Source organism: Lates calcarifer, linkage group LG5 (genome assembly GCF_001640805.2).
Source record: "Lates calcarifer isolate ASB-BC8 linkage group LG5, TLL_Latcal_v3, whole genome shotgun sequence".
Taxonomy (NCBI): Eukaryota; Metazoa; Chordata; class Actinopteri; family Centropomidae; genus Lates; species Lates calcarifer.
In genome coordinates, this window is record NC_066837.1 from 18,322,115 (window position 1) to 18,434,871 (window position 112,757).

Consider the following 112,757-nt stretch of genomic DNA (forward strand, 5'->3'; position numbering starts at 1 on the left):
CTGCAGTGCCGCTATTTTGGAAACCTGTGAGAAACTAAAGGGAGAGAAGGCTCACAGATGGCAATGATTTCCTTTCAGAGTACACGAGGACACTGACTTGTACTGTATGTGGCAAGTAGGGTGGTTGTTGGCTGAGAAAGTCATTCTGGGACTCTCACGCAGAGATAAGAGATTCATTTGAAGTCAGCTCCAAACGGACGTGACTGCTCATGCACTCCCACTCCTAAGGTTTTTTATTTGCTCTTCTCACCCTATTTATTTCCTGAATTTCCACAACTGCCCTCTCCTGTGCTGGCTTCTCCAATAAAAGCAGGGCAGCTGACATGATAGTGGATCATAGTGACTGTGAAAACCAGCTGAGATGTCCCCCCAAATGGTTGCTTCATTCCCAGTGTGAGCAAGAGACTGGGATTCTGCTCCCATGAGGGGGATCCAAGAGCTTCAGCCAGAGAGGCCTGAAGGAAGCTGGAGTTTACTTCTCATGCTCATTCTTTACTTGCCAGGTTTTTTCAAACAAAAACTTACAGTTTCCATAAAGATTAGCATTTCACACATTGATGGTGCTGTGTGTTTTTGTTTTGTGAGATCTGACGGTAGGCCTGGTTTGTAGTCTGTATTCCAGTTCATCCTGAAGGTGCAGGATGAGGTTGAAGTCAGGGCTCTCTCCAGGCTGGTCAAGTTCTCCCAGACCATCCCGGGAAAATCATAACTTTATAGACCTTGCTTTGTGCACAGGGATTTTGTCATGTTGAAAGAGGAAAGGGTCAAACTGTTTGGACTTTGGAAGCAAATTTGGAAACATAGTATTTCTGAAAATGTAACTGTATACTCTAGCATTACAATTTCCTTTAAATGAATGAAAGGACCCAACCTAACCCATCAAAAGTAGCCCCAGACCAAAGGTAAACTACAGTATATGCAGTAAATAGTGTCTAACATTTTCTAGCATTCTCATTTAATTTCTAGTTTATTTATTATGCCCACTGGCTGGCAAAGAGAAGGAGCTAGATAACAGACAGAGCAGAATAAATAGGAGAAAGGAGACAGTCTCCCATGTGTGCACGCTCAAGTATATCTTTATACTTGAATCTAATTTTAACATGTTAGATGCTACCAACATTCTCCTATGCCGGGACAGAATGTGTGCTCCCTGTGGCTCCTGGCTGCCCAGTGTGTTTTGTGTACAACAGTCAGAGAGACCCAGAGAGAGAATATTTCTGTTTGTTTCAAAATGCGGGGATCAGCTCTTTTCTGTCTCTAGGAAGACAGAAGCTTGGGAGTCTTGTCACTTCTGTATACTCTATCCTCGCCCTGCTGTCACAGAATGGGATTGTATGTCTGTCAGTCACAGTGTCAGTATTAGGGCCCTCAATGGCCCCCGCAGGCCTTACCCCTTTGGCGTTCCTCAGTGATGTCACACTCTGATGACTGCTCCTTTCAGTCTGAGGGCTGCTGGCTGTCAAAACAGTCTGCTTGTCTGAAAAAACACAAGTGTGTGTGTGTGTGTGTGTCTGTGTGTGTGTATGAACTGTATGTACTCCATCATCACACTGCACAACTTTTCTCAGTTACAACAAACTACCAATATTGTCATGTCTGTCTTGCTTAGCTTTTATTTGCAGTGAGATGTCTGTGTACACATCCACATAACCAGAGGCTTTGTGATGGTGTAATACCAGCCAGAAATGGTGTTGTCCATCCATGCTGGTCATGGCTACATTCACAATATGCTGTGCATTTCTAGTTTAATCATGTCAACTAAAGATATTAAATAAATTGTATATTTAGACAAGTAATTGGGAAAAAAAGGTTGCTAACATGCCATGGCTGAACACATGCTGCAAACTGGGCTTACAATACTGTATTTGTATCTATAACCAGACGTAGAGTCTGACTGTCAAGGCATCCAAGGCCAACCTAAACCAAACAATGAATTAGTATAGATTACGTTTTCTATCTTCTCAGTGTTTTACTAAATATTTTAGGCATGGATATATTTTAGCTGTGCTTTGTGTTCCTGTTGCTGAAGCCAGAGTTACACAGTTTATTTATTTTCAACTGCTCTCTGTGCACATTCAGCACAGTTTGGTCAATGTACTCAAGGTGCACACCTGGAGTGAAAAAACTCTTGACCCTGTGTACTTAAAGAGGGTATTCATAAGTTTTGCCATTGCTACATAGTGTATGTAAGCAACGCATTTACTTACCAGTCTACAAGAAATGTTGCAAATTCAGCATTAAACTTCTTTCCTTTACTCACCATGAGTTGTCTCCAGCAGTGGAAAGTAACAGCAATTTTTGTTTCTAATTCTATCACTTCTTTTCTTCTATTTAAGTTAGCATGCTAACCAGCTAGCTCTGGCCTGTCTTGCCACTTTCCGATAGCAACTAACTGGAGTGTTCAGACTGCCCTGAAGGAGTAGCAGTGCTTAGAGGACCCATTTTAACATTTTGTATTGTAAAAACAATGATGGCTGAAGGTTTTTGGAAAGCGACCATCACCATGACCCGCTCCCGGTAAGAGACCATGTTCTGCGCCAGAGAAAACTTACAAATACCTCCTTTAAAGCTAAACGTAGACTAAAAGTACTCACAACAACAAGCTTTAATACACATCACCTCCTCAAGTTGCTCTGGCTTCAGTGTGTTAGAATCTTCACTTTCTTGACATGATTTGATGTTGAAATAATGCCTTGTTTTCAATATTAGGGAATGTTTACAGAAAATAATTTGGCTTTACTTTATCTATTTTGAGAGCAATTCTTTTGCCTGCTATTTCCAAATCCCACACAGACTCACACAGGGTGTAGCTGTCACTCACACACTGCAGAGATACCGAGACAGCACCATGATGTTTGCATGTTTGTATGACTGTGTGTGTGTGTGTGTGTGTGTGTGTGAGATTGTCAAACCACACAGGAGAAGGAAGTCAATCTCGAATGTAATGAAAATGCAAATTGTCTTTCTCGTGTCAACCTGCGCTGTCAATCAGCATCACAATACTCCATCGCCTTTCAACCCCTCACAAAACGGTTCACAATCAACCTGGACGTGACTGGGACAAATCACTCCACCAAGCCATTTCCCTCATTCATTACAGATAAATCAATCTCCCTTATTGTTATGTTCTCTCTTCATGTCCACTCTTGATTCCTCCATCGATTTCTGTCATCCCTCCATTTGTCTGAACTGTTTTGTCTTTATCCCTCCTTTCAAGAGTTTCCCTCCATCCCATCCAGAGGGAGGCTTGTAATTGGTGTAAACAAAAAAAAGTTGGTGGAATGAAAAACAATAAAGCAAACAGGTAGCTGGAGGTGAATGGGATGATTAACGATTAGTAATTAACTCTAGGCTCTGTTTTCAATTACAGTTCAGAGGTAATGGATTGTTTTTTGTTTGTTTTATTTGTGACCGAGTCCAGACTCCCAATTAGCCCGTCTTTGTTTGGGAGACCAGGGAGGGCGGGATGGAAGGAGTGAGTCTGAGACACAAACTAAGTGGGTCTAAATTAACAAAGGGAGGCTTATTTCATTGCCTGGGCTGATTTCCTTTCTTTTGTTCCACCAACTGTGAACTTCTGTGCAGCAGACCTACAGAATTCTGTAGCAGAAATGTAACCTCAAGAGTATTTTTCAAATTTGATTGTGGCACAGGAGTTTATTCCTTCTGACGTGAAGGATTTGTGTTGAGTGTGTGTGAAGAGTAGACTACAGTGCCTACAGCAATATATACAATTTCAACACAGTATTGTTTCAGCAACAGGTTGGAGCTCTGTCATGCAACCTATAAGAAGAGAAAATGTAGTTTAATGTGCATTTTGAAACTTGTGGAATACCCTCAGTTTAGAGTCTTTAAACTTGCAATAGCTTGTAACACTTACATGCAAATTTGTCTACTGATTTTTTTGGCCACTTGGTGGCAGCAGAGACAAGTTGTAAACACAACACTGACATCACCTTTAAAGTTAGCACACATTTGGCTATTTTCTCGTCTGACAAGCTCTAAGCAACATTAGCATTTATTCTTGCTTGAGTCCTGTTTCTGCTTACCTGTTGGTTTTAAGTCCTCCTTTATCTCTATTTTGGTCACCACCAACTCCTGAGGGAAAGTTCCAGCTCGTTTACCTGCTAACTTGCAGACTTTGTCTGTCTGTTGTTTGTTGCTGGTTGCTACTGTAGAATGTTTTGTTGTTGTTGTTGTTGTTGTTTTTGAGTCTTGAAGTTATATGCATGCATGGTTTTATAGGTTTAAATGATAGGATCAGATTTATTATTTTTTTTTTTTGTAAGGTTACCCCACTGTAAGGAGGCAAATTTCACAGTTCTTGATCTGTGCAAAAATATATTCCAAAGTTGAGATGAAACTAAAATGAGGTTTCAGCTTAAGCTTAAACTGCTCAGACATAGGGACAGGCCCATATTTACATGAATTATTTTCTAAAGTTCTCATAATGTCTTAATGTCTTAATGTAACTTTCAGTTTGGATGTTGTCTGATTTTTGCCATTTCTGTTACTTCTTAAGCATTGCAACAGCTTAACTACATCTTAAGCTTTGCAACAGTAACATGGTTTTCCTTTTTTGCAGTTTCTCCTCACTGCCAGAGAAAATTAAATTAGACTGGTTGCCACGGGTGTGTGACGCTGATATGCAATTTGTCTACGTGATCAGAGTTTTGGAGTTTGATCTCAGTCTGTTGTCCTCATCTCAACCTCTCTTGTGACAGCAACTTACCTTTATAATGACCCACATAAATCACTCGATTAGAATCACATTTTGTTTAGCCAACTCTTCCTACATGTTGTTCCAATGAGATGAATTTCGAAATGAGGAAGTGGCTTTGACCTTTGCTGGCTCCAGAAACAGAAAATCAATTTATGCTGCTATCCTGTCCCGATAAACACCTTCTCCATCGGCTCTCAATGCAGGATCATTAGCCTTATCCACATGACATCTGATACACCTCCATTTAAAGAAAGCCAGTAAGATGCTCTTTAGATACATATTTCTACAACATTTTACAATTCACAGTTGAACAGAAGTAAAAACATGCTGCAGTGTAATTTATCATCATGTTTCATAGCATTATATGTTTCCATGTTATATATATATATAGGTTTATAGGCTGAGCAGTATGTCATGCATCATGCATAATCATATGAATTTGAATTCCAAAAGTAAAATAAGTGTTTATCTTATTTAACAAGGAGCTTTGAAATGTGACAGCATTCAGTCTATCTAGCATTCTTTATCTGTGTCCTCACAAACTAAAAGCATATATTTGCAAATAAGCAAGACTAGCAGACTAATTGAGATTAATTGAGGACCACTTTATCACACATAAGACTTTTGAGCATTGATTAGTTCTATAATTACTTCTGAAATTGTTTTGCTCCCTCCATCCAGATTTGTTTTGATAATTTAATATGTGAAAATCAAATCGAGATAAATTGATAAATTGAGATAATCCCATGTGCCGTGCACTGACATTTGCAAGCAAGAGGAATTCTTTAACCCTCACACATGATGAGATTATCAGTACCAATCATCCATGCATGTCTGTTCAGTCTCTTCGGTGTAGAAGAATTAGGCTACCAGCTGTGTAGTCAGCCAGCAGTATTAATCAGTCCATAAGTGCATATAAACAAAAATATACATGGACCTTCGGAAAATCAGTCTGTTCAAACTATAGGCTCATTCTGAAGAGAACCAGTAAGCAAAATGTGGAGTGGAGCGGAATGTAGCATAAGAGTGACACAAAAAGTAATCTAATATCCTTTCTTTCAGTCATAATATGTTGTTACTTCATGGGTTACACTGTTTTTAGATTTTAAATAGCATGAACTTATCAGTCTATTTATTTAATAAATCTGTATCTATTTATCAATCTAGTCCAAAATGCATATCATTTCACAATATTCCTAATGATAAATGGCATGCAAATCCATTAAATCCAGCTCCACTGAGAAGCTTTTTTTTTTAAATATTCCATCAGTATAATGCCTTTGCAATTTAATTAAGAGTATTTCCATCAGTTTTTAGCTTTTGTCTTTATAATAAGATGCATTTTGGTGCACTTTTCCCTCTCCTATAGTTATGTACCTCATGACTAGTAACTCAGACCTTGTGAGATGCTGTCTGAGGCTGGCATGTTCTGGCACTGTAAGTAATTTTTCCACCTCAGTAAGTTGAGTTGGTTGCGACTGAAATCTGATAACAACTTTCTTGGCTAGATAAAAGAAGTTCTTGTGCACACAGATGAAACAAATGTGCCTATATACTCTCCCTCCTTTGTTCCTGTCTGTTGATAGATGGATAGTGCTCCCATTCTGGTTTAGTCATCCATCCTACAAGAAAATGTGTTAAGCATACCATATGTAAGGAACATTGTCTCTTGATCTATATTTCACTTACTCTGTGTCTCTTTGTGTGTGTGTTTGTCTTAGTATGTGAGAGCCTTACAGCTCTACTTATTTTCTGCAGTGCTGTTGTATTTGTATGCTGCTTATTCTGTGTATTGTTGAGATATGTTCATCTTTGTATGGCTTTTATTTAATTCAAATCATAGCTTCATTTAATGTATTAGATTTTCACTTTTTAACTTTTCCATATGCTAAAAAAAAGTGGTTTTGCACTATTTCTGTCACTGTGGCTATCATAAGGTTTTATTTTGAAAACAGAGTACACCAGACAGGAAATGTGTTGATAATATGATTGGTTTCCTGCCATCTTGTATGGTTAGAGAGGTCATTATATCTTGTTCAATTCATTTCAATTTTATTTATATAGAACTGAATCACAACAAAAGTAATCTCAAGGCACGTTTCATACAGAGCAGGTCTAGACTATACTCTTTAAAATATGGTGAGAGAGAGACCCAGCAAATCCCACCAAGAGCAAGCACTAGGCGACAGAGGCAAGGAAAAACTTGGGGGGGGGGGATTAGCGACAGAAGAACATAGCATAACATGGAATCCATGTAAAGAAACTTTATATATATATATATGTGTGTGTGTGTGTGTGTATAACAGCAGGTGAGTTGTAGGAGCAACAGGAGGTTTGTCATCATGGATCAGACTCTACAGCTCCAGAGCAGAAATACCTGCAGAAGGTGTCAGAAGAGGAGAGAGAAAGGGAAGAGCACAAAACTACAGAAAAGGGAAAATATTGAGTTAGTAACATGTAATATGGGATATGAATCCATAGTGATGGAGAGAGAGAGAGAGAGAGAGAGAGAGAAGCTCAGTGCATCATGGGAAATCTCCCAGCAGTCTAGGCCTATTGCAGCATAACTAAGGGATGTGTTGGATTCTTCCTGAAACATTGTATTGATTGGTCTTTGTCTGCTAAAATAGTCTCACCACATTTGACAAAATGACATATTAATCAACTGACAGATCACAAAACAAATCAATAGACTTTTGGTTATTTTAGTTACAATGAGTTGACAATGTGTGCAGGCCTGAAGAAAACTGTGGGTACCTACGAATATATTCTATTGTAAAACTACATTATACAAAGTCTGTATGCAAAAATAACACCTGATAAATAGGATGAATTACACATTGTGTTCATGCATTAACCCCCTGGCTTGGAACTGGCTGAATAATCATCACTGAATTAGGGTATCTATCATTTGCTGAGCCACCAATAAGCTGGGTGGTAAAGTCATTTATATAGAAGAATAACAACAAATGAAGCGATTCAAAAAGAAAGTCAAACAACACCAAGTGTGCAGCACAAATGATGTGGTAATAAACACACTGAACATCAGGACTGCCTTTTGTTTTCCATTACAGATTGCCTGCTTCTTCTGTGCCTGCGGTGGCCTTACAGATGCTGGTTAGCTCCAGCCTCAGGCTAGACGCTGTTTCTAGGTAGACAGCTCATTAAGAATAGTGACAAGTGCTGTGGAGGAAACTTAACCAACTGAGGGGAAGGAGGACGGGACTAGCAAAAAGAAAAGCCCACATATTATAGCTGTGACAGGACCTGTGACACTTTCTCCACTCTAGAGTGGGACTTAATACCTTGTCCGTTGATATAATACAATTCACTGCTGCAGTGGGCAGATCTTTCCATTTTTTATAATGCATCTATCCTACAGACAGTTTCTAAATGATTCCTTAAAGGCAAGCCAGGTGATAACGTCTATATTTGCTTTGTAAGAGTATGAGGTGAGGTGAAGCCTCCTGCCTTTGGGTATTCTCTGCATCTGACAGAATGCTTTTCAGACTTCAGTGATTTATTCTATTGTGTGTGCATGTGCATGAGCATGCTTGTATGTGTGTGTGTTTATGCATTTTTAGGGACTTAAATCCATTCTGTGCACACACACATATACACACACACACACAAAAGGTGTAAAAATCCCATGTTTGCTCAGTGGATTCCCGCTGATAGAGCAGAACTATTCCCACAACCCGCAGAGACGGACAGCCGGCGTGGGTGGTGGGCTGTCAGTCAAATCCACATGTACCAGGACAAGTGATGCATGAAGGGAGTTTGAGATTTCACTGTCATCTTCAGTTTGGTCCCCTGCAGACCCCCCCAACCCCCTCCCAATTTCTGCTCCAACGCTCCGGTGGCCACAAAGACTGTATAATCTGTGCCACAACTAAAACTGACTGCTAATCATTTAACTGAACAAATAAGGTCGTCTGGAGTTGTACCTGGGTCTTCTTCTACTTTCTCTGGGCTAATCTTCACTTTACTGGTGCCTTAAGTTGTACGTCAGGGTTAAAATGTCTAATTAAGAAGCCATTGGTAAAAAACTAACAAAAAATGTTCCTGTTACACTTTAGCCTGAATCCTTCCCTGCAAATGTATTTATTAATTTTAAAGATGTACACTATACAGTGTTAGTGCTACTACTATTATTGCTGCTACTGCTTTTGCTGCTGCTGCTGTGACTCTAGCACTGTGGCTACAGTAACACTGCCTGCCACTGGGTGCCGCTGTTGCACCCTGATCACATTCGCTGTCCGTGGTGCTGAAATGCTCAACTGCGATGCACAACATAATCACCACTAAATAGATAGACAATCACAATCTAGATCCTAATGATTGAAGAAACATTAATCAGTCAACACTCTTTTTAAACCCACGTGTAACTGTGCTGAAAGCGAAACCTTCTATGTGTACAGAACAGCTGCCCATAGTTGTTTCATTTCTGGAGAATACAATTAAAATTATAATTAAATAATTTCTCGTTTTCTGATGAAACACTGGAAACCACCCGGGGGAGTCAGTCACCTACTCGAACTGAGCTATAGTTCATTTAAAGAAATTGTCCTTTTTACAGGCTGCATAGAAGAAAAGTAGCCTGTGGTGAATTGGTCAGTGCTTTGTATATAGTGCTGAGGTAGGGACAAGGAAAGGTGGTGTTCTAAGTGCTACTTGAATGCTTCTCGTGTCACAACAGTGAACTTAAAAGCCGTAAATGGCGCCATGCAGAGGTGAGTGCGGCTGCGGAGTTTTCAGACCACCAGATCTGTCTATTACCGTGCGGCTGGAAGCAGCGTCAAGTCGGAGGAAGCTACAATGGTACAGGAAATAGAGGGAGTTTGCCTCCTAAATAAAAGAACACAGTGTTCGGAGTGAGTAGTGGTTTCAGTGCTTTAGCTTTTCCTGTATTATTATGAGACCTTTTCTTTTTAAATAAGTGAACTTCTTCAGACCTGCAAACACCATAGGGTAGACAGTAGCACAACCCATCCACGTGATCATCAGGTTACTACAGAAAGTCACATATTTACACCCTTTCAATGTTGCTAAACAAGCACATTTTGGTCTTTCAAAAACATTATTCTCCAGATTTTTTCAGGCTGTAACTTAAGCATTATAAGTGACAATAAGTTCAAAATAATGTGTATTATATAAGCTGTTATTTAAATTAAATTAATCTTTCACTGTATCTATTCAGTGATGTGTCCCTCATACAATTCTAGGGCATCAGGACAGCAAGTAAAACATATCATTTGGAAAGCTTATAAATAATATACACACAATTTGACATGATAGTTGTCAGTTTTAGACATGGGGCTATTACTTTGAAAGGATTAACAGGAAGTTTACGACTTGACAACAGTTGCTTTGCCGCTTGAGAAGTGAACGAGTATGAGGCAACACGGCTGCCGCCTGGCCACACTCGCGCTGGCTTCGCTGTGAAGTTGAGACGTCCATGAAGCTAGCTCTCCTCTCCGTGAAAATCTCCACAGAAAGAAAGGGAAAACCGTAGACTTCAAAGTAGGCATACTTTTATTCACGTTTGACAACCACGCATTTTTTTTTTTTTTTTTGCAATGAACTCACATCGGATATGACCGGCGGTCGACACAACCTGCAGCGACTTTACCCCAGATTCAGAGTGTTTGCCTGACGACGGAGTAACGCTTTAAATTCCATTTTTCACACACGAGAAACGAGACTTGCTGAATGAAACTTTCTTCCATTTCTCCTGGAGGGGGTGAAGAAACACTTATGGGTGCCTTTTCCGTTTAAAACAACCGACTAAAACCGCCGCTGCCTGGACCGCTTTAAAATGTTTGGTCACCTCAAGTTCCAGGTCGGGAGGTTAACAACAATGTCAGGGGTCGCTCGTTTTGGAAAATGATTACTGGCAGCACCGACGGTAAAATAATGGTCAGAAGATGCCTAGTAACGTTCAAACCGTTCAGGTAAGAGACAAAGAGCTGACGACGTTATTTTGTACACACAATTTTCCCTTTAGCCTCGAGCACTGTGGTCGGTTAATTGATTTTAAAATGTATGTTTTCTCTGCTTATATGTTTAGCACGCATTTTAGCATACAGCTGTCCGAAAACTGAACAGAAGCATGGTTAGTTCACGTTAAGAAATCGCTACTTTGCGTTGTAAAGCTCTGAGAAAAGGCACTAATATGGCTCTGTGCACTTTATATGTGGAGCTAGGGTGTGTATGCTTATATGTCACCACTAACCTGAACACACACCACATGTTTTTCTACCAGATGAATTTGATTTAGATTCACACACGCAGTGATAAATCATGAAAGAGCAGTGAATAAGCCTGTACTACCAGTCAGCCGAGCTCTAACTTACTTTCTTACTGCATGGATAGCTCCATTACCACTGTGTGGCTGGGTTTTGTTTGTGAACATATAAAGGGGGAAACTGGAGGGGATTTCTTACACATGTTAAACAGCTGATACTTTTACAGTCCATTGACCATGCTATGCCAACCTGCTTTATTTTATTTGCCCTGATACAGGTACAGAATAAAGGCAGGCTTTTAAATAATCCAATTAATCTATTACTTTCTTCCCCTAAATTCTGTTAGCTGGATATTAAAAGCAGCAGTGACTACTTACGGTGCAAGATCTCCTCGAGTGGTTACTACTGATCATTTTTACCCACTTTCCACCTGCTAATACTGTTGGATTTTCAAAAGTATTTCCCCAGTGGGCATGATGGTGCAGCAGCTGTGCAGCAACCTTTGTAAGAAAAATAAAGAAAAGAAGAGAGTCTCTATGATGGTTACATTCAGGTTGTACTGAATTGCTTCATCTGCTCTGAGTAGATCAAGCATTTATTCAAACACATTCAATTCACCAGATTTGTGGCAAAGCTACACTAGCCTTGACAGTGCAGACAATGATTGCTTACCATAGGTGATTTTATTCAAAATGAAACTAGATCTCTAGCCTAGACCTGGGGTTTCAGTCATTTTGATCTGAATGGTAGGAGGATTTTACATTTTGCCTTTATTGAATATTTTTGTCAACATAAAGAAACAAAAACCTGGGGGAAATAACATTTCTGGCCAGAATTGAACTAGGGATATTGTGAATATACATCTTAGATCACTGGAACAGTAGGACAGCTGCAGCTGACAGATTTTCAGGCGATAAAGATAGTCCTATGTCCTCATTTTTGGGCAACAGGAATATTACTTGACAAGTCTGATCTACTAAAGCAGAAAAGTGTTAATAGCTAAAGACGCTGCTTGTCATACTCTAGTTAATGTGAAATAATAATTGCAGGCTATGTATGGGTCTGTGCCATGAAATCCAAATCGTTCCCAGAATTTAGACTAGTTCAGGTGCCAGGAAAAGTTTCTTGGAAAACACCACAAGTTAACACCTACACCGTGGCTCCTCCACGCCTGGCAGAACTCCTCACTTCAGAATCATGTACCTAGAGGCAAAATCTGATATGTCTATATGTGTGAGGAAGCCAATTAGCTGATAGCAGATCTCTCCTTCTGATCCAATTATAGGGAGCAGAGCATTTACTTTAAGCCTGTTAATTAAAGACTCGTCAGGCAGGACCGGGGCCTAATCCTCTCATATCACCCACCTAACGCCACTTTGGAAAACGGCTGAATGATAAGAGAGGAAAACGATCGCCCTAGGACGGAAACAGACCAGCCCCTGCTTACCCACATGAGCTGAATATTTTCACTTTCTCCTTTCCCTTCCTTTCCACCGGTCTCTGTGCTGCTTACAAGCATTGCTACCGTTACCCCTGTCTTGCATACAAGTGATCCTTAGGTCACAGGGATTGTTTATCTGTAAATTCAGCCCATTTTGCTTCATGTCTTTTTGTGTAACCCCCCCACCCCCCACCCCCTTCATCTTCTTAAACTTCTCTTTGGGCCTCTTCAGTTTTTCTTACTGTAATAATTGCACTGAGGAGATGAATGAAAAATAAGTAAGGGGCTTGTTGAAATGCATGAATAATTGTTCTAAATCAGGTCAGTGATTTTGATCTTTAGCTTCCACTTGCTCTGCTTGCTGACCAGATGGTTGTATAGTAAGGGCATAATCCATGCAGGTTTAAGTATCTCCAGACCATGGCCTCATATTCATGACTAATAATCCCTTGATCATAATGATTGTATGGGATTGGACTCACATCAGATACTGTGTCACTGCTATGTGGTCCTCTGACAATGACTGAGCTATTCCAATTCATTCCACAATATGCCTCGAACAGATGGGGGTAAAATTTCATTATTTCATAATACTACAGTATCCCTGGAGAGACACTGAGGTATATGAAAAAGCAGAGTGAATGAGAATGCACTTAGATGCTGGGACTTTGATGTAAATACAATATGATCAGGATTTTCCTGTGTTATCATTGTAAATTAATAAAGAAATGCTAAAGGCAGGAGCAGCCATTGACATGCTAACACTTTGCTTTGAAGCCTCTTTCTGTAATCCTGATGATCACAGTGATCATCGCATTGAAGTGCTGTTTAATAATCTGCCTCCACCACCAGCAGCAAATCAAGATGATAATCAGAATTGGGAAGCCTAATTTCAACATGTATTCATGCACAAATTACTGTTTGTCTTGTCCCAAGTGTAATCAGTACTGTAATTCATTAGATCCAACTCCAGCTCAAAATGTAGTCTGATCACTCTACTTACAGAATGTATGGAACATGAAGATAAATGACCAATTTACCCACAATGACTGCACAACTGCTTTACTTTCTGGAGCGATCAGATAGCTGTTATCACATTTGATTTGATGCAACCCATTAGACAAAAAATGGTAATGATTATTCAATATCAATATATTTTGTTTTGCGTGTGTGTGTGTGTGTGTGTGTGTTGTACAAGTGTAAAAAGTTGCTTCTCAATGAAGCTGCATCCGTCCAACTGTCCTTGAAGCCATCTGAGTGCATTACAACCCAGGACGAGACACATTGGCTCTGTCTTGGAATATAAAGTCACCTTGGGAGCTTGCCAAACCACCACGCTCTATACTTAACAGATTATTCAACATCATCTTGATCCCTTTGGGTCAATCAGATCAGTCTAGCAAATGTTCTTTTAAGTGGCCATTCTTCGTCGGCTGTTGATAGGAACTCATTTCTTACGGGCCTCATCAATATTAAGAGGTTTCGTTCGGAACTTTGCGTGACTGCAGCTACTTACCATTCCAGGAAGTGCTGTCAGATTTCACACTGGGCTGTGCATCCAGGCAAACGGCGTTTGCTTGGCTTTGAAGAGAAAGCAATAGTTATGAATAATTCATTCATTTGTTATGTTAAGATTCAGTTTTCCAACCTTGGGTGCAGAAATTAACAGTTTAGAGGTTACCTGTGCAAGGTTGGCCCTAAATTATGAAGTGAGTTGTTATAATTATATCTAAAAAGCTTCTGCTGTATTATTATGTTCCTACTATTTATGCTTGAGATGCATTCTTCATATCCTGGAGATTATTTGTAGCTACTTGTTTGTACATATTTTTTGAAAAATTGTAATGCATTTACTTTTACACATTTATGTGATTAAGGAAATTTGGGAAAATGGCTTCAGCTGCTAAGATATGTGGCATAAGTGCTGGGGTCTTAGCCGTTCATCGTTACATAAATCTTCCTTTGTACTGCACTACTACTCTTCCAAGAATGTTCTCTTGTGGGGGTCAGCAGCAGAGCAGCGAGAATTTTTTAAAGTAGGACTTGACTTGTTAGTCATGGAGGCTGACTGGTATTTTGTCCAGTGAATAAGAATCCCAGACAGCTTTCCCTCTCTGGTTCCCCAAAGAGTCTTGGCATAATAAGATAACCTTTGATCCATATACACTGAAGAGAGTAGCTTAACTAGGGCAGGATTTACACAGATACAAAAGACCTGATTTTCAACTCTTTTAAGTCAAAGATCTGATTCTCTCATGGCTGTCTAACAAGGGAGAACCCACACAGAGTCTCATTTCATTTTTCCCCTCTGAGGAAGGGTAGCTTTTCAAATAACAGATCTCTGCCACAAAGTGTAGTAAAGCAGAAGTTTATTTAACAAAGCCAGGGCTGCACTATAGATCTGAGCCCACATTCCTGATGGATTTTAGAATATGATCACCTGAGTTTAATGCTTTGTTGCACACCAGGACATCTTATTAACAACAAAACAGTGACCATAGAACTGGCTTTTGAATATAGATGCATTTGATATCTCAGGGTACCACAGCGAGGACTGAGTCCATTGTTGTTGACCTAGTTTTTGTATGGTTCAGACAGAGGGGTGAGTGAGACCAGCTTGTGTGTTCGCAGACTTTTAGCTATCTTTAAACTCTCTTACTGACCTTAAACGCCTCAATGTTTGTGTCTTCTGTCCCCTTCTTGCCTTTTCTTCCCTTCCCCTCTGTGCACCTCTGATATTTTATAAATAATCACATCCATTTTGCCTGCACCCAGGGACAAAGTGCTCACCCTTATTTTGGCACTTGCCCTAGATGTATGCCAAGCAATAACATCACAGCACTAAAATGTTTCAAGTGCCCTTTGGCGTCAAGTTCCTACTTTTCTACTTGTGATCATTGCTCTGTTTATGCTCCGCCTCCTAGAAGTGCTGCCTGCTGTCTTTTGACTGTGTCTCAGTTTCTCTCCTCCCCTCGTCCTCAGTTCTCAGCCACATTCACTCTCATCTTCTCGTCTTTACATCTCCATTTTCCTTTTGTCTTTTTTAGTCTTACGAAACCTGTCTCCAATAATCGTCAGCCTGTTCATCTGCCTACATTCTTCCTTTAGTTTCTCACACTCTATCCACTCCTTTGTCTGTCTCCAAATATCTCCCTCTCCAACCATCTTTCTTGCTCTCCTCACTTATTTCCCAACTACTTACCCAAAACATCTATTTACCTGCCCTTCCCCATAAATATGTCGGTCTATCCCAACTCCCCTTTAATGTGTTGCCTCTCTCCTCCCTCTGTGTTGCAGGATATTCGTGGTGGGAATAGGCTTCTTCAGCCTGTGTTTTCTAATGACCTCTCTGGGGGGGCAATTCTCAGCCAAGAGACTGGGGGACTCCCCCTTCACCATCCGCACAGAAGGTAATGACATGTGCCGTGTGTGTGTGTTTGAGAGTGCATGTGCATGTGTTTATGTGTAAACAGTTCCCCTGCTAAGTTGAAATGTTGTAATGTCACTGCATATTTTGATGCTATAATTCTCTGTGGTCTTGCTGGCGCTTCACTGCCATGTGCCACTTTGTCAAAGCTGTACCACCTGTCACTGGAAACCCCATATAAAACAACCTGGTGTATCAGGATGAAGCAAAGAAATCATAAAGTAAATGTAAATGCCATTGCAGAACCAGTGAATCTGTAAAATACTACATTCGTATAACCTTGAGCAGAAAAGCAGCTTTTCTATAGTTGCGGTCAAGTGGTGAGAGATAAATCAACATGCTTGTAAAAGAAGATTGATATGGCTGGTGGGACATAAACTAGAGGCCAGCCAGTAGCTTGGGAATTACTGGTCCAATCCCCAGCAGTGACAGCAGGCTGGGTGGCTAATATTATATCTGTGGATTTTACCCTCACTTCCTGAGGGATTCTGCACTGATGGCAGCCCTGTTCTCTCTTTCATACAAAGAGTATATGCAGGGGCTGTATGTGAGATATGCTGTATATTTGAAAATATATGTGGATATGTATGTTGGGTGAAATGTTGTTTACTGAACTGACAGTACTTTTACACCAAGACAAAATGCATAATTTAGAACTGAAGTAATTTACTTAATGTTCATAGACTGACAGCAAAACTCACTCCACTGTTTTCTTTGATGACTTTAGCAGAGCGATAAGCAATCCAGCCTAAAATGCATTTTACAGCTCCCAACCCACTCAGGACTTTCTTTTGAGACTTGTCATCACATGATAGTCCATTAAAGCAAACCAATAAAACTTTTGCTGTAGCCACAAGTGGAAATTACGGTAAGATGATGCATTGAATTTCCCAACATTTCCTGAGTGTCTGAGTTGAGTACAACATTACTGGTTGTACCTGAGAGACTGTAGTGACAAGTATATCAAAAGAATATCATATGTCTTCACTAAAAAAATAATAAAAATAATAAAAATAAAAATAAATAATTGAACAAGCACAAAACAAACTTTAGCATGAGTCAGTTTGCAAGTTTGAATATGAGGATATGTAGATTTGTAAAAGCAGGGCAAGTTTTGAGAGCAGCTGAGGTCAGATTTGTGAGTTTGCTTGGCCAAAAGAAACTGAGGGCAGGGCAAAATACATTAGAAATGACTTGGAAGTAATTCATCACCCTGTTAGACCCCACATTCTAAGTAGTGGTAAGATACTTCTCAGTGTGTTCATTTGTCCACAGACATAACTGTCAGATAAATACGACTCAAATAATCATGAATTTCCATATCACTGCACACTGCACATTGGTTTCTGTACTCGTGTTGCATCGACACTGACGGCAAAGCCATATCTCACCAGTGAAATGTCATTAACACAGTGGCCAGCCGGCGATATCACATAACCCAGAGTGAAGGCTGACTGCCAGTGGCGAGGCAGAAAAAAAAGGGCACAACTGTAATCTCCTGCTGTACAAGGTGCGAAGATTGAAAGCCAGAGGTCATTTTGTGGAGGCCAACCCCTTCTTCCCACTGTTAGACTAAACAAGAAATCCCTATGTTCTGTGTGCGCCTCCACATGTTTGTAGCATGCCATGTGTTTAAAAAAAAATGCAGAGAGTGTTACTGTAAGTATGAATCAGTCAGGTGTTGGTGTGCGTGAGTATGCAGTATGTGTTGTAATCTGACACAAGAGAAAGATGAACCAATGAAAATGGAAAGAGAAAACAGCAGCCTTGACTGAATGCAGGGATGAAGAAGCATATTAAAAATCAGGCGCAGTGTGTGTTAGAGAGATAATGGGACGGTTGGGGTGGGGTGGGGGGGTCTCTTGGGATTACTGTGTTTGTGATAAATTGAGATTACTGTGTTTGTGTGATAAATTAGGATTAGTGTGCATGTGTCAGTGTTTCTTAGTCAAATGTACTTGATTAATCAACTACTCATGCGCTGCAGTCTGGGAAGACATCTGGAGGAAGCTCATTAAAAACTGTATAGTGTCCAACTGTGCTTCCCCATAGGAGTTTACTTTTGTGTGTGTGTGAGTGTGTATCTCTCTACATTTATTTGTGTGCATCCCTTTATGTTCTTAAATACTTTTCTGCTTATCCGCGCACAAAAGATTCCCGTATCTTTGGCACCTACGCTGTGTCTGGGCACATTTGTTTGCGGGTATGACCCACTGTGCCACCCTCTTTTCTCTCTTTATGTACGTCTCTGTGGTCTATTACCACGCACTGTTTTGTGTAGCTTCCTCCCTTTGTGTGTGCATGTGTGTGTTTTTATGTGTGTTTGTGATGAGCTGGCAGGAAATTGGCTGTTAAATGGGGCGACAGCAGCAATGTGGGACAAGATTGAGACCAGAGAGACTCAGAGACCGATCCATCTGCTCTCTGCAAATCAGCCCCACAAAACAACTGGCCCTTTCATTAAGCCTCTGCTCACCACCTGCAGAGCCCACACCACACACACCACACACACACACAAAGAGTTCCACTCCTGTGTTGCATTAAGCACTTGTAATTTATGCCGGATCTCCTATGGGAAAACATGCAACATCGCCAAATTATGAATTTTCTCATTTTTGCATTGTGGACTTTTCATAGAGTCTGTCAAAGCTGAGCTAACTTAATTCAGTGGTTGACTTGATCACTGTGGTCATTTTCATTTACCCCTATTTCCCATTTGCTAATCAACTGTGTTTTTGCAGTCCTCAGCAGGATTACATTTAGCCATAACCATGTTTGTGACCATCTGACAGCTGCCAAGAAATACCTCATTCCTGGTTGGGGAGCAGCTAGGGCAGTACATTTAATTGTTTTAATATTGAAATTATCAAATCTCAAGAGCCACAATTTTAATTACATCTTCAGTGATTAACAGTGTCTGAACAAGCTACCACAAGTTTAAACCAGTAACTGATTGTCTCAGTGGCTGTAACGACAACTGCTGCTGTAAAATTTATACTTGACACTTGAAAAATAGTTTTCACAGAATAAGAAACATCACTCTCTATCATATCTGACATTTGATAAGATAAGGAGAGGGTTGTTCCAAGACCAACAGAGAGGCAGGTTTTTTCTCTACATAAAAGATTTAGGTAACCACTTCACATCAGTTTCAAAGCAGTAGATTTCAGATAGCTTGGTAGTTATTGAACGTAAATGACAGCTGGTAAACAGAGTTGTCTGAATATCCAAGTTAAACTTTTCAGCACATCATATCATTGTTTTGAGCTTATCATCTTAAAAGCTATGAATTTAGATCTCCAACATTCAAGCTGTGAAATAGTCTCCTTGTCAGTCTGTTAAGCTAATGTTATTGTCAGCTCAAGCAGCTACATACAAAGCTGTCAACACAACCACCTTCCTATCTGATCAAAATGCTGGTTCACTATTATGCTGAGCTATGCAGCTATAATACCACTTATGAGTGCCATGATTAAATTTGAATATGAGCGATCTGTCAAATATACCAGTAATGTATTGTCTTGGTAAATGTGAACTAAATTAGTCAGATTTTTCTATGAAAAGTTTATTTTTCTTTATCTGACTGCTTAAAAAGAAACAGTGCTTCTTCTTAAGTACTAAGTAGACCACAAGTACAGGCCTGTAGTTTAACTTACTAAAAATAATCACGACATAGATCACATTTGCGACATTGGTCAGAACAATCACAATTCAATGTTTTCTCTTAAACTGTTCAGCTCCAGGTCAGATGTATGTGAGCTATGTTAGAATTGGTCAAGTGTTAAGGAAGTTTTTAAGCTATGTGTGTGCTTATTTCCCAAGTTAAAACAAAGCCCTTTTACCAAAAGGTTATTTTGTCATGACACAGCAAACTGTCGAAGGCTGTTTTCTTTTATCTATTGCCTTAGGCTCTCTCACTCTCTCTCTCTCTCTTTCTCTCAAACATGACCTCTAAATGGAAATGCTCCATTGCAATAATGGGGAGGGTGAGCTTCTTACAAAGGTCAGTGTTTTTTTAATGATGATGACTGAATTTGGGGATTTTAAGTCTTTCATACACAGGTGACTTTGTGAGCTAAAAAAGACAGCTGATTTCATATGGCACTGCATAACGGACTATGCTGTCTGTGAGGATGGCTGATTCAGCAGTTGTCGTCTACAGCTAATCATCATCCAGGATATGTTGACAACAAAGCCACCAGGAGCACAAGTAGACAAGATCCCTTTTTTGTATATAAATCAAATTCGCAGGATTTCATCTCACATTATTCCATAGTCATTTTTACACAGATATGAGCTTGTTGTTTGCACACAATAACCATTTGTTCTTGTCACCTTAGTGGGAGTTGCACTGATAGCAATTGTTTGGGTATTAGCTGAATTTCACCGCCACCTCTCGCTTCTGTGGATTATCAGCTTCCACTGGAGGTTCAGAGTGCTGAGTTTTTTCACTCAAATCCCTGTCTCTCCTCAGTGACTGACAAACTCATCAAGAGCCATGAGCCGGAGATGGAGAGGTAGGGGCTCAATAGTGGGAATGAGAAAGTGGAGGAGGAAGAAGAAGGTGGAAATAGAATAGAGATTGTATGTGTTTGTGTGTGTGTGTATCTGTAATTAAGCCAGACGAAAGAGATTTCTAGAGGTAGCAGTGCTCACAAAAGACAAAGATAAAAACAGGGATAAAAAGCTACATAACCAGAATTTCATATTTCTCTAGATTAAAATAAATCAGACGTAAGGGAGATGTTAGCTTGATCAAAGGCTCTCCCTATGGAGCTTGTTCATACTCTGCAGTTTATTACATTAACAAGGACCCATGACAGTCCCTTTACCCTAAGTGTGTTTCTCACTACACTGTTTGTTGTAGCTGAAAGACTCTAGGCCTTTTCACTGGCTAGGTGGGTCCCTGATGGGAAAGAGAATCTAATTTTATGTTTTTGTGTCAGTTTTAAATTTTGTAGTCCTCTCATCTCTGTAGGTTTAATGCTTAAGAAAACTGTCAGTCACAGACTGTAATTCATAAAATGGAAGACTTATAATTGCCAGGAGGGGAACACAGTTTGGAAATGCTGCTGTGCTTACATCCAAGCAGGGGCCGAGACTAATGGTTGTTTGACTCGCATTAAACTCAGTTCTGTGATGTTTGACTGAAAGTTTCCATGCCATCAGTCAGAAAAAGACTCACGCCAATGTGTCACATTCCCAAAAGACATTTTTAGTTGTGTCCTAAGAGGACCTCAGCTGAGAGTTAACAAGAAATGAAAACAACTGCATCTTGCGTTCAAATACATACAGTAGAATACATCATGTATATACATCAACGTATGTATATTTCAGTATGCAGTAGCTGGTACCGGTTGAGCACATCATACGTCCCCGCTCTGAGGTCCCCTTTCATGTTTTTTTCACGCTGGATGTTCATCTCTATCACACATTCCCTCCAGTTATGTTTCCTTCCCATCGCTTCATGTCGAACAAATCTGGCATGACAATCTTCTGCATGTCGCTGGCGCTAGGTGCAGCGGGGGACTCACTCAGGGAGTACACTTTATCAGTGCACTCATAGCCTGAGGAGTCTGAATGGACTGTGTGTGTGGTGTGTGGGATAATGTGGGTGTGTGATTCTCTCCCGTTAACTCCACCAACTAAGCGCCAAAATATAAAATGGTTTGGGAGTGAGCAAGTAAGTGAATGTGTATATGTGTCTGTCTGGTTGACTAGATATGTCTGTGTGTGAGCATGTGTTGTCCTGACCAATTGTCCAACCAAGTACAGAAATGTAGAAGATAAGAAAAATATTTCATAATCCACATTGAGGAAATTGAGCCAATTTTCACTTTACCAGTGCCTTTCCACATACTAGATTCAAATCGACAAGATACCTTAATATAAACAGTTGGTTTTAATCTTAAGATTAAAGGAGGTAGATTAGACTGCGATAATGGTGTGACAATTTCCAGAACCTCACAGTGCTGGGAGGGTGAAACATTTTACCATTTCCAATATACAAACAAGCAAACTCAAGGATGCTTTTTTATGTCTCTGCAAGCAGTTTGAGGGTATACTGAATGGAGATCTTAGGTCAGATCAGTTCCTATCTATTAGACCAGGTAGCATCTCTACTTAAAAATAATAAAAATACAGTAGATCTTTTTCAAGGCACTGGTTCAATACTTTGCCCAGCAGCATGATGTTAACAACTCTTTTCCAAATGTTTCCACAGGTTTAATCAAAGTCATGCAGCTGGAAAGATGTGGATCAGAAGTTAGGTGTCATTGGGTGTTTTATATTTAAATTAGTTACTCTGCAAATGCATAAATAAAATCTTGACAGCTACTTAATGCCAGCCATCTCACTTCGGATACGATTTATTGGTGTATTTTTCTTGAGGGGAGCTGCTTCTTGATCCACAGTGTTTAACATGTAATCAAACTGCACCCAGAGACATAAGAAAGGCATCCACAAGTTTGTTGGTAATTTGGAAAAATAACTATTCTGTCAGGTTTAAATAGAATAGGTCTGAGCTTCAGCTTAGTCTTAAGGGTAAGGGTATATTCTAGTATGGGTAAAGTAAAAGGAAGCTGGTAAATCCAGCTTTGCTGTATTTATTGGTACAGAATTCTGGAGGGCTTCATGGAAACGCATGCATATTGAATAGTGAGCCATCATAGGTTGTATAAATATGTCAAATAGTGAGAAACCTAACAGCACTCTCTTACAGTAATCTTTAGAAGGGTCTGTTTTTTCAACCCATATAATTTGTTCCTTCAAAAGTACAATTGTAGTATGTATCCAAAAAGGTCAAACTGTATAATCACCAATTCCTCCACTGTTGCTACTTTGTAGGTTACCTTCACTCTTTGGGACTGGGGGAATGCAGAGAGAGACAATGCACACAGCCCAACCAGTATGAGACACTAAACTGCAATGTGATGATCTTGCACCAGCTTCCCACCCACAAACATTGTGTGTAACCTCTATCAGGACCTGAACAGAGTTCTGTAGTGAACTTATTATAAATTCTGCATGTACAAATCCCCAGATTGGTAAATAAATTCTAAACGGGTAGAAAACTGCGGCCTGGACATTTACTAATACTCTTTTCAGTGTGTCTTTGAGAAAGACAAAGAACCCTTGACTGCTCTAATTGAGCCACTCAGTGGGAAAAATAGAAGATTGCATTTTGTGCTTAACAGCTTTGAGGTTTGAATGTGACAAATAACTTTGTAAGTATGGAGTACTGCAGAAAAAGGGGTAAGTTTGCTCAGTCAATAATGGCAATGAGATGTTGATTAAAAAAGGAAATGCAATTTATTGGCCTTTGTATTTTCAATGCTGGCTAGATACATAAAGGTGACCATTTTTTTCCCCCCATAAAGTTCAGTCAGAGACTCTTATGTCAAGGAACTGATCATTCATAAAATATAGTTACACAGTTTTGCTGAAGAGACTTTGCTTTCTGAAGGCAAGAATCAGTATAGCAATGATGATTCTGCAGGGTGAACTCAACGCCCCTCTGAAAGACATTCATAAACATTAAAGCAGTAAAAAAAACAACAACAAAAAAGAAACAATATGCCGAAAGGAGCAGGAAGTTGAGGGTGAATGTAGCTGTAGAAGAAAACACTATTGGTATGAAGGTACATTATCAGCAGAATGAGAGACAGTATGAGAGATGTCTGTTTCTAATTGCCACACGTGATTTAAATTTTTTAGTCAGCTGGTAGCCAAACAGCTGACTATGGCAACTTGAATGAGCCACTGATGGTTAAATTTGAATGGAACATTTGATGAATCAGCTTATAGAAGGGCAACTTCAGTGCTCTGTCTGACCTAACACTATGCTATTCTCTGTTTTTGTGACAGTCCCTGTGCTCCTAGTGCTCACAATCATCAGCATTTAAAATAGATTCCTGCATCCTGTCACAATAACCAAAGCACCAAAGCATATATTCTTCTATATTCTCTACCTTTTATCAATTTTTATATCTCTACCCACAAGCACAGTATGTTGGAACTTAGCTGTATCTGTTGAACATACCTGTGCCATCCATATGTATAACTTCTCCCCAACTTTGTTTCCCCTCTGTGCAAACTTCAGGCCATTCACCGTGTTATTCCATCCTTAGCCCGTTCCTAACACCAATACATATTAATGAGAAAGCCTATCCAATTCCCAAGTAGAGAGGGCCATTGTTCTGACCTAAGTGCTATTACCCAGCCGTAAATGAGAAATTTCTCCACAGCACATTATATTATGGTTATGTCTCTGGGAAGGTTACTCTGCAGCAATATGCTGTCTCAATTACCCAGCCTGCATCAAGCTTTGTCTACAGGTCGCTAGCTCATCATTTCCTCTGCCATAAGCTGGTTATTTTCCTGGGTCCTGATAGTGTCATACTCAGGCGTGCTTGTGCTTCCTTTCTGCAGATATACACTAATGGTGTTTACGAAGCCATGGCCTCTGTTGCCTAACAGTTTTGGGAAGACTACCGCTTGTAATATGTCTGTGTTGACAATAAAGGCAGCTGCATTTTTCTGCTTTCTTTACTGGTGTGGCTGATAAGGCCATAAAAGCACACCAAGCATGACTTGAGATTATTTCTTTTCTCAAGCCACCTCTTTCCCCCACCTCTCTCTCTCCTTCGCCTCCAGCTTCTCATTCTCTCTCATTTCTTTCCCTCAGAGATGAATATATTAAGTGCCCGGTGTGAGACTGAATAATTGTAGAGTAGCTCTAGCTTTTTCTTTGTTTCTTCAGCTCACTTCTGCCTATTCCTCTGCTCCCCTTTTTTCCCCTGCCTATGTTGAATGCAGTTGGAGAGTTCCTCCACAGCCAAAAAGACGCTTCTGCCTTTGTCTGATAAGTGACAGTAATGATCGCTGCAATGCAGGGAAATTCATTTATTAGACACTAAGTGTATAGTGGGAGGGTGATGAAAAGGCAAAGAAATAATGGTTTCTGAACCATCGTATCTTCAAAGTGACAGATTTGATTCTAAATAATGAAGCTTGGTTCTAGATGGTTAGTAGACAACCATCAGTTGAACACAGCCCTTCAGAATTTTTTTTCATATGCGGTTGACCCTGCCTTTTGTGTTGTCTTTTTGCCTGTTGACATTTGTTTTGTGATACAGAATACTGATAAGAATGTTATAAACAAGCCATTGGCATGACGTTGGGAAGCCTTTAGGGCCACATTCCACCTGGTTGTGTATTTTGTGTCTGTCTTTTGAACAGTGCATTGTCTTCAGGAAAATATACAAAGAAAGACTGCCTTGTTGCAAAGAATGAGAAGAAGCCACTGTTCTTTCAGCAATAAACAGAGCTCAGGCTTTCAAAGTTTCCATCAATAATGTGGTGGGATAAAGGACTGATTGAAAATCTTTTCTATGTATCTCTTTGAGAATACACGGCACACAGAACACTGCCAAGGAAGGATAGTGGCAACATTCACTTTATCACAGGAAACAGTGGGAAATTGAATTCTGCAGTAGCATTAGTAATCATACCATTAACCAGAGTCTCAGTTGTTTCACAGGCATTATGACAAGTTGTTCAAATACGTCAGTAATATCTGTCAATTAAAATGAAAAAGTGCAAAATGAAACAAATGTAAAGTCAAACTAGAAAACTGAGTGGACTCATTAATGCATGCTATTGTCCTTGTTGCAAGGAGAAACATATGAAAAAGAGCCTTATGGGGGATTTGTGACTGACTGCTGTAAAATTGCCATATGACATGCCACACTCTAATTGTATGCAATACAAAAATGACCCCTGGTAGAAATGGATATAAAGCAGAACTGAGCTGATGTGAGAAATGCATGCATAAGCTACCACAAATAAATTATGTTACCAGCACTAATGTTAGATTAGTGGCACAGTAAATGCCATATACTGTATGTACTGTATCTAAAGTGCTTTGTTGGATACAGTGCTTATGTAGCAGCAACGCATATGAGGGCATGGATGCTATTTCAGGAAACGCTGCAAGGAGGAAGTGACACGTCTCACAGGGCAGCAGAGATGCTGTATAGATAGACAGATGAAGAGAAAACAATGGATGACAGGGATTGCTCTAATAAGAGTTAACCGTGCTCTGCTTGTTTGTTTTGTTTGATTTGCATTGTTTGCTTCATTCACACTGCAGCTCTCCTCTCATCTTTGTCTATATGTCCTCTCATTGTTTTGTCTTTTGCTCTGGCTCCTAGTTTGAGGGCAGTAAATGTAATGTTTATCAGCAGTGCAAGAAGTTGGTTTGGAAGTTTGATGCACTGGGGCGCAACTAGTGCAGCTGGCATTAAATGACTGAAAAGGTGTGGTTAATTGAGAATGATCAGCTGCATGGATATTTTTTTGTCTAATGGATGTTTAGGATGAAATGCCATTCATCGACTGAATGGCATTTACTCTTTTCCAAATGTAAACAATTGGGATTTGTCAGTGTGCAGACATAAAAATCAAAATGAATGCACTCCCTCCCTCTCTCTTTCTCCTAGCTATACTTACATAAACCGTTTCTTAAATCTATGTCTACTATCCAACAGTACTTCACCCCTCCATTGCTGCAAGATGAACACAGAAAACAGTTCTTCCTGACAGGTAGTGGCAGAAAATGAGAGAAGCACAACAGAAAAAAAGACTGTAAAAAGAGAGAGAGAGAGATGAAGAGAAGCTCTGCCGAGTCTCTCTAAGCACTAGACAGGTGGACTTAACCTCATCTAGGTGTGTGTTTGTTGACATGTGTGAGTGTGTTGGTGAAGGCCCTGTCTGCAGCACCTGGGGAGATGAACTGTGTCTGGGCTGTAAAGCTGACTAAAAGGAAAGGAGAGGGATTGCTTAGAGTTCAGGAGTCTGAGGAGGAAGCTCGGTTTAAGGTGAGACGTTTGCATTTTAAAGCAGGGGATACACATGAGCGCAAAGCTAAATTAAGATGCATGTGTGCTGAAAACACATGCATAAACACTGCCTTTTGCACATTCGTCACGCAGTCAGTTGAAATTATGGTCAACCAGTCTGCATCTCTCTTTTCTCCCCTTTGCTTTTCCCTCTCTCTTTCTGTCTGCCACATGACTCGAACACAAACGCACACTTAACACACATGCATCAAGCTTGTCTGTGGTTCTAGTAATCATTTGGCAGTAATAATCACACCGGCAGTGCTGATATTAGCGCTGTTACGTTACACATCTGTCAGCAGTGCGTGATAATGTCATGAAGCTGTTGATGTTTGCCGCCAGTCTTGTCACACACAAACACTCAGAAAAGCTCTACCTGATGGTCGCCTCATCAGCAACATTGCCCAGTAATATTTGTGATAAATTTTGCAAACTAAAGGAGCACAGGAGGTTTTATTTGTGAGGTTTATACTCTTGGGTGGATAATCTCACTTCTCATTTACTGTATGTTACAGAAAAAAAGAATTCAGTGTACCTGTCTCAAACCACTGGCTAGTAGTATCCTAATATATCATAGTTGATAATGTTGCCCAGAGGTATTTATCTTGTGAAATCAGGCATGATGAAGAGAGTATCACATATTGGCCTCATACTGAATGAAAACAAGCACTTCAGTGTTTTACCTAGATGTCCATGCTGCCTGCTGATGGCTTTCCTCCACTCAAGCATCTGTTTAGCAGCTTACTGAAGTGATCTGGTTGCGTGTTTGCTGTACTGCCAAGCTTTGGGCTCTTCCCGTCTCTGGGAAAGTTTAAATGGCATTACCTGTCAGCTACGATGATAGGGCCCATCCATTTCTCAGTAAATAAAAGACGTGCTGAAGCACAACAGAAAAAGCAATTTCTAAAAGGTTTTCCCAAATCTCTCATTCTCTGTTTCTGTCATGTAACATTCAGTAGATTTGTCTGCTGAGAAATGCATCAGGTTTGAATGAGAACAGCTTTAACAAATGCAACCATTTTTCCTTGTCAGAAACACTCACCTTACAATCGATGCGGTGGTGTACAGTCACTTTCCTGGGATTTACAAATGTGTGTTTTTAATCCTGGTCTCCTGAAGCACAAGTTGAGCGGCAGCCTCAGAGGCAAAGCACGAAACACCACTTTCTTATTATAGCTTTTGGCTCACAGTAGTAACCCCAAAATCACTTAATCTTGGCCTGTATGTTAGTGTACTGTGCTGTATGTACGTGGGAGTGTGTACATATGTGGGCATGCTTGCCAACATGTTGTATCTCTGCCTTCATGCATGTGGGTGCGTTGGTCCAGATTTAAATTTCTTTATCTGCCTTTGGGAGATCAAGTTGGATTAATACATTTTGATTAATCACTCTCATTTCCTTAATGGATCCGCCCAAGGCGGCGTCAGTCTCCGTGGCTCCCACTGGACTATCAGTCTGTGCAGAATGAAATGTGTCCGACTCAGCAACCCTGTGGTTCTGTGGAATTTGGTAATACACATATACCTGTAGTTCATGCTGTAGATTATTTACACATGCAAACCAGCCCCAGTGGTCTGATTCTTTCCAAATATATATAGGATATCACATACACACATACAGTGTATGCAGCAACTGCGACTCTCTTTCTCTCTCCCACGCACACGCACATACACACACACCACTATCTATACCCACAAGCTTTCGAAGCAGCTGAGCTCAGACAGTTTAGCAAGTCGATGGAGAAAATTGCCTCAAGCCCCTCAGCACTGCTTTGTGCAAATAAAATCCATGCTGCATTCACATGTAGAAAAAAAATTTCACAGCAATTAAATGTACATCACACTTATTTAAATGTGCCCAGCTGTAGACCAGTGTATATTCCTTTCGTAATCCTGTGAGATGGTTTTGCCCCAAGTACATCATGGATCTTCCTAAGTGTGACCCATTCAGTGGGGGGTCTGTAACACAAACTGCATTGTCCACTTATTATGGAGTGCTTCACACCTGCATCTTCAACCATTAAAGCAGTTTGTCTCATGTGTTTCCCTCACTTAGATCTTATTTCTTGTGTCACCATGCAGGAAAAAATGCTGGCAGAAAGTGTCTGCAGCTGAATAAAGCAATGTCATACTGTCATTACCCGCCCATTCTGCGTTACTGCTGTCAACAATCAGACAAAATCTGTCGAGTTTAAGCTGTGTTGTGCGTGTCTAAGTGGTCACATATCATCATTTGTTGCCAAAGGTGGGGGTGAAGAAATATGTTGCCTCTCTTTGGTGCCAATATATCGACTGTCGTTCTGCGACACTTTAGCCACAGCCATTTCCCCTGTGTAAAGTGGTTCTGTTCTATCCAGTATTACAGCTCTGGAAACAAAGGCAAACCACTGAGGGAGAGTTATTACAAAATTACATTATGGCATATTACAAAAATGCCATACATAAATGCCAGACTAAGTTTGAGGTAATCTGTAAACAGTTTCACCAAGTATGCTCAGCATGTATTTAAAAAGAAAAAAGCAAATCTAAGGGATCAGTATCAAGATTGTTTGTTTACATTATGTCTTTAGCTAAATTAAGATTTTTGGAACCCCCAAATATCAATAGCACTATCAGCCTCAAAATTGAATATCGATCAAGCTGTACTGGATGTTAAAAAACTAAAACTCAGTGGTCTATTGAAACATATTCACTATATCTTTAAAAGTCTAAAAAGTAGTGTTTTACTGCACTCTTGGGAAGGAGGTGGCGATCCTCCTTCACGTTTGAACAAACCACAGATAGATGTAGTCAGAAGTGGTGACGCCCCACGTTGATGTCACAGTGTACTGACCCACCTTGGAGTACACATCTACATCACTGTGACAAGGTGAAGAGTTAAATCACTGGAGGTCAGCGAAAAACTAAACTGTTGAGACTGCAAAAAAGATTTTTTGATTTAAAAATAATTTAACACTAACTTACATTTATATGATTTTGTGTGACTGCTCCTCTTCAAAGAGACTTAGTTGGTATTGTTAGACAGAAAGGTGGCAGGCTGCTGTATAACAATGTGACTGAATGGCGGCACAAAAAGAGGGTGAGTCTCACAGTGTAATGGTGCTCAAGCAAGCAGAATAACAAAAATAATTTATGTATTTCAACTCTAAGAGAAAAAACTTTGCAGGGCATATATTAGTCTCTGTTTAAGTGTCTTTTGTACATCATTATGCCTCGAAAAATGGAGGTAGCAGAAAACACACAAGTACACAGACTTATTAAATATGCCACACACAATGAACTGGTAATGCAATTATATATTTATTCGCCTTCGCATTCACACACATAGGAACAACACAAACACACTAGGCACTGTCTAGTCGCTATCATCAATATTTCAAAAGAACATCATCCTCAGCACAGAGGAATTAATAAATAATTGATTAGCCATCCTGTGGGATTCAGTATGTGTGTTCTTTGCATGCATGGTGTTACCATTACCATGCTGTGCCTCTGTGCGGATGTGAGTGTAGTGTGCACACATGTTTCCAGTGGGCCAAGTGTAATCATTGCACACTTTCACCTTTAAGTGGCCGGCAATGCTATCAACACAGCACTCACTTTGTTCAGAATCTCCGCCACAATAGCTAACATCTCACCTCTTCATCAGCATCAACTTCAGCATTAGCAGAATAAAACACAGTAGCATTTCAGGTAGCTGGAAGATAATGCAATTAGGCAGAGACCGCAGAGCCTCAGCTGCAAATAGAGGCTTATTGAAGCTGACATGGCTGTCAGATTAGGCTGGGAGGGAGACAGATCAGAGTCTGAGCTTTAGTGTGTATATACATATATATATATATATATATATATATATATATATATATATATATATATATATGTGTATATGTGTGTGTGTGTGTGTGTGTGTGTGTGTGTTGATTTGTGCACTTATGTGTGAGTGTTTGGGTGTGTGTGAGAGACCGTGTCAAATGGGAAGAGAGGTCACTTTTGTCCTAGTCCACTTGAATACAAACCTATTAGGGCCTCTGTCATTTGGCCTAGTTTCTACTGCATTTCTTTCGATTTCAGTTTGTTTGGTTTCTTGCCCTCATTGTTTATTCTGCTATTATCCTCAGCTGCAGATTTCAAATCAAATCGAGTTCTTATATATTTTAATTGCTCTTTCAATTAACTTTACTCTGCTCAGATTTCACACTGTGCTGGCAAGAGGGTGTAACAGAAGTCTGTAATGGATCAGGATATTTTAATCTTTCACACATTTTTTCCACAGCCACAATTCAGTGATTCAGTTTTGTACAAGCTGTAACCAAAATTTATAACCCCACATGTATTCAACTAAAATTCATGGGGATAAATGAAGCTCTGATTGGCAAAATTTATATCGATATCTCAATCATTTATTTAATCGCTTTCTAATGATCATAATAGAAGCTACAAAATCATACAGGACTCATACAGGGTGCGATAGCCTACTAATTTGAATACTGTATTACATTGTATAGAAACAAACACCTGTGTCCACTGTAGTCTTATCCAATCAAACCTAAGTCAGCAAAAAGAGTTAATAACCTTGATAGAGCATGTACTGCTTTTGCTGTAATGAGGTGGAAAATACACATAGATAAGGTTTGTATCAATTATACATAAAATTGTAATAAAAGTGTTTCATTATTTAGTGCAGATTTGAGTGCAGCTACCTGCTGCTAGCTGAGTTTCCTGAAAATTTAAACAGTGCCCCCTGTTTTCTCATTTACGTGTCTTAGGGAAAACAACATTTGCTGCTTTAAAATTCCAACAGCAAGTGAAAGTTTAGAAGTTAACACTTGCAAAAAGCATTCGGGGCTGTTCCAGCAAAATGCTGTTGTTTATCCCTTTTTTTAGGAGCAGCATAGAAGCTGCTAACAAGATGTATGTTTGCCACAAAACATTTCTTGGGGTTTAGGGAAATCACATTTTCCCAGTCTGAATGAACTGAAGTCAGTATGAACAGCTGGGAAAAAAAAGAAATATGTGCAATCGACCAGTGTTTTTCCACATTACAGGCAACAACTGTGTTGTGACTCTGAAGTGTGTTGTTCATTTTCTATTTTGGCTCTGTAGAACACATGGCACAGTTGTTGCTGTTGGCTAAAAGCCTTCAGATAAACACCTTTTGCACTGTACACCTAAACTGCCCCCAACCCAGCTGTTCATTTCGACTGTAAACATTTGTATATCCCCAGTTTGCAACACGGCCTCTCAGTATCACAAGGCCAGATGTCCGTTCTGGCTCCAAGAGCGGTATTTCTTTCCTCTCTCACACATGGTTTCACCAGTCCTTTGCTTCATTACCTGTGAGTCAGAGTAAATAACGGCATGAGTGAAGGTGCCAGGGAGCTGAAGTGTGCCATCGAGCAAATGAAAAAAAAAAAAAAAAAAAAACAGCTTCTGCCAAAACTCTCAAAGCCTTGACAGATGCTAATTTATCTGCTGAGGGTTGAGTTATAGAGACAAACACTCATAGGTCCACAGAGAGAAAGAGGAAGAGACTATTAGATAGGATTTAAGGGGAATCAGGAGCAAGAGATGCCAGGAAGGAAAGCTGGGAATAGCGAGGATAAAGAATCTGTGAGCACATGAAATAGAGGAAGAGAGAGAAAACAGAGACAATGGACAGAAAGATTATTGAGAGGTTACAGAACAGATTGATTTCAGGAGAGTGAATGTATTGCATAATATACTCCACCATACAGGATGAGAGAGGCAAAAAGTGATGAGAAAATCTTTTTTGTTCCACATTACACATAATCACCATATAAACCTGCCCTCTGGCATATAATGGCTCTTATACAACAGTTGCCAAAACATGTTGTCTGAAATTGTTGCACAGAAAGTACAAGAGAGGTAAAAAGTTATGGATGAAGGTGAGAATGAGTGACTGTCCTCTTAGTCATCACAAAGCCTAGCAGCAGATGTTACCTGCTGCCAGCTCAATTCATTGCTAGAAAGCACAACTGAGAACACATAGCCTCCAAGTTGTTATGTACAATAAAGTAAATGAAAGGGGAGACATTGAGGAAAGTGAAAGCGTGGTATTAGGAAGTTCCCATCCATGCCAATTTTACGTTTCTTATTTTCAGTTTCTTGCCTGATGCTAGCATCACTTCTTCTGTGAATGTGACACTGGCCTCTGGCAAGCACCTTGTTATTTCTGAAGAGCCAATGAATGACTGATCCACTTGTCTTGAACCAGCTTTACTGCTGTCCTTCTCTTTCTCTTCCTTCTCTGTCTTATCCTTCCCTTAGGGTTGCAATGTAACCATGTTTCATTGTGATGTTGATTGATAGGAGGCATTCGGGTGATGAAGTGAAAGATAGTGGAGACGCAGAGAAGATGCAGTGCATACAATTACTGCCTAGGGCTTGGACTTCATCACACACATGCACAAAATTTGACCATACCATACACAAACGTGAGCATCTTTCCTTTTTTGAACATGTTGAACGTTTTTACAAACTTGTTGAATCTAATTATGATTCATCTATTTGTCCCCCGCTAAGAGTTTCCATTATTTATTTTATACAGTACAATGAGCTTCACAGAACAATGGCAACCAAAAAAAAGCAGTCTAATTTGTCTAACAGTATTTTTGTTTGCACAATGCAACCACCTCAACAAAACTGAGAAGAAAGGGAATCTTATACCCAACGCAAAGCGGCACCAAGTGCAATGCAAGTGTCTTTGCTAGTTTCTGACTGACATAGTTTTCTCATCTGAAAAAGCGCATTGGGACAGCCCTAAATGCTCAGTTTAGATAATGGGTGGATGGATGGATGGATGGATGGATGGATGGATGGATGGATAGATAGATAGATAGATAGATAGATAGATATTAGCCTGCTGTTAATTGATGCAGTGTTATACACAATGTAAATGCTCACAAGTCATTAATGTGGGAAATCTGTTGGAAAACATCTGGACAGTAGGATATATCCCACAGATACATTTTTGGTCTGCTCCCTCATCTTTCCTGGAAATTTCTCGGTGACACAAAGTGACATCTAAGGTCCTCTCATACACACACACTTGCCTACACACTGTAAGCCAAATATGTACACTCAGTCACAGTGAAAAGGTCATGTCACACATATTTCCTGTCTACATTCTTGCATACCTCCAACATGCACACATACACAATCGCACACTTTAAACTCCACCTCTCCATCTCTGCCAGTCTGAGAGTACAACACAACGCTCTGTCACACTAACATAGATTGACATGGTTGTGGTGAAAGGAGCCCCTGCAGCTACGTGTCTCTGAACAGCAGAGCTGTGCTGAACTAGTGAAAGTCAACAGAGAAATTCTTTTTGAGGGACAGCGACTTTAGAAGGCGGTGGAAATGGTAATGAGGGTCACCGCTTGTTTCCGGCAAGCTTGTCAGAATGAGTACACTTGCTTGTATGTTTTCATGTGGGGTGTGTGTGTATTTGCAATCAAAACGGAGGTCATCCCTTGTAAATGTCACTACTCTTTCCAACAGATAAACACTGCATTGCTCGCGTGTAACAAAGTCTAATGCCATCTGATGAAGAAATGCTTTGTTTTGTACTCCATTTGATATTGTAGTCTGAACCAGAAATCGCTATCACCCCATTTCATCACAGTTTCATCAAGAAACAAATACGCCCACACACGCAGACACACTGAGCTTGTCAACAGATTAACCTTTCATGCTGCATATGTGTATATGCAATTTGGTCTCTATTCAAATATTGTTTTTTTTTTTTTGTCTTGCTCAAGTGCTTTGTGTGGGTGTGGGTGAGTGTGTCTGCAAGCTCAGTGATTCCAGTTTTTCATCCTCTGTCATCATTATGAGATAAACTGATAAATCAAGATGACAGAGAGCGAAAGAGTGAAAATTAAAGAGAAAGAGTGAGAGATAAGAGGAAGAATATAAAAAGATATTGCAGGTGTGAGAAGAGCAGAAAATATTAAAAGGAGAGAAGGATCTTGTCCACTTGGAGTGTGACATCTTGAAAACAAAAACTACAATTCAAGTAAAATAGCAGCTTACGGAGGCTCTGTGAGCAAAGAGAATTTAGGAGAGGAGGGGGAAGAGGATGAGGGTTAAATCTGTCGAGACTCGAAGAGCTAGATTACAGCCATACACAGAATCTTTCTTCATCCCACTCTCAATCACTTTGAAACAGAGCAGCACTCAAAAGAGAAGTGACAGAAAACTGTCAGCATTAATAGGCATTGTGGCTGTCTCTCCTTCTTTATGTCTTTTAATATCCTCTCATCTGTCCCATCTCCCTTCATGAAATCCAATTTGCCTTGACATCATTGAGTGAATGGTGAGAAAATGTCAAAACCAAATGAACAATAAATATTTCAAAAGCTGAACCAAGAGGGGGAATTAAGACGGAGCCAAGATTTTTTTTTTCTTTTTTCACCCTCACCATCTGGTTCTATTCTGTTTTATTCTATTTCATTCAATGCTGTGGGGTACAAAATAGCTTATTGATCATCCCATCATTTCTGGTCTTACATCTTATTAAATTGTCTTTTAGATCATTGGTATTCATTGTGTTTACTTTATTGCCAACGCAATGTTTCACTTCCTTCATGCTTCATTTGTTGCATTTTCATTAGCCTAAGCCCCGCTCCCACCGTATACTTTCATTCCGAGTGTGCAGCTAAAAAAACCTCCATCCCACTCTTTTCCGTCTGCGCTCAGTCCTGCCGTTCTTTAGCTAATGAACAGCAGAGCTCCTACGCCATAATAATTAAACTGCATGTAAATTGCAGTAATTGAATGTGGGTGGGGGAAATGAGGAGAGGAGATGCACTGGAGATTGGAGTGGTAGCGGGGCATTAAGCACCACTCTGTCTGTCTGTACATCCGTCTGTCTGTCTGTCTGTCTGTCTGTCTGTCTGTCTGTCTGTCTGCCTGCCCACCGGGGGTTGAGCAAGGAGTTTTACTGGTGATTGTTTCGTTTCCCTTACTGCAGAGGGAGAGGGAGGGTGAAGTAGTGGGGGAGGATGAAGAATCAGGTTAAGGAGTAAGAACAAGGCATGAGGAGGATGATGATGAGAGAAAGATGAGGGTGAGGGAATAGAAGGAAAAGGGGTGGGAGGAGGGTGAAGATGAAGTGGGGGAGAAATGAGGAGTATGCTGTGGTCAACCTGCATCATGTTTGAATTAGTATGTATGCAAGTGGATTGCGTCAAGTCTCTCCTTAACCTGAGGAGCCGTGGCAGACTCTTGGTAAGGATGTCATCTCCAAACAAATCCTGGAGCTGACGGTGAATAATGGGAAACAACAGGCAGGACACCATGACAGCACCCATGGTGATTTTCCTGGGACTGCATTTTCTGAGTCACAGCTGGAAGCCCTGCATTCAAATTATATTCACTCACTGTGATGGAATATCTGAAACAAAACATTTACGAGCCCACAGAGTTATTAAGCACCGATGAAACATCTCTTAATGTATCATGTTAATTCATCATTTCGAGTCTTAATGCCCTGATTTTCAGCCTAGAGAGACAGGTATCTATTTTTTTTTTTTTAGATACTGACTTCAAGATGTAAAATAACATCACAGTTTTATTTTTGGGTGATGGATGTCAGTGTTTAAGTAGCTTTCAGTCATGTCTGCCATTCTGTGTGTGTGTGCATGTATGCGTGTTTTAGTGTGTGTGCTCCCGTGACAAAATGACATCGGTCTCCAGTTAATTTAGCTGTGTCAACTCCTATCCAGCAGGCCCTTCTGTCAGCATTCATCAAACCACAAATGGTTTTCTTCTCATGAATATTCAACCCGCCCACCCCACCCCCCAGCCAATCAAAACACCATCCGGTTCTGGAACACATTATACCTCATGCACGCAGATGTATGTGTGTGTATGTGTGGTCACGTATGAGTAAGTCAGTCATCATGCATAGTGTGTTCAACTACAACCACACTTGAAAGATACGATCGTATAGGCACTTGCACAGAGCTGCACGCACATGCGCACACACACACACACACACACATACACAAATGATAGGCTGACTCACCGTAGGAAGGTTTATAGTTCAGAGCTGTCTCACAAACCCACCACATATCAAATGATAGAGAGTTTGCTTCGAGACAGTTATATTTTCAAAGACAGAGCTTGATCGTGTTTGAGATGTGGAGACAGGGAAACGTTTTCAAAGTGCCATAACTCCGCTCCAGGTGAATACTCATTCCTCTTAGTTTTTCCACATCAGATTTCATAGTTTTCAAAATGCTGTTTTTACATAATCATGCGGTATTTGATTAGTAGTTATAGACTGTCAGTATTAATTGTTCCCTCCACTTTGGCTTTACTAATCTAAACCTCACTGAATTAAGAAGAAACACATGTTGTCATGTTATTTTGCATTCATAATTTGTGCAGTTTAATTTAGTTTAATTCAATTAGCCATGGAAAAAAGCAGAGAAATCCACCCCTGCACCCTGCTGCCCTCTCTGTGACCTCTGTCCTTTTTACAAGCACAGATGCGCATACACATACTCACACAGGCTGCTAGAGCACCTCGGGGCACAATCACATACTTTTAATGGAAGGAACCCTACTGCTTTAAATCCTTTTTTTGCTCAGTATTCAACAGTAATGGAGGAATCCATTGTATTTCACCCCATACACATACATGCCTTAGTCACAGACATACTTATATACTGTACAAACACACCCCTGCTTTTCTTGTCTTCTTTTATGTGACACCCTACTGTGCAGAGAGATGAAAAAAAAAATTTTTTTTCGATAGTGCAGTTGACACAGACAAATGCTGTTCCCAGCTGGGGTGAAATGTGAATTTTTGAACTTAGTAACATAAAAGGATTTGATGGAGGGAAGTCATAGCTATTTTATGTTGTGTGACACTTTCTGTCATTCCCATTACCATAAAGTCAAGCAGACGGACACGCTGTGGCTATTTCACAAACTTATCTTACAAGTGCGCATATACACATACACACAGAGACACACACACACACTGACTTATTATATTAATTTTAGTATTCTGTATGGAGTCTTAGTGAAGCTGCATCTGGTTGGTAAATTTAATTTCCAGTTACTAATGTTAATTGTTCGCACAGTCAAGATTTGACTGCTTAGAAGCTCAAAATGGTCACAGGAAAAGAGCCAAGTTTTTGTGTAGGCTACAGTATGTGCACACACACATATACACACACAAACAGTCTTTCAGTTTTCAGTGGTCCGTTTAGAGATACTAACAAGAATTCTGTTCACGCTTCACGCATTTCAGACCTCAGGAGAAATATGATGTGCTGTGACACTAAATATTCAGTCCAATATGGTGGCTAAAGCAGAGCAGTGTGTATGTCTGCATATGTGTGTGTGTGTGCGCATGCTGATTTTATCCCACCCTATGCCAGTGGGGGAAGCCAAATACAGCATGAAATAGTATACCAGCAGCTTGGTTCTGTTAGCTTGCTGCTTTCACTCTCATTGAATCATAAGTCTGCATTTATCTTATACACAAACAGGTAGTCACTCAGACAGTATGTCAGCTCTGTGCTGGATTCATGATTGAAGGTCCAAAAACGACTTTGTTTGATCTCTTGAGATAAGTTATTGCTTTATGCATAGTCAATAAGTTGCAGCACATGTCTAATTAATGAATCATACATTTGGTTATTTGGCATTAGTTCAGAAGCCTACATTGTTCTCCCCATTTTTCAGTCTTCCATTTTTTCATCATCAGATTAAAGCATAATCTGCCATTACAGCAGAATTGGAGCTGCAGGGGAGTGACATATCAATCAGCTTTTAACAAATGAGTGCATGTATTAACGTAACAAGTAACTGACACACAATACATTATCATTGGCACAGCACACAAATACAGGCAACTTCCTACAGTACCTTCCATTGGTCTTGGTTTGAATATTTGCTTTCAGCAGGGATAATTAATATAACTTAGGTCTCAGTGTGTCATGCTGCAAGTGAAATTTTTATCATGAGTGTGTATGACGGCATTTGCAATGCAGATTTTCCAAATGTACAAATGTATATTCATAGGATGGATGGAATTTTTTAAGTTGAACAGAAGGTGAAAACACCATCCGCTCAAGAGCTCAAAGGAGGTTTCTCTAACACAGGGAAGACATGCCAGTGAACTCTTATCTGGATGTTTCTGACATCTGTGGTGCCACTTATGGTCCCATTTAAGTTACTAATTCCACTTTTATTTCAACACAACAATTAGACTTGATAGGCATTTGGCTCTTTTGTGGTCAGTAAATTGCATTGCTTTACAAAGAGTGGAATCTGCTGATAAGCTATTGTGCTACATTACAAATACATTGTGATTAACAATGAAGTGACTGCTTTTTTCCCCCCATCCTCTTAAAGCCGATTCTCCACCATGCAAGGTTTTCCTCTGACGTCAGAGCTGTTAATGTACTGAGTGGTCAGAACTGGTCAAAACATTGTCGAAGTAATGAGCTAATTTGTGCAGCAGTGAGAGTCCCATGAGAGCTCCTTTGTTGATTTCCATGTAATCTGTGATCAGTGAATGACTGATCAGAATGAGTTTACAAACAATATCCCAAGGCTCAATACAGATACCCAGGGAGTGGAATTAGATGCTACATAGCTTTTTTCACATCCTGATTTTTGCATTTCTGTTATCAGTTTCTCCAGGTACTATTGGGCCTGTAATGTCAAAGTCACCCACCCACCCACACACACTCATTCCTCCACTGCCTTCAAGCTTAAAGGTCAAGCTATCTCCATCTCTGCAGTAATGTTATTGCTGCTATTTATCTTCTTTCTCTTCCATTACATACAGTATCTATGGTCACAATGTCCTTCATTTGCGCATACATTACACAGGTGAGGTCTGAATGAGGTTTCATCTGACAAGGCAGTCATTTTCCTTATAATTGTATCAGTTAAGCAAAGCTATTGGAATATTGGCTCTTGTCCTTTAATTTGGTTTTTGGTCACCTCAGTCAAACACGTTAAAAAGATTCCCTCAGTGTCTTTTATCATGCCACGCAGTGAAATCGCAACAAGGATCAGCTTTTCAAAGGCAGACCTCATTTGTTACAGCTGGTCATTTGCCATCCAGGGGCGTGCAACTTCTGTGACTGAATTCTGACACAAAGATTTGTCAAGAAAAAAAAGACTCACAGAGAACAATTAGCCCCCGACCCGAGATGATATTTGATACATGAGCCTGTGGGAACATATTAAAGATCTATTCATTAACGTTTTGGATCTCTTGTACCTTTAGGCTTTGTTGAATCATTCCTGTTTGCTCATTTTGTTGCACTGCTGAACATCACAGCTGTTTATGGCTGTTATCTATCAGCAAATGTATTGTAATATTTGGTGTTTTCTCTATATATCCTATATACTCTCATATACTGTAATAGTTTCTCAACAGCCAAGTGCAAAGGGAATCACCCATTTTAATCAGTAATTTAAAGTAGCATGATTTGCGCAAACCAAACAAACTCTGAAAGTCTGTGTGGGTGGGGTCATCTAGAAGCTTTTTCTGAGGCTTTGTCAGGAATATAATATCTGGTAGAAGCACTGAATACTGAACGAGCCATTATTTGTTAGACTGTAATCATAAGTTATCATTTTCTCTGCCTGGCCAGAATTTGCTCGACCCCTAACATAGATGCTATCCATTATCAGCCAGTCACAAAGATGTCACCAGAGCGACCCCATCGGCACGCCCTGACACAACGATCCATCACAGGCAAAGGACATGACACTGTCCGTCTCAGACGAATACATCTGTCGCTGTGGAGATAACTCACTGAACTTAGGTTTCCATCTGCTGCTGGAAGCGATTGAGGCAGACAATGACCTTGCATCGGCGCTGTTAGGCGCTGAAGCCCATTGGCTGTAATTGCCTGTCAAGCAGCAGACATGGGGTTTGACAGAGTGGTCGGATAGCGTAATCCAGGTGTTTGCAGTGTCAATATAGGTCCTACCAAGTGCTCTGCTCTGGGAGGCTAGAAGAATACACTCTGACCTTTGTTTCCCTTGTGTCCCAAGCTCTATCCTATTAGGCTGTTTACGGCATCATGTGTGGTTACTTCAGATTTAATGATGGCATCAGACTGAAGTGGACAGATCTCCCTTGGCTCTCTTTACTCTACATTATTATATATTACATTATTATGTGTGACAGTGTTTATATTGTGTTGACTTTTTACATGCTTTGGTTATAATTGCATCTGACATGAAAATGCATCTACAGTGTACTCACTGAAGTCAGTTTTTTATTATTGAAACATAGATTATCATGTCTTTAAAACTGTCATTATTTATAAACACCTCATTTGTCTCATTCACCATCTGCTAGCACCCTGACAGTCCATTTTTGACAAGTGTTGTGTCTTACACTTCACGATTTCTGCCATCTGTCTAATTTGTGTTTGTCGCCTTATTGGATTTGTACGTGCAATGATAAATCCACTAATGACATATTATTAGAGATGCCTCCTGCTCCCATCTACATGTTGTACAGCACATAACCCCCTGTAAAACTGTCTTGACAATTCAGGCTTTTTGTGTTCATTAGAAAGGGCCAAGCTAGCTGTTTCTCCCTGATTCCAGGCTTTACGCTAAGCTAACAGGATCCTGACTGTTACTTCACATTTAGCTTAGATACTAGATACTGTATGAGCGTGGCATCTATCTTCTCATCAAACTCTTAGCAAGAACTTGAATAAGCATATTTACATCAGTGTTGAACTATTCCTTTTACTGAAGACGTTTCTGGCCATTGGGTCGGATTATTGCATCTGATCATCCAAAATACATGTTGAGTCCAGCTTTAAGGATGTCATAGTAGATTAAGGAGGTAGTGTAAAAAGCAGTTGTCTGTATATGGCACAATGAGTTGTAGGTTTATGAGTTGTTTATATGAATGAATATTGCTGAAAAAATAAGCAATGTAAAATATTTCCATATGGTACAATTTACTGCTCTGGTGCTTAGACTAAGCATCTCTCACTACATCTGCTTTATCTCTTTGTAGGTACTACTACTATGGTTTGTTGTTGTTTGTCTTTCATGACTCACCCACTAAAATAAATTTAAGGTGGAATAAAAGGGTAAACAGTGCATTTCTCTTCTTTCTTCCTCTTATTTGAGCCATAATTCTCTCTCTGATTCTTTTTGAGTTTCACCTCTTCCTGTGGGCACTTAAAAATGATGAGTTAGACACATATAGGAGAGATTAATTCTGCAAAGACAGTAAATGAGAAAGCTTTCCATCTGTGTCTCCACCTTTCAGTCACCTTCCCCGTTCTGGGCCATTATGACTGAATTCACAGACACTGTGACCCTGGCAGAGTCAGTGTAATTATTCTTCTAATGAGGTCTGGTGCACCTGTTATGCACTCAGAGTGTATTCTACCTCTCTCACTCACCGTCTCTGCATCTATGCGTGTGTGCTCATTTGTGTTAAGACTCACTTTTCGACTCAGATGGCCAGCGCATTCATCTTTATACACACAGCTACATACACACCCCCTCCTTTCTCTCCACAGAGAGCCCTCTCTGCTGTGCTAGGTGAAAGAAATTGGCCGTCACACAGACACAGACTGAGAAAGAGGCAAGAAAAAGAGAGAGTGCCTCAGTGTAATTAGTTCCTGGCTTTTCATAACACATAGGCTCGGTGAAAGTCTCATTCTCATATCAAAGGGTATCGAAGGATATAAAGGTAAGCCTGTATTCAGACATCAGACTCCCGAGTGTCTGGGTGTCTGGCCTGAACAAAGCCCAGTTTATGACGCGAGATCAAAATACAGCACTGGGCAACATTCTCTGCTGTAGGCAAAGGAAATGAGAATTAAATCTGTGGATACATAGGTTAAAGACTGAGTTAATCAAAGTGTTTTAGACCTTAAGGGCTTTCAGACTTTAAGATGAGGGATAACACACAGGCTCAAGTGAAGAGGAGATGCTCTCATGGGGTTAAAATGGTATTATGGTTGGGGTGGGCTTTGACCTCAGGGACTGTGTGTGTGTGTGTCAGCATACTGGATGTTCAATGTGGCTGCAAAAAATGACATTTGACAACATTACATTAACTTAGAGCAAGTCCCAAAGCAAACATGTAGAGTGAATGAAAAAAAATGAAAAATGTTTGACACACTAAATGACAAAAAACAGCTTGAATAATAATTGGTTCAATATTTTTACATGTAATACAGTAGTATTAGATATATTGAGACAAAGAACAAAATTGAAAGACTTCACAAAGCCTCAGTTCATAAAACTCTCATCTTTATTCTTATGAACAAGGAGTCTAGTTGACTTAAGGTTTTAGGGTATAATGCATGTTAGTTACCCCAAACATTTATTCATGTTGATGGTCTGAAAACTGGTTTAATCAGTGAATTGCACCATATACCAACTAAGTGATGAGTGACAGAGGCAAAAGATGAAACTTTTGTGACTTTTCTTTTAAGTATTGGCTATGACAATGGCAACGTTTGAGTGGGTAAATGGGATGAATCTACTGGTGATACTGTTCTCTACTGCAGCCCTGCTTCATCATTTATGCTATTAGATTTAAAAAAATATTGCCTCATGAGTCCTTTAAACAATTTAGTTTCAGAAGAAATTAATTAAATTTTTCCCAAGAATATTTATTAAATGTTTTCAGCTAAAAGAACACTGGTGGAAGGTAGATTGTGTGTGTTTTCTTACAAATTTTAATTAATTAATTGATTTAATTGATGACTTTTGTATTGTTTGGCACACAAGAGAAGAGAATTTACTTTTCATCTACACTGCAGTGGAGTGCACAGAGACAGTTGTCCAAAACAAAAACCACAGCCAAAATCAACTACAGTGTATGGCGTGCCAGAAGAGCTGCAGGCTTTATGATTAATGCGCATGCTGTTCTGTGAGTATGTACTTCTCTGTCCAGCTTTTCATTCATCTCCTGTCTCTCCTTCCATGTCTGTCTCTCCGTTCAGTGCTGGGAGGCGTGGAATCACGTGGTGTGCTGAGGAAGATCAGTGACATGCTGGAGGTGATTCTGAAGAGGATGGACAGCCTGTCCAAACTCGACAACACCTCCACCACCGACGCACGGCGCCTGGATGAGCTCAGCTCTGCTATCAACAGGTACGCTGAGTTTTTATTTCTTTTTACAGCTTTATTTTCTGTTGGCAATTACCAAAATTCTAGATTACATTAATCAGTACTCTCCATGGTGTAAATGGTTATAGAGAGAATTGTTTATTTTGGTCCCTTTACTTTATTTCTGCATTTATGTTCTTTGAAAATAAAATGGTAAATGATTGGAAAAACTGTGAAGCTCATGAGGTTGGTTCTCATCTGTGAACAGCACACATATTTTCATCATCATCATTCCAACTACAAATGTCAAAATGTTTTGTATTAATAGTAAATACTTACAGTGATAACAAGAGAAGTGTAAAAAAAACAAACAAAAAAACCCTTATCACCTCGACTATCTCATCTTATTGAGACTGGCTTAATGCACTTATAATGACTTACAATGCAGCCATGCATTACTTGTTTTTTCCGTCCTGTGTATTATGGCTTCAATAGTATTAGTTTAGCACTAGATCCTGCTCTTCTTTATGACATCAGTAGTGCTTTGGTCAGTTCAGGTGTATATAAACATAGAGGAGTTGGTTATAGACATGAAACACGATAATGACACTGTCTTATTTAAGTTGTGTTCCTTATTGTTATTCATACTGTACATCACCTCTCTATCTCTACTCTGCTGTAATCACGACACCTATCGTTCCTCCTTTTAACTCTGCACCTTGTATTTCTCTCTCATCTTCACTCACATTTTTTTCTCCTCATACAGTCACTTGTGGAAATTGCTGCCCATTACCTCAAAATCGCTGCTGCAAATAGACAAGTCTTGTATGACCTTGCCGCCACTGCTTTTATCAAACTGCTCCTCTCTTTGCCCCCTTAGTGCCAAAACATCCAATTTGTCTTTTTCTGTCTAACATTCTCCCTCATTCCGACTTTCATTTTCAAACAGCCTGTCTAAACTTGGTGCAGCAGGAGTGATGTGATACACACTGACAGAAATCCCCTCACTTCCTTGAACTTTGTTAAATGATCCTGGATAAACGCTAAGGTTCAGATCTGCACCGAGGCACTAGAGCGGAAGGATGGAACGATTAATATGGTCTGGCGTTGGTGTTAACTGCAATCAATGTCTAGTAATGGGCTGTTTAATGTGGAGGAAGCAGTTCTACTCTCAGGCTACAGGGTGTAGCTCTGTCTATTGTCAGGGACTCTAACCAGGGTGGTACATGCATGTGTAACTGGAACAGAAATCAATCTGCAGTTATTGCTTCGAAAGGGGCAGTTTGGGTGGATAGAGGGTTATGGTCAGGGTGTAATTAGGGTCAAATACAAGAGCTGAAATCGATATTGTGTAACTATCCTCTTTTAAATAGAATGGTGAACAGTTTGCCCTTAACCACCAGACTTGTTGTCAGCCTACAACTTTGTAAATAAATAACAGATACATATTTTAATGTCTCTCTAAATTAGTTGAACATGATAGGATTATACCTCACTATTACCCCATCTTATGTCATATGGGGCATAATATTTGTTATTGTATTGAACTTTCCATAATTAGTGCTTATTATTTTTACGTTATCATTTAAACATATCAGCACATTATGCTGCATTCTTGTTGCGTGTGATGGAAGGTAGAGATGGGAAGGAATTTCTGTATTTGTACTCACATTGTTTGAACAAATGAACAGAACAACTAAAGGTTTATTTGCAGGGTTAATTGCTTATGTAGCCTTGCAACAGTATGCTATTTATCATGAATAATAATCAACAACAGTCATATTTTCTATGAATGGTCATATAGTCATACACAGTATATATAGGCATTTCTTTCTGAATGAATCAAGCCATGGTCCCAGTTTCCAGAGTTTGTCTTTCTTTTCCGTCTCTTTCAACACCGTCAAGTTGTTTACAAAATATAATCATGTCAACAGAGATTGGAATCTGTAGCGTGACATCACATGAGAAACGGGTGTACCGGATATCTGTCTCCCAATACATATGGACTAGTTAATTTTCACTTTCACTGAATCTGCATGTTCTATTATCAGTGTCGGCCTTGTGGGGGGTAAATTACAGTGTGCACAAAATTCAAATAGCATCATACAAGGGTGTAGTTGGGCTGTCAGGCACAAGGGGGAAAAAAGCCATCAGCCACCACTGTGGAGAGCCAGTCTTAATCCCCAGTAACAGTGCTTTCAGCTTGGCTAAGCATCCCATTACACACAACTGGCATTAAACCAATTACCCACATTTGTAGCAGATAATGCAATTGTGATTTGGTGATTTTGCCAACCCCCATATGTATTACAACTAATGGAAAGATCAGTGATTTGTTAATAATAAGTAATAATGCTATGTGAAATTTTATTACACTTTAAAACAGTGTTGTATTATAGTTCATAATTTAATGAACTGCAGCAATATTTTTTTAACTCCAAAAAATGTGCAGAGCAGCATGGATTAGTGTTATAATAGTAATAGTAGAATCACCAACAAAATTAACTGGAAACCCCTACACATCACCTCAGTTCAGTAATGAGGAGGAGTGGTGTGCTGCCACCCATTACTACTGCTTTGCTTTGTTTACATTCTGATTCACTGGAATGAAAAATAAATCTGCTGCTGTACTGCTCTGAAATCTAGCTTTTAAAATAAGAATTGCATGCATTGTGATCATAACTTACATTTCAAGGCTTGCCTAAAATTATGTCAGTACTAATTGAAGCAAGCCATACAGTGTGTATGATGTTATGTTATGATGGGTTATAAGCAGTAAACATCACACTCAAGCACCATTCAGCGAGCCACAGAAAACCTCATCCAAGCTCAGAGACTAGCACATAAACTTCTGCTGCATGTGGTGTATCTTAGTTTCTTCTTTGATGAATTCTTTTTGAAAAGTAGTTTTCTTCAACAGCAGTACTTTGTGAACAATATGAAATCAAGACCAGACCACACTGTAGGAAAGTCCATTTTATTTTATTATTTTCAGAGTACAGTGTTGTTTGGTATGGGCTGAATGGATCCTTGGAGTTGAAGTAGCTGTAACAGCTGGAGTGAAAGTTTTGATTCAGGAAGCAGAATGAAAAAGATATTGACAATGGAAATTGTGGTGAGCATGGTCTCTCTCTCTCTCTCTCTCTCTCTCTCTTCTCACACACACACACACGCACACACGCACACACACTTTTTGTCTTGATGATGTTCTTTTGATGGCACCCTGCTGAAGAAGGAGATAAGATATGTGTAATGAGCCTGTGTGTGTGTGTGTGTGAGAGAGAGAGAGAGAGAGAGAGAGAGAGAGAGAGAGAGAGAGAGAGTGAGAGTGTGTGTGTGTCCGTGTGTGTGAGACAATGTGTGTAATTGCGTCATGCATGTGGGTGTCTGTGTTTTAGTTCACTTGAGGTGACAGTTGTTAAAACCAGTCTGGGCGTGAGACCAGCGCACAGACCCCTGACTGAGCACATAGCCTGCAGGATTAATGGGCTCACACACATGCAGACAGACACACACACACACACACACACACACACACATACTGAATGTCACAACAGCGACAATCATTGGACTGAAGTCTCTCTTCAGTCCAATGATTTTCATTCTATTGCTCATTTCTCTTCTTCCCTCTATCTCTCAGTCTTTCTACTTTTGCCTTTCCTCTACTGCTCTCCGTTTCTTGTTACTATATTTTCTCACTGCTCTTCCTCCCTGTCTTGCATTCACATACATACACAGAGTGAAAGAGTGTGTGAGAAAGGTAGTCAGTTGGTATGAGTGACGAGGTAAAGTGTGATTTTTGCTAGCGGGGGAGAGGGGCAAATGGGAAGAGAGAGCTTCATAAAAACATATCCTAAAATCCAGTCCAGGCAGGCACACACATAAAGACACACACACACACACACACACACTGGGCGGGAGTCTCATCTCCGTGTGAGCTTCATTGGTGCTGACACACTCCTGTGTAGCGGCGAATGGGACTTGATGTCTGAGGCCCCAGCCTGCGATTCGCCCACAGGGCAGCCACTCGTTAGAGCAGAAAACGGAGGGAAAATAACGAGGCAGGGAGGGAGGAAGGGAGAGAGGTAGAGAGAGGGACAGAGAAAATGAAAGAGGGAGAGATGAAGGAGGAGAAAGGGATGCAGAGTTGATTCACTCCATTTTACCGTGCAGCGGATGAGAGGGGAGATTGGTAAGTCTCCCTTTAGGCATACGCTCTCTGAAGATCACTGCTCTGGCTTGGCTTTACCTATTTCTCCTCCCTTAAGCACCCATCTAAGCTCTGTCAGTAACAACCTTTATCCCAGGAGGCCGTCTTTTCCACAGCACTCAAGTCAATGTCATACTGTAGCTTGTAGCTGGAAGTAGGCAAGGGAGAAACGTAAATTCTTCTTTTACTCCTTTTATTTATTTTCCCTGATTTCAGTTGCTTTGTGCATAGATCAGTGGGAGAAATAATCCATGGGAAATTGCTGTTCCAACCTTAATTTTCTGTAAGGCTGTACGTGAAAAAAACAAACAAAAATCAATGTGTGTCTGTGTGCATTCATGCATCTGTCTTGGCATTTGTGTCCGTGCGCGTATGTGTGAAAATAAGCAGTGGAATAAGCGCTGTGGAGTGTGATGTTTTAACATTATGACATCAAATGAAATAAGTCAGCAAGCGCTCAAACAAATGGACATCAGCCAAACACAAAAGCATGCATGTTTACACCTTGTCACATGCATCTATGTCCCTGGGCAGCTTTAGTTGATGGGATGCTGCCAGGAACTGCCCTCCTCCCTTAAGAGGATGAGCTCATTAGATAGAGAGGGAGGGGGAGAGAAATGAGTAGAACATGAAAACACACTTTTATTTGTATCCTTAGAAACTCTCCCTGTAGTTATCATTGATTTTCTCTTACCGCTTCTCTGTCAGTGTTCTACTTCTGCTTGGCATGCGCCAGTGGATTTCCTCGTGTTGTTTCTTCTCCCCCTGCACTTTTCCTCCCGTTTTGTCTTCTCTTTGCTCTCCCTCATTTCTGTTTTGTTTCTCTCATTTGTAAAAGAGCCAATTGTCTACATTCATCAAAAAGGAGGAAGCTTCATTGCAGGCAGCGTGCAACAGTGGGCCATCAAATATGTATATCCTCGCATTCTTTGATCATGATCATTGTTTAATGTCTCAGTCAAGCTGTCTTGTTGGCTTCCACACGAAGGCACAGAGGATCTCTTTATTTTATCCTCTTTATTTCTTGACGGAAAGGTCCCCCTGGTACTCTAGGTCTGTTTGCTGTAGATGGTTGATCTCCTGCTCTTTATTTTCTGCCTGCTTTTATTTCAAGTTTTTTTTCCTCAGCTCTCCCACTGTATGTTTCTCTGTCTGTCTCATTTTTTCTTATCCTTTTTGGATCTCATTGTGCCATCCTCTCCCTTCAGTCTTTCATCCATTTCTCTGCCTCAGTCTCTCCTTCTGTGACTCGCTCCCTTCCTCTGTCTCTCTGTGTTCATCTCTAGGGATGAGTTCACATTGTAGAGGTGAGATTAGAAGGTCATCGTCTTATGGAGGCCAGCTTGCACAGTCACAGTCAAGCCCCCCCAAAGAGAGCTTTACAGTAACAGGGGTTACCCAGCTTAGCAAGCAAAGGTTTTGTCCTTCAGGCCAAACACATCGCCGCTTAGGTACCATGGCAGTTGTAATCCTCTACCGCTCTGAACTTTTGTGAAATGCTTCACGTAATAATATTAATGTTTTAATATAATTTTATAGCCTAATATAATGCTGGCTCTCATTATAAGACAATATAAGGTAATAACATTCACTAACGCGTACGCTGTATTTGCCTCGCTCGCACAGAACAGAGGAGTGAAATTATAATTGGTTTTGTCATTTGCTTTTATTGAGATGACTCTGTTTCATTGTGCTTTCACACCATGCATGTTTGGAAAGGTTTATTTACATAGTGGAGTTTTTGTCTCCTTGGGTATCTGTTAGCAGGTGAGAGAAAAGACATTTGTGGCTTAATAACCACACTGACAGTCAATAACATTAAGGTCTGCTCTTTCAACACATAGTCCTGAAAGAACCGTGAAATTATCCCACACGTTAGTAGTTACGATCACATCCTCATATGTTCAGGTCAGTTGCAGAAAACATGGTTTGAAGTCTGAGGTCATGGCACTCTGCCAGACAAAAGTAGATTGCCCCCTTCAGACTGGGAGAGGGTCAGGTGAAGGAGTTCAAGTATCTTTAGGCCTTGTTGTCGACGCTGCTGATATCGCAGCAGCACTAAAGCAGACACTGTTTAAGAGGGAGCTGAGCTTGATGGCGAAGCTCTCCGTTTCACCAGTCTGTCAATATCCTATTGTTTCCAGCTTGCACAGATGTATCTTTACATTACAATATTATTTTAAGCTACCAATACATAAGCTACTTGATATTATATGGGGTGATTTTTAAAGAACCAATTATTCTTATGGGAACAGAAAGTAGCAGCAACTCATTGTGTGTGTCCCTTAAGATTTTGATGAGTTAGATTTTACGAACCCCCAGTATAGACTAACATAAGGTGATACCGCACTTTACCCTGTGCAACAAAAATACTGTACATCACATCATAATTTCACATTTCAGCACAGTTTCACTTTTTGTAAAGAGCTGTTACACCTGAAATAAACATGCACCAGGGAACAATGGCTTCTCTGTTGTAGTGAATATATTAAAGAGAAATCAAACACACTTAGTGATGCTTACAAGTGACACTTACAAAGTTGTTAATGGAGCATGGAGACTGCTTGTGACTTTGATAGCTGTCTAGTTTTTTGTTTACACTTTGTAAAGCAACAAATGCACTTTCTACACATATTCCCTTGGTCCCATGATTTTTTTTTGGCTCATATTCATGCAGCTGCTGTTGGAGATTATTGGAGATAGTTAAGCAGCCTTGCATTCCATCTTGTATACACACACACACACACACACACACACACACAATCAATAATTCTGATTATCATCTGCAATGATGTGTTATTATGCTGCATTTAAGCCTCTGGGTTTAATGAGGGTTAATACAATCTGCTGATTAGACAGTATGGAGAGACAGGAAGGCACATGCACACACAAGTGCACGCATGCACACACACACACACTCAAGTCATTTAAATGGACATAATGGGCACAGTAGTATGAGCATGTGTGGGTTTGGAGGCTCTGCTATGCATGATGTGCAGCCATGCACTCTGATGCTTTGGAAATATGCAGAACTACAATGAGCACACACACGGAGATGCAAACTGAAGTACTTACACACAACAAACACACACTCTCTCATTTCCCACACATCTTATTATGTGAATGGGAAGTCTCTCACCCTACAAAAGAAGTGGTATTAACAGCACAGGTCTTTTTCTATTTCACGCTCCAACCAAGTGTCTACCAATTTGCATCTCCCACTAACACTTCTACATCTGTTGAGATGTAAAAAGGAGGGAGGGGAAGCGGAGAAGAAAAGGCTGGGCAGAGGAGTAAGAGAAAAAAGGCAGAAACAACAATGAGACAGTAGTAAAAAGGGGAATAAGTGAAGAGGGGAACCGATGACTGAAGTGAGGGGGAAAGAATTTGAAAGAATGTGAAGTAAGTAAGGGACTGAAAGACGAGGTGATTCTATTGGGAGAGGAGGAATGGGTAGTGTGAGATTTTTTTGTTTAGCTGTTGGTAGACATTTTGAATGCCAGGTATGTGTTAGTGTGCGTGGGTGTGATAGAGATGCTCCACTTGAATGCAGAGGCGTTTGCTTTTTGTCCTTGGCACTTTGTTTTGAATTGAGTTTACATTGTGTGACAGCAGTGTGAGTACACCTGTCACTTTCATATGCCTTTATCTCTTAGTCACTCTCTCTCTCTCTCTCTCTCCCCTCTCTCTCTCTCTCTCTCTCCCTCTCTCTCCCTCTCTCTCTCTCCCCTCTCTCTCTCCCCTCTCTCTCTCTCCTCTCTCTCTCTCTCTCTCTCTCTCTCTCTCCCTGTGTGTGTGTGTGTGTAGGTTTCAACCAGCCGGCCTGGTGGAGAGGATCCAAGCTATAGCCCAGAATGTCTCCAACATGGCCATCAGGGTGGAGCAAATACTTCAGAACAGCCTGGTGCAAGGAAGAGGTACAGTATCAATATACATCACTGTGATTTGCCTTTACCCTCTTATTTGCAATATGTATACATGAGACATACTATAGTTGGTATAAATATTGACAAAATAAATAAGTGATATCATGAGCATATGAATCATGTCCAGTCTAATAATACAGCTTCTCATCTGACATAATTTATTAACCCTGTATAGACTTTTATATTGTGCATCATTGGACATAGATTAGCAAACAACCATATAAATAAAGACACAGCACAGTTAAATTACAAGTATAATAAATATGCATACAAGCCATATGTGACACATGCACACATCCACACAACAACCTGATGTGACCCTCTTATCTCTAGTGACTTACAATCAGGAATTTATTGATTAAATTTTAATCCCAAAAAGAAGTTGGTTTGCATGTGAGCTGCTGTGAGCACAAAATTGAACATATTTTATAAAAGCATACACTTTAAAAACAATCAAAGCCATACAGTGCAAACAGTACTGGGTGTCTGCCAAGTATATGGTGTCACACAGGCAGAATACAGTATTACAAAGAATACGCCAGTAAACAGTAAACTGTGCTTACTTAGCACAGTGTACTGTGTACTTGCAGAGCTTACACAAGTACACAAATCTGGTGTAAGAAACTAATGTTAGCATAAGTGCAAAAGATGCAATATAGCAAAAAATGATACATAATGCTCATTACTACTTAAATAATAAATACAGTTAGGACAATAGTTACTTATTGGTGTTATATTTTCATACATTCGTACATGGAGAAGTGGACAAAATCACTTGGTTGTACTAATGTACACTATTACTGATGTAGATCATAAGATTAAGTTTTTAATGTCTTGGGTTCTAACCATTCTCCAATTAGACAGGGTATACAGAGAGGGGTAACTGTAAGCTAAGAAATATCCCTTCAACAACAACAACAACAACAACAAAGAAATTAACTCAGTAATTCATGTAACTTTCCAGTAATGTTCAGCTTGAAGCACAGCTGGATTCATGCACAGCTGTCAGCTTGCATTGGAGCAAAACAACAATTGCTGCTGTTATTTACAAGAGAATGGAAAAGAATACAAAACAGATCTGCAGACACACACATGCACAGTAAGAGAGAGATGCACTTGTGTAAATGAAGCCATCTAGCTGATATTCCCACTGACGCAAATCATTTGTGACGCCTTGCCAAAATACGCAGGTGATCGTTTGGGTTATACATCCTCTCACCCACATACATTAAACCATAAAAACAATATTGGGAGAATGCTTAATTATATCAGGTCGAAAAAACATCAGCACAATATCATAAAATATTAACATCTTTGAGTAGTGTGAGGAAGGACAAACATATAGTTAGTAGACCTATTTTTATGTGATTTTATTTTTAGAAAGTAATGTAATAAGAGAGATAAATGTGAGTAATCAAGTCATTGGTGGAGCACCCAGCGGGGCACTGCCCAACCCTGTTGTTTTGTGTTGTCTTGCTCTTGCACATTTTTAATCAAAACCTGCATAATTTTAAGCTTGCGACAGTTGTGTGCACGCACATACATACAGACACAAGCATGCACACACCATTATGATCATTCTTTCCTCTTTATTCTCCTCTCACTTTTTTTCTCTTGAGGGTAATTGCCCAACTCTTTACATGAGAATAAATGAGCATTACATCTCCTTTTGTTTTCCCCCACTGCATCTGCAGGGACGACGGCACACGCCAGAATGAAAACACTGCTGCTTCCTCTAATCACAGATGAATTGAAACACTGCCGGCAGACTTTATTATCATACGGCTCAGTGGCGGTTTATTTATCTCATGGTCAGGCATGTGCAAGAGGGAGCGACAGGAGAAAGGGAGAGACAGAGGACGTGATTAGAATTTCCTACCCCTCCAGCACTGACAAGGCTTTTATGTTCTGTCTTGCAGGGACAGGAGTCAAGTTTTTATCTAGTTAGTTGACCACATTTCCAATTGTTGCTGCAGTGGTTGCTATTGTAATCATATTTGTAGGCAGCGTGTGTGTGTGTGTGTTTTCAGTCGAGCCCCGGGGAAGACTTATGTGGAGAAATGTCTCTTTTTCATTAGGCAAATGGAAACAGACGGATTCTAGAGAGATGGCAAATTTGTTGGTCCAGAGAGAGACAGAAATAGAGAAGGGAGGGGTTTGAAAGACAGAAACAAACAACAATGAGAAAATGAAGCTGCATTGGTTCCTTCACGGACTATATCATTTCACTTCTCTCTCTCGCTCTCTCTGTCACTCTCTTCCCTTCTTTTCCTCACATCAGCAGCAGAGGCAGTTAACTAAGTCAGTGGAGCAATTAATGCAGTGAGTGCAGCCTAAGTGAGCCGACGTACTTGCTAGTGTAACCCTAGGACGCTTGGCAGTAGCAGGAGACAGGCTGTGCTGCTTTGTCAGGCCCAGTGACTAGTGTGCACTGCAGTAGAGCAGATATGGGATGATGTTGCAAAGGGGGAAGCGCTGGGATTTATGGGCGCCGACAGCACATATGGCATACACTGGAAATGATGATGTTAAGGGAGAAAGTGAATATTGCCATAAAATGTCCAGAGGCGAGTGGAGAAAAGCTGTTAATGTGAGCGATACTTTAACCTGGCAGTTCTGAGGGGTGAGCCTGAGGGTCAAACAAGTTCATGTCTGCAGTTATTTTGTGAAAGTCAATTGATTAAAACCTGAATCTTAAAGAGGGTTTGACATGCACCATATGTTGTTAAATGAGCTGATAGATAATATTACACTGGCTGATTGCTGTTGGAATCATTAACTTCACTGGAGAATAAATATTCCCATTAAAGCCAACTGATTTAAGTGAGCTAAGCTAGCAAGCCCACAGACTAATGAAGTAGCAGTGACTGTGGGTAAAGCAAAGGTACGCAACTTGTATTTCAATCGATTGATCAATTATTGCTATGAAAAGAAAATGGGAGTGGATTTGCAGGCCATCTTTTGAAAGGCATCCAGCCCGCAAAAAAGACATTAATGGTTTATGGACGTAAAATTTTCATTCATTCTGTGTCTTTTCAGCAGTGAGAGATGGGACGTCAAGCCAATGTGAGGTACCAAGAGACCCACGCTTTCCAGAGTGTCCAGGGAAAGTAGATGTGAGTGTCACTCTGTTTTTTTTATTTTGATTCACAACTTTTTTTGCCCTGTGAACTGTTATATTGAAAGTTATATGATTATTACCATTTTCTCACGACATGGCAGCAAGTATTCCATATGGGAACCACTGTAATAGAGAAAGTCTAATACCCCCCACCCCACCCCCCAATGTTTTTTTTTTTTTTTACTTACTTTACTATTTTTTATGTGAATGTGTGGATGTGTTTTTGTGTACAGTGGATGCGTGCGCGTTGGACGTCAGACCCTTGTTATGCCTTCTATGGTGTTGATGGTTCAGATTGCTCCTTCCTCATCTATCTGAGCGAGGTGGAGTGGTTCTGCCCACCACTGGCCTGGAGGAACCACAGCAGCCCACCCACACAACATACACAGCAAGCAAAGGCTCCCAAGAGACAGGTGAGGAGATTACACACAAACATTAACGATATGAATATCACAAAACCAAAGACTTCAACAGCAAAATAAATCTTAGTGTGTACGTAGATATATTCAGAAATACAGCTGATAAGTGTAGACTGCCAGTTAGACAGAAGATTTTTAGAGAAGAGTCTTCTGAGCATTATCTGTTGCTCAGAATGTGTTTGGTAAAGGAAAATGACGGGAAGGTGATTAGTAACTTATATGTTGCTGAGTACCAGCACAAATGCAGATATAATGTGTGAGAGTATCTTCTATTTTTTTTATTTTTTTCAACCTTTGCAGGCTAGGAAAATTCTTTTCATTGTTCTAAACTTAGCACTCCATCAAGCTTACAGTTAGTATGGCACTGAAACTGGTTTTGATCGCTGCCAATCACTGAGGACATTTTTTTGCAGCTGTGAGGATGGACAGGATTCAGCCTGACACAGTTGTTCTGATACACTCCAGATAATGCTTTGATGCTGCACTGTCAACTGACAAAACACACACACACACCCAGTACTCAGTGACTGTAACTTTGAAAGGAGATAATACAGGTCATCTTTAGTCTTATTTAAATGTTAGAATCTGTTGTCAGGGCTGCGGAGGACTTTGCTACCTACTTGTCAGTGGACAATGTAGTAGTCTCTCCATTATTAGCCTTTACCTTTACTCTACCTAGCTAATGCCTTTACCTAGTTAATACCCGCAAATCATAAGCAAGGGGTTAAGCATACAACACAGTAAAATAAACACAGTCCAGCTGCAGATGTATTCTTTCTTGTTTGTTTAGTTAAAAGAGCCAAAAAACAAACAGGCTACTAGTTCATATATTCCCAGTATGCTCAGTTCAGTAGAGGTTATGTGGAAAATATGGCAGCAGTACAAATTAATGGGGAATCAGGGCAGCAGTTCCCTTGGAAATTCATGAAATACTGTGAAGGTAAAATCAGGGCCAAAGAATGAAGGTGATAATTAGGAGCAACCTTTACTGCATTTCACCTTGTTCACATTTTTCTCATTTAGTTTCCGTATATTCAAGAAAGAATGTAATTGCTGTCACGTTAGCCATATACATGTATGACTGTGAATTTTATACATTTAGGGTGAGAAAAATGTACAGGGTTTTAATTGGGGACAAATTAAAAGCATGCTGTGTCATCTCATGAGATGAATAAAACATGTTACCAGCATGTAGAAGCTTGCCCTTCTTATAAACCCTTCATTGTGAAGTTCCATAAGCTGTTGGCACTTAAATAAACATCCATTCAGTAGTCAGTGACCTTAAATGTTAATTGCTTGCTTCAATATTAAACGTTTGAGGAAAATAAAAACTGAGTGTCTGAGAGAAGAAGAAAAGACTTTAGATAAGCAATATTGTTTTTAGTCGGCTGCTGGAGCTGACAAATAGGACGTTTGTTTTGTAATTACAGTTTTTACAAAATAAAAATACCATCAAAAATATTTCTCTCACTCTATTATTTATCCCAAATTGTTGCCTTTGTATCTTCCACTTTAGACAGCCTTTAATAACAACAAAGGCAAGTGACAAGAACAATTAATAGTGGTCATCAAATTGTCAATCACATGTCCGCAGTACCAATCAAAAGCGGGGTGGATAGCAGCCTTTTTTCTCTGAGGATACTGTTCAGTAAGAGGAGTGTGAGCAATTTGCCCCCATCACTACATAATAATTGACCTTCATCTGACCTTATTCACTCTCTACCAATTAAAACAGGCCTGATCTCCCTCATCATTATCTTCCACCCTCCATTCTTCTCAACATTGACTTAGAGGTCATGCAGCAGTCCAATACTTTAATTCCTTACACACACATTAATACACACGAACATAGAGTGTGTTAATAGTCTAAGTATCAGTTTATACATTTATTGTCTCGACATGGATGCATTTAGAGTTTGAGTTGACAGTCTCCCCTAGTTCTCCTGGCTTACCTTTAAAAAGAAACACTAAAATTCATCGCCCTTACTTTTACTGATAACAATATCGACTGCTTTTCATTGCAAGGCAGTGAAGTGGCCTATATTTTAATATTAACTACTTTGTTCCTCACATTGGTGACAGTACAGCTGAAGGTGCCCTCTGGGGCCAAGTCTGTGCAGTGATAATAAAGTGCTTTGGATTTGGATGTTCACCAAACGGAATAAGGAAAGTCTTAACTACACACACTCTGAATACAGTTGCTGATATTGTTCCCAGTTACAGAGGCTTGGTCAGCCTTTTACATTGTTTGTTTGGGAAGCCAAACACATGAATGTGTAGGGGTGAGGTGCATGCACTATCTCTGTGTGTACAGTTTCACTTTGCCTTATACACTTTATCTGTGGCAGCAGTGAAAGGTGGAGGTAAAGCAGAATGTCCAAGTAAATGAAGACTGTTATCTCCATCTTACCCTGTGACCCAAACTACTGAACTGTGGATTACAGTCTTGTTGTATCTTTGTCTGAGCCAAGGTTGTTTTGAAAGGAGAAAAACTTGAGTCTTTATAGCACTGGTTAGAAAATTCACTGCATGTTGTTGTAACTTCTTTCTGTTTATTTGACAGGGGAAACTAAAGCCAGCCTTGAAATAGTAAAGCGAGCAAGGCAAGGCTCTCTTGGGACACAATTTTTCTTGAAATATTTCTCTAAAATATTAGTGTTGACAAGGCAAATATTGCATCATTTTGCAAAACTGTTTATTCTTTTAAAGATCTACCAGCAAGTGTTTTCTTGCACTTACAGGGAATACAGAATTACTATCACATACAGTACAAGAAGAAGATTTACATGTGCAGATTACATCAGCTGATGTTTACAGATGACACACACTTTCACATCTTTTCTTACTTGCTCTCAGATGCTTTGCAGTCTAGTCTAGCATTCAAACCAATAAGAAACAAACAATACTCAGAGTCTACAGCCAGGGCAGCACCTCTGTGAGGCTGTTGATAAGAAAACAAAAAAGTTAGATAGAGAAACTGAAGTATTGGACAAATTGAAATGTTGACCTGATAGAGTGAGGATCAGATCAAACAAGTCAGCACCTATTTGAGGAGCACAAATATCAACCTCATAGTGATGCTAGGAGGAAAAGTCAGGGGATCTTCAAAATGAGTAGGATTCATCCTCTGGGAACCATGAATGTTTGTGCAACACTTCTACCGACAATGTGGGAGTAGCACCCATATTTCTGTCTAATACCCACCGTCTCACACTTTATCTTCACCTCTTTCTATCTCTCCTTTTACTTTGCCCAGGCTGCTTTCCGCACAGACCTCTCTGTACTTCTGGACCAGGTTGGGACAGGAAAGGAATCCCTCAGCTTCATGAAGCGCCGAATCCGCCGCCTTGCTCAGCAGTGGGCAACGGCCGCCAACCGCCTGGATGCCAAGCTGGAGCAGCGATGGAGGGACCAGAAGAAGGTGAGTGAAAGTGGGGAGGGATGAGGACAAAATGGTGGAGGATGCTGGGTGAAGTCTTTATTATTTAGACTGTGATTAAGTACCGTAAGTGGACCTGAGAAAAGACAATGCACAGCTGAACTGTACACCATGAAAAACATCAACGCACATAGTGCACCTTACACTACCAGGCAATACAATGTTGTAAGTATAAGTATGTTCAAGACTCCAAGTGATCTACAAAAGCCTTACAGCAGAATGTGTGATTCAAGGTTAGCTGACAGCAGTTCGTTTCAAAGATAATAGTTAAGGCAAACACTGTTTTCCACTCAAGTAGTTAGGCACAAAAAGGCTTTTTCAGATGCTTCTTGAAGATTCTCTGTTTGAATGATAATAGCTGGTAGGAGAAAAATGATAGAGGAGGTAATGATAGGTTGTCATCCATTGCTGCAGTGTGCATTCTTCCTCCGTAATTGGTGTGTCTTTATATATCAATTCAAAAATAGTTTTCAAAGCTACATACTGTAAAATAAAAATTTGTTCCAGTATCATACAGTTAGATTGTTAAACTTCATTTGTTGCACTGTATGAGCTTGGCTACTTCCTGCTTGTAGCCATGCATGCTAAAAGAAGGGAAGGAATAAAGAAAGAAAGGGATGTGAGGGAAGAAATGAAAGGGGGAAAGGGGGTAAGGATTTATGATAATGAATGATTAGGATTACAACAAGAAGCCAAGCACGTGCCAGTGCCCAGACGGAGAAGAATAAGATGATACAGGAAGGACAAGAGGGAGATGGATAGTAGTGGCGAAGGATACTGTAGAATATGGATTAGGAAAGGACTGATGGAGGGAGGGAGGGGAATTGTGAGGCACAGCTGAGATGAGCAAGCAACAAAGACTGGAGGGCCGGGGTGCCTGTGGATATTGGCAATTTCATTAAAAATTGGTTAGAAATTAATTTAGAGGCTTACTTTTCCAAATGTCATCGAAAGCACTATGTGATTAAAACTTTGGGAGTCTTAGAAACTTTTTTTGCAGCACGTAACCTTTCACAAAACCACATTCTAAGTTTGTCAAGCCTTCCTACCTTCCATTCCATTTCTTCTCCTGCCAGGAGTAGACTCATAATCCTGTCATTGGGAAAATAATGATAAATGAATGAGTTAATGTGAGAAGGCAGATTGAGCACATATTCTGCTTCTTCTCTCCAAAATGTTTCTCTGTGCCCCCATCTCTCGCTAAAATAAGTTAACAAGGGTGGAAATAGTCCTCCGTCACTGTGATTGATGTTCCCCTTTCTAGTAGTGCACTAAGGGGATTTGTTATCCTCTATCATGGTTCCGTGGCTGCTCGAACAGCCTATATGCCTTACAACGTTCTGCTGCTATCTCAACAGCAGATGTCCTGGTGTTTGTAAGAGTTAGCCTTGGCTGTCAAAAGCTGTTTATCACAATAATTAGAAACAGAAGTAAAAAAAAAAAAAAAAAAAACGTGTGTGTGTGTGTGCTTGACTCCTAATTGGATATCACTCCAATAAAAGCCAATGGCAGAATCTCATACATTTAACTTGAGAAATAAATCTCTGACTGTTCTAGTCAAAATTACCAATTTTGACTGTTACCTTCCTCCCTCACAGGAGGATTCATTTAAACTTTAAAATAAGCACTCACTTCAACATTGAGAAGGGGAACACTGTTTGATTTTAATTAACTCTGACCTCGGAAAAAGCTGTCTGATGTGAATTGACTATGGCCCTGTACTCGCCTAACCTTTGCCTTTGACAAACTTAAGCATTCTGCTTGAGTGCGCAGTCTTTACAATTCCAACGGGACTCTGTTGATTCAGTTCTGTTTCCTTGTTTAGCTTTCTCTTTGATTGTAAGCGGAGTAGATGTTTACTCAGAAAACGAATAAATTAGCAGAGCATGGAGGCAAGTATGTAGGGAGGAAGGATCGAGAGGGAGAGGAAAATTAGAGAAAAAGAAGATTCTTTTTAACTGTCAGAGGCAGACACAAGGACAGAAAATGGGGAGGTGTGTGTCTGTGTTGTTGTGTGTGTGCGTGTGTGAGTGCACGCAACTTGAGAAATGTAATTCTGAAGGAGGTGAGGAGCAGAAGAGATTTTCTACAGTCAAATATATTTGAGAGACAGACGTTTGAGAGATTTTGCAGCTGCAGTGTGTGATGAAGAAGATGAAGTCTGTGTAAAATATTCTCAGAAATCTCTTTTATTTTGTGACTAATCTGCTAATTTCTACAGTGCTTGTGAAGTTCAGAAAGAATACAATCAACCTTTTGTTGCACTTCACTTTCAAAGCAGGTATACATTTGAGAGAACTCATCTTCTTTTATTTCCAGTGTTGTTATCAAACTTAATCAAAAGCCTGGGTCAAACAGCTCATCCATTACAACCTAGCTGATGGAACATTTAGTGTATAAATATAATTTAAAACAAATTCCTGTTGCCTTTTGTCAGCATATCAAATGAGACATATTCAGCTAAAGTACAGACTCAAAGACACTAACCTTATCCTGTTAACCCGTGACAGCACATCCAAAGCCTGTCTGGTTTTAGTTTAAATGTCTCTGCAAGTGACTTTGTGTGCATCTGTGCCTACTTGGTGTGCACTGAGCATGCACATTTAGTGTGTTTGTCAGCATATGCCAAACTGTTCATTTCCCTTCTCCTTGTGTCTGCCCTCTTGGGAGGTAATTGACCTCTGACTGATGAAGTGCAGACAGTGGAGGAGACTAATGGGATATAGAAGGTGAAGTGAGGGGTGTAGGGCAGAGGGTGGAGGTAAGAAAAAGTAAAAGTGAGAAGGAAAGAGGAGGGGGAGGAAGCAGGTTGGAGGAATATGACAACAAGGGAAGGAGGAAAGACGTGAGGAGAAAGAAAGAGGGGAAAGTAGTCTGTAGAGGTGGATGAGGGAGAAGGTGAAATTAAGGGTAGAGTTGTGATGGCTGGCAGTGCCAGCTTGCATCGCCACCCGTGGCCTTCCATCGGACAGCTGCGACCTTCAGAAGGGCCACGGTGCATGCGCGAACAGGGTCACTCACGCACACACACATGCATTCATGCAAAACCACGTGCTTAGAGATGCTGACACAAGCATTAGCATTCTTCTGTCGTTAGCCTGTTAGTGATGAGTGGAGCAGAGCAGAGCAATGGAGTGGTACCACAGCCTTGAGAGCCACTTCTACTCTCCCTGCTCTCACATGTACGCACCAAGGACTTTCCAAGGATTTCTACTCAGACACACACTCACATTACATAAAACATTTCTAACATCAGCACATGAAAGATCTCCTTTTCCACAGCTTATCCCAGTCGTATAGTCACGAAACAACATTCAGAACAGGAAAAGATGTTTTGTGGCACATGAACACATGCGCAAGCAGACGGGGCGTTGTTAAGGTGAGCGAGAGATTTGAGCATGAGCGCACTGTTATCGCACCTCTCTGTCTGTCTCAGTGGGTTTGGCAGGTCTTTGTGTTCAATCCCCAGGGGACATTAACAGTAGAGAACAGCTTTAGATCCCATTGAGAATCCCCAGAGCTCACGGCGAGTGTGCGGGCATCCACACTGAGCACACACATCCACAAACACTGACTGGATTTCATTGATGTATGTCAGTGTGGGAAAAATAAAATACACGCAAACAAATAAAAGCAAATGAAATTACAAAGTCTATCAGCACACACACAAACATCGCCAAACACACACATGGGTGTTTGACTGCAATTCATTGATGTATGTCAGTGTGAAAAAATAAATATATATGTATATATATATATATACACACACACACACACACACACGGAGTACCAAAAGTCCACTACATAAAAAGCTCCACACTCTGACACATCATCAGTTTCCCGAGGGAGGCCGCTGGCCGTGATGGAGGAGTTTATGAGGAAGTACAGCTTTAGCTTCAGAGTTACTCCCTCTGTTGTTCACTTCCCATTGTGTGGTTTTTCCACTCATTCATTTTCAAAGCGGGCGCATGAGCAAGTATGCGAGATCGTGTTGGCGGTGAGAGTATGTACCAGTAATCCTCACACGGTGTGAACCACCCACACTAGTTTCTCTTTCCACTCCGCTCAAGCTATTGATTCCCACTCTGAGATATAAAAGGTTACTTCTCCAGCGTTGTTCTGATATGTTTCATTGAACTCCACTCTAATTTTGTTCCCATATGGCAGGGTTAACATTAGCAAACTGAGATAAATACTGCCTATTAGGGAGAGAGTGAAATCCCTCCTCAGCAGTTTAGATCATGGGTGCAAGTTGCCAGGTTTTGCAAAGCACCCTTACGTCTCTCCCTATTAACTTTGCATTTGTGTGTGGATGCCAGTTTTCTAAAATCCAATCCACAGTTGTTCAGCTCTGCTGCCACTCTGTGATATTTCTCATATTTATTTAGCAGTGTTACTGTGCCGCTGCCAGTATGTGAAATCCGGCTCCTTCTGTCTCTTCTTTTGTGTGATTGCCAGTGTTTGTGTGATACACCCTTGCCACCACCACCACCAAGTCAAGAGAGTGGATGGTATTGGTCCCACGAATTCTCACTCTTGCCATCTGCCACCCAAACTGTAATTAAATTTCACTTATCTTTTTTTATGAAGCAGAAGTTAATAGAGCAGGCTTATTAAATCAGGGGATTTTTCACGCCAGCTGGAGTCTCAGTGGAGCTTGACTCCGCTGCGTACACACCATTGTCCAACATTTTACACACATTTTGTACATGTTAACTATGGGGCATCAGTGGAACGACTTTAGTCTTCATCCTGTATGTGTTGAGCTATAAAACAAAACCTCTCAACAACAGCATGTATATAAATTTAACTATATTAAATACTTGGCCACGCAGGTTACTGCTATTTTCTCTCTGTTTCTGTCATTCCAGGACTATGAATATTCCAGGATTATGAAATATGTGACATGTAGGAGCAGTGTATGTTTTTGTGTGCAGTTTGTCTGCATTGGCTCCTACAGTAAACATTACTGCATGATGGATAATGTGACATGGTGGAGAAGGGAAGAAAGTAATAAGAGAGTGCACTGCAGCACACTTGTAAAAGGCTCTCGGAAGCTTTTCATCATTACCTCCACAGCTGCGAAGGCACAGACACAGGATGCCCATACTAGCAGAGAGAGGGAGACGAGGCAAGCGATTGCCATCAAAACTTTCTGGCCAAGTCCACACAGTTGGCCCCTAAGCTCATTATGCATGTTGCATGGTGAAAGTTGCAGGCTCCATTTGCCAGCAAAAGCAGCGGGAGGTGTTCATGCTGTGTTAGCTAATCAGGATTACTCAGCAGAGCAACGTTTGGACATGGCTGTGTCTAATCCGCTGTGAAAAGCAACGTGTTGCTCATTTCTCGGTGGGTTGCACGAATTATGCAGTTGCTAGGTGCACATGCATGACAGGACTGTAGCCTGTAAATGCAAAGTTGTACAATAGTGCAACATATTAACTGTGATAATTCCTTCAAGTGTTATACGATGTTTTAAAACAAAACATTTTCCCGTCAAGTTCCAAGGAATTATTTACAGCAGTTATCTGTATAGACATACGGTGCATATGAGATGAGCTGTACAGTCCATAATGATGGATTTCTATGTGTGCATGCTATTCCATTTGTGCATGAGGGGATAATTCATTGAGGATTTCAAAGAATTACTTTTCAGTTTCCATAATTTCCTTTTGGAAGAGTCTGAAATTCTAATGATTCTAATCCTCAAACTCATTAAAACAGTTTGAACTGCAGAGGCTTAACTTTCAAGGAGCTTAACTTTACTCAGAACGCATAAATATAGTATATAAATAATATAATATGAATCAGATTAAATTAACTTTAATATACACATTACACATTATGAGCATCATCAAGACATGTCACTTGTAAAGTATGTAAATGTAATAGATGCACATTGGGGTACATGCTGAGGAATGACTAGATATTTTCAGGCTTTTATCTACAGTAACAGGGAATATACACTTTTGAAACTGAGTTACTGCTATTTTGGGTATTTTAACAAGCTAATTGCTGAGATTTGCGAATTCTGCAACACAGCAACAAGCACAGGCAATTAGACAATCATACAACTTTTAAATAAAAACCTCCAAGTTACCAAAACTTGGGGTTTTGTTAAGGTAACAGTAAAAGTTTATAGGCCTCCATCTTGGTTCAGTCTTAGTTGTATGTGCACACTTGTGCTGCGCAATGAGCGGATGATTAGTGACATTTTAGGTAGCACTCACTTTAGATACTAATCAGCCAGTGATTTAGCTAATCTGGCTAAAGTGTTGGTTTGTTGCTTTTCATGGTTTTGCCACATTGGACTTGGACACGCTGTTCTGTGATCTCATGATCATGATTCCCAGATCTCAGCAATCATTTTAGTGAGCAAAATATTTTCTATAACTGGTAAAAATGATGGCCAAAACTATAATATTATGGCTCAAATTGGACTAAACCACAATTATCCTTTAAGTTTACTCAAGCTTCTGCACTAGTAGAATATTTACTTTACAAAAATTATCTTTTTTACAGTCCAAACAGATCTCATGTGGAGCTTCTCCACAGACTTTTATATCAACGCTCTGCCACAATATGTCTTTGTCTTTCTTCAGATCCTGGTCCATGTAGGCTTCCTAACAGAGGAGTCTGGAGATGTTTTCAGCCCCAAGGTGCTAAAGGGGGGTCCACTGGGAGAGATGGTCCAGTGGGCTGACATCCTCACCGCCCTTCATGTTCTGGGCCACAACCTCAAGATCTCCATGTCTGTCAAGGAGCTGCAAGGGTGAGTTACTAAAGTGCTAAATGTACTAAAAACTAGGGCTGATGTAGTGTAGTGCCTGACTTATTTGTGAGTGGTTTTTCTCATTTATCAAATCAACCCCTGTGGTCATTGATCCCAAGGTGTCTTCTTGCAGCAAACCAGTCTTTGTTTCTCTGCAGACAGGATGATATGGTGAATGTAACTTGCTTTAGTAAAGGCTACAAACATCAGCACTGCCAAGAATGTGGAAGTAGGAGAAAAGATTAAAATTGATGATCAAGGACCAGATTAAACCTCAGTTTGAAATGGTATTAAGAGGGGCCAGTCAGTGACATTTCTCCAGTTGACCAATTACACTATGTCAATATAGGGATTATTCAGGTAAGGAAACATGTTTGCTTTGAAAAGAGATTTGAAAAGACATTGATTAGCAGGGTCAAGGCTATAAGTAAACACTTTGATTACTAGAACCAAAGTGTGGAACCTCTCAAACATCTCCATGTTTTATTTACTGTATAAATTACTTTCATCAATGTCACCCAGCCACAGTTGTATTTAGGAGGGGTACAAAATGTCTGCTGCAAAATAACCCCTAATGACAGCTGTGACAACAAACCAGTGGCCTTTTACAATCCTCTCATTATCACTGTGCTCTTGTACTCCCACATATTCTATTCAAAATGTATAAGAGAGTGCTGTGCTCTAATTAAACCCCACTCCCTCTTAACCTAAAGATAAGGCATTAAGGCCCTAAGGTCCTGTTGATATATTTGTCGCTGCATTGATCCCATATTGACGCACTCCACAGCTTCCTGTCAGTGTGACTGCGTTGGTGTGTCTTTTTATCCCCTGTGTCAGCACGCTTACATGTTTCTGCTGACGGATACAGCTGTAGAGCCAACACACAAACACATACACACACACAAACACACACACACACACAGAGACGGGTGGATGGATGTAAATCCATCGTGTTGGGAAAGATCCCTCAGGCTTGTTCTGTCCAGGCTATGCAATATCCACTTCATGGTCGAGACTGAATAAATCACACAGGCTGTCAGGCCGAAGATGGATGGCTAATGTTGAACAGCAGAATTATGAATAGGTATGAGTGTGAGAAGACAGCTGAATCATACTGTAGACAGGCAACGTCTTTGTTCAGTCTTGATTGGGCCAATAGTCTTTGTCTTTCTGCCATCACTGATCACTGCAATGACACAGGTATAGCATATAGATCAATATAATGATGTCTACAGAGACCCCGCTGTACTCTGCATTTCACACTAAGCATTGCTTGGGACAACTCTCACAAATCATAAAAGAAGTATTGTATTGACTCCCAGCCTTTGGCAGTCATTTTGTAGACATATAACACCTCTGCAGGGAGCAGGAGAGAGTGGGAAAATCTTGAGGAATTGTACACTTAAAAAATGAGTTTAGAGATAGCAGGGCCATGCGCAAGGCTGAGTTCAGTTGTCAAATTTGAAATGGATGGCAGAATCATTTTTACTTTGTGCGTGTCACTGTAGCGTCTTGGGACCCACACTTTAAAATTGGTCTTTCTCACAACCCTGTGATGCTTTTTGGCGACTGTGCAGCATAATCTAACATACCAGCATGAGGAATTATTTTGTCCACTTTGCCCACATGGAATGGCTTTGGAAGGGAAAAAATAGCTTTTAGCTCTGGATTACTTGGGGAAACAGTCTAATCTTTCTTCAAACTGCATTTGGATCCTGACTCAGTCCTTTTAAAAACACTGGTGTGAGAAATAGCACATCAACTTTGCCTCCTGATGTCAATCTTTCCGCATGGTTTACTGCAGGAAAGTGGAACAGAGAAAGTTTATGCAGTGCGTCCACTCATTTTTTTGTTGATGTGTCCACTTTTTTTGTTTTCACACCTTTTATTTCCTTTGGTCCCTAGACAAAAAAAGTAGAACTGCAAAGGGTCCATTCAGTTAAACCATGAATAACAAAATCATTCGTCAAACAGGTGCCACTTAAAGAAGGATACCCTGTTTTTAGTCCTGTCACGCTATGTATTTTGAATGCATATTCAGTCACCCTATTTCCTGCCTCACCACTAAGCCACAGCTACACAGTTATTTGTGTTCTAAAAAGCACAAGTGCTGAAATACACCAGGGATTTTTACCAAAGGATTGTGCTCTCACATATTGGCGTTGTGTGTATTTCACACCATATCATGCAAATTCAATAATCACCATTTGCCAGTAAACAGACAGGAAAAGAAGTAGACTTAGTGATTACTTTGCATTCTACATAACATTCTGAATGTCTCACAGTCAGCAACATTTCACGCAAAGTATCCCTCAGATGCAAATTGACAAACGCATTTTTCAAATTTTATGTCATGCAGTATTTCCAAGCAGATGTCTCATGTTGATCTCATTGTTCCTGATGCTGATTTATTGTGGAATCAAGTAAAAGTTTTGTCTGCCGGTGTGATGGGAGTAAAGAGGCATACTGACAGATAAACAGTGTCCTATTTCATTGTTTTGGGTGTATAATTCCTTAAAAATTTCAAAGCTCCTGACTCTCTTAGATTCAGATTCCTTTCTCTCCCACTTGATTTTTTTTATTTGTTCCTCAGTCAGCACTCCTGTGTAGTTTCAAAGTAGTTTCTTTCTCTAACTGTTTTCTCTCACTTGTTCCCATTACTGTTCATTTCTCTAGATATACTATACTTACTCCCTTTGTTTCTGTCTCCAACAATGTTCAAAAAGACAGGTGGGACAGACAGGTGGAAAGATGAGCAAAACCAGACATGTTGCCAGACACAGAGATAAAAATACAGGCAAATGGTCTGACAATCTGGACAGGCAGGCCCGACCGAGACAAATGGAAAACCAGGCAGACAGACAACAATTGCCCCAAAGAGGCTGCTTAGTGGAAGTTGCATCCAAACACAGATTTGGAAACAGCTTCACTTTCCTTTGGGCAACACTGACCAGCCTTGGAACAAAACTGAACAAAAAGTGCTGAGGGTCCATCCACCTCCATAATGGTGTGTGTGTGTGTGGTGTGTGTGGTGTGTGGTGTGGTGTGTGTGTGTGTGTGTACACATAGTCTGTGATGCATTGGTCTCATGGCCACAACTGAGAGTTGTGATTGGCGAGGAGGAAGCAGAGGGTAGCTGTAATTGGCCACTGAGGGGCTGATTATGGCCACAGTTGTGTTACTGTATATAACATACACCCTGGTTTGTAGTTTCCAGTCAAAACTGTGGTCAGGTGGCTGGACATTATTCACTGGCGATGCATGAACTGAGCACATAGAGACTCTCAAATGGACTGTTGTCTATATACAGTGGATGAGAGTGAAAATAAACCTGAGCATATAGACAAAAATAACTTCTACTGATACAACTTGGGATACAATAAACTTATATCTGTATAAACTGAATGAAACAGTTCTAAGGTTAGTGATGAAAAGCTCTGTAGATCTCTGTTTTTGTTGTGCTCTTTCTCTGTTAATGTGATCATGTTGTCTTGTGGCCTGCAGGAGGCAGGGAATCATGCACATATAATCTACTTTCTTCTATGACAAACTAGAGACATATCTCACTCTCAAGGCTGTCACTGTGCAGTTGGATGGACTCATGAGAAAATGTGTTAGCCTATAGGGGAGAAAAGGGGAGGAAAAGGAAGTACAGCAAAGTGCTGAGTTGGCATCTGTGGAGTTGGGGCAGGAGTGTTGTTATTCAAATATGCAAATAATGGTTCTTTGAAATAGATTTTTTTGAAGGCTCACTGATGAATGCCATCTCTTTATTTTGAATTTTGGACTCCCCTTCATTTATGCACAAAGCAGAAAATTTCCCTTGCACCACTTACTCGCCCTCACACAACAGCCCACAGACATGAGTTGATTGAATACGGATTTTTGCATCTCTTCGTCTCTGCTGAGTGTGCACTCCTCACAATGTGGGCTAACTGAGCAGCTTGACAAGCTGAATTTGGTGCCAATTAGATTGGAAAGGCACCTGAGATGTATTAGTATGAGAGGGAAAAAAGACAGGGCCCCGTCTGCACTATGTTACTAACTGGAGGGTCTAGATCACTGAGAGCTGCATCTGTCATTGTGAAGGTGGATGGCCAACACCTTTGTGTCCGATCATGTCACTGCTGTAGAGACATATAGAAAGTTCAAGGCTGTTTATTTTAATGCTGATTAGTTAATTATGTCTTGCCTAACCTATGTTTGTTTTGTTTTACATACTGGTTTAACTCAGTTAGGCTTAGATTACAGTTTTAAGCAATATTTTAGGCAATAAATATGAAAAGATTTGAGCATCAATGTGTTTCAATAGTTTTTTCCATAGCCTTTATATTCCTTAAAGTCTTCCTTAAACTATATTTTCTATGTGGTCTTTGTCCAACAGTAATTACCAATTTAAAACCCAAACAACAGCAATACTATCTACCATCAGCTATCACTGAAGGCAAAAAGATTTCACAATCTCATCCCAACTGCAGGTAATGTCTCAGTTGCCATGGAGATCTGACTCAGGGCTAGTTGGGGTTAGAGGTGGAGAGACACAGATTAACAGCCAATCCGCAGCTCCAGTACAGTAAAAGAGAGAGTAGGAAGTAGGGAATCTACAAGCATAGAGTCTCTTTTGTCCTTGAGATGTGCCGATAATTGGTTAGTGCACTTGGAGAGATGCAAGGCCTACAGCATTCATTCAAACCTTCCTCTCAAATGTGTAAGGTTTTCTTTAATTCTCAGGCTCTTTTGCTGTCGCTTTTTACTACTACAAACAAAAACACTAAATAATGACTTACATCATTTCAGACACAGCTCATGCATATGCCTTTTTGAACTTGCCTTTTTCTCTTTTCCATTAATTTGCCTCAAAGTCCATGAGCTTATTTATACCTGAATTTGTCATGGTGCTCTGGTGATCAGAGAACAGAGCTGCATAAAACCTACAACTCAGGGCAGGAGGGGGATAACCATATTAGCGAAGTACCCTTTTAAAGAGGATACTTTATATGATGCATCTAAGATTTTTTTTTTTTTTTTTTTTTTTTTTTTGGGGACCACCCAGGTTCTAATATAAGTGTATCAAATGCCCCTCAATTTCCATGGTTCAGATCACTGGGGCACTTGATGGGTATTCAAGTTCCTTTTTGGTTGGTAACCACATCCTTATCCTGTGCACAGTAGAGGTGTCCCTTTGTCATTCCGCCCCTGCCCTGAAGAGTCTTTAAATGCCATTGGCTGCTGTTGTTAGTTAATGCTGCTGTTATGATTTAATGTTAGTGTTGGCTATTAATTCTGCTGCTATGATTTAATGCTGCTGATGTGAGTTTATGTGGCTGCTATGAAGAAATGCTGCTTTGGTGACTTAATGCTACTGTTTTCTAGTCATTTGTGTTTCTTCATAACTTTCTCTCAAGCTGCTGAGTCAGGCATTCCTGGGCCACAAGGAGACAAGATAACACTTCAGTTCCCAGTTGTGGCTGAGATCAGGTTTTATACCACTCTTAATAACAGTTAACAGTTGCTGTAAAGGCCATCTGCTCACAAATCTTTTGCACTTTAACTTTCATCTGTACCATAAAACTTCTTTTAAGTTGTTTTTTTTCTTTTTTATGCCTCTGTACATTGCCACCTACATTCCCTGTGATTCTACTTCTGCTTCCACGGTGGTGTTGCTCACCCTCCTGCTTGCCCTCTCCTTTTGTCAGTCAAACTACTGAGGCCAAACCTTCACATAACAAGCAAATCTCAATCAGCATCAGTCTATCTTTCTCAGAGTTAAATCCTCTGGTTGCTTTAAGCTCTCTCTCACAGTAAGGGTAAGTGAGTGAACGGGCTGGTGTTTTTTATCTAGTGCAATGATTTTGACACTGTGCCCTCATACTAAACTGACATATCTGGGGTTTTTATTCTGTTTTTTTCCCCACTTCTTTTCTACATTATACATGTGCACATTGTAGCATGCCCATAAATCTCAGTCCTGTGTTCAAAGGTCAGGGAAATTTGGCTTTTGAATTGTTAAGACAGGCAGCAGTATTCAAAGCCTACAGAGCCTCTGGTGTCTAACTATAAAGCAGGGCAACCGTAAGCATTACCTTTGGGCCTTCAGCTGCTTCGGTAGAGCTGGTGTGTGTATGTGTGTGCTTAATCTACCTATTTGGTCTGTGTGTAAGCACATGTGCTTGTAAATCTGTGTGTGTGTATATATACATACTACTACAGCAGTGGCAGCGTGCTGTAAAAGCACTAATGCTAGTTTGCATCATAAGCTCATTGCTATAAGTCTAGCTCTTTGACCCAGTGATGGCTTGCATAACCCAAGAGATTAATGCAAAAAGAACTATCTACTGGAGGTTACGTAATGCTGTATAAAATTGGATTGGTCCTCAGATTCTCTCAGTTGCACACTTGTTTTTCCTCTTTCCTCTATTTTTCTCTCTGCCTTCTGAGTGCTTTAGTTTGACCATAGCTACATGTCAGCTCTCTCTGTGGACACTTCACCTTCTTTTAATCTGTTCTGTTTTCTAATAGTGACTCCAGTTGCTTTTGGTCACTATTTCATCTCTTGCTTTCATCCATTTCTCAGCATCAGTGAACTAAATGTGTTCAGACCTTGTGAAATGATTTGTGTGTCTGTAACTGCCAGGTCGAGGACATTGTAGTTACAGCAGAATAACTGCATGGTTGTGGGAGTTGCTCTTTTTTTTTTACTGGTGTTCACTACTTCTTCCTTTGTTTTGTTATGAGGTGTTTGTTTTCCTGTAAAGTCCATCAAAGTCTCACTCTATGTATCTCTGTGCCTCATAAACCCTCCCTTTTTTCCCTCTCTCTCTCTCTCCTTCTCCCATTGTCTCCCCATGTCTTGTCTCCCTCCGTCACCCACCATCAACCTGACTCCCTCACCTTCCACCATCATTAAAGTGAAGCCTGTAGAGATACTGGAGTCGGTGACCTGAGTTCACCTCTCTCTCTCCCACCGGCTGGCTACAAGCCGCCATATTATACCCACCTCAGGCGGATGAGAGCGCACCCTCCTGCACACATATCCTCTTTAAAACCCCAATCATGCTCTACTTGCCTCTCCCTTGCAATTAGGCTGTTCTCACTTTCCTGACATCCGTGCTTTCTCGTATATTTTTCATAACTTTAATACCTCTCTGTTCTTTCTGACTTTGTTATGCAGGTGAGCAACTATGCAGGGTTTAGGGGGAAACAACTTGTAAAGCAGCTGACTTGAAACATGATTATACACTTGGCTGTAAAAGTGGGTGGAGAAGCGTCCCCTATTAAAAATATCCAAACTTTGAGTTATGTAGGGAGTGTGTATCCCTTCTCTTTATTCCAGAAGACGTGCTGAGGTGTTTGAAACTACCTAAAGAGTCTGGAGCGGTAGCTCCCTCTTTAAGGCAAAACTGTAGCACATTAACATTAATCTGTTGTGGGAGATGTTTGTGTGTGTGTGTGTGTGTGTGTGTGCGTGTGTTGGTATGTGGGAAGGAGTGTCAGCATGTCTTTTTGTTAAAAACTAGAGCGTGCAAATGAGTAGTATGCTCAGTCTGCATCATTTCTGCTTAAAGTGTGTGAGTTAGCAGAAACAAACCGCAAGCATCCTCCACTCCTCTCTTCTCCTTCTCTCTTGCCTTGTGTCTCCTCACCTTTGTTTCTCTTTCTGTTTCTATATGTCTGGCTCCCTTTCTCTTTGTCTCTCTGTTTCGTTCTCCCCCTCCCTACAGTTTGTTCCCCCTCTAAGCTCAAATCAATGTGCTTGTTAGCAACTTTCCAGATTTTTACAGCATTTCATCACCCCTACCCTTACTTCTAACCCCTTACAGACACACACGCGCGTACACCACAGCAGAGCGCACATTTTGTAATGACTTCCCTTATTCCTTGTCTCAGATTTGAAGAACTGAGGGGAGAAACAGTTGTGGCCCATGGGTGACTGTGTCTTTTGTTACTGGTGTTGGCTTTGACTCACATCTCTGCGTGTCTTTACCTCTAATTGGTCTGCATGACACAACTGGGACTCTGAAATACAAATAGGACAGGCTTCTGCTTATGCTTCTTTAGCTGATTTAGCACAATCTTCTGTGTACTGTTGTGACTGTATCTGTATATGCAGGTACATTTAGTCTCGTAACTACTAACTGAGTTTGCAGACTGTAAACATGAGGACAGTTTTATAACAAGAGGAGCATGGTCATATTTTGAAATAATATAACAGTTTTTGATTTTGCAGAACTTCTGTCTCCCCCATCTAGCGTTCAGAGTAATTACACAGAGAGTGTTGCCACATGCTTATGATGGCACACCACTGGTAATCTGTGTTTGTGCTCAGCGTCGATTGCAAACCAGTTATTGCTAGTTGACATAAAACACATCACTAGGAGTGCACCAGTGCAGGAATGTCACAAACCCCAGTATACTGCAAAATACAGAGAGATTTACTTGGCGCTGATAGGTTTACTCAGCATTGTGTGAACTTGTTTGGTAAGGGCTTAAATGGACATTTATTTACATTTCATATTTCTCTTCAGGGACCTTTATCACAGCTGATATTTTTACTTCCCACAGCAAGAAAAAGCACAGGTGTAACTATTAATAATGAGTGTGCTGTGTTCCATTTAAGTGTCCAGTCAGCATGCACAATCACGTGCTGGAACATAGACCCCATTTATACTTAGTCACCTCATGTGTCTTGGGCAGGTTCAGTAGCTTTCCAAGAAGCATTTGATTGAAATATCCCACATTTTAGTCAGAAGTTAAAAAGACACAAGACACACATTTTTCCAAGACACATATGCAATCTGTACACCTCCCATGTTCGACTGTATCAGTAAGGGATCTGTGGAAGTAGCATCTGCCATGTCTTTCCTGTGTGATAATGGCAGCTGGACTTACGCTGAAATTAGCTGTCATTCTTTCTGTCACTTGAGACAGAAAGAAAAGTGATTCCAGCAATTTCAACACATACAATCATACAGACAGCACATCAGTCTGGTCTAGCATTTATCTGATCCCAGATCAGTTCAGCCATAATAAAACTATTCCCTTAAATGTGTGTCATCCATGTGAATTTATGGATAGTTGTTAGCCAGCTAGTTTCCAACTGTTAAATGTTGTAACTAAACTGGAACCGTGCACAAGTTATTTTTCTTATAGCATTTTAGTAGCTATCGAACAGCACACTGTAGTAGAGCCAAATCTGGTTTGCAAGTAGCCCGGGAAGACTAAGATTGATACAATTGGATTTACAATCTGGCATACCAACACCCATATACAGTATGTGACTAGGTTGTATTTAATACAAAAGTGTATTAAGTAACTTCACAAGATTTTATCCAGATACAAGACATGTGAAATGACAAGAGTGTGGCCTGATAATCCTAAATGGAATGCAGTCTATGTCTCTGAGGAGATATAAGACTGTGGTTGATGAAGAGTGAGGGTTAGAGTGGACAGTTTCCATCTAGGTCTTTATACAGCTTCAGTTGTCTGACTATGTGTAGAAAGGCTAAGGGAGGTCAGTCTCTACCGGCTTGAGGGCCCAAACTGTTGGCTCTGGGTGAACAAAGTGAGGAAAAAAAGAAAAGCTAGACAGACAGGTACAGAAAGGGAATGTGTCAGAGACAAGGTGTGTGTATGTTGCATGGGAGTGTGTGTGTTTCCTCATCCCAGGCCCTGGCGCTGAGGGCTTTTCAATCTCCTCTTACTGGGGAATAGAAGCAGGGGAGGGAGAGTTCTAGCTCTGAATAGGCTTCAAGGCCCGGGGACACATTGAGCTGAGTTCCAGTAAAACCGACACTATCAGCCATTCATCAACCTCCTTTCCTTTGCCGAGCTTTATTTCTCACGAGAAGTTGCCCAAGGCAGACAGAGAAGGAAATAAAGAAAAGGGCAGAAAAGAGAAGTTGGAGGAAGTGTAATCTTTTGTAGTAACACATCTGACTATATTATACAGCAGAAATTTAGGCACCATCATAACTCAACCTAATTTCTGTCTGTCTGACCTGTTACAGCGCTCCTTCCCTCAGTAAACTAGGCCACTGTTGTTGGCTAACACAAATTAAGCAGATAATAATGAGACCAAACCATCTGAAAAGTGACACATGGAAGCATTTTTGGATTAAACACCATAAATTGAACAAGTGTGAGCAAATGAGGCTGTATTCAAAAAGACAATTTTTTTTCTTTTATAGTCAAAGAGCTACATGTCAGTGTTTGTTTGATTTGTCAGGGATTCAGACCAGAAATAGTCCTGTGGTAAAAAATAATGCGGAGAGACACATCGGTGGACAGTCTTTCTCTAATTTATCAAAAACTGAGTGAGACACTACAAGTAATTTAGTAACCATAGTAACGCCATTCACTCAGGAACTTAGTGATAGATCTAACTTCATAGATACTGTAGGGTGTGGCTGAAAGAATGAAATTCATTCTTGGGTTAAGAGAAATAATGAGCCCTGACTTGAAAGATTATGAACCACATAATGGTTCTTAATTGGTTCTCAGTGCAATGGCGTGTGACCACTACTGATAAATTAGTGTGCAGCACCTGCAGAGTAAGCACAGAGTCATCACTTTTGATGTTGGGAAAGTTTGTAGTCACACACTAAAAGAAAATATCAATAGTTTCATCATCAGTTATGTGCATCATAAAACCAAACAGTTGGTAGGAGATCACATTCAGTGTATAGTGTTCTCATACTCTGGCCTCTTATCCTTACTTTCCCAACAAACTGTTTTATTTTCAGTTTTATCAGTGATTCAGTATAAGCATAACAGCTTTATCTGTGCATTGGGTCAGTGTCAACTCTTTGTTCTTTATCTACCCATTAGAGGATTTAACTTTATCTGGAAACCTTCAGTAAGTTAAATGACATTCAAACCAGAGACACCAATTTATCACGTCTGTGCCAAGTACTGCTAAAAATGGGGTCAGAAACCTCTTACTATCCACATTTTCCTTTAGCAGGCTTGACAGTGCTTGTTAGTTATATCAGAGCCCTTGTTATCTCTACTTTCATTGAAAAGAGAGTGCAGCTGATCTGAGCAAAGTCAAGCATAATTGGGATTCGTGTCTGTGTACTCCACCTTACGAGGCGTCCTTGGGAGTTAACATAAGAATCCAAAACATTTGGCTCAATGATGCTGTCACTGCCTCCTCTTGCTAATGGCTTAAAAAGCAACGGCCTGTCAGAGCCAGGCTCAAACTGATGTAAGTACACCTGATATTTCTGTGCCCTCTTTGGGAGAAAATTGGGCCATTTTAGGGCAGTGAGCCTTGAAATTAGGTTGAGCGAAGAAAGGTGTTGATTTCACTAAATCTAAATAGATTGCTGTCTTTTCTCTCACCTTTCCTTTTTTGATTTCCCACCTTGTCTCACTTTAGCCTTTTCCTTTATGCGCACATCACTCCTATCTCCCCTCACTCTATCTCTGGTTTGTGCAGCAAATTCTGGATAATAACTGAACTCAAGAAAGCAAAGGCAGTTATAAAATACACTGGCAGTTCTCATTGTGGATGCCTGCAGTATCAGTGCCGACAGACGCTGCTCTAACAGCCTCTTTACAGCTCCTTCACCGGCAAACCGACATTGTGTTTCTGCTCCATTTGTCTGATGGAGAGATGTGAGCAGATATATGAGGGCCTGAAACATCTATGTCCCCAACAAACCACTGCTTTTATGTTTCTCCTCAGAGTCTTTCATTCTTTATTGAGTTCAAATCCAGAATGTGGTGGATTTGAACCCTGTTTGCAACCTGTGCAACTCTTCCATTTACCAGCCCTTTTACATGGACCTCAGTTGTGTCACTTACAGATAATTGCTCTGTTTTCACATCTGTCATTTCACTCTGAAAAGAGTATATTTGGAAAATTTCCAACAATTCCTTCATATTTTACATCAGAATAACTTGGTTAGGATAAGGGAAAGATCTTGCTGCTCTCTGAAGAACATTAGATTAAATTAGTCTTTTAGATTAGACTTTTTAGTCTGTTCCAAAGTGATGGACTGACCAACCAACAACCAGACAGATTGACCAACATTACTGGCCCACCACTAGATGCATAACATGATTTAAAAACTACTTGTTTGAGGGCAGGGATCAATGGTGATCATTTTTTTTTTTTTTTTTTTAAAAAAAGAAACATTGTCTGCTAGTAGAAAACAGGAAGCAAACTGTGGCCTCCCTTTTAGAACATTTGACCCAGTCATCCACCATAACGTCCCCTTTTGACTTTCTGGCTTTAAAACTGCAGCCCATTATTTCCTACTTTGCTCCTAATGGATAAGAGTCATGATTCCCATAACAGTTTTTCTACTTTTGCATGGCTGCCCCAGAGTTATATCAGCTCTAGGTGTGAACAAACAACTTGCTAATTAACACTTGTCAAGTCCGAACGATGAGTTCCCGAGGAAAACAAGGCTGTAAACTTTTTCCGCACGTTATCAAGGCACAGATGAGAGGTGGGTTTACTCTCTGTCGTTTGACTGCTGCCAGAAGAGTCTTTTCTGTAGCACCAGTGGGGGTTTGAAAGTGTAATGTCAGGTGTGAGCTCAAGCTCAATTGAGGCATCTGAGTGCAGCTTCAGAAGGTCGATGGTCTACGGCACACATTGATAAAAACTAGTTCTCAGTTGGAGCTCTGCCCTGTCAGCGGGGTAATACTAATGAGTTCACTTGAATATGTTGTGTGTGTGTGCACACTGGGATGTGGGATGGCACTTGCATCCACACATCCACTTGACTTCAGATGATTTGTGAGTGTAAGTGTTTGTTCCTACACATTCATCCGTATGCGTGTGTGTGTGCTCCACACTCGAGCTAAAGGCATCTGCCTGCTGTATCACTTGACTGGCACTCTGCGTCTGTTTCATTACTTCCTGAGTGCCGGTGGCAGGTTGAAAAGTGGATTTATCTGATCTGCACCATGTGCGAGAGCATAATGATATGTACATCTGCCAAAGTATCTATTTACACACCCATATCCAACCATATGCATTTCATATGTGTGTCTGGTGTGTGTGGTCTCATGTGTGTATCCCATCGGTATGTGTGTGCACATTTTTAGTTCCCTCGACTTCCTCTGTCACAACCAATGCCGACTCTTATTCTTCTTGATTTAGCGGGATTAGATCAAAAGTTGCTGACAAAGGGAAACGAGCAGACCGCCTGACGTCTAGGGAGACAAAGCAGGAGCGGGCTTTATTAGCACAGGGTGCATATGCAGCATGTGCACTTGTGTGTGCGTGCGCGCGCCGCGCGTGTGTGTGTGTGTGTGTGTGTGTGTGTGTGTGTGTGTGTAGGTGAAAATATTTATCTGTAAATTCATATTTCATCTAGAGCCCAAAGTTAGACCTTGGAGGTCTTAGAGGTGCATTTTCCATTCTTTCATCACTTCATTGTATAGCTGCCTCTCTCTCCTTTTTAACTCTCTCTCTCTCACACACACACACACACACCACACACCCTTTTCCTCTCTGAGAAACTGATATCTCCCTGTCCAGAATCTCTTTTTTTACCTGTTTCAGCCTCTTAATCTTTCTGTCCAGCATTACCTGATTTCTTTCTCCCCCTCCCTCCTCTCTCCTCTCACTCACTCCCACTCTCTCTCTCTCTCTGACTAGTCGCTCCTTGCAACAGACTTGTCATTTCTCCTTTCACCTTGGTCCCCCATCTTTCTCTCTCTCTCTCTCTCTACCCGTGCGTCTCTAATTCTCCCTCTCTCCACTGTAGCTCTTCATCTGAGAATTTTATTATCTCTGACAGGAGTGTTGAATTTTTTCCTCTTACTTCTTTCATCTCTGATTCATCCCTCCCTCTGCTGCTCTCGCAGCCCTTCTCCCTCACCCTGTGTATTGGTGTTTATGATGCCTTGCGGCTTCCTTATCTACTGCACCCTGCCTTGGATGATAACTGGGGCCTGTCAGCTGCTTCTAGCAGTGCTGTATATGTATGTGTGTTTTGGTGCATGTGAGCGCTTGAGTGAAAAAGATTGCATTGAGTGGTATGTATATATCTGCTTGTGTGTGTTTGTGTGCATCTGTGTCAAGTAAGAGAAACTTTGCCAACACGCAAACAGATTGCCATCCCCTGGGTGCAATCAGAGGCGGATGTGGAAACAGATGATTACATGAGTGTTTGAATGTTTGATTATGCTGTGTGTGTGTGTGTGTGTGTGTGTGTGTGATTGAGCTGGGAATTAAGAAAATGTTGATTTACAACAGCATTTACTCTTTCAGTCAGGGAATTTTAATATTCCAGCTACCTATGCTACCACACACACACACACACACACACACATCACTGAGGTTACTTCTAGACATGTAAAGTAGATCCTAAAATGGGAGTATTATACTGCCTACAGCTGCCTCCAGGGTCCACACATAAGAGGATCAAGCTGGTGTTGCACAATTTTGTCATCATGTCACGGTGATAAACTTTTTTAACCAAAATCAACTCAGTGAGTTTTAAGGCAGAAACTTTTTGATGCTACCTTATGCAACACCAAGGCAACATTTTCATGACATCTAGGATTTTTTTTTTTTTTTTTTTTTGGTTTCACAGTTAATTTTTTGCGTGTCCCTTCTATTAGGCTTGTAAACATTTTGCACACCAAGCACACATTTCCCTCAATGTTTTATTCTAAAATCTGCTGATGAAAGTTACATTTAGTTCAATTTCACACCATCTTTGCTCTCTAAATGTACTCTCTTGGCTTGACAATTCTCCTATATGGAAATAGAAGTGATTACCATATTGTTTTCTGTTTCCTCTCCTGCCAGAGTGAGGACTGTATATTTGCATGCATAATGCTTGTGTAGATTAATCTCGGCTGTCCAGGTAGCAAGATGCCAAAACAAAAAAATAATTTCTTGTTATTATGAAGCTGAAAATGCTTCATTCAAATTGAGAACACAAGTCACCCTTCACAATTTTCTCAACAAGTGGTCAAGTGCATGTGTGGCGTACACCAAGAGAACAGTACAGGCCTGAATGCCTGACCCTTGCAGTGTGGTCTCTGTTATGCTGTGAGTAGGCATTTTGCTGGCATGGTTTGGGCCCACTTGTCTCTTTAGAGGAAAGGGTCACTGCAAATCAATACACTGTTGCTCTGAGTCATCAATTTTATTCCATAATGAAACATTTCCATCCTGATGGGAGTGGTCACTTTCAGGATGATCGTGTCCCCATCCATAGGGCACAAGGTGTTGCTATGAAAATGATGTGAATTTTATGCTATGGACCTCACAGTCACAAGATGGGTCAGTGGTGGACTAAAGGTTAAAGAAGTGAGCTTGTGTCCAGGAGGTCGCTGATTCAGTTGCCAGACCAGCAGGATAAATCTGGGGGAGAACAGTGAAAAAGCAGCAGTTGCCCACCCCTTATTATCACTGCTGTGGTGCCCTTGAGCAAGGCCCTTAACCTCAACTGCTCCAGTGAAGCTGCTTGCTGGCCAGCAGATCAGACTGAGGTTGTACTGGGAAGATTCCAGGTGTCTGAACCAGGCCTCAGCAAAATCTGGATTTGATCTGGATCTGATGCCAAACTTGACCATCAGTCTGTTTTGTCAAGATTGGGATTTTTTTATGGCAGGACACACATACGCACATGTACACACACTGTGCAGTGCTTGTCACAATCTCCGCTGCTACCACCCCCTTCTCACTGCTGACCGCGTCTCGCCCCCTGTCAGCCAGGACAGTGGGGATGACTTTAGCTGACAGCACTGATTGGAATGCCCTTCAACTTTTGTCTCATGCAGACAAATACACTCACACACCAACACACAAATCACAGACACGTGAACACAATACAAATGTATATACTCACAAGTACAGTACATACAGACAGTTGGTCACGCATCCCTTTGGATAGTATGGCTCATTTGTTCTCTCTGTGTTGCCAGCTGTTTGGTATGTGACAAACACACACACACACACACACACACACACACACACACACACACACACATATACTGTAGGAATGGAAAAAGGGGCATGACAGTAACCAATGCATCAACTTATCCAATGAGTACAGACCATGGAGCAGGAATAAGAGAATGAAATATCTCTGTTTCTACACTACTTTACCAAGACACATACACATACTACACACCACATATATATTGGGAAAAATGACAGATATTAGTTCTGTACAAGCAATACACTGTGTGTTATTTCACATTTTGTGCTTTTGTGCGTCTAATAACACTCTCCTAAATTGCCCCTTAGGCGATCAATACAGCCATGTGGTATTGAACAGAATAGCTACAGTTTATAGCATAACTAACGTATCATACACACACAACACAATACAACATTGCAAAAACACACATCATATTGCTGACATTAATATCATGACATGATTATAAATACTTTCTTACATCACTCTGTAACACAATATGACAAAAGAAAGAAAAAGGAAAAATCACTAATCAAATTAATGTTCATCACATCCCTTCAGACAAAGCTTCTCTCACATGTAATGTAAACTTGAATAACTTACTGTATGTTGTTATTACATTACAATATTCATGAAATCATTAATCTGAACAACAACACAACAATATAATCTTAAAAAATGATATTTAAATATCAGCCGGCTCTAACAAGCACATGTTATATTTGGAGGTCTGAGGAAAGCACAGGCAAAGCGTCACAGTTGTCAATGGACCACATCCCATCAGAGTTGTCTTGTATAACAACTAAAACACTTCAGTTTGATTAATGATTGTAGTGGAATAACTGCTTTTGCTACATCCTACAGATGTCCTTGTATTTTCTGTTTTTGCTAGTTTTTGTTCTGTCAACAGTGGACATTGCCCTGTTACAAAGGCTTCATGAGCACAGGACCATGCCACATCACTTTTGGACTGTGGGACATGGTCAACAAATGCATGAGCAACACTGTTTTTTCAGTGTTTTTTCATATGAACAGCTGTTTCATTAAACAGGCTTTATAGACTCTGAATGTTCTTTAAATTGATATTAGTAAGGAAATATTAATTGGCACACTGTTCTCTTGCCCTCTATCACTGCTGTATTCTCATACTCTGTGGCATTTCATTGCCTTTCTCTCTGTCTGTGTGTGTGCATGTATGTGTCTGTGTTCAGTCTGAGGGCTCATTGACTAGGTGCCAGCCAGGAGTCAAGAGAGCCTTAGGTAATTGGACTCCCATGTGGTATGGCATGGCACTGGAATTGTGTCTGGGATGGTTGCCATCCTGAGTGTGTGTGTGTGTGTGTTTGTGTGTGTGTGTGTGTGTGCATCCTGATGTGTGTATATTGATGATGTCTATTTTGAATCTGTGAATAGGGTCTTTTCTGCATGCCAGCATTCATCCATGTCTTAATATGTTAATATTTGTGTTGCTTGTATATTGTGCACTACTTTAGTTTATATGTTGTATGACTCTATTGTGTGTGTGTTCCAAATGTTGCACCTCTAGACATCTGAATTTGAGTGCTATGCTCTGGTCTTGTATTTGGTTTTAGTACTGCAATTTGTATGCCTTTCTATAACTACAGTACTTTTTGTTGTTGTTTGTTTTTCACAAGCCTGATATTGTTCGTTTCTAACACCAGCAGTGTGTCCAATTAGTACAACATACACATTTAGTTGAATGCCTTTGAATTGTCCTATACAAGGTGTGAGCAAGGTGTTTATACTGTACCAGCCTTTATCAGAGGGTGAATTTAATGCACAGCTTGCTGAGTTGAGCTTTGTATGAAATACCATCCAGAGGTCAGGTATTCATTGTAGTGTCATGAGCAAAAATGGCCCTCAATGTTCCTTAACAAAAGAGAGACTAAACACGACTATTTCAGGAATAAACAAATCGTGTTCAGTCTTGGATGATATGCTATGGTTGAGTGGCTGCCAAAAGACAAGGATTAGAGGGAAAGAATGAGAGAAACGGGTTGCTGCTGGAAAATGAGGAACCAAAGGAGCTCTTGTGTTCAGCCATGCTGCTGTTTTCTCAGCTGTTGGTACATTACAGTCTGTGTTTTTTCTTTCTTAGTTTTTCTTATTTTTTTCTTCCTCTTATTCTTTTGATTCTCAGTTAGCATGACTGCAATTATCTAAACCCTTTCTCGACAGCTTCATTGTCCCCTGTTATGACAGTCAGACAGACAGATAGACAGATGGGAGAGACTGATAGACCTCTGCAGGCAAACAAAAGGACTGACTGAGCTCCAGCACGGCGTGATGAAAATGGATTATACATATTATGTTATTGCTGGCTTTGCTCAGTGAATAACCAGAGATGGTATAGTGATTATCATGAATAATAGCTTTTTCTGTGTGTGTGTGTGTGTGTGTGTGTGTGTGTGTGTGTGTGTGTGTGTGTGTTACACAATGTTGATGAGGGTATATATACTGTATATATATATATGTGTGTGTGTGTGTGTGTGTGTGAATTTAATTTTGTGTGAGAAATTAATGTAGCCCGTTATTGATACAACAAAATGGATTTTTTATAACTTCAAAGTCAACTGCTCATGGATAGTCTCAAGCTGCCACTATTAACAGATTACTTTTCAGTCTTGAGACATTAATAATTTGATGATATGTTTACCCTTGTCAATAATGCCTGTTCACTATAAACATAAACACTGACCAAAGACATGCCATCTACACAAACACAGTGGAAGCTACAGAGTGTATCTGAGGCTACTCTGAGCCTTTTCTCATTATCACACTTCCCAACTTCCCAGTCCGAAGTCATGAGTTTTTTACAGAAGGGGAGGAGTAAGGGACTTAATGAGATTGTGAGGAAAAAAACATAATGTGCAAATGTGACTGAAGGTGTTCTATTACGGAAGCAAAAATGTGAGAATATGCAGCCAGAGGAACAGCCTGTATGAAAATCTTGGAACTTGAGGCAACACTGGGAGGTTTACAAGGACACTGTAGTCAAACCATTTTTTAAAATGCCAAATCATTCCCAGGCCTCATTCAAGATGTTCATATTTCATTTTGTCCCTCCTTAAACCTTCTCTTCCACTCATACCTCCACCTTGAGTGTTACCCTCTCTGCATAAGAAAGAACTTTTTTTTTTTTTACCTAATTTTTTCAGAGAACATCTTAGCACATACAAGGGTGTTATTTTCACACCAGAAATGTTTAAATATATACCATATGATATATTTATAATGTTTATCAGAATGTCAGGAAGGAAACAATGATTTTAGGGTTATAATACAGAGGGTTACATAACATTTTAAACCACCATTATTATGGAAAGCACAGTGAATAGTCATATCATCATGTTATTTGTTCAGTTCTTTTATATTTGAGTAAATAACTTCCTCCCTGCCCCACTTCTGATCCCCCTATGCCTTTGAGCATATAGATATTTTACTAATAATGATTATGCCAAGACTGGGTAAATCTGTTACACTGTACATACAGCCCAGTACATGCATTTAGACTTGACAAAAAATGACCCAACTCATGGTTTATCTTCACATAATCTGTTAAATGTGTTTGACTTTGAGTCATGTAATGAAATGCAGTACACAATGCTCATGGTGAGGCCTAATAAGCACATGTTTAAGTTTTTTGTCCACAGCTTTATAAGAAAAGAGTTAATTAACAATTCAAATTAAGTTAATTAAGCTGTAGCTGGTGGCTACCATTCTCTCTCCCTCTAACTCTGAATTTTGTTTTAGCTACATCTGTGTAGCTTTCTGCTCTCTTAAGTTGAGGAGTATGGTTTTAGGACAATGTTCATTCATATTTTTATGTAGAAGTTTTGTAGCAAGTCTAAATAAACCTATAGAAAGCTTGCTGCTTCCTGACATCTCTGTGATGTGATTGGTTCTCATTGAATGGACTCTGAGTAGACCTCTTTAACTAAGAGGGTTCTTCTTTATCTGTAAGGATGGACACTGTATCTCTAATGGAAACAAGACTAATGAGGCACCACACTCCAGGCAAAGTGCACACTTGAAATCCCATCATTCTATTTCATAATGTGTTAAAGGGCTTCAAACCACAGATGGTGGGTAGCTTCTAAAATGCTTGGATGTAGACAGTATTTACATTTACACTGCCTGCTTTGGATTTAAAAGTAAAAGTAGGAGACATGGAAATGACAAAGTATTTCCAAATACACAAACATAACAATGTTGTTAAACACATAGGATTAATTAATTACTACTACTGATTTGATTTAGTTGTAGTCATTTGACAAATAGTCTCACATTAGTCTCAGTCCAGTCTTAGTAAGTTCATCTACGACTTGTGCATTTTGAAGTACTTGTACATCTCCATTTTCTGCTAATTTGTACTTTTCCTGCATTTCAGAGGCAAATATTGTCCTTTTAACTAATCAAGGGCAAACTGTCCAACAAGATGCTACAACTTTAAATTCTCTTTGCACATTTAGACATCAATAATAATAATCCTATAATATACTGTGATATATGATCATTCAAATTATGCTATATATTAAAACATGAATTATGCAGTGTAGTGAGTACTTTTACTGTAAGTACAGTTTGATGAAAACACTTCTTTGTTTTTACTTTTATACTTGTAATTGAGGATTGACACAGTGTGGTATCACTACTTTCACTTAAGAGGAGGATCTTAATCCTTCAGTCGATGTAAATACTTAGTGCAATTAGACAAATCATGAACTTGTTTATATAATTCTGTTTAATTTTAGTCATGCATTTTTAATGTTTTTTTTTTTTTTTCAAGTCATGAATTCTTTTACAATGACATTTCAGGCAGCACCAGCATCATTTTAGATGTGTCACAGGTTTTTTCTGTGAAAGTTTCAACAACAGCCTAGATTTCCTGGTGCATGTATAGTGATAAACAGGAAAGTCGAATTGAATAAATGAGGAATATTGCTTTTTTATGTTTTTACACAGAGAGAGAATGTCCATTAATGACTTTAGGAATTGAAATTTGACAAAATAATTTCAACTCCAAACTTAACCACTTAATAGAGCTTTCAACTGCATCTCACAGTCTTAATCAATGAGCAAATGTCAGATAGCAATCAGTTTGTCATTTATCTCAATACCCCAAACAAAAACATGCTCATATGCAAAAACCACATGCTGCACTCATTGGTTTGCACCACTAGTACCTTTTTCATTTTTCACTTCAATCACTCCATCAACTCTCTTATCCATGTGTTTTCACTGCTGTCTGATGGTGGTTAGCAGCTGCCAACAGACCTTCTTTAAGTGCTGCCTCACAACACTATCAAATGACCCTTTGGATAAGCAGCACAGCCAAAAAGACTCCATTGTAAAACTAGCATAGCGAGATGAAATTCACTGGGGGTATGAATTGCATTACAGTCTCCATTAGCCTCTGGCCTCATCTGTCACAGAAATAAGAGCTAAGTAAGCGCTAGCAGACCACTCACAGGTCAGATATCCAATAGCAGGTCTGTCGGCACGGTAACAGAGAGGCCCTTAGTCAATCAATGAGCTGAAACTGAGTCAAACAAGGATGTGAAACTGGGCATAGTACACCACACACTAGAAATGAATATCTCCTGTACTTTGATTTGTACAGTATTTGTGTGTCTGTGTGTGTGTGGGTGTGCATGTGTATGTGTTTGTGTCTTGAAAGTCTTGTTGTAATCAAAGTAGACTTTTGGGAAGTGGTAGGAGTGTATGTGTCAATAGACAGACAGGCAGATACAACACAGTACAGATCATACACACAAGAGCACCTGTCACACATGCACACACACAACCTAAACACATCGGATATAACTGTATCTCTTCCTCTTTTACCCCTCTCTCTCCCTCCATCCATCGACTATCTGTTGTTGTTGCTGTATGGTGCGATTCAACCAGGTCATTACCAATTCAGCTCTTTTCATCTTGTTTGTTTGAATTATGTTTTTGCCAAAGGCCTCCTCAGTGCCCCATGGCTTGACTTTGATTGAACTCAGCATTACCAACCCGATAATATCTGATCAACAAACGCACTATTTAATTCAATTTTTCATTCAAAAACACTGTTTAACTTTTTGACTCTCTCCACAGAATTAGATGTTTAACTTTGATATGAGGAACTCAAAGAAAGGGAAGATGTTAACAGTGAAGGGCATCTGATTATTTCACATCAACTTGTTGAGTTACTTTGTCACTCAAGTTCTTCAAAGCACATACTGGTGGTCTGTATCATTTTGTCTTATCATTTTGACTACTACAGTTGATATTCATACTATACAGTCTATTTCACTCTCTTGTTTTGGTGTGTGGCCAGGTTTAGGGATTTTGATTTCTTCTAGCGGCGCACATCATCTAAAAATGTTATACTTCTGTTGTTTTAAAGTGGCACAGTTCTTTTAAAATAAAAAATAAAAAAATCCAGTTTTAGCATTAAGATCTCACTGCTGTGTTGTCTTTGCACTAGTGCACTTCTCAGAGATCAGCTGTCAGTCAAACCTGGTTTTCTGCTGATGTAGTTCTGTCTCTGTAGCTGGTGCTCTTTGTCTATTCAGCCATCACTGCTGATGCGCTAACCATGCAGTTCTTCTGATGATGGAAATGTGTAAATCAGCAGTCTTTGTTTTCCAGAATTCAACTGTCATCAAGTATCATTCCATTTATTATGTAGATATTGAAGCTTTTAGATTTGAAATAGTTACATCTTACTTCTTCTTAGTCCACCTGGGAGGCACTGTAAAACTATGACAGCCATGCTGTCAGCTCTGTGAGACTGGACAACACACAGCAGTCGTTTAACTGAAAGCCAATGTCAGACATGACAAAGCTAACATTCTTAATTTAAGCTGGTATAATTTTTTTGCTACGTTCAACATCTCAGTTCTCGGCATGCTAACATTTGCTAATTAGCACTAAACAAAAATTCAAGCTAAATGAAGGCTGATGAGAATGTCATTAGTTCTGGACCAAAGTGGTGAACTGACCAACAGACATGCAACAACATGGCTAAAGACAATATTCAAAATTAGATATGCTTGCTTATCATTAAAATTGTGTAATATGCATCATACTTGGAGGCAATTAAGTCATATAACTAGTATAACACCAGGTCAGGTTTAAATGCATTCAGGGATGCCAGAAGGCAGCAGAGGTTAGGGGTGCTGAGAGAAAGCCATTGTACAGTATTTGTCATGCTAAATGCTGCCCAGCGTTAATGGGTTAACGCTGGGTAATTTAAGTCTCTGGAGTACAGCCATTATTACCATACTGAAAACAAATGTAAAAATGTTTTATACAACAGTTCAAGAGAAAGCAAGTTAAACACTAGCCTATATATTTTTCTTCAAAGCAGCAAAGGGGGATAATTGCAACAGAAACAGACAGAGAGAACGGGCTCATTATCAGGTTATTACAGTCCATAAACTGCAGAGCAATGAGCATATATCCCTACCCTAAAAACCCTCAAACTTTAGAGAAAACATATTATTTCTGTATTATAATAAAGAACTCTAACCATGTTGCTACATCTAAATGAAATATCCAGGAAAATGTTTTATCCATAATTATTGCTCGGCAGCAGTAATTAATGAAAATGTGGACCTTAGACTGTTTTTGGCTGGGCTGAGCTCAGCTCTCTGTTATTAAGACTGTGGCTGCCAGATGACTAGGGATGGAATGTAAACTGGAGGAAATTGACTCATGTCCTCTTTGATTCGGGGACATTTGAAAATTCTGAATCACTTCTAAAATTATGTGAAGGAACAATAGAAAAACAGAAAAAGTCAGTAGGCATTTTTTATAATAATTGGATAAATAAAACCAAAAAAAAGATGGCATCCTCAGCTCCTCCACTTCACATGTTGATGTACTTGACTTCCAGCTAACGCAGCTGTATGTTAACCTTCTCTTTACCATTCCTTTCTCTAAAAAATATTTTTGTCCGAGTTAATAATGGATGGCTCGGATGCTCTGGTGGCTCCGCAGGCTGAAGTACAGCTTGTGTGCTCACAGTGTTTTTAGAATGAACCCTCTGTCTTCTCTGTCATGTTCTTCTCCCTGTCTAAACTGAGTGTTTTATTTGTGTGTGTGTTGCAGGTTTCTCGGCGTGCCTCCAGGCAGAGGCAGTTGCCCACTCACTGGCCCACTGCCCTTTGACCTCATCTACACCGACTACCATGGCCTGCAGCAAATGAAGCAGCACATGGGGCTCTCACTCAAGAAACACAAGTAAGTGAATGGTTATTGTGTTTGTGTGTCAGGTGCATGTATGTAAGTGTGTGTGTAGGTGTCGATGGGTGTGTGGGTGTATATGTCAGCAATTTACCAGGCAGGGAGGTACATTTATTGGCTGTGCTTATGGATTAATTATTGCTGGTAATAAGGTGTACATCTCTCTGTCTAGATGCCAGACTGTAACTCATTCAGCTTGTTAAATTCACACACACTGTCTGTCACGTAAACAAACACACACACACTTTTGCCCACTGCCTGTCTCCATCCAGCTAAAAGACCAAGAGATCAACATGCACAGTGTCAAATACATATAATATTGGATGGTGTGATATAATGGAACAACTTCACAACACACACACATACAAACTTGTACTGCACCACCTGTCATGCACCATTACTCAGCACAGCAAGAATAAGATAAGTATTACATGTAGTGCAAGATTGGAGGCATATGAGATATTGACAACTCAACGTGCATGCACATTGCCACACATGCACCAATCGCCCACCCACTGCACCACACACACACATACATAAATATCAGTTTGTGTGTTCACCAATTTCCAACTGAACCCTGTCTCAGCAGCTTATTATTGCTGTTGTTTGAATGCACTCAGAGGCTCAACAGGAGGGAGGTACTTAAATACAGAAAGAAGAAGAGACAGGAAGACAGGAAAAAACTGAAAACATCTGCCTCATAAGAAAGAAGAAAGATTAGTGAGATGTTAAAAAGAAACAGGCTGAGAGGTTTTTTTTCATGCTGTTACAAAAGTATGCTTAATGGCTTTTGGCACTGCTACAATGATGGAACAACTTGGAAACTAGGCCATGACAGTCATGAGACCAAGGCAACAAAACAGTAAAGTAATACCCAAAATAAGAATTTAAAATGTCACAGTTTGTTTGAAAAAAAAAAATTAACCGCACAACCCTTCACACAGCAATGTGAGCACCATATTATATTGAGAGGTCCTCCATGTTGTTGCCACAGAAACAAATAAGATTGAGAGTCCAGCTTGAGCCTTCTCCCCTCCAGCCCCTTAAAAACAGCTTGGAGCCACTCCACTTTGTGCCACTCTCATCTTTCTTGGTACAATAAATTGGTATCTTCATCTACCCCCTGTATGCGATGGCAGCAATTGACATTTTGCTTTCCTTGTTCTTGCTCCCAGCGTAAAGAAGCAACAATAAAAGCTAAAAGAGGAGAGGGCATATATGAGTAGGAGGCCAGACAGAGAGAGGAAACACTGAGAAGGAGATAAAACAGTGAAGGTGTGTGCAGAGGTGGCAACAAAGGAGAACAGAGAGAAAGAGAGACACCACAAAACAGAGGGAGTGGAAGGTATCAGGAGTCAACCTGACACCACATATAAAGGAGGCCGCTCCATGTATTTTTAAAATCCAATTATGAGCAAGAGAAATGCATTATGGGGTGGGTTCAGGAGCAGTTTTCCCAGCACACAACCTGTTTTGCTGTCTCCCTCTTTCTCACAAGTTGTCTCTCTCTCTCTTACACACACACACACACACATATAATCCCACATTTCCCCCAGACGAGATGCCAGTCAGCCTGCACCTAATTGCTTGCTGAGGTCAGCAGCTCCAAGTGCCGTCATTACCGCATGGAGCCTTGATTTCTGCTTTCCCTAACAGGATGTGACTTTTAGTGTTTGTAAGAGACGGTCTCTTTTGTTTGCCCAGAAGCTTGCAGTGAGGGAGTTATCTGAATTTTTCAGCAATACAGATGGAACAAGGAACATCTATCCTCACTTTTACGAGGGGATGCACCTCAGTGATTTCATATTTATGAAGAGGAATGCCCAGAATGTTCATTTCTTTGTGGAGTCCTGGCTCAGATGAAGATTTGTTAATTCATTACAAGCTTTAAAGAATTCACTCATAATTCCAGTCATGGTATATGATATGTAACCATTTATTTGTATTGATCTACTATAAAGCAAGCTACACCTTCTTCAGTCTTTCCCTACCAGGCATTCATGTCTATCCACTTTATCCATTTATCTTAACCCAGCAGTCCCACAACCCCCCTGAGGTTTAGGAAAGGTCAATGACATACCTATTCAACTCTCTCTCCCTCTCTCCTCTTATTCTCTCTCTCTCTCTTTCTTGCCTCGTCTGGTTAGACCAGTCTAGTTGAGCCCTGTACGCTGAAAGGCATCATTAATCAAGTGCTCTGAGCATTGGGGCCCTTCAGCTCCCTTTAATTACTTTTGTTTTATGTTCCCACCAATATCCACATTCATTTATTATGCCTGGACAACATGGTGCTGTCCTGTCCAATACGCTGTTGTATTTGTGTGTGTCTGTGTGTGTGTGTGTGTGTGTGCGGCGCGCGCATACAAGGGGCGTGTCAGCGCATGTGTGCTGTCGTTAAAGATGCTGAGAGCTGATAGGAGACAGTCTTAAATCACACCCACTCATCTGATGATAGGACTAGCATATTGATTTCCTCTGCACGGTAAATTTGCTGCTCTGATAGAGGCGGATTGGAGAAGATATCCAGGGGAATGCCTGCAAACAAAAAAAATCTCCTTAGTAAGACAGAAGACAAGCTAGAACACCTGTACTTCCCTGGAGCCTGCTGACTCATTAGGGGCACATCACTAACTTTTAACAACTTCCTGCTCAAACTCACTTTCACTCATAAGAATACTTCTCCAAGGTGAGATAATGATCCTCCACAACATAGTTACTGTACTAAATTAATCTCCAAGGGGAGTATCTTCTTATTTCGAAGAATGATCTGTCTTTTTGTTGGCCGAGGTTTGTCTCTTAAACTGTACTGTCACGTGAAGTGCCTCCAGCATGTCCATAGCTTGATGGTCATCTTTTTGACTTTTAAATAATTAGTTTCAAAGGGTTTCATTAGCTCAAGGTGTTTGGAAATTTTCTCAACACATACTATAGATGAGCATCTACTGTAGTCTTTTAGTCAGGGGTGCAGCTTTTAGGCCCCTCGACAACACCTTAACAGCTGCTCTGATATAATTAATATGTATGATCGCTGGCATGTTCTTGGGCTTCTTTCCAGTTCTGTACCCCTGTAACATTCGGGGTTTCCGCAAACTAACAGCACCCCTGTTTTCAGTCAAATGACAACATTTTTTTTAAAAACCACCATGATTTCAGTTCCACAGGATGACAACAATATGCCGAATAAGTTTGACTTTACAAAGTCTAAGACAGACTAATGGGTATAGCGTGGTGAGTAAGCTGAAGCATTTGCTAAAGTAATGAAGGATAAATGATGATGGCAGGGGATTGAACACATCACTGCACATTGAAAGAAAGGAGTCACTAGATAAATGTGGTTTAATGTAAAAAGTTCAAAGATTGCCTGCAGCACAATTAACCATTTATCTTTTTTCCTTATTTCTGTTGCTTTATGCCACTCTAGCCTTTAAACAGCCCTCTATAAGAGCACATGACCTTTATTTTGCAAATTTTAATTCTTGTGTATAACTCGAGTCATTACTATGTGTGCTCAGCTTAACAGTGTTAAAGTGAGTTACTGTACTGTTCTCAATTTCTTTCAGTTTCTTAAAATAAAGTATGACATTATCAGTCTCACTACTAATGCACATGTACCACATGGTAAAGAAACAATGCTGAGTGTTCTTTAATTTGAAACTGGTTGTCACTGTATTATTCTGTGTCTTTAAAGCTGAAACTGCTTTCTCCTGCAAAACAGCTGAGCAAATGAGATAAATCGAGACACAGAGACAGAGATGGGGACAAAGGGAAACACAGACAAAGATAGAGACAGAGGCTCCTGGGTAACAGTAAACTGACACAATCAGCCGATAACTCTGCAGCTCAATGCTTTCACTCAGGGAATAAAGGAATATCTTGCATCTCACATGACTGCTGTGTCAGGTGTGGTGTACTGATGTGGCTGTGTGTTACGAATGCTCCACTGACAGCAAACTGGCCAAAAAATTTTTACTGAAACACTTGGACAACCTCTGGACCTGAAGCATAGACTGAGCTGGCAAAATAAAGTGATTTAAAATTGGAACTCTGCCATTTTAATAAGGCAGTAAGCCATCTGAAAATTATTTAAAAGACCTGTATTTGGAGTGGAGCATTTGTGTGTGAACGCATGTGTTGCGGGTTCTTGCTGACCTAAGCACTTCCTGAAGTACAATTGTCAACAAACACAAAGAGATATCAACTTGGGAGGAAGGATGATTATCAAGAGGCCTACGTTGAATGAAGCATGTGTTGAGTGTTGAAGTTGCGCTTGCATTAGCTGATTGGCATCAACTTCATAGATGCTTTACAATCACTGCTTGGCTACCAGCTGACTACTAACTACTATCCAGTCATCTTTACAGTGTGGCAGTTACTGTATTTACCTGACACTTCACACTATTAGTCTGCTGGCTTGCGCCAACTTCCTCATTATGTGCTATATTCTTGATATTGTTAATTAAACTAAAACTGTAATCTTCATGTATGTGTAGTAAGTGGATTAGTTCCCTCAGCACAGTTCTTTGAGAGCTCCCTCAGAGAGCAGAGTGTTTCTCACCAAATCAGTTAAAAATAGTCAGTTCCTTGATTTAGTTTAGTTGACACAGAAGCACATCATTAATGTAGTCATCTTGTTATTAAAGAGTGCTCTAAAATGTTGAGAGCTAATTACATCTATGTGCCAGCATATTGTAAAAAAGTTCTGAGACTTATTAGCAGGCAGATTTATTAGAAAGCATGTTGCTTCCCAGTGCGTTGCTGATGTATAAGTGTACTTCTAAACTACTCATTGGGTCAGGTAGAGCATAATAACACAAACATCTTGAAATTCAAGTGTCTGCTGCTGTCCGATTAAATCCAGGTTCTTCTAACTCCCCCGTAGTTAAAGCCAAAAACTGTGGGTGACAAAGCACCACCCTGCCGTATTCCCCTCACCTCGGAGGACTGTTGAGTCTTGCTGAGCAACCGTTTAACCCAGATTAGCTCCGTACTCTGATCTCCCGATAGATATTCAGCTCAGCTACTCCTCCGCTTATCCCCTCTTCTTCCGCTTTTTTCCTTTTTTTCCCCCTCTCTCTGGGACGTCTTATCTGCGGGCAGAAACATTTTCACTATTTCAGAGCTGGCGATATGTGATAGCACAGGTTAGAGAGAGAGGACGGAGGGAGACAGGACAGAGACAAGAGAAACTAACATTTGTTATTAATAATTCATTGTCAGTTTTCCCTGGCCCTTACCAATAGACACACAACATTTTCTGCAGAATTGCATCCTCCGTGCCCCAAAACAAGGCTGCAGAGATAAGGGAATGTTTTTTGACTCCCTCTTGCAGATAAGCCTGTTTTAATATCCAAGATATATCTCTGTCAATTTAAAGCTTGGCCTCTTGCATGCTGCAGTCAGTGACAGAAATATCAACAGAAGTGTCAAACAAGATTGAGGTGTCACCTTGTCTTGAATAAGACTAGAATACCCTCAGAGAATTTTTTTTCTGTTTTCTGTCCTCTGAAAATATCTAAACACTAAAACAAACACTCAAGGACTCTCTCTTTGTATGTAGCAGATATCTGCATTCAAAGCTAAATACTGTCCTCAGAAGTCAAATTCAGACAACTGAAGGTTAGAGAGCGTTGTGATTGCTGGTGAATGGGTCACATACTAGTCATGTATTACCATAAGACTGGCAACACATGATTAAAGAAAATCTTGGGTGTTTGTGTTTAAAACACCTCAGTACTGTTAAGATTACCTCGCTCATTCAAGGGATAAGTGCCCAGCTGTAGAAGACATGACATCTTATCCAGGTATTTCCAGTGCAGCTACAATAAAAGTAATAGAGGACTTTTGCCTAGCTGTCAGCTTATCAGAATCAGAGACTGTTTTATTTCTGGACTCATGGTTTACACTAGTTTTTGACAAGTCAAGGGGAAAAAATCCATCAAAGATTTCTCACAATCTCTGTGAGCAGGTTCAATAGACCATAAAACAGAACAGCAACAAATATCCATACTCAAAGTATTTGAGTATCAAAAGACTCTCAAGGGACTGCTTTGACTTGAAAGACAGGGGTCATGTAACAGAGACCGCTAAAGGAATCAGTAGACTAATTTTCTGTAACCTTTTAGCTTAAGTTTGACCTATGAAATGTAATCTGTGCAGTCAACACAACTTCCTGTTACAGTACTACCATTTTACAGTACAAATTTTCCCTCAAATTATTTAATTTGTGGGATCACCCATGTTTAAAACTTAGACCAAGTCAGTTTAGAATGCCAGAGAATTATCTGATAATGTTGTTGATGTTGCAAGAAGACAAGTCGACATTTCTCAGTACAGTAACCATTTCATATGATTCATAAAATCAAATCATTTTACCATACCATTGTACTAACAACCTGTCATTACATGAATAGTCACCATTGTTGTACCTGTCTCTAATTACAACAAACAGATTAATGATCACGGTCATTCACACATTTATTTGAAAGCAACAACTTCACAGCCCCTCAATGCAGTTTTTGAAAGTAATTCTGGTCTGTGCAGCTTCAAGGCCAGAGATATGCTAGGAAACAGTTCTGTAAGCTTTAGCATTTAAGTAGCATTAAAGTCCTCTTCAGACACTCAGATGTGTTATTCAACTATTTCACTCTTTCTCTTTATCACACACACACACACACACACACACACACACACACACACACAGGCATACAGTTATCTGCCAGGAAAGAGTCTCAGAGATCTGGAAGTGGACTCTGCCACCTTTAGCTGTTGTTAATCCCTCTGAGCTCACAGACTGGCCAGACTGAACACATTCACCAGTACAGACAAGAGCATAGTGAGCTTTCCCTCTGTGTGTGTGAGTGTGTGTTGGTGTTTCTGTGTGTCTGTGTGGCCGTCTGTCTGTGTGTGTGTGTGTGTGTAAGAGAGCACGTGTTTCAGTATGATTGTGTTATGTGCGCTCATGCACAGCCTCAGTTGTGCTTCAGTGCAGTGCTGCTAAGCATTCATCTGGAAAGCCTATCAGTGACCTATCACACCTTCAACCTCTGAACGTCAAAGTGACTTTTTCTTTGTCATTTTCATGTCAAATCTCTCACACTTCATTGTGTAGACAAAGCTGCTGGTTGCTGTTACTTTTTACTTATCATTTTTACTAATCTTTTTTCAATTTTGAAAAACCTTCAGATATGTACTATTGTATGTGATAATGTGCTAAATATTGTTACTGTTTTGGGCTGTTTTATGTCATCAAGACTTATTTCCAAAGCTGGAAACACAGGATGATTATACCGCAAAGGTCCAGATTTACTAACATGAGTGCGCCGGACAAGTTTGTGCCGTGCCTTGCATTCAGCTTGTGCTCACAGTCTGAGTAAATCTAACATGTAATTTAGTCAGAATCTGGGATGAACCCTCCAGGTGTATCCTGCAAGTGAGGCAGAACTCAGATTTGTATGAGATCATCAAGCTCAGAAAGAAACTCAACTGCAACTGAATTCATTATCTGAAAAAGAAAGATATGAAGTGACACAAGATGCATAAAAGACTGTTGTGTAATGCAGACATTCTTAAATATGCTTCATAGAATATATAAAGTATAAGTATACATGTGGTTTCCACACAATGTGTGTCAATGCAAAACAGCACAGGAGTTGTTGGAATTTTAATTACACTTTATTTTAACCTCCAACAGCATACATGGCATCTATAAGCATTACATACACACTTAACTAACCATTTATGACACTGTAATGCACAGTGCAAACAAGAAAATATGACACGAAGACTTGTGATTATAAATTATTATAACTGTTGTAACTATCAGTGTCATCAGTTATTCATTGTTTATAAATGGTAAATATGGGTTAAGACAACAAGAGCATTTAGTTTTAAAGTGGCTGTCCTGTGTCTTTACAGATGTCATATTCGAGTGATTGACACCTTTGGAACAGAGCCAGCCTACAATCATGAGGAGTACGCAACCCTGCATGGCTATCGGACCAACTGGGGCTACTGGAACCTCAACGCCAGGCAGTACATGACCATGTTCCGTAAGAAGAAATTCATATCTCTGGGTTTAATGCTGGTAGATTTTTTTTTAAATCCTTATTTGATGTGTGTATATATATATATATATATATATATATATATATAAGAATTTTTTTTAAGTTCATATCCTCACATCCTAAACTTGTAAAAACTCCATTAGTTCAAGCATTTGTATTTTAAAATGTAAATGTAAAAGTTAAAAATCTGTCATACACTCACACAAAGACCCGTCATCAGTTTTGACAGTCATTCTAAATATGATAAAACTCCAATTCTGTGTTTTCACTTTCTTTGACAGGTGTGGCTGCTTGTTCACATTAATTTGGAGTAATGTGTTTAACGCAGCTATTTTCAGCAACACCACAGTTTCCAGCATCCCTTCAAGTTGTATCTGTTCTTTTTCTTTAAATGTGCTTTTCTTTCTCTGTTTCATGCTACACAACATGTCTGATATGCTGTATTCAAAGCCCTCATCGTCGTTGTCTAACTCCTCGCTGCTCCTGACTAAAACACTGACTGCTTAACTCTCTTCTGCTCTCACACTCACTTCTCAGCAGTGTCATGCCCACTCAGCTATCACTGGCACTCAACAGCAGGATCATTATAACGTCAATATGTGGCCTACTGTAAACGCCCACGTTTCACACTGTCCTAAGCCATAATGATTGACTCAACCTTCATCAGCTGCTTCATACTTAGGAGAGAGCAGCGGGTGCCATAATTCATTACAGTTATTCAACATATGAGAATGTACGCTGCAAAAAAAAAAAAAATTAATTAATGCTTGTAACTGTGAGGACACAGTAAATATATGGCTTTAGAAAAGTTTCTCTACAAGACTAAAAAGGACTGAAATCATGAAAATATTTACATAGTTGTTTTTCAGCAAGTAAAATACTTTAATTTACAGCCAGTACTTCCGTACACCTTACACCACCAAAACCATCTAAGCCCAGCAGCAGCTGGCTTTATGACAATCACCATTTATAATAATTAGGGAGGCAATAATCGCACTGACTTTGCCATTGAACTGAAGCAAACAAGGATGTAGTGCTCTGTCTTTTTTCCCTGTTCCTCACTCATTATTAAACTTTCTTTCTCCCCCTCTCTTCTTCTCCTCCCTCTGTGTAATGATTTCTCTCTCTTTACTACCATCCTGCCTTTCCCTATTACTCACATACACACACACGTTCAGCTCACACACCAGACAACTCATTCATGGGCTTCGTTTCGGAGGAGCTGAATGAGACAGAGAAGAGGAGCATTCAGCAGAACAAAGTCAACAACATGGCTGTTGTGTACGGGAAAGAGGCCAGCATGTGGAAGGTACAGACAACAAATCACACACACACACAAACTAGAGTTTTGTTGTTGTTGCTATAGATCCTGAAGCTGTATAAAAGCTTGCTTTGGCAAGGGTTTGTTTACTCTGTACAAAAATGGCAAAAAACAAACTGAAACTGTCTTATGTCTCCATTATTATTAATCTTTTGTGCACTGCTGCTTTTGAATGTTTCCATGCATTAAATAAATTAATTTCCTGGAGGGCATCAAAGTATATACAGCAAACACACACAAATACACACACACACATACACAGGATGTATATGTAAGCAACAAATGAAAGCAAAAAATGTACACATGCTCCTATATTCATGCACATGCACATGTGCATGTGTGCATCCAGTACACAGCCCTGTACATGTAACGAATGTGTGCACGTTTTACACCTGCATGCAAACATCTCCCGAATGCACACATACTTGGAATGGTTTGACTGTTTGTTCCTCTGTTAAATTCAGACGATGAGTTAAAGCTGAATTGTTTTGTCGCCGTCCTTCTTGACACATGTTCTCATACACACACACACACACACACACACACACACACACACACCATACCCTGTCCATATACTGCAGTGTTAACAGAAAAATCAAACAATAGCATTTTGCACACCCCGCTGTTTGCACCATTACAGCTCAGCTTCATGTGGCTCCATATACACAATTGTACTGCTTCAATTTACAGGCAATTTCTGTCTCAAAAGCCGTCTGCTCTTCCTTTGCATATTGTAGAAGGTCACAGTTGTGCTGCCATTGTTAAAATGATTATAGAGATGTTGTTTGTTGCCATTACTTTCCACTGTCTGTCTATATAATTCTCTGGATTTCTTTATAGCTGTGGCTTGTGAAAAAGACTAGAGCATAAGGGAGATGAAAGAACGGAAGCATAATAGTCTAATCTTCAAAATCCTGGTGAAAAGACATAAAATTTAATGTGTGATTTTTTTTTCTCTCTTCATTTTGTATCCATTACATTTTTATCTGATTTAATTTTCACCTTTCTCTTTCTCTCTCTTTCTTTTGTGGTGCACCATCATATCTGGCTGGATGCTCATTAGCTTCAGGTAAGAGCCTGTTACTTTCACCAAATCACTGCACATGAGAAAAGACACACATGCTTGTAAACACCAATGACTTTACATACAGTTATTGGTATACAAACGCAAGCATTTATACAACTATAACTCTTATCATGTCTCATTCCAGAAAAGTGATTTATGAGAAGCTACTTGTCACAGATAACAAGTACCCTCAAATGCACTGCAGCCATCACTCTTCAAGAGTTTTATGTATAACAGTGATTATCTTTTTATCCTCTTACTTGACAGAGAGCACAGTGACTGGTCAGGCAGCCAGTCATCTGAAGGATGTGAGTTGTTTTTGGTTAGAACCAGAAGATTCAGTTTCTAATAACTGAAACTTTTAACAACATGGCTTTATTATTGTTCTCTTCTCAAGTGACTCCCACCTTATTCACAGCAATAATCATTTTGTGCTTGTATTGTCTTTTACCCACTGAGAGGTTTCTGCGATGAGATGTAAATTGAGGCTCCCAACCTGTCAGTAGAACCACTGAAGCATCTTGGGATGAGAATTGACTTTTTGCTAAACCCCTCCCCCAGACACTAACTGTCCAATCACAGATTAGCAACCGTGACTAGTGGTCTAGTGGCTCTGTCGTCTCTTTTGGCTCTGCATTACATTTGCAAAACAAATCAGTTTAAGCAAAGCAGCTGAGCAGGTTTAAGTTAGAACAAAATAAAAGTCTGATCTCACTCATTTGTCCTTATCACATGTATAATACCATACCTAACTACCTCTACAATGCAGTACAACAACATTGCTGCTTCTTTATACAGTATAGTGTCACATGTCCTCTACATGGGTCATCAACTGGCAAGGATGCAGACTGCCTGGGAAAGCCTGCAGCTTTAGCCTCAGTCCTTTAGCTCCATATCTTGTATGTGGCCATCAAATGCATATTTAAGACCTTTTTGCAGGGTTCTTACTTAAAATCAGTCACTTTGATCAGCTCATGGAGCTCACATGGAGCTTAGGCAGTGACAGTTCAACTGGGAAATCATTAGGTGAAATGAGAAGCTTGTCTTTGTCTGCCTTTGTCTGAAATCACAGGTTGACACATTGTTTCAAAAATAACTTAAAAATAGTTAGTGTGGTAAGTCTGCCACTATTTTCATTGCAATCAACATGTGTATAACATGAAAGGTGTAGGAGGGTGAGGCGTAACGAATAATTTTCTTTTTGTCATCATATCCTCCCAACACGCCGTGCAAACTAAACTCAACATGTTTGTTTCTTGAAAACTATTTTCGTAAATCTATATAAAATGAGGTGAGGCATAAAAACTAACACAGCAGAACATATTTATTACCATTTCTAATCCAATGCATGTTGTGAGAGTTGTGAGAGCTTGGACACACACACAAACACACACATACACACACATACACACACACACACACACACACACAGCTGCAAGCATGGGTTATGGAATCTGTGCCTGTGTTTCTCCTTCTGCTAATTCATGTTGTCTGCTGCACTTAGCGCTTGAGCTAATCTCCTAATTGGCTGGGAAAATCCTCACAGAGGAAGCTATCGATTGCTACAGCCTCCAATTATGGCTGCGGGGGTCCACACCACAGAACAGGGTTACAGTAAGCTGCTTATCACCAGACGGCTGGTCAATACTCTGGCCCAGGGTTACGCTCCATTCGCATGATTCAGTTTTGGCTGGTAGCTGATGCTGGTTGGACTTTTTTTTTTTTTTTTTTTTGTTCTCCCAGTTGTCATGCTCAACCTTGACTTTGAAAGTGTGACCCGCTGGCTGTCTCACACACAAAATGTAATGCTAATATTTTTTGGAAAAATAAGCAGAGATGAATGCACAGTTGTGAGTAAGTACAAGTGATGCTTTATCGCACCTCACACCCACACAAGCTTTAGCATGATCATTTGGTAAAAGAGATACACCTACTTAGTGAATGGTGCATGGCAGAGTTTAATGACTTCTGTTTTTCCCTTTAAACCAATGTGTGTGTGTGTTTTTTGTTGTTGTTTTTAGTAAATGACCTGTTCATTTTTATATTCTTTTGATACCACAACCTTTAAACTGAATTCTGCATCTCAGGGCCAGTTTAAATCCTAAGAGAAAGAAGCCTTCCTGTAGGTAACAGAGTGAAAAGTGTGCAAACATCCAATGCATACCCAATATGTGTCTTACAAATCAATACAGGGTAGTAGTGGCAGTTTGTCCTCTTTATCTGTGTTTTCTACCCTGTTGTTACTCTGTGGTATATTTCAGTGGGACTTATTTTCTCTGATAGAACTGTCAAATCCATCAAAATAAACACCCTCATACAGTTGATGGCCAGGGGACATCGAAATAAATTCTGTACATACACGTAAAGAGACCATGGCCACATCCATACATTTAGGACAAGGCATTTAGGCATTTTTGTGTGGACAGAAATCTTTATAAATATGATCTGAAAATGTTATTGTTGACATATGTAAAAGGTGTTTTGTAAGATGTATCCATGGCAGACGTATTTTCAGATGTTGGGAGATACATACACACTGACATCAAAAGCTGACAGCTGCACATTCAGACAGAAGGCAACTCACACGAAGATCAGAGAAGAAACAAACATAGCACACTGTATTTGTACTGAAAGTCTTTAATCATATTCTTCTCTATGGTGTTCTTTTTCTGACACACTCTTTTTCTGTACACCCTCCTCTTCACCCTTTGCCCTCCATCTCACCAACCCATCTTTTTCCCCTCCTCTCCCAGCAGGGTAAGGAAAGTTTCCTGCAGATTCTCCACAGGTACATGGAGGTCCACGGCACAGTGTACTATGAGACTCAGAGACCTCCGGAGGTCCCGGCCTTCGTGAAGAACCATGGCCTGCTGCCCCAGCATGAACTGCAGCAACTGCTGCGCAAGGCCAAGGCAAGAGACTGAAGAAAATATTATCTGCACACATACTCGATCTGCTGAATTCTCTGAGTGCACACACACTCTTCATCTGTAGCTTCTAGTCTGTCTTTTTCACAGACTTACACTACCTGCCTCTCCTCACATTTATTCAGAGACTGATTTTGTCATACACACACACGACACCTTGCAATAACTGATACACATTTAAGTTCATCACCATAATTAGAAAATAACATTTTTGATTTTTTTTTTCTAGCTCTTCATTGGCTTTGGTTTCCCCTATGAAGGCCCTGCCCCTCTTGAAGCAATAGCCAATGGCTGCATTTTCCTCCAACCCAAGTTCCACCCACCTCACAGCTCACTCAATCACGAGTTTTTCAGAGGCAAGCCCACTTCTAGAGAGGTAAGCTCATTACGCTCGTTGCTCACCACCATCAGTCACTGATGAGAATATTGTGGACATGCTGCCAAGTAACTTTATTCATCAGCTGATCCTTTAAAAGAACTGGCACAAACTGTAGGTACAGACAGCACATGTTTGTGTTTGATAAGAGGCTGGAACATGGTGTTCTTATTACCACACAACTTATGTCCCTATCAATGATTCTGCATCTTACACATTTGAAAGATTTCCAAATATTATCATAAAGTATTCATATTTTTCAACATGTAAAATGATAATGGATGGTATGCATTTGATACAGTCAAACTGACTTTATTATCTATGACAGCACCCTCATCATTGTATGGAGGAGCTGAGCATAACCAAGATGATCTAACGCCTCACAGTAACACTTAAAAGACATTTATTTGTTACAGAGTTTTCACTGTATGCCCTGCATGTGTCCTCTGTAGGTGTCCTCCCAGCACCCGTATGCAGAGCAGTACATTGGCAAACCTCACGTCATGACGGTGGACTACAACAACTCCCTGGAGTTTGATTCTGCCATCAGGGAAATCATGAGGACCAAGGTATTCTAACCCACTGTGTACTGTAACTAATGATAGAAAAAAACACTTGCAAATTTAATATTTTCAAATATTCAGTATAATACAAAGTGTTACAGAAAATATTGGGTCAGTTTAAGTAATTAATCAGTAATAAATGGTCTAATGTATAAGCATGATTGTTTTCATCTTCAGTTTGACTGTACATGCATCATCTAAAAACCAAAATCTTGTCAGATGGATGTGAGGAGACAAACATATTAAGATGCTTAGCTCAATGGCTAATATCTGTTTAATAAAATGAATAATATCATTTAATAATAACATTTTTGTTTGGCTTTTGGATGGATTTATAGATGTCCCTGTTCTGTTTTCTAGGCGTTTATGTTTTTTGTTTGTCTTTGTCGTATAGAGGCTGCTGTGATGTTTAAAGTACTGGACCTGCTGTTGTCAGTGGGAGATTGATTAAGCGTTCCTAAACTTTGACACAACTTCACACTAGCTTTAGCACAGCAGAGTTTTCCAGAGCAACTTTGCCAGTATGTAGCAGTCTGATATTGCAGAGTGCTAAACTTTTCCACACAGGAAGTGTGGGCTGGTACAGAATATGAGGACACTAGGAACTGCCAAGAGTGGGAGTGAGGTTAATTAAGGAGTCAACCATCCAGATAAAATCTTTCTGGAAAACTTGAAAGAGGGTGAGAAAATGGCAAAAGGAGAAAATGGTAAAAGGAGGGGGAGGGGGGGGGGGGTGAACATGCAGAAAGATTGAGAGGTAATCTGAGGCCCACATCCACTAAACATTACAAAAACCTTCTGTTCTCATTAAAATGGAAGATTATTGCACCAAACAGACACATTTTGTACTTTGAAATAACCACAGCATAAACCTTTTATACCTCAAATTAACTGATATTTTCAAAAGGTAACACTGCAGGTGCATAAAGTGCATGAAACTGATACTTAAAAAGAGTTTACTAAGCAGTGTGCTTGTGGCTTTAAATGTCAGGAGAACACATGTAGGAGGCACATTGGCTACCCAGTAGGTATCTATTCATGAAGTTATTTTTAAGTGATATATTTACAACTAAAAAAATTGCAATATTGTTGGCATTATTTATTTCCATTTCAGCCATTTATTCTATTTCACAATAAAACTGAGCCACAGTTCCAACTAAGAAATCCAACAGATTTCAAATGCATGAAGGGCACTGAGGGATCATATACAGCAGGAAGACAGCTGTCTGCATGATCCTTTAAATGTTCTATAACAGTTTGTGCCTTTAACAGATTAGAAGTAGCATGCATGGAGATAAGACAAAAGGTGATATCTGTAGCGATGACTGCGTGTGTGTGTGCGTGTCTCTGCTCTCATCTCTGCGTCTTGTCTGCGTTGTCAGACAAGCTACAGTTCAGCACCACCGGCTGACTGCCCGGTCTCCGTCTGCACTGTCAGACCACTCTGAGAAAGCTGATGGAACCCTTCACCCTTCACTGGAGGCACAATGCCCCAGCAAACACATACACACACAGAGAGAGAGAGAGAGAGAGAGTCAGATAATATTCTTCTGCTGGTTCTTATTCGAACCCAAACACACACACGAATGTATAAATGTGTAAATCCAACAATTGGATCATACAGTCAGAGACACTGAAATTGCACACATCAGGCGTCTCAACAGGGCCTTACCTGCACATTACAGCCATTAACTACAAGACACACACATACACACAAACATACACATTGTATGTGGGGCAGAGTGTTCAGTCATGCAGGACAAAGCAATCTCTGGCTGGCTGACAAGTCCTCATGTTCCAATAAATCCTTTCTCTATTTATTTCTGTCTTTCTCATTCTCCATCTCTTTCTTTCTTTCTTACTCATCCTTGCTTTTGTTATTCTTTTACCATCCTCTGTTCCTCCTTTCTATTTTTGTATTTTTCAGTTTCTGTTTCCTTTCTGACTTGTTGCTTGCAGTGGAGGTGAAAGCTATTTTCTAAACCACTTGTGAAAATGTTTGATAGTTTAAAGATTTAAAGTTTAAAGATAGTTTAAAGTGAAATATTTTTGGTGTTGGTACATTTTTGTGGCTCACACTCGTGAAGCATCTTTCTATATGAACCAATAAGAAATCTCTCTCTCCGGGGTCTGCTCCTGTAAAATTAGAATGTGCTCCAAGTCACCTCGCCTGGTTGAGTAAAGCTAAATGAGAGAAGTCAAAGAGAGAAAACTCTGTTACATAGATTGTTTGTGTTTCACTCCTGTCAGTGTGTTTACTTCCTGTTCCAGCTTACAAAATAGATTAACATAAGGCTTTGATCAGATTTGGAGTGTGCAGAACTTCTTAAATTGCATCATCCGTGCATACTTGCTTCTCAGTGGTTTTAACTTGAACTGGGCCAAGTCTGATTTCACACATGGGTGAACATTTGACTGCTTTGATTTTAGATTGGAAATGCAATTCAGTGAGTTGTGTATCATTTACAAAGGCAGGTCTTTTGCATTAGGGCGTAAAGACTAGCCGCTTCAATCTCTCTGATGTCTGGTGGTTGCTGCACTTTGGTGACAACTTCCGTTAAATCAATCACAAAACTTTTGGCTGACTTCAAAAATCCGATAACAACATAAAGCAGTTTATTGAATCAGCAAATTCAATTTATATTAATGCTATTTATATTAATTCAGCAATGCAGTCATCAGACATTTTATATCCATCCCATTTGTTCATGTGTGTTGAACATGTCGCAAGAAACACCAAAAAATATGTGTGTGTGTGTGTGTGTGTGTGTGTGTGTGTGTGTGTGTGTGTGTGTATGTATATATAGTTTCTCCAGCTCAGCTCATCTCTAATTAGGCCAATCAGAAGTATGCTTTAGTCATAAAACCGGCACATCACAGCAGGGTATGATCTATTGGTATGCAAATAAAGCCTAATGAGTTTCCAAGCAGTGACATACTGTGATTAGGCCTCACAGAATTCTGACAATAGACACATTCATCTGCTGAAATTAATAAGGAGAAGAGACAATTTATTGCAATTAGAGTGAACAATGAAGTGACAGCAAAAAAAGGACTCTTTAATATGTGCAAAACATGGAAATAATAATGGGGTGAGGATTGTGCTTGTGTGTTTCTGTGTGTGTGTTATTTTCAGGTTGAGCCGTATCTGCCTTATGAGTACACCTGTGAGGGGATGCTGGAGAGAGTACATGCCTACATACAGCATCAGGTGAAGTCCGGTCCATGTCAGCACAAGTGTGCATCGAAGCAGTGAACGTAACACCCACACACATAGATTGTCTCTTCTGGTCTATTACTCACTCTCACTTATACATGCTCTCTTTACAGCAGCTCTCAAACTCCCCACTCTGCTCAATATTTCATCACTGTGTGCATTCAGACCATTGTGTATCTCAACCTGTGTGTGTGTGTGTGTGTGTGTGTGTGTGTGTGTGTGTGTGTGTGTGTGTGTGTGTGTGTGTGTGTCAGTGCTTCTGTGCTTCATGTATGTAGACTTGTGATTAATCTACATGCTAGCTCTCATTATGAACCACATATCTGCCCTGCAGCTCTAAAGCAGAAGGTCCTCTGACACTAATGAGGAGGGATGAGTAAGGAGAAAGGGCAGAAGTGTGAGGGTGATAATGATGGAGGACTGGCATGAAAGAAGGACTATTTTTTTAATAATCTCACAGTAGATGTCAGACAAACTGCAGAGGGTCTCTCAACAACCTTTGTCAGCTCCTGACTGGCAGCTGGTTTGGACACAGAAACCACTACTACAGCATTTATACTGTCAAAAGAGAGACAGGAGAAAGTTAAACTAAATTCCTTTGAGAAAACTAAGAAACCTGTGCTTACAGTTGGTGAACATGTTTTTTTTTTTTTTACTTATTCCACTGTACTAAAGACTTACTTGTCAGCATGTATGCATTAGTAATAATGATACAAAGGGGCTGGCTAAATTAACACCTTCTATTGTCTCACAGTTGGATATTTTAACATGAGTAATGCTTTTATAAATGATATTTCTTTTTCAGTTCAGTCCCTTGTAAAGCATATTAAGCAGGTAGACAGGAGCAGAACAGAATGAAAGGGAAGCTGTGCTCTTCAGAACTTGCACAGCTGTCACTGACACATTAGCTGATGAGAATTTGCCATCACGGCAGGAAAAGGTATGAGAACCCTTTGGACTTACGTGCATTTCTGTATGTGTTTTGCTATAAAATATCGCCAGGTCTTCATCTTGCAAGTTACAATTGCAAACAAACACTACCTATTTTAACCAATAACACACAAATCAGTGTTTTTCTTGTCCATTGTGAATACATCATGCAAACAGTCACAGTGTAGGTTAACAAAAGTATGCAAACCCCCTAAGCTCATCAAAAGCAGCTCTGCTAAAGAGCAGCTCATGCTACACATCCTGTGTAGACACAGTGTTAGGGTACGGTAGTAGCAGCCACCTCTAGCACGTGGTACAGGTTGTTAGTATCATCAGCAGCCATGGTGGTGGAGTCGTGCCCTCCATGTAGCCATTTAACATGTAGAACTCCAACATCACCTGTGTGAAAGAACCTATTGTTGATATGCTTTCCACTGAGCTGCATCACCTTTCTCACTATAAACACAGTAAAAGATACCTTACCTACTGTTCTTCCAATAGCAGTACCACAATAATATGATTGCACACACTAATTCTACTATATCTTTCACCTGCAGGACTTCTGTGCCCTAGAGCCTCCCTTCATTCCAGCCAACCTCTCCAGACAGGGATCTGCTGGTGGCAGCAGGATTATAGGACCTCTGTTTGTGCCCCTGCCCAATTCCACAGCCCTTGGTTGGGCGTCCAATGTGACAGCTCCCCCTGCCTGGCCTCCCCTCAGCTCCCTCAGGCTGCTCGTATCTCAAGAGGGCCAGTCCTGTGTGGAGGCATGCCAGTCAGCTGGCTTCATCTGTGAGCCTGCTCACTTCCGCTTCATCAACAACAAGGAGGCCCTACGCGGGTAAGTTGGTCCAAAGTAACTTAGTTAGTACCACCAAAACAACAATGGTGATTTCTATGCATTGATACTTCTCATAATGACGTTTGAATTCCTCAGTCGCAGGCTTTTGACATAACCACAAAAATGATGATGATGGTGTGTCATCTCATCACACATTGTGAACATATTTCTTTGTCTTTCAGCACAAAAATCACAAGCCTAGTGAATTCAAACAAAGGCTATGGATCCAAAAGGCTCCTTGTGATATCACCTGAACCTACAGTGTATGGGTGTCTTCTCTGATATTAATTGAGACTAAATGTTGGTCCTATTAAATTATACTAAAATTGCCAACTTAATATAAAGACAGATATATAGTTTAACTGAGGACAAGTTTTACATTTAAAATGTGCTCGTCTCTTGCTGAGCGATTTAAATTTTAAAAGCTTCTACAGCTGATTTCTAGATGACAATTGGGTGATGCAGAATCTCACTGGGAGTTTATTTAGTTTACTGTACCAGTTCCAGGCAGGTGAACCAAAACTCAAGTATCATTCCTTGCCTTTTTTGAAGCTCCGAGACTGAAAGCCTGAAGCCTGCTGGTGTTTTTGAGTCTCTGCTCCAAACATCCCCCTCCTTACTGCTTTCAGTTCCAACTCTTATTCTTTACTCTTCTTTCATTCTCCAAGTACCTTTTGTGTTTACTTTTTTTCTGTCTTGGTTTACAGTGCCTCTCTCCTTTGTTTCTGTTCTTTTACTCCTGCTTGTAGCTTAGGTCTGTTCTCTGACACAAGTTATCTTTCTCATACTGACATCTCATACCTGCAGTTTTTCCAACTTCCTAGTTGCTTCTCTGCTAAATTCCTCCCTTCTCTTTTTAAATTGGCATCTGTCGTGTGATGAAAGTGATGAAATCTCTCTCTTTTCCTGCCTGTACTTTCCATTTATTCTGAGGTTATGTCTATTCCTCTTTCCTGTTTCTTGTCTCAAATAAAAATAACTTTATTTGAAACAAAAGAACACAACATGAACATTTTCCCTGTGACTAAGCCCAGTGAGCTGTTATCTCGGCGTGCACTCAGACGTCTGCTCCTCTGTTTCACCCTTCAGGTTGGAGGTGCAGTGCGAGGTGGTAGACTCGGAGATCAACCACATCCTCCCAGCCTTCTCTGTGGTGCGGCAGGAGTGCGGCCTCCAGCGGGAACCCCTCCTCTTCAGCTGTGCAGGTCACTCCCCCAAATACAGACGTCTTTGCCCCTGCAGGGACTTCCGCCGCGGCCAGGTGGCGCTGTGCAGAGACTGTCTATAATGACAGGGCGTGTGAAGGATGGACATAAAAGAATTAGGCACAGATCGGTGGGGGAAGGGGACACTGGAAAGTAGCCACAGCCAGAGCAGGTGTGACAAATGACCTAATAGTGCAGAGAGGCAGCTTCCAAACAGAACAGTAAATGTAGGATGATGAAGAATAGGCATGCAATGATTTGAAGAGTAGGCTTGGATAGTTGCCAGGTTGATTGTGCTTGACAATAGTTGTTAAAGCAGCTGTTACACTGTAACAGGCTGGGGACATATAGCTGTAAGACTTCCTACAACAGGGTAGCAATGATACCTCGTGTCATTACAATGAGGAAGTATATTCCACTTAAGGATGAAGGCTGGGTCACAACTCACGAAGCCAACAAACTTTCACATTAGCCGTCCAACTACGGAATAATAGTTTCTACAAGATGTGATACACAACATTTCATTTTTGGAACTTCATCTGGCAAGAAATAAGGGGTTTAAGTTGGAAAATGTACACTTGTGACTGAAGAGAAACTCAGCATTGGGACTGTGGTGTCATTCCATGACAGAGTCTTCAAATATCGTGGCTTGGAGAAGGCAACCTCGGGTCAATATCCAATCTCCTCTCTGCACTTGGACAAAGGATGATGGACAGCCAGGTTATCTCCCTGGCTTTTTCCCTCCCTCCTCCAATGACAGACAGAGTCATTTATCAGACTGAACCCCAAGTCTGAGGCAACATCGGTCAATGCAATCATCTCTGGTCGCAAAAAGAAAGGACAGAGGACAAAGATAAAGGGTACAAGATTATTTTTCAATAAATAAGCCTTCAGAGGTCTCAGCTGGATTTTTAACGAGTCCTCTGGGCTTTATGTTGGAAAAAAAATCATAAAATAAAAAAATCAGAACAGATCAAAGTGTTGAGGTGAATTTTATGTTGTATCTGGACTTTACTTGGTTCCTTCCTATCTTTTTTAGATTGGAGGGTTTCTTCTCCTCCCACCATCCACATTCATCCATATTTCCATCATTCCATATGACTGTAGGGAGGAACATTTGATCTTTTTCACATGGAGTGAGACAGCCAGCACAGGTCGAAGCTGTCAGTTAGGAGTTGAGGAGAAAGTGACTGAGAGAGGAGGAGGAATTCACATCTTAGTTTAGTTGAACCATAGTCACCAATGTGTTTTTACTTTTTATAGTTATTAGAGATTGAAAACAATATCTGCCATAATGTCCAGTGCTAAAAAAAAAAAAAGACAAATAGCTCATGTCCATTACTCTAGAGGCTGTCCAGTACCATTCTGCATTCAACATTAAAAACTGATAACATACGTTTGATGACAGTTTAATCACATGTGAACTGCATTATGGTTCAGTAAAATGCATATAAAGAGTAAATGCCAGCAATATTGCTTTTGTTTTGGCAACTGAATATAATGTAATGTATTTGATGGTTTGTTCCAAAAACTCTTAGAGTTTGATGTTATAATCCTTGGCAACAATCCTGGTAACAGAAGTTTAAAACTACAGGTCCCAGAAGTGTGTGGGCAGCAAATGCTGGTTGAGCAGCTCCTTTGTTAAAAATACAACAGAAGAGCAACTGTTGTGTCTTTGTACAGTGTAGCCAAACAAATGCATATTCTGTTAATATAGTAAAAAGTTAATAATTGACCTTTGTTCTTCACGCACTTGGCATGAGTGGTTTCCCATACAACAGCAAGGTACAGTGAACAGATTTGCTTGCCATTCTGATAAGTTAGAGGTGTGTAGCCTGCTGCCTGCAGCTCTTCCTCTAACAGCTCACTACAGCTGCTCTATCTTGTTCCATTACTCACTGCAATGAGACTGATCTGCTGTCAAAATGTTTTGTAGGCCTAATTTTGATGAATGATCACAGCCAGCACTATCCTGTTCTGCTTTACAAATACATCAAGTTTCCTGTTCCTACTTCACAATAAAAGTCACCTCATGTTTTGCTAGTTGAATGCTTTTAATGGTGAAATGGCCGCAGTAGGAAATATGGCTGATATCAGCTGATATGTTGATATCAGTGAAATCAAATTCAAATCAGTAATGCTGGGTTACATGCATACTTCGATTCCTGTGAATCCCTAATGTGTAGTTAGGCAGTTTGAATTCGGTGCAGGAATGGTGGACCCCGCCAGTAGATGGATACTTACTAAATGTAAATACACTGAATACAGTTACTTTAGCATATTGTATTGTCATCCTTATTTTTGGAAGAGAGATTACAAATGCCTGTTAGAATCTCAGGCAGGTTAACCGTGGTCCTTCC

At 40.2% G+C, this 112,757-nt stretch overlaps 1 protein-coding gene across 1 annotated transcript; it reads left to right on the plus strand.

Moving 5' to 3' along the window:
• The first annotated feature begins 10,117 nt into the window (after window positions 1–10,117).
• On the plus strand, window positions 10,118–112,420 carry LOC108875950 (alpha-1,6-mannosylglycoprotein 6-beta-N-acetylglucosaminyltransferase B). Its single transcript, XM_018665181.2, has 18 exons — window positions 10,118–10,677; window positions 15,710–15,822; window positions 43,741–43,891; window positions 51,864–51,973; window positions 55,022–55,098; window positions 55,337–55,516; window positions 58,779–58,943; window positions 65,564–65,733; window positions 89,754–89,885; window positions 97,803–97,936; window positions 99,130–99,260; window positions 100,336–100,341; window positions 103,092–103,250; window positions 103,495–103,641; window positions 104,094–104,210; window positions 107,341–107,415; window positions 108,909–109,192; window positions 110,282–112,420. Exons 1-18 carry the CDS (start codon window positions 10,610–10,612, stop codon window positions 110,478–110,480), a joined length of 2,418 nt encoding a protein of 805 aa, XP_018520697.1. The 5' UTR covers window positions 10,118–10,609; the 3' UTR covers window positions 110,481–112,420.
• The last annotated feature ends 337 nt before the right edge of the window (window positions 112,421–112,757 follow it).

Coding starts and splice junctions, on each gene's coding strand:
- LOC108875950 (XM_018665181.2), top strand. CDS start 10,610: ATGATTACTGGCAGCACCGACGGTAAAATAATGGTCAGAAGATGCCTA. Junction 55,517..58,778: donor CAAAGGCTCCCAAGAGACAG/GTGAGGAGATTA, acceptor TACTTTGCCCAG/GCTGCTTTCCGCACAGACCT. Junction 109,193..110,281: donor AACAAGGAGGCCCTACGCGG/GTAAGTTGGTCC, acceptor TTCACCCTTCAG/GTTGGAGGTGCAGTGCGAGG.